Source organism: Herpailurus yagouaroundi, unplaced genomic scaffold (assembly GCF_014898765.1).
Source record: "Herpailurus yagouaroundi ecotype Mexico unplaced genomic scaffold, PumYag 192, whole genome shotgun sequence".
In the NCBI taxonomy this organism is placed as follows: domain Eukaryota; kingdom Metazoa; phylum Chordata; class Mammalia; order Carnivora; family Felidae; genus Herpailurus; species Herpailurus yagouaroundi.
Window position 1 is genome coordinate 4465151 of NW_024412423.1, and position 122260 is coordinate 4587410.

General features: G+C 39.6%; 3 protein-coding genes and 1 long non-coding RNA gene across 8 annotated transcripts in view; 1 reads left to right on the forward strand and 3 right to left on the reverse strand.

Annotated features, from left to right (window-relative positions):
- Positions 1 to 9080, reverse strand: part of CDO1 (cysteine dioxygenase type 1) — a 13728-nt gene extending 4648 nt beyond the window's left edge. Inside the window, exons 1-3 of the mRNA XM_040444265.1 lie at positions 8676 to 9080; positions 5076 to 5153; positions 2983 to 3137 (exon numbers count right to left, since the gene is read on the reverse strand). Of these exons, the coding sequence (XP_040300199.1) occupies positions 2983 to 3137; positions 5076 to 5153; positions 8676 to 8845 (403 nt within the window). The 5' untranslated portion in view covers positions 8846 to 9080. The remainder of the gene's footprint in view (positions 1 to 2982; positions 3138 to 5075; positions 5154 to 8675) is intronic.
- A 5536-nt stretch (positions 9081 to 14616) lies between these two features.
- On the reverse strand, positions 14617 to 28788 carry ATG12 (autophagy related 12). 2 transcript variants are annotated; one of them, XM_040444271.1, is made up of 4 exons: positions 28375 to 28761; positions 24557 to 24693; positions 19027 to 19089; positions 14617 to 17695 (listed from the first exon to the last, which is right to left on the reverse strand). In XM_040444271.1, the coding sequence occupies exons 1-4, from the start codon at positions 28535 to 28537 to the stop codon at positions 17636 to 17638; spliced, it is 423 nt and encodes a 140-aa protein (XP_040300205.1). In that variant the 5' UTR covers positions 28538 to 28761; the 3' UTR covers positions 14617 to 17635. The 2 variants fall into 2 exon arrangements, with proteins under 2 accessions (XP_040300205.1, XP_040300206.1); XM_040444272.1 differs by lacking the exons at positions 14617 to 17695; positions 24557 to 24693 and having other exon boundaries at positions 19028 to 19089; positions 28375 to 28788.
- A 104-nt stretch (positions 28789 to 28892) lies between these two features.
- AP3S1 (adaptor related protein complex 3 subunit sigma 1) lies at positions 28893 to 103276 on the forward strand. Of its 4 annotated transcripts, XM_040444269.1 has the most exons (7): positions 28904 to 29092; positions 54228 to 54319; positions 56196 to 56307; positions 77750 to 77821; positions 93622 to 93729; positions 96804 to 96844; positions 102557 to 102663. In XM_040444269.1, exons 1-6 carry the CDS (start codon positions 29024 to 29026, stop codon positions 96837 to 96839), a joined length of 489 nt encoding a protein of 162 aa, XP_040300203.1. In that variant the 5' UTR covers positions 28904 to 29023; the 3' UTR covers positions 96840 to 96844; positions 102557 to 102663. The 4 variants fall into 4 exon arrangements, with proteins under 4 accessions (XP_040300204.1, XP_040300202.1, XP_040300203.1 ...); XM_040444270.1 differs by lacking the exon at positions 77750 to 77821 and having other exon boundaries at positions 28893 to 29092; XM_040444267.1 differs by lacking the exon at positions 96804 to 96844 and having other exon boundaries at positions 28906 to 29092; positions 102557 to 103276.
- A 766-nt stretch (positions 103277 to 104042) lies between these two features.
- LOC121010557 (uncharacterized) overlaps positions 104043 to 122260 on the reverse strand; it is a 35504-nt gene continuing 17286 nt past the window's right edge. The window contains exon 4 of the long non-coding RNA XR_005781225.1: positions 104043 to 104163. This is a non-coding gene — a long non-coding RNA (uncharacterized LOC121010557). The remainder of the gene's footprint in view (positions 104164 to 122260) is intronic.

Below are 122260 nucleotides of genomic sequence, written 5' to 3' on the forward strand. Positions count from 1 at the left end.
GGAAGGAAGGAAGGAAGGAAGGAAGGAAGGAAGGAAGGAAGGAAGGAAGGAGGGAGAAAAGGAAGGAAGGAGAAAGAGAAGACAAAAACAATTTAAAAATATGTTGAGAAGAAATTTATAGTTAGGATAGAGTTTAAAGAATAATCAAGGAAGGAATTCAGGGTAATTTGTGTCGTTAATGTAGGCACCCAATTTGGTGCCTATTTTATGATTTGTGATTCATGATCTGGCTCCACGAGCTTGCGAGAGAGAACAGAAAAGCCTTTAAGTGGAAGACTGAAGTTCTCCTCCCGGCCAGATAATAGCCAAGACCGCCTTCCCCCAACTCACAACTTCTGGGATCTTCAGCAGTTTTCCTCACTTCCAAAAATGGGACATAATTCTCACAGGTGCAACCTCTTTGGTTCTATAGCTTACTGCTCATAAGACGCTGGCTTAAGAACAATCTTGAACACAAGTTCCACCTTCTTAAGGAATGACTGTCCCTTATGCAAATTATTATTTGTTTCTCCAGGTGCACATGCATATGCTGTACCCAATGCAAGCCGTACAACCTTGCAAGCACAGACCCCACAAATCCTAGCCACCATCCTTTAGAGAAATCCTGGAAACTCCTGTCTAATACCTATTGTTAACAATCCCAGCATCCATCCATCCATCCATCCATCCATCCATCCATCCATCTGCCAGTCCGTCCATCCGCCTCTGCCTCCTTTCCTTTATGCCCATGGGGTACCATCTTTCACAATAACCTTGAATCTTTCTTGGTGGTAGTTATGGACGCCAGACATGTCTACCATGTGCCTTTACGATAAGTAACTTGGTCTCCTTGTCCCAGTTTTCTCTTTCCTCCACCCTGTGTTGCATACTGCTACGGAATCCATGAAGACACTCCTGACAGAATTCTACTGACCAAAGCGGGCTCTTACATCAGCAGGTCGTGGGAGGCCCAGGCCCTGATCTCACTTTACTCTCCTACTACTCCTGTCCAAGCCCACTGTCCCTTCTTCCCTCTGGCAAGACCATTCCTGAACAGTTTTCATTCTTTGCAATCATTGTGCCTCCCCTGCCCTCACACTGTTTCTTTCCTGTGCAGGAAACATCCTTCCCGCTGACCACTGTTCACCTGCACCCCTTCTCCTGCATCTGTAAAAATCAAAGGTTGAATTTTTGAGGCCTTTGCTCTTACGAGAAATTCATCCATAGACCCATTCAGCTTATCCCACCCAATATTTTACCAATTGGCAATATTTCCCATAAAAAGGGGAATTTCCCACTTTGGTGGAAAAAGAAATCAGAACAAAGGGCTGGAAACAGACGGTGGCCACTGCCCCTTGGACAGTGTGGCTTGCACACACCAGTACCCCAGCCTTATTCCTGCCCTGCGTCACTCACTGCTTGGCTCTGGTAGGTTCTGCATCAAAGACCCTTGAAAAAAGCTTGCTTATTCTTTAAGATCTAATCTAGTTTTGTAGACTCTGTGACTCCAGCTGAAAGTATTTATTCTGAAAGGCTCTGGGCTTTATTGTGAGTGATAGAGGCAACAAAATCGCTCTTGGAAATCTGATGTGCCTTATACATACAGTAAGCCTCAAATAAAAGCTTCCTGTCACCTAAGAAACGAACATCTCTGTGTTTTGTGAATGGGAGAGAAAAGTTCCCATACAATCTGATCTTTGTAACTGGCTTGCATTCTTAAACTAATGAACTAATTCAGGCCAAGTATTAAAGCCAAAATGGGACTTTAAGATATAAGAAGAAAGGAGGCGCCTGGGTGGCTCAGTTGGTTAAGCCACAGGCTCTTGGTTTTGGCTCAGGTCACAGTTTCACGGTTCGTGAGTTTGAGCCCCACATCAGGCTCTGCACTGACAGTGCTTGGGATTCTCTCTCTCCTTCTCTCAAAATAAATAAATAAACTTAAAAAAAAAAAAGATACAAGAAGCAGCTACATGACCAGAAAATCTCTGTAATATTTTACATCATTGGGATAGTATCCTAATTAAGAGTATGGTCTTTGGAATCGAATGGCTTGAGTTCAAATCCTGACTTGCACTAAGAGCTGAGGGACCTTGGCTGCATTACTTATTCTTCCTATGTGTTGGCAATCTCATCTATAAATGGGAATTAAAAATGATCTCCTATAATCATTAACAGGCTATTTGGAAAGGTACTATCCTCTTTAGAAATACGATGTTAGGGGCACCTAGGTGGCTCAGTCAGTTAAATGTCCGAACTCGGCTCAGGTCGTGATCTCGCGGTTTGTGAGGTCCACCCCGCGTCAGGCTCTGTGCTGACAGCTCAGCACCTGGAGCCTGCTTCGGATTCTGTGTCTCCTTCTCTCTCTGTCCACACCCCCACCCTCTGCTCGCACTCTGTCTCTCTCTCTCTCTCTCTCTCTCAAAATAAATAAATAAACAACATTAAAAAAAAATACAGATGTTAATCACAGACTGTTCTTGAAAAGCATTTGGCTCTGCCAAATCACCTTTAGGAACAAGAATGAATTCTTGGTTAGAGAGCTAGAAATCACTGCTAAATAACGTGCTTTGTTAAAGCTCCCTTGAGAATACTCTTAAGTATGCTGTATACATTTTATAAACAACAAGGACTATAGCTCACATTTCTAATTGTTTCCAGAACGTTTCTAACACAAAGACTAATATTTTCCACATAGCCTCACTCCCTTATTAAAACAATCTAGTTTTGTAAATTCATATTCGATTCTAACTGTCCTAAGACTTGGCAGGAAATGCCTTTTCAGTGGACGCTAATCTACGTGCATATATTTTGAGTAAGTGATTCCAATTCAGACGCAAAACTTTAAAAACAAAACCAACTGCTTTTTAGGCCATTTTCCAAGTATCTGAAGTCACGACTCCATGATCCAAATTCAGCTGTACATGTGCAAGTAAGCAATATTGCAGATGGGGGTTCAAGGCTTTTCCCGCTCGCCCTTAAAGAAAGAAAGGTGTTGGATGTTACCGTTGATGTAGGCACACTGGTTTTCTCTCAAGATTCTTTCAGACTTCTTGATCATCTCGTTGGATTTTTTGTCAGGCCAGGCAAATAATGTCTCCTTTAGATTTCCCTGCAGCATCTTCAGAAAGCAGTGGGAGTCAGTGTGATCATGGATGCTGCTATATATACACAAAGAGACAACTGAGCTCAGTAAATGGTCCAGGCCCCATGCGTGCAGTAAGTCTGCCCAGAACTTCCCGCCACATCCTATCATGAGGACAGGTCACAAACCACTTTACAAACCTTTGTAAAGGTCATCAATTTATAATTAACATCGTTCAGGGCGACATATAAGATACAGTAAGACCTTGGATTGCGAGGAACTTGTTCTAGGAGTGCTCTGCAAGATGAGCGAATATTTTTCTTTTTTAATGTTTATTTTTGAGAGCCAGAGAGAGACACAGTGTGAGCGGGGAAGGGGCAGAGAGAGAAGGAGACACAGAATCTGAAGCACGCTCCAGGTTCTGGGCTGTCAGCACAGAGCCTGACGCAGGGCTCGACCTCGTGAACCGTGAGATCATGACGTGAGCTGAAGTCGGAAGCTTAACCGACTGAGCCACCCAGGCGACCCAACGAGCGAACATTTCTAATAAACTTTAACTTGATAAACAAGAAATGTCTTGCAATACATATCACATGATCACAAGTGAGCCAATGGTTCTTGAAATTGGCTGTGATATACAAGTGCTTTGGATTATACGCATGTTTCCAAAATGAATTATATTCACAAACCAAGGTTTTACTGTACTATGGCTTTCGTATCAATGTACATATGGCATTTTTATCTTCTTTTATCTTCCCCAAGACATAGCTTTTAATAACTTGGTTAATCTGGGCTACAACTTGATTATACAATTACATTAGGGAAAATCTGGAAAGAATAAAGATAATTATCTACAATAACTGTGTCTCACTTGTAAGATCACGTAGCATATAGTGTTTTTTTCTCACCCCAGGCCTTTTCTCTCTTTTCCTTCGAGGGACAAAAGATATGTATATGGATGTTAACACCCAGAAGTTATACTGTAATAATGTTAACATTTTGTAGGTTTAAAGTATTCCACCTGTGATTAACTCCCAATAACGGAGGGAGAAAGAAAGGACATTGGATTTGCAGGAAATATTTATTCATGTAATCGTAAACGGTATTTCAGTTTAATAAGTAGCATTAGCCGTAGGGTTGATTAAAAGATAGGAAGCCATATATGTCATTAGCATTTAATGCCTATGTTGAATCCATTAAACTGTAAGAATTCATAAAACTGTAAGAACTCATTTCCTAAACCCACAGAGCCTAGTCCCACTTTCGACATATAATCTACTTTCAAAATATATTGAAAGAATGGATGCAACCAACTCCATTCTATAGGAGTAAATAAATGTCCTTGAGATAGACCTGACTCGCCCCCAAATCTCATAAATTCAGGTTTCCTTTCTCCCACCAAAAATGGGTCTGCCATTTTTGTTTGTACCATTCTCAAAAGCCTGAGAAGGATCTGTTTACAGAGATAGCAACTCACAAATGTATCAACTAAAGACAAATGAAGGAACCAAGTTTCAAAGAATTGGAATTAGTTTAAGCTGCCTTACCCTCTACATAAAAAATTAAAAAGAAAACTAAAAAATTAACAGTCAACAATTAACTTGACGCAGAAAGAAATCTTCGGAACTGGTGAACTCCTTTTCTAGGTCCGGATGTGGACACTTTGGTCTTTGGTCCTGCAATTCATTGCATATCTCAAAGCACCAACAAAGGTCAAGTTTTAGCAAAATTCCATATATACTTAACTCCACAGAAGACAGAGATGAAGTTAAACTGGTTACATACATCTTTTGATTTACGACTCATTTTGGGGGGCTGGTTTTGACACTCAGGGTGTATGCCTAACTCCCTGACCCTAATTCCCGTAAGAAATTCTTGTTGGGACGTTGTAAGCAAAATAATTGTAACATGAGATGTGTTAGTGCTCCCAAGACCTGTGACCATTCTGGCACTGGACTTTGCTGACGCCGGAACAGAGAATTAGTAAATATCTGCAAACGAATAATTGTATTACCTGCCATGTCCTTCACCCCAGCAGAGAATCATTAGATTAAATTTTCCATTTCCTTCATCCACAAGATTTCGGGTATACCTAAAAGGAAGGTATTCAGAAGTCTGAATCTGGTTGATGAAATATGCACTGGGAAAAAGAAGTGTGTCACAAAGTATGGCTGGTTGACAAATGCTAACACCTCCTCCTCCAAACAACTTAAAAGGGAAACAAATAATTTTTCACAGTTCAACATCTTGGACATTTTTTGTATTTTGAACCACCATGTTTGTAGATGTTCCGTTTTAATTAATGGCACAAAAAAGATAACGGGGGAAGAAAAGGAAATTCTTTGATTCTCCACATGACAGCCTTGAGCTGATAAAGAGTCAGTTTCTCACAGAGGTATTTGCAGAGTGCATTGCTGCTGTATATGCAAAAAAGTTGCTATTGCTTTATTTTTTCTCTTGTAAGCTAAACCATAAGAAACAAGGTTTCATTACACAGCTGTTTTTAGAATTCTCCATAATTTTTGCTATAGCCCAGACACAAACCACATTCAAAAGCACTCATGATTTAAAGTCCTCCACAAATAGGGTGGGGATTGATTTAAGTATACAACAAAGGAAATTTACATGAGCATAGTAAGTAACACTCTAAAACTTTTCCAGGAGAAACCAGCAACTGGCCCCCTTAAAAAAATCCCAAATCAAAACCACCACAAGCCCATCATCAGGGGAAAAAACAAAAAACAAAAAAACACAACAACCCACTTTCAAGTTCCTATTGATCAAAGGGGTACCATCCAGGGGTGCGTGGGTGGGTCAGTCAGTTAAGCCACAGACTTCCGCTTAGGTCATGATCTTGCCCTCCAGGAGCTCAAGCCCCAGGCGGGACTCTGGGCTGACAGCTCAGAGCCTGGAGCCTGGTTCCGATTCTGTCTCCCTCTCTCTCTCTCTGCCCCTCCCCTGCTCATGCTGTCTCAGTTTCTCAAAAGTAAATAAACATTTAAAAAAAAAGGGGGGGTATCACCCATACCATCTAATTAGTAAAGTTTGATAATTATGACATTCATTTAGATTTATTTTTTTTTTCATTTAGATTTATTTTTTAAGAGAAGGAATCTTTACCCCATATTTGGGGTACTGTTTGATCACAGAGTCATCTGTTCACTTAGGTTCCTAATGCTCCTTCCTCCCCTTTCTTCCCGCAAGGCAGAAAGCCAGGTGCTGGCAGAGGGAGAGAGTGGATTAGTAAGTGCTATTCAGATGTCAGTCATCCTAAATTTGTAGCCCTTGAGGACCTACCAAGAGGCTGTGCACACAGCCTTTAATTCACAATAAACTACATTTTGTTACACACACACACACACACACACACACACACACACACACACACACACAGACTCTTTCTCCCTCTACCAGTCTTAGGGGCCCCCCTCTTGCTTCTCTGGGACTGTTCCCAGAGAAATTACTGTCTGGCTCACACTAGAATATATTCTTAATTTTTTTTTTTTGTAGTGTTTATTTTTGAGAGAGAGAGAGATAGAGAGAGAGAGAGAGACAGACAGAGAGTGCCAGCAGGGGGAGGGGCAGACAGAGAGGGAGACACTGAAACTGAAGCAGGCTCCAGGCTCTGAGCTGTCAGCACAGAGCTTGACGTGAACCTACAAACTGACATGAACCCATGACCCGAGCAGAAGTCCAGTGCTAACCCACTGAGCCACCCAGGCGCCCCACACTGCAACATATTCTGTCCTGGTTCTTCTGTACTGGCCTTCCCAAGGTCAGAGATCAGAATCCTTTGCAGTGCTAGGATACCTATTCCACACACACACAAATACTGCCCAAATGATTTCTGATCTCCCACCTTTCTCCAAGTGCCCACCCATTTATCTTCATTAGTTGCGACCCGCATACCCATGCAATAGATCAATCCAAATGCTTGCATCTCAAGTGATTTAATTAGAGCTTGTCGGTCAAGATGAACTCAAAGCCTGGGGAAATGGCATTGTTCTATACATAAAGAGCCCTCAGCCTACCCAGGTTGATGAATTTCACTTGATCAATCATCTACCCTGAAAGCAAACTATTACCACATCATCTGTCTGCAGTAAGTTTAGTAGTTGTTTGGAGGGAGGGCTGTGGGCTGTGGGCCAACAACGCTAATTTGAATCCTGGAGCTGCTACCTGATAGAAGTATGACCTGACGCAGGTAATCCAACCTTTTTATTAATGCCTACCACTCATCATCTGCAAAAAAAAAAAAAAAAAAAAAAAAGGGTAAGAAATTGTACCTATCTCACAGGGCTGTCATGAGGTACATGAGTTAATACAAAAATAAGGTAGAGAGTATCTGGGCCATAATAAGCCCTTGCTTACTTGGAGCTAATGGCAAAATTAAAAAGTGGCCTCCGGTAGCTTTACTGGCAACCACTTCAGGATAGGAACCGAAGGAATTTCCTGGAGCCACTGCAAACAGCGAATGGGATCTTACAAAGGCTTCACATTTGTATTTCAAGCCCTAAAATGCAGAGGAAACTGCCCTTGCTGACAAACACGCTATGTTTAGGTGAGGGGACTAACAAAAACTGTTCCCAAGGAATACACAATCTCGGTTTATTCTGATCTTTCGGGGATCCTCCTCTCCCTACCCTCAGCCCGACTAACCAGAAAGACTGAATCGCGAGCTGCCCGTCGGCAAAGAAGCCCTCACCCTTCAGGGTGATTCAGGTTTACTTCTGGCCCCGGACGACTGGTAGGGAGATTCATTTGTATTGGTACCACCGAGCGAGGGCTGCCACGGGCCCCCTCGCTCCATCACATGTGGCAAAGGCAGCGGTCTTCAACTGACATTCCGGAGGGCCTCAGAACTGAGGATTCGAGAAAGCGCAACTGCTTGGGGGGGCTCAAAGAGAAGCAGCCCTTCAACGCACACCCCTGAGCGTGGGTTGAAACAAACCCGCAGTCCGGGAAGTTAAATGGGTTTGGGAGGGGCGGCACAAGTTGAAAAACAGCAGCAGCTGGGAACCCCACGACGCTATTTTCTATCGGTAAATAAATAAATAAATAAATAAATAAATAAATAAATAAAATGCGCGTTGGCAGGTGCTTGGCTGCAGGCGATCGAGTGATGGAGAACTGGCGGGAGGGAATCGAGTCCTCCAGCCGCCACCCCTGTCTCCCGGGGGCACGCTCCGACATTCCGGCCAGTCGGTCCCCCCCGGGCGGCGGGCCCGGCGGAGAATGAGTGCTTGGGGCCACCGGGGGTCCCCCCCACCCCGCGCCGCGGCGGCCAGGGCGAGCGACTGCGCCGGAGGGCAGGGCAGTGCTCCCGGGGCCCGGAGAAGGCGGTGCACCGGCACGAAGAGGACAAAACCCTCTGCGGCCGCGCGGTGGCCTCCGCACCCGGAGCCTGCCGCAGTCTCCGGCCAGGCGGGGATGATCCACGTTTGGCCCAAAGCGCTGAGCCGCGGGCGAGCAGGCGTAGCGCGGGGGGTGCGGGAAAGGCTGACGAGCGGCGGGCCCGGAGCGGCCAGACCCCTCCTCCGCCGCGCCCTCGGATCCCTCTTCGGACCCGGATCCCGCGCCGGGGCTCCCGCGGCCAGGGCTAGGGCGCGCTCACCTGTACTGGTCAAACTTGGCGTACACTGCCCACTCGGCGGGGTCGCTCTCGTAGGCTTCCATGACGGCCTGCACCTCCTCCACGTTGACCTCCTCGCCGGCGAAGAGCTGGTGCAAGATGCGGATCAGATCCGCCAGGGTCCGCGGCTTTAGCACCTCGGTCTGCTCCATCCCTCGCCGAGCTGGCGGCGCGCGCGGCTCTCCGGTGCGGGAGCTGAGCGAACCGAGGAGCCGGCGGCGAGGGGCCTTAGCTGCTGGCTGGACGGCTACACACGCTCGAGCGCCGCAGCCGAAGGAACGCCCCCCACCAAGACGGCAAGAGACCCCCCCTCCGACGTCCTCCAGCGGCGTGGCGGATCCGGGCTCGCAAGAGACGGGCCGCGCACACAAATCAGGACCAAATCGGCTGGCTTGGGCGGCCCCGGCCCTTTTTAAGCTCTCGGAGTCAGCGGGACTGTACCAACGGCTCTCGGAGGGTGGGGAGAGGCGCGGAGCAAGCTGGGCAGCCGGGCGGAGGCGGCGAGAGCGTGCGGACAAGGTCCACGCAGGCGGCCCCGCGCCCCCCGACAACGCAGCGCTCTCGGGAGCCCCCGTCTCGGCGTCCGCGCGCTCGCGGTGGGCTTCGCGCGGGGTGTCCGCCACCTCCGCGCGGCGCCTTGTGTCCGCCCATCCCAGCCCCTCTGCCCGCGCCCCCTCCCTCCGCCCCCAGCTACTCTGGGAGGCTCCCCTCCGCCGCTGTGGTTGGCGACACTGGGACGTAGACAGAAGGGATCGGGAGGACGCTGGGGGGACCCGGCGGAGGGCGAAGGAAAGCGATCCTCGCTTCCAAACGGAGCTGAGGTTATGAAGAGCTTGCGAAGGTTGACGATGGAGTGCACTCTCTAGCTGGAGAGCTACTGTTTTGTCGATTGACACTGTCCATAATATGCTCCAGGCTAGGTGGGGGGAAAAATGGAAGTCTTTCTTGAAAAAAAAAAAAAGAAATGTACTATACTGAAAGTACATTTTTCACAAAGGACACTCGGGACTCTAGCAAGACTAGTGAAACGAAGGAAGGCCAGGTAACCCTGTCTGATTTTAAAATCAAACATTTCCTTTCAGATAATATATATTCAGTGCAAAGACCTGATGTGTCAATTAATGGTGAAAAGAAATGCTCTTCCGGGCTCCTAATGCAATAATTTATAGGGTTCTAATTATACTATTAAACTCAAATCTAGGCGTGCGCATGAATGAGCCTACTGGTTAGGGAAACATTTTCTGTGCTGTGCAGGGCACTTGGCATGCTTTGTGAACAACACAAATTGAGTAGGAATGAAAATAAATGTGAGGGACGGGAGAAATGCAAGTCTAGATTCATTCTCATTATAAATGGACCCAGGGAAGAGTTCAAATTCAGTGTTATTAAAGGCGTAAATTTATGAAAGACTGCTCTTTGCATCAATGTATGTGTGTCTATTTTAAATTTACTTGTGCCGCCTAAGGTCTTATTTTGTAAGTTTATTTTTCGAGAAAGAGAGAGACAGCACCAGTTGGGGAGGGGCACAGAGAGAGAGAGAGGGAGAGAGAGAATCCCAAGCAGACTCCATGTCAACAGCTCAGAGATCAGGAGTCTGAAGCTTAACCTTCAGAGCCACTGAGGTGCCCCATAAGGTCTAATTTTGTTTTTTTAAGTTTATTTTTTGAGAGAGAGAGGGAGAGAGAGAGCACCAAATGGTGAGGAGCAGAGAGAGAGAGAGAGAGAGAGAGAGAGAGAGAGAGAATCCCAAGCAGACTCCATGCTATCAGCTCAAAGATCGGAAGTCTGAAGCTTAACCTTCAGAGCCACTGAGGTGCCCCATAAGGTCTTATTTTAAACATCCCTGGTTAAACTGATTATACTGCAAGTATTCTAACAATGTTAGGATAAAAATGACAGATCCATCCCCATTGTTCAAAAAAAGGTAGAAGGCACTCCAGAACCCGTTTGGTGATATATGTTGCTGAGAGGTGGTTAGCTGGGGACAGAGTACATTGTACAGTTTCTATTGTTTACTCAAAATTATTTTTTTTATTCTTGTCAGTGTTTTCTATTGGGTCTCTTAATTGCTTCATTTCAGCTATCCTAATCTACGTTCACTGGCTCTTCTTCTGGACTTTCAAAGACTTCTAGAATCTACCTAATATACCCATATTCACACATTCATATTCATTGCCTCTCTTCTCTAAACCTTCCCGCAAACTCACAATTTCATTGGTCACTTCTGTGCGGATGCCTCCCACATCTCCCTAATTTTACATACTGAGAGCAATCTCTATTTAACATCTTTTGGCCTCTAAAATGCAAGATATTTGGAACTCCTTCCAAGCAAGCTTTTCAACTCCTGGAGTTTCTATTTCTTTTCTTCTTCTTTTTTTTTTTTTTTTAAGTTTTTATTTATTTTGAGATAGTGATGAGGGGCAGAGAGAGAAGGAGAGAGAGAATCCCAAGCAGGCTCAGCACTGCCAGCACAGAGCCCTATGTGGGGCTCGAGCCGTAAGACCTAACCTGAGCCGAAACCAAGAGTCAGATGCTTAACCGACTGAGCCACATAGGTGCCCCTGGAGTTTCTATTTCTGCAGTGAGGCTACCTTGACTCAAAAGCCACATCCACCACTGCCTACCCTTTCTTTGCTTCATTCTGAAATCCTTCAACCCAATGCCAAATTTTGTACCTCCATATCTTTTGTGATTTCCTGCTTTTCTATTCTTAACTGCTACTGCACTTGCTCAAGCTGAATAATTTTGGCTGGATAATTGTACTGACCTCCTAAACTGTATTCCTTAGTTCCAGCTCCGCCCCCACCCCTCATGCCTTGTCAAAGCTTTTCTTCACAGCCACCAGATTCATTATCCTAAGGCAACAACTAAGGGTGTTGTTTCCCAGGTACTTTCAATAACTCTTATTTCCAACACATATGGTTTGTCAGGCTGGCATTCAAAGTTCTACACCTTTGGTTCTAAATAACGTTTTTCATCTTTCACCTTTTGCCATTCTTCGCCCCCCCCCCCCAATATATCTTCCAGTGAAATGGGATTAGTGACTATTTCTGGTGCTTACCCAATCCATTCTTTTGCTTTAGCTTTTCCTTTTGACTAGATTCTAGAAGGCTGTTTCTATGTCCAAATCTTAAGGACTTAGCTCAAATTCCTTCCTTCAAATAAGCTGTAGTATTTCTCCCTGAACTGGTACAATAATCAGTATCTTTTTTAGGGCACTTAACTACGTCAGAGCATGTATCCCAGTTGCTATGTGCATCATCTCAACAGGGAGAACCTTTAGGACAGACTCTGTTTACGTTTTATTTTCATATCCCCCTCACTGCCCAGCACACATTGCATTGTGTATGCAGGAATGGCAAAGTTAGGAAAAGCATAGGTAATTGGCTAGGGCAATTGAATTGCTAGTTTTTCTTTAGGGATCCTGGGGTAGTGAATTCAAATCCAAGAGACTTGTTTCTTTCAAGTATTTTTGGATTCTTTGCAAAGGACACCTGAATTCTTCAAGGGGGCGGAGGAGGAGGAAAGAAGGAGAAGGAAAAAAGAGGAAGAGGGGGAGGAGGAGGAAAGGAGGAGGAGGGGAAGGAGGAGAAAGTGATTGCCATTACAGGCTCTGTTAACAGAAGTAGAATACCCAGGTCCAGGAATGTAGGTTCACTGCACTTTGCATCGCAAAGGGCAAGGATTATCACATTTTCAGACATTGACATAGGGTAGATATCCAGAGAAAGGAATACGAATTACTACAGGTCTGGAAATAATGGTCTATCCATCCATTGAACACATTTTTAAAAGCATGTGCTATATACCAGGCACTCTTCACAAAACTAAGTCTTTGCCCTTTTAGGGCTTATGCTCTAATAAGGTTGGGAGGGGGGTAGGTAGACACTGCCAACAAATATAGTATATAGGGAGAAATGGATAATGTACACAGATATATAATGGAGAAAAATAAGGCAGAAGCGGGGTGGGATGTGCTGAAGAATTGTCATTTTAGGGGAGTTTAGGGGAACACTTCTTGATGAAGTGGTATGTCAGCCGGGACTGAAGGAAGTCAAACTGCAGGTGTCTGGGGGAAGTTTCCAGGTAGAGGAAACAGTTAAGTGCACAAGCCCTGGGAGGAAACACTAAGTGTTTGAAGAACATGGATGTGGGTGGCAGGGTGTGGAAGTAGGGAGAACAATGGAAGCCATTCAGGGATTTTGGCCAGAGAGCAAGCAAATCAAGGGAAGCCAATTAGCTGGCTATTACCAGCAATGGGAGTGAGAGATAACTGTGGGCTGTGGCCAGAGCAGGGGCAGAAGAGGAGAAATGGTTGCACCAATGACACGTTTTGAAGGTAAAGCTGTCAGGATTTGCAGAGATTTGGAAGTGGGTTGTTCAAGAGGGATCGAGAATGAGTCTCACTGGAAGGAATAGATGTGCTATTGACTAAGAGAAGATTTAGGAGGACTGGGGGTGGGGATGTGGAAAAAGATAATCTTCAGAGATCTAGATACTAAAACTGGGAACAAACAGTTGGAGGAGGCAGGGAGGACCACAGAAGACAGGTTTCTAAGGAACTGAGCATTGTCAAAATGAATAGGGCCTTCTTTGTGGCAACCATGACAGGTGATCAACTTAAGCTTCCCGTGTTATCTGCTAGGACACAGAAGGAACTGTGGATTTATAACCTGAGATTTTACCCACTCATAAACATACATGGTTTACTTTTCATTATTATGAAAGAAAACAGAGGTAAATCTAGTATCTGGTATAAATTCTTTTTGCTTTCTATCATTTCTAAAAATTCAGTGTAAAAATTTTCAAGATTTGTTTCCATCTAAAAACCTGCCTAATTAGAACAAAAGTGCTGAGAATATAGATCCTGTCTTACTCTAGAGCTGAGGGCTTAATAGGCACTTGGTATGTGAATGAACCAAGGGAAGGTACAAATAAGAGTTTAGGCTAGGCTTTTGATAGGTTTTGCTTAACTGCCCCTTGAAAATGTAGTGTCCATTCATATTCCGTGCACCAAGAATAGGACAGGATTTATTTCCCCACAACTTTGCCAGTACTGACAACAACAGTGCTTTCTGATGGCCACTATGATAGGTGACAAGTGGCATCTCATAGTTTTTATTTGCAAAATGGAGTTTTGCACTTAAGCATCTATATTTTTAATGTTTGAAAAATTTTAACTCCAGTATAGTTAACATACAGTGCAATATTAGTTTCAGGTGTACAACATAGTGATTCAACTCTTCCATACATCACTGGATGCTTATCACAAGTGTCCTCCTTAATCCCCATCATCTATTTCATCCACTCCTCCACGTTGTATTCTTTCCTTTTAATTGCATTTTAAGGTTTTTTTGCCCATTTTCCAGGTGGTTCTTTTATTCTCATCAATTGAAATCAGTTCTTTATGCATACTGAGTATTAAAACCCTACACGTTGCAAATAATTTCCTTTACCTCCCCCCATACAAAAATGTAAAATATATTTCCTTTAATGTTGTTTTGCTAAATTGAATATTTTAAAGCCACATTTAAAAAGTTCGTTCACTCAGGCCACTTGGGTGGTTCAGTCAGTTAAGTGCCCAATTCTCGATTTTGACTCAGGTCATGATACCAGGTTTTGTGGGATAGAGCCCTGCATCAGGCTCTGCGCTGGGCTGTCCATAGAGCCTGCTTAAGATTCTCTCTCCCCCTGCCACTCCCCCACTTGTGTGCATGCACGGGTTCTCTCTCCCTCTCTCAAAAAAATTCATTCATTCAATATACAGTAAAACCTTGGTTTGCAAGCATAATTTGTTCCAGAAACATGCTTATAATCCTAACCACTTGTCTATCAAAGCGAATTTCAAGAACCATTGGCTCAGTTGTGATCATGTGACATTTGGCGTTGCGTACTACGTATCGCAAGACATCACTCATTTATGAAGTTGAAATTTATTAGAGACGTCTGCCTGTCTTGCGGAACACTCGCAGAACAAGTGACTCGCAATCCAAAGTTGTATTGTATAATCAATTACTGATTATATATGTATAAGGAAACATACTGAATATTATGCATGGAGACCAAATAAAACACCAAAAAGCATCCCTGTTTTCAGAGACATGACAATCATGAAAGGTGTTATAATATAGCTTATAAGTTGAGAGGTGCTTATAATATAGCATACAGTAAGTGCTGAAAGAGTGGGAGTTTGCTGTGAGTGTTCTTATGAGGGAGAGTATCCTGAATGATTTAGACAGGCTTTGAGGAAAAGTTAAAATCTGAATTAGGCAGAGACGTAGGATCTTCAGAGGGGAAGGTGTCAGTATACTTCTAGAAGTGGACTGCATAAGTACATGTAGGAAACAAAGCACAAGGCCTGTTCAGGAAACAGTGAGTAGTCCAGTGTGGGTTGGATAATGTAGGGAAAGAGCAAGACACCTGCTGAACTATTTTGAATCCTTTTCTTCCACCATGAGGTAATTGACTTCCCTACTGCCAGATGCTTACCCATTGTATTATGATCTTTCGAAAATGAAGAAGGTGCAGGAAAGGGGATTTTCATCTCCATAGTCCTTCAACACCGAGACCCCTCGGGCTCTGGGTTGAGCACAAATGAATCCAGCTGACTAGCGCCATACAATCTAAGGAGCAGTTTGCACTTGGTTTTCTAATCTGATTAGAGTAGTAGATGTTTAAGGTCCCTTGAGGGTTAAAACTTCTACAAAATCATTGATTCCACGATGTAGCAAATCTTATTTTGACTACAGATAAAATTCTCAGCATACCTTATACCCTAAATGTGGGGGGGGCTCATTATGAAATCCTTGGCACTGGGACCTCCAAAGACGGAAGCACAATATTCCATTACTATGTATGTTGTGTGTGCTGTGGGTCATCTTCGCACAGCAAGGTAAGGCATGAAGTTACTGACATTGATTTTCTCATAAAGATGCAAAACTTAAAGTACAACTGGAAGGTTTGGTGCTCCCCGCCCCAGACTCAGTTACAATTAAGGCAGTTTAAACCAGATAATTGTAAAAATACTTGTGAAGTGTGTTTTAGTTTCTAGCCACTCAATAACTTATGAGATCCAGGCTTAAAAGGTAACTGTTGCAAAGTTAGCACAGAATGACTAAATCCTTTGGGCAAGGATTTAAGAGATAATAATGTAAATATAGTTTGAAAAATATGTAAAGCCCCATATACTTTCAAGGTTATTAGGGATGAAAACAAATAAGGTATGTATATTTAGCTAACCTTAGATTTAATTGTTATTTAGATCAAAAAAGAATAATTAAGTTGATGTCACAAAGTCAAACTCAAGCAGTTTTCAATGCTGAGGTAGTAAATATTCTATCCGAAACCTCAATGGCAAATTTAATGTAATTTAAACACATTTTTGCTACATACACGCATATAAATAAATATATCCACACCCTTCAGTAACTGTAAGTGGATAAAGCTAGAGAATAGATCTTTTCCATATCCAACTTATTTGACTCAAAAATAATACCCTTCCCAGCTTTCAACATATATATAAATTTCTTCCCCAGTCTTACAAGATAAATTTGCATAATTCACCCTGTATTATTCCAGAGCTAACTCCTAGCTATATTAATTTAGTACACAGGGACATCAGTATACGGAGACTTAAGAATTCATTCTTGGGCAGAAAAATGAGTACCGAAGAGTGATTGCATCACTGTAAACTGAATTGTTCCTTAGCATACCCTGATGCTAACATATGGCAGATCATTAACCATAAAGTACATTGTGGGATTTAAGGGACAGAAGTGTAGTTCAAAGTCTTTTGACAAAATCGTAATTACTTTTGAAAATAAGCACTCAGAATTCTCATCCATGTATTAGCTCCTGTTTGAACATTCCAATCCATTTATTGGAATGCTTTTTTGAAATGCTGCATTACCATTATAGTACAGAATGATAAAATACAGAATCTCACCTGTAAGAATTACCAGTCTTACAGCATCAGGAAAAATGGTACTTTTAGTCATAGAATGAAATACACAAAAAACCTAAGGCTATCCATTATTCTTTGAGCATTTTCAGGGTAGAAAATGGATTATAAAAAACTCAAAGATGTTCCTGGCTTTACTCATTAAATGCTTTTGACATTGCAAAAATAAGACACAAAATGACACCACAGTTACAACCATTAGGACTCACACTCCTTAAATGATAGGACTGAAGTGCTGTATGACTCAGTTGTCCAGAATTTGTAAAATTCCTTCCGTTTCCCACTAAAATAATTGTAAACCACGCACATTCTCTAAAGCAGCCTTCCAGTGTGTCAACATGCCTGCTCTCTTGGCTAGATGTTTGCTCCAAAGTAGCAGGAGACGCTTTTTCCCTCCATTATCATCCGGAAAAAATGTAAAACCAAGCTGCTGAAATCGTTCTGCCAGCTAGGCTGCCACCTACTGGACCATGTGAGATATAAAGCCAGCCAGTCTCTGTTCCTACTTCCTAACACCGTAGGTCTAAATGCACATGACAAAAGGCATAACCCATACCTCAAACTGAACTTCCCTGAATGCACACAAAAAGAATCCCTTAGTAAACTGCCTTTTACAGTGGAAAAAATCAGCAGAGTGTTCATTCGACAAGTAAACCATTTCAGTCACTGAGAACTGGTAACGAAGAAGCTTTCTACAGTCTTAGTCTCCTTTTCAACACACTGGAGGCAGATTTGGAGCAAGAGCTGTAGTAATGGGTATACTCTAAAGTCAATCTTCTATGATGATTTGTGTATTAATACAAATCACATTTTTGTGAGCCCATCTACTCTATGGATTTCCTTAGGCATAAACAGAAGTCATGGTAGATACATGCTAACTAGATCACATACACAAGTCTCTTGTCACAAGTATCAAAACTTTTTCCAAGGCTGTTTCCTTTGTGAAGATTCATTTGGGTAGCAAGATCTTTTTCTCTGTACTTCATCCCCAGGCCTGAGATTTGCAGTAATGTAGGACCAGTTTACCATCACTGCCAAAACACTACAAAAAAAAAAAGAAAAAAAGGCAGTAAATTAAACTCAATTTTTGATATTCCTGGATAAAACTAAGAAAAAAGTTACATGTATTATAAATCTCCTCATACACGTAAGTTATCTATAAGACTATTTCTTTCCACAGGTCCAGGTTACTCTCAGACACATATCAGTAATCATAAATATTTAATAAAACCTAGTATTTTAGGCATGGCTGGGCTTGCATAGTACCTTGTCCCATCTCTGACTATAAGGTATGTACTGTTTTCCAGTAGTGGTGCTAGTATGCACACTTGAGTGATTAGGACCAGTAACCCCCGTAAGAATGCGGGATAAGAAAGTCATTCTTGGGTTGTCTTCCTTTTCAGTGTCTCGGGAGGCAGATCTGGATTTACTGTACTTCACAGTCATCTTCTGTTTGTATTATGCGTTTCCTAATTCCCCCATCACTATAATTTGAGATCCAACTATGTTCAAAGTGTTAGATATGACAAGAAAGTAATCTCTCCTTTCATGCCGACTAAGAATGGCCTATCATCTCTTCAGATGTTGTCAGTTAATGATCACATAATATATACAGATGTGCAGACTCCATCAAGAAAACAAAGCGCTGGGGCGCCTGGTAGGCCCAGTCGATTAGGTATCCACCTTCAGCTCAGGTCATGATCTCCCAGTGCTGAGTTCGCAGGCTCCGTGCTGTCAGTGCAGAGCCTGCTTCAGATCCTCTGTCCCCCTCGCTCTTTGCCCCTGTCCCCGTGCACAAGCGCACAGGCCCATGTATGCTCCCTCTTAAAAATAAACAAACTTAAAAAAAAATTATTAGGGGCGCCTGGGTGGCTCAGTCAGTTAAGCGTCCGACTTCGGCTCAGGTCGTGATCTCGCGGTCCGGGAGTTCGAGCCCCGCGTCGGGCTCTGTGCTGACAGCTCAGAGCCTGGAGCCTGTTTAGGATTCTGTGTCTTCCTCTCTCTGACCCTCCCCCGTTCATGCTCTGTCTCTGTCTCAAAAATAAATAAACATTAAAAAAAAATTAAGGGGTGCCTGGGTGGCTCAGTCGGTTAAACCTCTGACTTCGGCTCAGGTCATGATATTGCAGTTCATGAGTTCAAGCCCCACGTTGGGCTCTGTGCTGACAGCTCAGAGCCTGGAGTCTGCTTCAGAGTCTGTGTCTCCCTCTCTCTCTGCCCCTTCCTTGCTAGTACTCTGTCTCTGTCTCTCTCTTTCTCTCAAAAATAAAGACATGCAAAAAATTAAAAAATATATATGCCATGCTGTAAAAAAAGGATTTAAAAATTATTAAAGAAAAAAGAAAGAAAGAAAACAAAGCACTGATGTTTTACCTCATAGAGGGTTCCAACCTCCTGGTCTGGGGAGGGAGCAAAGGACTGATTCACATAAATAAACTGCAAGAGAGAAGAAAAAAGGTGACTCATGTTCAGTGATATCCTGATTAATCTATACTTTTTTGTGCTCCAATCAATCAGCTATTTCAAGGTGTCTTCACAAGTGAAAAAAGCTTCCCTAAACTCCTTCTAATACTAATAAGTTAGTCAACCCAATGAAAGCTTTATAAAGATCAATCACCTCTTTCCTCTGGGTGAACACACACATAACAAAATTTCTGGTCCTACAACAGTGGCTCCCAACTTTTTATAACTGAGAAACTTTTAAATACTGTCTTTACAAATAGCATTTGAAGGTTTATTCAAGGAATTGCTGGAAATATAAATTTTCCCATTTACTCTAATAATTAAAGACAGGCTTTCTCCTAAGGAAATTCCACACAGATACAGCCCCAAATCAAGAAATCTAGTATTTGAGCTATTTTGTGCATTTTGGGATGGGAGTATAAATGCCACACATGTTTGGACTTAAAAACATTTTTTTTTTTTTTACCTTTATCACCTTTGAAGACTCTCAAAAGTACTGAACATCAGTGGAGTACCACTACTGTTAAGTCACACTTCCAGCCACATGAGATTTAAAAAAAGTAACGTAACTGAAACCTAGTATCCTTACAGCCTGTTCTTTAAAGGATTCACTGTTCAATGCTTCAGTGGTCTGTTCTTACTAAAACATTTCTAGTACTTAAAACATTTCTGAAGATAACTGAAACAAAAGGCCTTGGTGTCAAAGTGGGTTTTGATAATTTTCTTTTTAGAAAACAAACAACATTATTTGCAGGTAACATATTCAATTTTCCTTTGTAATCAAACTTGAAGACTAAAATTTCCTGGGCTTAGCATAGTCTTAACTGGAAAAAAAAAAAAGACAACCAAACCTCAGATCCTACGTGGATCACCAGCTATAGCAAGAATAAACGTTCCTTCCATTTCTCCCTTAGGCAATACAGTGTGGCAACTAAGAACAGAGGCTCTACAGAGATGGATCTAGGTTTGAATCTTGGCTCCAAATACAAATAACCTTTCTCACCCTGTTTATCTGCAAATGTGGAAAATAACAGTACTTGTGCTTCATGGGACTGTTGGAAAAGATAAAATGAGATAAGACACATCACCTATCAGTGCCTAGTACATATACTTATACATACACATACACATATACACATACACATACTGTGCTGACAGCACAGAGCCTGCTTGGGATTCTCTCTCTCTCCTTCTCTCTCTACACCTAACCCTGGCTTGTGTACTCTCTCTCTCCAAATAAATAAACTTAAAAAAAATTCCACAAAAGTAAAATGTGAAAAATGCAATCTTCTGGGAGCACCTGGGTGGCTCAGTTGGTTAAGCATCTGACTTTGGCTCCGGTCATGATCTCGCAGTTCATGAGTTCGAGCTCTGCATCAGGCTCCGTGCTCACAGCTTGGAGCCTGGAGCCTGCTTTGGATTCTGTGTCTCCCTCTCTCTCTGCTCCTCCCCTGCTTGCACTCTGTCTCTGTCTCTCTCTCAAAAATAAACATTAAAAAAAAAAAAACAACTTAAAATGCAATCTTTTGTTAAATGCTACATCTTCAGAAGATAATTTTTTTTTCAAGAAACATTTAAGATTGTATTTATTTTATTTGAGAGAGAGAGAGAGAGAGAGAGAGAGAGAGCAAATGAGCACACAGAGGAGGGGGGCAGAGGGACAGAGACAGAGAATCCCAAGCAGGCTCCATACCCAGCACAGAGTGTGATGCAGGGCCCGGGGTCATGACCTGAGCTGAAATCAAGAATCAGATGCTCAACTGACTAGGCTGGCCAGACGCCCTGGGAAGATTAAAAATTGATTTTGTTTTTAAATCACTAGTCTTTCATTGTTGTGAAGTTTTTTTTTCCTAGTAGCTTCCGCAGGAACGGTTCATGGGGACAATTCCAAATTCTTGCACATTGCTAATAGTTTGTGCCTATTAAAAGTCAGTTTTGTTGCATACAAAATCCTTATCTCACATTTTCTTTCTTTGTAACTTTGCTGTCAAAGCTTGATGATAAACTAATTTTCTTTCAAAGTCATGTCCTCTTTTTCTTCCCTGTATGTGCAAAGGAGTTTTTTCTTTTAGTTTCAAGTGTAGTACAATCTTACCAGAATGTTTCTTGGGTACTTGTTATTCTTTGTTGATATTCTCAGGCACTTTTTCACTATGTAGTTTCAAATCTTTTTAAGACATTTTCCTCAGGGCTCCTGGGTGGCTCACTCAATTAAGTGTCCGACTTCGGCTCAGGTCATGGTCTCATGGCTCATGGGTTCAGGCCCGGTGTCAGGCTCCGTGCCAACAGCTCAAGCCTGAAGGCTACTTTGGATTCTGCTTCTCCCTCTCTCTCTGTCCCTACCCTGCTCATGCTCTCTCTCTCAAAAATAAGTAAAAACATTAATAAAAAAATTTATGGTTTCAAATTATTGTTTTGATTTATAGTTTTAAATTATTTGTTTTGTTCCTTTGCTTTGCTTTCTCAGGGACCCCTGTTAACCGTATGTTCACTCTCCTTTGTTCATACTCACCATTTGCCACCTTTTCTTAATTTTTTTTATGTTTGAGAGAGAGAGAGAGAGAACGCAAGTAGGGGAGGGCGAGAGAGGGAGACACAAAATCTGAAGCAGGCCCCAGGCTCTGAGCTGTCAGCACAGAGCCTGATGCGGGGCTCGAACTAATGAACCACGAGACCCTCAACCAACTGAACCACCTAGGCGCCCTTGCCACCTTTTCTGACACCTTTTCTACCTTCCATTTTTTTCTTTGTTTAAAAAATTGGTTTTTGCCTTCTACTTTTCCTAAAGCATTATCTGTTATTTGCTTTTATGTTTCTTCTACTTAAATCTCCATTTCTGAAATAACTTTTATTTATAAATCTTTTCCTTAGCTCTGTCACTTGAGTTTTACTGATGCTGATTATGGTTTTCTTAATGTCTTTTAGCTCGTTTTGAAATGTTAGTTATTGACTTCTATCACAGGCACATCTTTCTGGCATGCCTTGGTCTTCAGGAATGTCATTATTTTCTTGTGACATTGTATGGGACTTGAGCTTTGTACTTCTCTATTGCTTACTTTTATATATAATTTGTTTTCTTCAACTTTGAGCTTTCCACTGTTCCTTCCACTTTGATCCTTCTACTTCTCTCTTCTCTCAGGTTGTTACCCTGCTCAATTTTGTTTCACTTCTAGAAACTCTTCCTCAGTAGAGGAGCCCCACTGAGTCTGTTTTGACAGCTCTTTGGAGCTAGACTGTTCCAGCCCCTTCAGTCCTCCTTAGCACTGATACATATGTAATCACCTGCTACTGGAGACGACCCTCTCAGGTTCAGCTACCATTCTTAAACTGACCTGCTCCACTTTCCAGGGAATACTTGTTGGCTATTTTCAGGTTCTCCTTTTCCCAGTGCTGTCAGATACCAATCTGTTGCTTCCATGCTTCTCTCGGCATATTTGCTGATACCATGCATTTTAGGGTTCATGAGGATACTCTGTCATCCAGTTTTTTCTTTTAATTTTTAAAAATGTTTTTATTTATTTTTGAGAGAGAGAGCGAGCATGAATGAGGGAAGGGCAGAAAGAGAGGGAGACACAGAATCCAAAGCAGGGTCCAGGCTCTGAGCTGTCAGCACGGAGCCTGACATGGGGTTCGAACTCACGAACCGTGAGATCAAGACCTGAGCCGAAGTCAGACGCTCAACCAACTAAGCCACCTAATTTTTTTTTTTTTTACTGTTTGTTTATTTTTGAGAGAGAGAGGCAGGCAGAGCATGAGTCAGGGAGGGACAGACCTGAGCTGAAGTTGGAAACTTAACCGACTAAGCCACCCAGGTGCCCGTCATCCAATTTTGTTATAAATACTGATCAACGTTTTTTGGTTTTGGTATCTAGTCGACTCTGTTTTTGTGGGAATTTGGAAACTTGATGACACCTCTGACACCACTTTGCTTAAAATAACATCCATTTTACTTAAAATAATGTGGGGTACACCCGGATGAAAGCCAGATGTGAGTTCTACTTTAATTGAGGAAAGTGACAAAATGATTCTACTTTTTTTTTCCTACTGCTGAAATGGGAAGAACTAATCAGATTCACTACAAAGGTTTAAAGTCGAACCATATGAAACTGATATTTTTACATGTTACAGTGGTTGACTGATGAGAATTTTATGTGGTTCAACCTAATACATATTGATATCTATCAGGTCCTTTCAGATTACTGGATATAGGCAATACAAAGAGTCAAGAGTCTAACATTAACATAGAACACAGCATCATTTCATTTTGTATTCATTAATTTCTAATAGTAATGCCTTATTTGGTACTCCTCTGGGTTTCTATTTCACCATCCCTTCAGGCTGCACCCTTCGTAGAGACAGCCTCTGCTCATTTCTTTTAAGTATTAGGTCCTCATTCCCCTAATTTTTCCATTTAGACTTAGAGTCTAGGCAAGATCCTCTGCTACCATATGCATGTGGATGACACTATAATCTTGTGCCCATCTCTGGCATTTATTTAATTAAATTCTATATGGCATTCTTATAAAACAGATGCTTTACGCACTCTCATTGGTCACAAAGGCAACTTCCTCTGGAAGAATCCTTGGTTTTATGCTATTCCTGTCTCAAATAACTTCTAGTGATTGACCTACCTTGCACTTACTTTTGTGCCTATAAACCTTTCATGAGAGCCACTTCTAGCCAAACTTAGTCTGTTTCTTCCTCTTTAATGGCAGAAATATATTCCAACACAATCCACTTTAATAAATTAATTCAATCATCTTATACATTCTCACTCCTAAGTTTACAAGCAACTCTATCCCTCCCCAACACTAATACATACAAACTCTTAATTTGTATTTTAAAAATACTTAGTGATTCTTCAATTACCTATCCACTCATACACTATCTGTATTAATACTAAGATTGTGATATGCAGATAAAGGGATCTTATATACTACTATGTGACAAAAAAATACCAGATGCCTGGAGACATTTAAATTTCTGTAGTCAAATACTAAGTTAAAAACCAGTGGCATTTAAAATATTAATCCTTACAAATGCTACCACAAAGTACTGTATTATGAAATAGGTATCTCTCTTAGTTCTTCGATGATATGTAGCAAAAATATATTGCTTAGCTCAAGAATACTGGGAAGAAAGGAACATTGATAACAAAATAAATTAAAAAAAAACAAACCCAGAATTTTTCTGTACTAATGTTCTATGAGAGATCTTTCTGCATGGGCATTCAGTGACTGAGAAAAATCACCAATATAGTAGGTACAAAAATGGTTCACAATGTAAAAGCAAATCTAAAATTCATTTCATTTTGGGGTTCCCCAGAGAATTTAATAAAGTACAGAAATTCCACCAACATCTCAGTATACAACAATTATTTGTGGTTGCCTAGGAACTAATGTGAATTTATGTAGGCAAATGATCACTGTTGCTTTCATACCAACTGTTCAGAGGCCACAAGCTTAAGGAATTTTTTGATGAAGTCAATGAGTCCTTGAATGGTTCGGGTTCGCTCTACAGCCCACTTCTTTGTTTTCATTATAGGGGTGTCTCCCACAGCCTTCAAGAGGACATCAACTGTCAAAGAAAAAAAAATACTGGCAATTATACTGAGCTTCCAAAGAGAATGTGATATAAAAGATTTCAGAAAACTTAAATCTTTAGTCTACACACGTTTGTGTATTTATGATACTGGAGGGATGTCCAAGACGTAGAAATGTTAGGCGATATTCTTTTTCATCATACTTTTGTGGATTCTTTTCCGTGATTCTACAGTCCCACAAAGGTTTCCCCATGAAACTGACCTTTAAAATGTATTTGGACATAACGGGCAATTCCAAAGAGAATAAATGTAAATATTTGGTTAATAAAGATACGAAAAAATCTTTATGATAAGGTCATGGCCTTTTTCATCGACCAAACTAGTAAAATTACAGTAGCTGTGTAGACATTATTGCGGTTGGGAAAACAAAATGGTACCTATACCTTTTCTGGAAAGTATTATGGTAATACAAATCAAAGTGCTTAAGATATGTTTTGACTCAGCAAAACTTCTAGGAATCTAATCTAAGAAAATATAAGATGTGAAAAGAGTCATTTAGAAGGATTTCACCTTTACTGAAGAATTCATTTTTATAGAAACAAACAAAAAAACCTGGTAAACCTAAATATGTAGCAAGGATATTTAGAAGAGATTGGCTAAATAAAGGATATTACACTCTCTGATAAAATTTAAATAATATAGTAAAGGATACACATTCTCAACTCCTTGGATTCAAAATCCTGGCTCTGCTACTTGCTAGGTATATATATCTGGATAAGCTTTTATTTATTTATTTATTTTGAGAGAGAGAAGGTGAGAGAGAGAGAACACACAGGGAAGGGGCAGAGACTGAGAGGGAGAGAGAGAATCCAAGGCAGGCACCACACTGTCAACACAGAGCCTGACACAGGGCTTGAACCCACAAACTGTGAGATCATTACCTGAGCTGAGATCAAGAGTCAGACGCTCAATCTACTGAGTCACTCAGGCGCCCCATGGATAAGCTTTTTAATCTCTCTGTGCCACAGTTTCTCCATTTGTAAAACGATATCATCATCTACCTCATACGGTTGGCAGGATTAAATGAGTTAATATGTGTAAATTACTCAGAGCAATATCAGCTCATACTTACTGAACCTTAGGATTAAGCAGCCATTAGAGAAACATATTATAAAAGCATATTTAACAGTATGACTTACCAAAATGCACTAAATATAAAACAGCATGTATAATAGGATATTGATTTCATTAAAACCATCACACATATTCGTAAATGTGATGTAAATGTGAAATATGCACCAAAATGCTACTTCTCAGTAGTGACATTATAGACGATCATTTGATTTGATTTGTGCTTTTTGTAACCACCAACTTTTGCACAATAAACTTAATAAAAGAAAGTAATAGTATTAAAATTAAAGTACTAGATAATTTCAGATAGAGAAATAGTTTCAATAATCCAAAATACAACAGTGCTAATAATGCAAAGACTATGAACCTTTTTCCTAAAGTTACTTTGCTTACAACAAAAAAACAAAACACAAACAAAACCCAGACATCTACAATCAAAAGTAGTGTACTGCTGCCCCCTAAAGTTAGCTCTCTTCTATTACATTCTTCTTGTCTCATTCTTTGGTATTAAAAATGGATGGAGATTTCCACCAGGTCACTGAAATCAATTTCTCAAGCTTACCCCTGGAATGAAGGCACCTAGAACACAGAACACATACAACTTATCTTCCTGATAAAGTTTATCTTCCTTTTTCCATATAATAAATTATGGCTTCAGTTACCTAAATAGGGATGAATTGGGAGGTAACAGAAGATTTTGGTGGATTCACCTTCCACACCTCCCCTAATTCCGTGGGGACTATCAATAACTCAGTTGTAATTGGGAATTTCAGTAAAGTGAAGCAGAAAATATTGTGAGTTACATACACTGCTGAAGGAACAAGAGTGGGAGGGCAAGAAGCTAGAGAAGGGAAAGTTACTTATTGTAGTTATACCTTAACTTTTTCTTTTTTAAAATTCTAAATGTGATTTGCCTAGAGTTCTCAACCCTAGCTATATATTAGAATCAACTAGGAGAACATTTACAAAAATACAGGTATCTAATATCAATTAAATGAGAATCTTTTGAAAGCAGGACATTGGTATGTTCAAAAGCTCTCCCAGGACATCCTGATGAGTTCCTAAGGACCAACAACCTTGGTGAGCTTCAAGAATCTTTATTCTTCTGTAGATTAAAACAAAGTGGATCATATGAAATACTGAAGCTTCTTTCACCAGAAGAGATCCTCAAAAAAAGGACAACTTCAGGGTAGAAATTCAACAGCTAGCAGCTAAGTTTTACATCACAGAGGCAAACTCCAATGTTTCCAAGAGCCAGAAAATGAAAATAGGATCTTCCAAAGGTGGTTTAAAGAAAAACAAAACAAAACAAAAACCACCCACCCAACTATGTAGACCAAAGAAAACATGCCATATAACCCCGAGTCCGTATCTGCGTTGTGAGCCATTGTTTTTTTCGCCTGTTTTACTCAGCTATCTTCAGAATCAAGTAGTAAGCTTTTAGCTAAGGTTGTTAAAGCCAAAAAACAAAAGAACCTTTGAAAAGTCTGTTCCTGCTTACAGTAAAAATGAAGGAAAAAAATAGCAAGAATCCATAAAAACCACGCAATTCTTCAGAAATATTCTACCAGTAATCTACACAAACAATCTTAGGTTTCTGTTTCTCTGCTAATGTATCATGCGGAAATAACAGAACAAGTTTTCCACAAATGTAAGGGAGATCTGACTTAAAAGGGAGACAGTGCTGGGAGAGTCAATTCTCCAAAAGCAACAGCAACTGAATGAAGTTCTATTGAGAGGCTGTGAGATCAGGAAGTGGAAAACATACCATACCCATATTTAAAATTCTGGAGTGAGGAAAACGGTCTGAGGCCCAGGGTCAAACGATCCGAATCGTAATTGCTGATTTAAGTCCTTTTTCATCTGCAACTCTACATACAGTGCTCGAGGACAAGTGATTTTGTTAGGATTTTCCGTATTTTACAATGACAAACCAATTCTCAAGCAATGAAGGGTTAAGAGTTCAAGCAATGAAATGACTCGCTTATAAAGGTTCCAAAATGGGCTGGGGGGGGGGGCGGGGGAGGCGATGCTTATGCCTTTGGTTTTCTTTGAACATTCTTTATGCTTGATCAAATTTTAGTTTTTTGGTACAAGGAGTGAATTCGCGCGCCGTTGGTACAAAAAATAGCGAACCGGCCGGAAGGCGTGGATTCGAATCCAGGCTTGCTATCGACCATCCCTATCACCGTCCATCCCTATCACCATAAGTCGTTAATCAAATGATTAGGTCCCATACATACTAAGAGCCTGGAGCCACCGAGATCCCACTCGGCTCCCATCTTCAACGACCTCGCAGTCTGGACAACTGAAAGGAAGAGTCGAAGGCAGTGTAGTAAGTACCGTGGCAGCCAAGAACCGGTACCACACTGCTAAGGTGCGTCCAGAGATGGCTTTCTAGAGAAGGACTCGACTCAAAGGTCTCGAAAGCCGAAAACGACACTTCCTCTCTCCTGACAGGTCAAAAGCCACGCCTGGGACCAGCCCTCCTCTAAATTTTGCTTCTTTATTGGCCGCCAGGGACCTAGTCGGACGCACTCTAAGCCTCCCGCCACTGCCTAGAAAGAAACTGCCCTCAAAATTACTTTTTTTCTTGGTGTCGCCGGCAGGTTCCTCTGTTCCCGGGGAGACTGCAGCGGAAGAAGGAGGCTCCGGAGTGGCTGTTTCTGGGGAGACCTCCGTAGGTCCTTCGCCATCAGTAGTACTTGAAGGAGGGAGCTGCAGCGCAGACTCCGGCTCCTCAGCCATCTTGCTCAGTGGAAGGCGAGGGCGGAAGTGGTGGCTCAGCGCGTGCAGTGGGCGGGCTTTACGCCGAGGGCGTCGCTACGGAGGCGCCAGAGTAGGCGGGGACGACCCAACCCAACGGGGCTAGTTGGAGTTGCCGGTTGGTCCTCTATGTGGAACCTGTCGCAGAGCCCTGACTCTTAATACCGCAACTACGGTTTTCTCACAGCAACAGCCCCCGGAAGGAGTCACTGAACCACCTACCCGCGCCCCGCCAAGCGCGCAAGCGCCTGTCCGACAAGCGGGCTCGGGGCTGGAGATGTTTCCGCTTCCCTTCACGCCGGCCCCGCCCCGGCCCCGCCCAGACCCCGCCCCGCGGCTCTGGAGCGCGCGCGCGCGCGTGCGGGAGGGGGCGGGTGGGGAAGGATCGCCGGCGAGATCCCGAGGCGAGGCTCGCGCGCCCGCCCCCGCCCTGGCCCCCAGCGCCCACCCGGTCGGCCCGGCTCAGCCATGATCAAGGCGATCCTCATCTTCAACAACCACGGGAAGCCGCGGCTCTCCAAGTTCTACCAGCCCTACGTGAGTATCCCGCCGCCGCCGATCCGCGAGAGGGGGAGTCGTTGGCGGCTGGCAGCGCCCTCAGGGCGACCCCCTCAGGCGCGCCTCGGCCCGTCGCGCGCCCCGGCCGCCTCGCGCTTCCCGGGCTGTCAGCTTCCCGCCGGGCGTGAGCTAGGTGCTCACCTCCCTCCGCGCTCCCGTGCTCCGACGGGGCTCTGCCTAGGCGGCTCCTCCGCCCGTCTGTGGGCTGGGTGTCTCCCCGGCGGCGCGGGCGAGGCCCGGGGGACTGCCCGGCGCGGGGCCCTCGGCGGTGGGGCGGCCGCAGCCCACCTGTGCCCTCGAGCCCACCCGGCTGAGCCCCGGCCTTCCTGCCGCCCGCGGCTTCTGTGCGCGCCGAGCCCCACCTCCCCGACTCGCAGCCTTTCCTGGTCGACTTCTTTCTCTCCTCCTGTGCACAGAGAGGCTTCTGTTTTCCCCCCGTAATCCTCTGGTCGCGCAGGAACTTGGGCTTCCTGCGATCAGCCGGGCGCTCGCTCTGTGCGGTCTCTCCCTTGTGTTGCCATACAGCCAACGGCCGCCCGGTGTGACTTTCAGGTGTCTCCTTATTAAAGAAGAGAAGAGAAGTGAGGACCTAACCTTTCGCTCGGGCTTCTCCCCTAGTGGCTGCAAATTAGGTCCTGCAATAACCGGCGACGTTTGGCCGCTGAGAACGGTTGACTCTCTCTACCTGAAAGTTACGATGTCAGCCTGCTTGTCTGGCAGTTCCCGGCCGAAGGGAATTTGCCCTCGTTTGTAGCTTTTCTCCCATTTAGGAGGAATAGTCATATTCCTGAAAACTCTTTGACAAGTGTAAATGTTGTTGAAGAAAACGCAGGAGGTTTTAAGGGAGTAAGGATAAGTAATTTATCAATGATTGAGGAAGGGTTACAGACATATGTGCCCATCTGGGGGCAAAATTCACCCCCAGGTAAAACATAACATTGAGCTGTCAGGGTAAGGATTAATGTAGGGGTACAACTATCGGGGCGCTTTGCTTATAGTCAGAAATGGACTTTCAACTAAAGATTGAACTTGTGCCAAGGCTAACACTTCTCTGCAGATAAAGCCCAGATGGAAAGGATTGCTGCTGTTAAAAATTAAATGTGAAAATGTCACTTTGCTGAAAATGATAATGCAGTCTGTGGAGGTGTTAGTCGAAGTGAGAAATCTTGAGCTTATTCCTCATTTTCTTAAGTGGTTTTGCTTTTGCTAGCGAGAAAGAATATTTTCTCCTTTTCCTGTTTGGTTTTAGTGTAGTATAATTCAAATACTCGTGCTCTAGTCGCGAACTCAACATTGTTTGTTAACCCAGAATAAAATGGTAGTCGATCCTTCTGACTGGGGAAAAAAAATGCCCTTAACTTTACATTGTTACCCATCTTTTTCTTAACCATATTGCGTTGGCTGTCCATTTGCAGCATAGAAAAGCTACGTTGCAATAGAGAAACAGAAATCAAAGATGTGTTTTTTCATACTTACACTTAATAATCATTCAAAACAGTTAGGTTTCTTGCAAATCCGTAATGTCAGTGTAACCACTCATGTGGTGCAGTATTTAAGCATCTGCAGAAAAAGGTTTTTAATTTGGAAATCCAGGAATACAGGTTTCTCTGATCCAAAAATGGATCAGAAATACTTTTTGCTTTTGCTTAGGGGTAACAGTGAAGGTTAATGTGGGAAGAGACACTTCTGGCAGTAGTGGCAACTCTGGTGCCATTTTTGGCCATTGCATTAGTGACAGTGTTCCTGGGGGAAGGGAGCTAAGAGGTGTGCACAGAAGAGCCTAGCGCTCTCTGGACATGTAGAAGTGGGGATGCCAGGAGCTGCTTCTGTGCATCAGTCTTTTAGAAGTTGGGTTCTGCCAACTATGTTTTTGTCTTTCAAGAATAATGTAACATGGGGGCACCTGGGCAGCTCAGTCAGTTAAGCGTGTGGCTTCAGCCCAGGTCATGATCTCGCGGTCAGCAGATTCGAGCCCGTGTCAGGCTCTGTGCTGGCAGCTCAGAGTCTGGATGGAGCCTGCTTTGGATTCTGTGTCTCCGTCTCTATCCCTCCCCCACTTGTGTGCTCTCTCTCTCTCTCTCTCTCTCTCTCTCTCTCTCTCAAAAATAAACATTAAAAAAGAAAAGAATGATGTAACATAATTATTTGCTTCTACTAGATCATAACCTGTTTGAGGGCAGAAATCTTTTTTATGCGTTTATTCCATTAGCCAGTTTGTCAGCATATATTCATTTCATGCCTACCGTGTCCAGGTGGTGTTTTAAAATCTGGAAATGAACAACTTCTCTTTTGGCAGGGGGCGGACAAAGCCAATACATAGAGTACATACTGTGTCAGATGGTAGTAAGTGCTGTGGAAAAAATAAAGCAGGGAAGGGTGATAGGGGTGATAGGGAACACAAGGATGACTCTTTAAAATAGGGTAGTTGTGGAACTTCTCACTGAGAGGGTGATGTTTGAGCAAAGCCTTGAAGGAGTTAAGAAGGCCAGCCTTGTGGGTATCTGAGGGAAGATCATTTCTGGCAGAGGAAGCAGCAGATGCAAAGGCCCTGAGGATGGAATGCCTATTTAAAGATCCAGAACACCAAGAAAACTGGTGTGGCCCAAGCAGACTGTGCAAGGAAAGAGTCCTTGGAAACAAGGTGTATGTTTGTAGGGCTTCCGAGTTTATTCTTTTCTCACTGCCTGGAATGTCCTTCTCTTCTATTGCCAGATGTCCAGACTTGACCTCTTGTTCCCCATTTAACTCAAACATCACTTAAACATTTCCTGAACCTTTTTTATCTTGCTGGATGACTCCGCGTGGTTCTTAGGATTTTATTTTTATCTTAATGGTATAATATTTAGTTTCACAGCCTGTAATTCCTTGGAGGCATCCTATAGGTTCCTTGAGCGAAGGGATCAGGTTTGAGATATATTTGTGTCATCCCCAGCAATCACCATTGAATTTTGAATATAGAAAGTTCTCAAAAATCTTTGTTTAACGGATTCATTAGATTCTCCTAGCTTAATATGGAGTCTGGATTAGAAGTGACTTCCTAGGGCTCCTTCCAACTTTTAACGTTTTGTTCTTCATTAACTAGAGGTTTTAAGAATCCATGCCTTCAGGGCCACCTGGGTGACTCGTTTAAGCTTCTGACTTTGGCTCTGGTCATGATCTCACAGTTCGGGAGTTTGAGCCCTACGTTGGACTCTGTGTTGACAGCTCAGAGTCCGGAGCCTGCTTCGGATTCTGTGTCTCCCTCTCCCTTTCCCTTCCCCACTCGCGCTCTGTATCTGTCTCTCAAAAATAAATAAGCATTAAAAAAAAAAAAAAGAAAAGAATTCATGCCTTCAGGATAAAAGCAATGGTGGAATAGCTGTTACTTAAACTATTTCTGTTTTAAGTTGAAGAAGTTTCTGAGAAGTGTATATTCAGTAAGATTGACAGTTTTGAGTTTAATTTATTAAGCAGTACCTACGAGTGTGGTCCTGATAAGATGCAGAGATTTGAGTCCAACAGTAAAGGGGTTTAGCAGTGAGCAGTTTGAAAACTGTTGAACCATTTGCCAACCAGTTTCCCTTACTGCACTGAATTTCCATTCCCTGTTTATCATTTCTCATGATACAACAATTTATTTGTTCATCTTTACCCTTTAGTAGTGCAGACTTCCGTTTCCTGCTGTAGTAGATTTTTAGATTTGATTGTTCCTTCACAGTGCTGTGAGGTTTGATGTATATGAAGTCACACACCTGTTTTGCTAAACTGAAGTTTTTGATTCATTCTGCTGGAGTCACATATTAAGAATTCAAGGGTGGACTCAGAATATCATCATTTCTTGGTTTTGCCCTCTGTATCCTTGAGCTATGACTGCAGAAGTTCAAACGTTTTCCTTGGTTTAATTGTTTCTTTAATTGATGTTTAGCCCCAGCAACTTGGCAACAATAAACTTTAGTCTTTTAATATTTGCCTGGCGGTATTTGTGTATTACTATAAATGACTAATGGGATGTATAGTTCATAAGCCAGATATATTTTTACATAGCCATGAAACAAATAAAACCCTTGGGTTTTCATTCCTGTGTTATTAATAAACCCTGACATATCGCTTTAAGTAAAGTAAAAGTGGGGTTTTTTTTGTATGAATTATAGTGGTTGTTTCCGCAGATACAAAAGATTGTGCATGTAGAGCATGCACTGTTCATACTGAGTTACAAACTGTTGTGTAGGTGAGTTGCCTTAATTGTCATATGAACTAAATCTGATTATTATTGTTTGTCAACTAAATGCAGGCCCTAGAAGGAACCTAAGATTGTTCTTTCCTTTGTTGAATTGGTTTACATGAAAAGTAAAAATTATAAGTATGTGTAAATTTTTGTTTAAATTTTTTAGAAAATATTTATTTTTGAGAGCACACAAGGGTGTGTGCCAGCACACGTGCACGAGTGCGGTACAGGCAGAGAGAGAGAGAGAGAGAGAGAGAGAGAGAGAGAGAGAGAGAGAGAATCCCAAGCAGGCTCTGCACTGTTGTGCAGATTCCGATGCAGGCCTGCATCTCGCAGTTTGTGAGATCGTGACCTGAGCTGAAATCAAGAGTCAGACGCTTAACCGGACTGAGTTACACAGGCGCTCCCTCCTTTTTAAATTTTTGGAAAGATGCATCAATGTTTACCGATACCTTTTCCTAGTGACTCTTAAGACAGTGTGGCAGATGGGATAGTTAAACTTCTTTTTATGATCAAGATGTAATTTTCAACGGTTGTAAGGATTAAGGTGTTAATACATAATAATGTATACCATTGGAGCTCTTTTTGTTCAGAAAAGAATTCCAAATGACTTGATTTCTTTCCATATTAATTGGGATGCTTTGGCTATATAATTAGGGTTTTATGTAGCCTGACTTAAATTTGCTTGTAAAGAATCACGTTAGGTTACATAATAGGAAGTGCAAAATAGTAGACAGATTCCAAAGTTATTTGTTTTGGCAAATTGATGACTTCATCGTAGATCCAGTTTCTCTTTGTCTGCCTTGCCTCTTCACAAAATTGATACCCAAAGGTTGGTTTCCTCATTGAAATCAGTGGTAATCAGTGTCCACAAGGACAGTGTGATCTATTCCTGCAGTCTTAGAGTATGTCTTCCCCTTCAGTCTGGTTAGTTCCACCCAAGATAAATAACAGCTCATACTATCAAGATCCACCCTTGGAGCTGAGGATAAGGGTAGAAACATGAATGAAATGAGTATTCTGTTGGAAACGTGTAAGAGAAGAGTGGATGTTGGGTAGGCAAACAAGTGTCACTATTCCCACTTGATTAGTGGACGTTATTTCTTTTGAATAAATACTATTATTTCTTTCCCTGTAATTTTACATTGCTTCTGAGGTTGTTAATATCGGGAAACACATATTGATAATATGTGATTCTGAACACTGTACCATAAAAGATCTGAGTTCAAGGTATTCCTTATATCAAAGTATCATTGAAAAACTCAAATTCTAATATCGTTTTTGTAGGTAGTATCCTTGAAATCTTCCTTTAAAAAATTAATATTAAATCTGTTGAAAATTCAGAAGAAGGAAATAAAATGCTCAAAATTACAGTGATTTTTCAGGGGAGCCTGGGTGGCTCAGTCAGTTAAGTGTCTGAATTCAGCTCAGGTCATGATCTCACAGTTCATAGGTTCAAGCCCTATATCGGGCTCTGTGGTGACAGCTCAGAGCCTGGAGCCTGCTTCAAATACTGTGTATCCCTCTCTCTCTGCCCCTCCCCAACTAGCGCTCTGTCTCTGTCTCTCAAAAAATAAAATAAAAACTTTAAAAAAAATTTTTAAAAAATACAGTGGTTTTCAGTTTTCATGAGAAGGTTGTAAACAATATTATAGGGCATTCCTCTGCCTGTCAGAAAAGTGGAACGCTCTGTATAGGGTGGTTGTGTTATGTTTCTTTAGTAAAGTTGTTGATTATTAAATTACTTATTTTGATTTTTAAATACATTTCCTTTTTGTGATTCCATGGAAAATATTTAAGTGTTAAGATCAAGTCATCCTTGATTTCACCATTCATAGTTAACTGTTAACGTTTATTGTATTTCCTCCCATAACGTAATAGCAAAAAATATGTACCTTTTAGACATTAATAACATAAAATGAATGCATTGAAGCTATTGGTGGATTTGTCGAATGTTTGTGGCCTTAAGATAACCAAATATATTAATGTCTGGCTGTCGTTAAAATGTTTAAAAATAACATTAATGTAAATCGCACTTTAATAATTTGCGTGCATTTTTTTCCTCCGTGTATATCTTTTTTCACAAATTGAACTTATCCCTTCCATTTCTTATCCCAAAGGGAAATCTTTGCTAATTTTTTTGGAAAGTCCAAGAATTCTTTTGTGTTGTTAGCACTTGGAATTGTCTTTGTACTTGTGGGTTATGGATTTCTTCACTACTGCTGCTGAGCAAGGTGATTCTGAGTTGTCGTCTACCCAGATGAGCCAGTCTTCTTCCAGCCTCTGGTCACATAAAACTCTTACATTGGGATAAATTATACATGGGCTTTCCTTGCCCATTCTGCCTTATCAGCCTTCCCTTAACCACATCCTTTGAACTGAAGTACAGATATGCATGCACGTTTTTTCACAGAAAGATCAGGCAAGGTAGAAGGATATTGCAGTGTAGGAGGAATAAAGGCCTGCATTCTAGCTAATGGGTGTGAAATTCTTAAGACCCTGAGGGGAGGCACTTCGTGACAGTGCTTTGAGAGGAGGAATGGTCTTTTTGGAGACTACCTGACCTGTCCATTGCACTCTGCTTTCTCTCTTTCCCAGCCCGTGTTCCTTCCACAAATATCTGCTTTTTGTTTGTATAGCCCTGTCCTAAACAGCAGGTAACGTTGTCGTGACTAAGACAGATACCATCCTTGTGCTATGAGTTTTACATTCTAGTGATAGGGAATAGACAATAAACAAATCATGTGGGATTGTGATCAGTCTGTGAAGAAAAATCAAACAATGAAAAGGGAGAAAGAGTGATGGGAGAGATGATTAGATAAGATCATCAAGGAAAGCCTCTTTCAGGACGTGACATTTGAGAAGAGAACCGAATGAGGTAAGGGAGTATATGAGAACAGCTGAGGAAAGACTGTTTCAGGCAGAAAATGGTGCAGGATCTCTCACATGGGACCAAAGTTGGTGCCGAGGAATAAATAGCAAGAAGGAGAGCTGAGTGATCCCAGGGAAGAGTGGCAGGAGATGAGGCTGGAGACAAAGGCAGGGGCAGATCACGCCTGTATACCAAATCCTACAGCCCCTTTCCCCCCAAACTCTTTCAGTCTCATGACGTCACCCCCAACACGCTGTCCACAAGAAGAGATATTTCTCCTTGAATCCTACTTGTAGTTTGCACGATTGAGCAGTGCCTCTGGCCTCTACAGGATAGGCAGTGATGCTTTCTTCTGCTCAATTATTCTTTTCTCTACCCAGTCTACGATAGGCTCCAGAGAGGTGGGAGTGCCAACCCAATGAGTGCCCCAATTCTGTGCAGCCTCTATACTGCTGAGATCTGTGATCAAGCTGGCTCCATTTCCTAAGTCACCTGTGAACTCAAAAAAGCATTTATTTTTCTCAGACATCTCACAACTTTAATTATAGGTGAGCAAAGTTTAGGTGAAGCCCAGTAGACCACCTCTATTATTGTGCTGAGAAGCATTTACATCTTTCCTGCCTTGTTTGAAGCCTGGTGTAATTCAAGAGTCACTAGCTGTCAGTCATTGTTGTCTTTGTTACCCAGGCGAAAAGGGCTCTTTTTCAATGTGCCAGACCCACTGAATTGTTTTGATTTCTGTGTGCTAACTAAACAGGGAAGATTGCCAGTTCGTCCCACCGCAAATATATTCTATTTCCTGTCATTAATATATCTTAGTGTGATGGTTATAAGTTTTTTAAGATGGAAAAATATACGGGGGCGCCTGGATGGCTCAGTTGGTTGAGCACCCGAACTCTTGATTTTGGCTCAGGTCATTATTCCAGGGTCATGGGACTGAGCCCTGTGTTGGGCTCCATACTGAGCACGGAGTCTGCTTAAGATTCTCTCTGTCCCTCTGCCCTGTCCCCTGTGCGCCCCCCCCAATTAAAAAAAAAGATTGAAAACTATACATAAAATTCACCATTTTAAGCATACAGTTTTGTGGCATTATGTCCATTCACATTGTTGTAGAATGGACACCACCATCCATCCCTGGAACTTCTTCATCTTTAGGAATTGAAACTTTGTACACGTTAAACTCTAACTCCTCACTCTCCTCTTTTCCCAGCCACTGACAACCACCATTCTGTTTTTTTGTCTCTGAATTTGACTACTCTAAGAACCTCATGAAAGAGGAATCATGTAATATTTGTCCTTTTGGACTGGCTTATTTCACTAGTATAATGTCTTCAAGGTTCACCTGTGTTGTAGCCTGTGTCAAAATTTCCTCATTTTTTAAAACTAGATAATCCATTATACTTCTTTTACTTCTTTTTCTACCCAGTGGAATCATGTGACTGGATCATGTGACAATTCTGTGTTTCATGTTTTTGAAGATTTGCTGTACCATTTTACATTCCCATCAGCAGTGCACAAGAGTTCTAATTTGTCTACATCCTTGCTGATGCTTGTTATTTTCTGTTTTTTCATTACATTTATCCATACAGCTATGAAGTGGTATCTCCTTGTGGTTTTGTTTTACATTTGTGTAATGACAGCGATGTTAAGCATGTTTATCATGTGCTCACTGACTATTTATATATCTTTGGAGAAATGTATATCAAGTCCTTTTCCCATTTTTTAACCTGGTTGGTTGTTTTCTTGTTGAGTTTGAGGAGTTCTTTACGTATTCCGGATATCAGTCCCTTATCAGATACATAATTTGCACATATTATCTCCCAATCCATGCACAGCCTTTTCACCCAAACTGCAGTATCTTTTTTCAAAGGGATAATGTTCTTTGATGCACAAACGCTATAAATTTGGTAAGGTCCAACTTATCTTTTATTTGGTCTCCTGTGCTTTTAGTGTCATATCCAGAAAATGATTTGTAATGACTTCATAATAGTTCATTGTATAATGTATCATAATTTATTTATTTATTTATTTATTTTTAAATTTTTTTTTTCAATGTTTATTTATTTTTGGGACAGAGAGAGACAGAGCATGAACGGGGGAGGGGCAGAGAGAGAGGGAGACACAGAATCGGAAACAGGCTCTGAGCCATCAGCCCAGAGCCCGACGCGGGGCTCGAACTCACGGACCGCGAGATCGTGACCTGGCTGAAGTCGGACGCTTAACCGACTGCGCCACCCAGGCGCCCCTAATGTATCATAATTTATCTACCACAGCCTACTACTGTGGACTTTTGTTTATTTTATTTTTTTTAAGATTAAATAAGGAAATACTGTATAAAGTCTGACACATAATACAGATAAGTAATAAATAACAACAAAGTTAGTACTAACAATTATTTTTATTATTACTAGTACTTGCTACTTCCTACCATTGGTTGGAAGATTATATAGCTAAAGAACTGTAGAATATTCCAGAGATTGATCTGAGATATTTTTCTGCATTTCCGCAGAATGAATTGTCTTTTTGTGGGCTTTGTTTTAGAATGAACTTCTTTCTTATTACAGAATACAGAGTCCTCCAAAAGTATTCCAGAGAGCAGTTTTGTAAGAAGACTTTTTAGGAGAAAGTTAGTTATAAAACTTACCCCAGCTTTTAATTTTTTTTTTTATTTTTTTAAAGAATGTCCTAATCTTTAAAATATAAAATTCACATGCTATAAAACTCACCCATTGAAAGTGTACAGTTCAACACAATTTATAGTATTCACAGTTGTGTGTATGACTGGCACCATAATCTAAATTTGGAACATTTCCATCAAACCAGATGAAACCTAGTACCCGTTGACAGTTCCTTCCCACTCCCTTCTACCCCCCCAGTCCCTGGCAACCACTAATCCATTTTCTGTGTCTACAAGTTTGTCATTTCTAGATTTCTCATTTAATGAAATCATGAAATATGTAGTCTTTTGTGACTGGCTTTTTTCACTTACCATGATGCTTTAAGATTCACTGTTATACCATGTGTTAGTACTGCATTCCTTTTAATGGCCAAATAATGCCCCATTGTATTGCCATACCACCTTTGTTTGTTTATCTCTTTATCAGGTGATGGGTGTCTGGGTTGTTTCCACTTTGACTACTATGAATAATGCTATGAACATGCATGTACAAATTTTTGCATGGCCATTTGTTTTCATTTCTCTTGGCATATATCTAGATGTGGAATTGCTAGGTCATATGATAACTCTATTTTTAATTGTTTGGAGAACTGCCAGAGTGTTTTCCAAATTTTCTGTTCCATTTTACATTCTCATCAGAAGTGTACGAATGGTTCCAATTTTTCCATATCCTCATTAACTAATTCTTGTTATTGTCCCTTTTTGATTGTGGCCATCTTGGTGGATGTCCAGTGCATCTATTGTGATTTTGATTTGTATTTTCCTAATGACAAATGATGTTGAGCATCTTTTCATGTGATTACTATTTGCATATCTTCTTTGAAAAAAAAGTCTTTTAAAATTGTTTGCCCATTTGTAAGTTGGGTTGTGTTTTTATCACTGAGTTGTAAGAGTCCTTTGTATATTCTGAATGCAAGTGCCATATCAGATATATGATTTGCAGATAATTGCTTCTCTTCTGGTTGTTGTCATTTTCCTGCTGATACCGTTTGTAGCTCAAAGATGTTTAATTTCGATGTCCAGTTTACCTATTTTCTTTGCTTGTGCTTTTGGTGTTACATTTATTTATTTATTTATTTATTTATTTAGTTTATTTATTTGTTTTTTTAAAGTTTTTTTTTTTTCAACGTTTATTTATTTTTGGGACAGAGAGAGACAGAGCATGAATGGGGAAGGGGCAGAGAGAGAGGTAGACACAGAATCAGAAACAGGCTCCAGGCTCTGAGCCATCAGCCCAGAGCCTGATGCGGGGCTCGAACTCACGGACCCCGAGATCGTGACCTGGCTGAAGTCGGACGCTTAACCGACTGCGCCACCCAGGCGCCCCTTGGTGTTACATTTAAGAAAGATTTGTCTAATCCAAGATCATGAAGATTAATACCTGGGTTTTCTTCCAAGAGTTCTGTAGTTTTAGTTTTTACATTTAGGTCTCTGATCCATTTTGAGCTAGTTTTATATATGACATGAGGTAGGGATCTAACTTCATTCTTTTTGCACGTGGCTATCTAGTTTTCTCAGTATCATTTGTTGAAAAGACTGTTCTTTACTCATTGAATTGTCTTGGTCTCTGACTCCAACTCCGCCTGCCCCCCACCCTGGCCAATTTTGCCTTGTTCTTGAGTTCTCAGACCTTTTAGCAGCCACCAAGATTCAGACTCTCTCTTTAAATATTTTAAACTCAGTCTGTCACCTTCTCAGTTATATGTTATTTAAATTAAAAAAACAAAACAAAACAAAGAACTAGGATCTTTGCCACCAAAACTGGGTAATGTCTTACTATAGTGGAAGGGAAGTTTCAGAGTGTCAATTAACAGCTGCCATTTATTGAGCACTTTCCTTGTGCTAAGTGGTTTTCATACATTTTTATACGTTGTGAGGGAAGATGCCAGAGGGTTTTAGGCAAGAACTAATACTCCTCCCTCCTTGTTTGGGATTTAAGTGTTGCACCATCCCAATGGCTCATTCTTTATGCACTCAGGCTAACGTAAGGCCTGCTCACATACACCAAGTCTCCAGCCAGACTTCCTACTTGGGAGAGGCCTGGCAGAAAAACCACACTCCCTGAATTTTCTTTGCTGGGATCTTTTCTTTTTCATGGTTTCTAAATGTTGGGCTGCTCTGAGGCTTAGTCTTCCAACCTCCCTTACTTTTAAAATTATTTCTTTATTATGTTTTTATTTTTGAGAGAGAGACAGAGCGCAAGTTGGGAAGGGGGGGAGAGAGAGAGAGACAGAGACAGACACATAGAATCTGAAGCAGGCTCCAGGCTCTGAGCTGTCAGCACAGAGCCCTATGCGGGGTTCAAACCCACAAACTGTGATGTCATGACCTGAGCCGAAGCTTAACCCACTGAGCCACCCAGGTGCCCCAATACCTCTCTTGCCTTTAATGAACAGTGAACTAATTATGATTCCTTATATATGCTCCTTGTTTTCCTGATCCCCAGTGTTCATTTTTTTTTCTGCTTTAAATGTCTTGCAACTTCACATTCTCTATTCTCTGAATTTCTAAATTTTACTTACTAAGTTTTTTTGTAGATACCTGTCTCTTTTTTTTTTGAAGATGATGATCTTGCTACTGAAAATCATTGTTCCCCTTCACCTCTTGTAGCTTGTTGTGTGTACTGTTCTTATGTCAGGAAATGATCTCTAACTTTTATTATAAAGACGTCTACTTCTTTTGGGGAATGTTAAAAAAAAATAAGATACAGAACACTAAATAAAAATTTTAGATGGTTGTATTCATTTTATTTCTTGTTTTAAGCTCTCTGAGAAAAAGATCTGTTTCTTGGTAATCTTTGATATTCTAGCATCTAGCAGAGTGAGTGAATGCGTTTTAAGAAAAAATTCTCCGAGTGTGTGTAGGAGGGAGGGATGAGGATTATGACATATTTACTGTTTGATTAGAGACATGTTTTGGTTTTAAAATTGCCATTATGACAAAAGCACAGGAACAGGAAAGGAGCGTTGAGAAAGAGAATGTTTTATTAGTAGGTTACTGAATCTTTAAAATTTAGTTTTGATTAATTCATTAAGAAGTATTTAATAAAAGTTGTTGCCTTTATGCAACTCTATCTTTAGACTGATGTAATCTAGGCGTTGTGACCAACTAAAATGTATCTGTTGACTTCTGTGATGGAGCTACAGTGTTAGGAAATCTGATCAGCCTGAAGCAAGCTCCAGGCTTCTTTTTGAAAGCCATTAAATTAAATTGATTATTAAAGAAAGGGAAATTATCTTATGTCAGCAGAGACTTGATTTGTTTAATCTTAGACTTTGGATGTTTGATTAAAATTTTAAGGCATTCTTTCCAGTATTGATTTTCTCAGTTGAGTATTGCTGGCATTTTAAGAAAGGTAATTACGAGTGGCATTCTTAAAGTTTATATGAGGAATTTTTTTCACTGATAAAATAATAAAACATCCTTAAGGTTTAGCTTATGTAATCTGTAATTTGTTTATAAACAAAACATAATGCAAAAAGATAATTTTCCTTTTCTTTTCAAAAAGAAAACTCCTATAAGGTCTTTACACCCATCATTAGAATTCAAGAGCTTATTTCACAGACAATCCCAGACACAGATATTTTAAAATAAGTCATTGTTAATCAATACTTATTATGTGCCAGGCATTGTTTTTAAGAGCTTTATGTGTATTAACTCAATCCTCCCAACAACTCTATGAGGTAGATATTGTTATTCATGCTACAAATGTTGCCTTATTCAGGCTCAGAGAGATTAAGTAACTTGTTCAAAGTCACACAGTTAATAAAGAGCGTGTCCAGGCATAAACCCATGTAGTCTGCCTGCAGACTTTATACTCTCTTTCCTTCCTTCTTTATTTTTACTTTGTTTAACAAAGTTATACATACACATGGGTTAAAGAATCTAATGGTTCTTCTATAAGGTTTATTATAAAAAGTAATATTCTTTGATTTCCCCCTTCCTACAGGTAAGTACTTTGAGCTGCTTACTCAGTATTTATGTGCATGTCTCTAAATAACACGCTTGTTTTCCTGCCTGATTTTTCAGTTGTCGGCATAATCTATTGACTTCTGCTATTGAAAATGCTTATTTAGCTTCCCACCCGTCCTGCCCAGTGTCTGTATCCTTGCCAGTCTTCTCAGTGTTACTTCATAATATTGCTTAGAGCAGTATTCAGTGTTTTCTTTAATTTACTGTGTAAAATGCTTTTCTCACCTGAACCGTGTGGTAAATTGTGCTTGTTTTTTTCTCTCCTGACAGTTCATTTTCCTTGTAAATAAACAAGTGCCTTTTCCTTTGATGGGTTTTTTTTACTTACCACTAATTCACGTCTTTGTCAGTTGTGTCAGTCATATGCTTCTATTGGTTTCACGTTCCTGGAGAAATAGCTTCTGGAGCCTTTTGCAAACTAGACCCAGTTTAGACCTGTTGGATGGCAGATGTGTCTGTTATCTTTTGCCTGTTTTTACATTGGGCCTCCTGTTGCTTGATGGCATTGTTTAGTACCTTACCATGGTGAAACGTCTTCCAGCAGCTTGTTGAGAAAGGCCATACGGAGATTTTTTGAGACCTTGCTTGTCTGCAAAGAGTCTTACTCCTAACTTCACATTGTCTGCCTACAGAATTCTAGGTTGGAAATAACTTTCCCCGGTATTTTGATGGCATCACTCCATTACCTTTTAGTTTCCAGTATTGCTATCAAAAAGCTTAAAGCAATTTTGATTACTTTTTCTTTGTGTATGGTCGATTTTTACTGTCCAGAAAGTATGTACACTCTCGTTTTTCTGCATTTTCTAAAGTGTCACAGACCCTTTGTCTGAGGCTGTTTTTACCAGCTGTGCTGAGTACTTGATGAGCCTTTTATTTTGGAAATTCTTTTTCTCTCTGCTTGAAAAATTTCTCTGTTTTCTCTGTTCTCTTTTTGAATCTGCTTTTATTCAGCATCCCTCTGGACTATTCTGTTTTTCTTATTCTTTCTCTTCTGTTTTCTATCATTTTGTCCTTTGGCTCTATTTTCTGGTTGATTCTTTTTTTTCCTCTGCTTTATTTTCCAGTCTTTCTCCTGAATTAAAAGATTTATCCTTATATTTTTAATTTCCATGAGCTTCTTCTAAAATTTCTGAATGTTGGCATCTTATAGTATGCTGTTCTTGTTTCACAGGTGCATTTTCTTTATTACTTCTCTGATGTTTATTATAAGTATTTTACAATTTTCTTTGCCCTATGTGGTGTGTTTTCTATGAGTTGCTTTCACTCACTATTTTGTCCTTAGTTTTTATGTTAGAACTGTCTTCCGATGTCCAGTAATGCTTGGTAGACTGATCCTGTCTAAGGGTGGCATACTGAAAGCTATAATTTAGAAGCTCTGAATTCATGATCAGAGGTTGCCCATGTGAGCTGTTCTTGAGTTGATCTGAGTTGGCAGTTTAGTTGGTTTAAAAATGACAGTTGCTATAACAATTCCCCAAATCTTAGTGGCTTTAACACAATAAAAGTGCATTTTTCACATAAAGTCCAGTATTGGTGAACCTGATCAGCTAGAAACTTCTGTGTTCTTTGTTTTTGAGGAAGGGCTTATCAAAGGAAACCGCTTCTAGTTAACATGGGAGATTGTGCAGGAATTTTATGGGTGAAGCTTGGACGGCATATTTTTAACAACCAGCTCACCTGGGAGGAAAAAGTGGTAGCATTTGCTGCGTGGGGTCAGTACTCCCATAAGGGCCAGGTTTCAGGCTGTCAACATGGTGTCACATAATGCAGAGTTGGGAAGAGATGTGACAGTTGTATTTCACTTGTGGCAGCTCTGGCAAACCACTGGCAGCCACATTTCACTGGCCAGAACCAGTTTGTGTGGGTCAACCTTAATTCAAGAGAGTATGAAAATCATTGTTGACTTGTGTGTCTGGGAAGTAAAGGAGCTATATTTTGGTGAACAGGTAACTGTTTCCGCCATTGTTAGAGCTTCCAGTGTCATTCTCTTTAGATTTAGGTAGAGTTTCTGGAGAAGTTTGGGCCAGGCTCCTGCCTGCAGGGTGAAGAAGGCCTGGCCCAGGTATTCTGGGACCTGATTGAAAAAAGGGCTAGCGTCAGGTATGTGTACATTTTCCTCAACTCCCTGTTTTCAGTATGATGCCTGTATTTGCTTTTTACTGCTGCTCTAACAAATGACCGCAAACTTAGTGGCTTAAAACAATACAAACTTCTTACCACACAGTTCGGTGAGCTATAAGTCTGACGTGGGATTTACTGGGCTAAAATCAGGGTATCGTCAGAACTGCATCCCCTTCTGAAGACTAGAGGAGAATCCATTTCTTTGCCTTTCCCAGCCCCCACAGGCTGCCTCTATTCCTCAGCTCATGACCCTCTTCCTCCATCATCATAGCCAACTGAATAGCATCTGTTTGACCACTCTCTAGTCACATCTCCCTCTGACCACAGCCCAGGAAAACGATTCTCTGATTTTAAGGAGCCATGTGATTAGATTAGGTAATGAGATAATCTGGATATTCTCCCCAACTCAAGGTCTGTACTTTAATCAAACCTGTAAAGTCCTCTTTGTCATGTAAGGGGATAATTCATAGTTTCCAGGGATTAGGAAGTTGTCATCTTTGGTGAGCAATGCATTATTCTGCCTACCATAGTACCACTTGTTCTCCAAAGACCCTTTGCTTTATCTGCTCCTTGAAATAAGTTTACAGACTTTTCTTCAGGATGAAAAAGGGAATTTAGGGTCCTTCTACTTCTTAAGCTCATTATTTTACACTCCTCTTTTCATCTTCCCTTTCAGAAGTACCCAAAAGCACCAATTCTTGAGGCTTTGGCTAATTTTGTGATACATATTGGGTTAGCTCTTGGGTTTCTCTGTAACCAATTTGGGATTAAATTTTCTGAGGTTTACTTAATGCTTGACCACTCATTTAGCCCTTTGCTAAATTTTGTTGCCCTTGCCTTCCTTTCCTATTTTCCTCATCCTTGTGATTTATGCCTTTAAAAAAAGGGTGTCAGGGGGGCGGGGGGAAGATTTTGATATTGTTTGAGCTGAGATTTGGCAAGGCAACAAAATAGATGTTTTTGTGCATTTAGTCTCTTAATTAGAACAGAGCTCGTACCTTTAACTACTATACCATCCTGCATTTACTTTATTCCCCCTACCTTTTTTTGAGTATGTAACGTAACCCATGTATCTGACAATATAAATGGATGTGGATCCCATCTTCTACATTAGATATTCATTTATTCAGTGTACTCTTACTGGTGACTCTGTGCCAGCCACTCTTAAGCATTTCAGATTTAAAGAGATTTGTAGGGGTCAGAGTCTAATAGAACTCAGCTGCAAAGGAAATTTGAGCACACCATTAAAAGTATGCTGTAGGGGTCATCTGGGTGGCTCAGTTAAGTGTCGGACTCCGATTTTGGCTCAGGTCATTTTGGCTCAGGTCATGTTCTCATGGTTTGAGAGATCAAGCTCAGGGTTGGTTGGGCTCTGCACTGACAGAGTGGAACCTGCTTGGGATTCTCATTCTCATTCTCTCTCTCTCTCAAAATAAATAGGTAAACTTATTAAAAAGTATATCATAGGAATAGAAACAGTACAAAGGAAGCACTGGGGAATAAGGAACTAATTTTTCTTGGGAAAGTAAGAAAAGACTTCACAGAAGTTATCACATTTGATCTGAGTCTTCAAACGGTGTTGTTAGAGAATGGGAGAGAGTAGGAAAATGGAAGGGAGTGAATGGTGAGAAGTTCAGTGTGGTTGAAGGTGGGTTGTGTAGGGAGGAGAAATAGATGATGAAAGCTCAGAGTAGATCTGGATTCGATTTTGGAAGGCTTTGTGTATGGCGTGGTAGGGAGTTTGGATGTTAGGTCAGATGGAAACTGGGCAACTTTAAGAAAAGGATGGAACAAATACTGTTTATTAGGAAGCAATTCTAGTGGCACATGTGGGGTGGTTTGGAGTGGAGAGACAGGTGGCAGAGCGAATGTTTAAGGTTTTTTTTTTGTTTTTGTTTTTTAATTTTATTTTGAGAGAGAGGGAGAGAGAGAATCCCAAACAGGCTCCACATCATCAGCGCAGAGCCCGACATGGGGCTGGATCTCAGGAAGTGTAAAATCATGATGTGAGCCAAAACCAAGAGTAGGACACTTGACCAATTGAGCCACCCAGGTGCCCCTAGGTGGTTCTTAGAGTATTCTGGGTAAGAAGAATGTGAGTTGAGACAGTATCTTCGAATCCAGGTTTACTGTTGTTTCTGTGGTTGAATTAACAGGATTTGGTGACTGAAAGACTTGGGAGGTGAAAGAAAAGGAATCATCAAGATTTTTGACTTAAGAGACTAAATGAATGGTAATGCTATTAACTGAAATTAGAAATATAGGAGGGGCGCCTGGGTGGCTCAGTTGGTTAAGCCTGCGACTTCGGCTCAGGTCATGATCTTGTGGTTCATGAGTTCGAGCCCCGTGTCGGGCTCTGTGCTGATAGCTCAGAGCCTGGAGCCTGCTTCGGATTTTGTGTCTCCCTCTGTCTCTGCCTCACACTCTGTCTGTCTCTCTCTCTCTCCAAAATAAATAAACATTAAAAAAATTTTAAATAAGTTAATTAAAAAAAGAAATATAGGAATAAAAATGGGTTTTGTTAAAAGGTACAGACTTCTAGGTAAAATAAATGCATTGTGAAAAATGATGAGAAAAATGAGATGAAAAATACAGCTGAGGGAATATAGGCAATAACATCGTAAGGATGTTGAATGGTGACAGATGGCGATTGCACTTAAGTGTGCTGAACATTAAGCAGTGCATAGACCTGTCGAATCGCTATGTCCTCCGTCTGAAACTAATATAACAATGTATGTTAGTTATGAAAGTCTTTCACAAGTTTTAATATCACTTTATGGAATATAAATGGAGATGTCTGTTTGCAAGATGGAAACATCTGTCTGTCACCAACTCAGAAAAGAAGATAGGCTTCTTTTAAGCACTGGGGATGTAGGAGAATTAAAGATTAGGGAGATCTCTAAAAAAAAAAAAAAAAATTAAAAAAAGACGTTTGTCAAGCAAAAAAAGAGAGGGGAGATTAACAAGGTTGAAGCTGCATGAATAAGTCAGGTCATTCAAGGGACACCGTTTAGCTCTAGATGAAGAGTAGGAGGAGGTGATGGAGATGATAAAGGAAGAGGGTAGTGGTCTTCTACAGTGGTTTTTCTTCCTCCCTCACTCTTTTCGATATTTTTCTGAAATATTGAATAGATGAAACATAAATGTGCCTATTAAATATCCACAGGGTACAAGAAATGCTACTCTAATTGCTGTGCGTTCACTATCCTCTTTCAAGAAAAATTACCAGTATCTTTGAAGTCTTTCTGCACCTCTCCCATTCTATCCTGTTACCCCTGTACTTAGATAACCACCACCTTGAATTTTTAAAATCATTCTCCTATTTTTGTTTTACCACGTTTTTGCCCTCAAATAGTTCACTGGTTAGTTTTACATGTTTTTGAGCTTTTAAAAAACAGAATCATAGTATTCGTATTCTTCTGTGACTTGAATTTTTTTTTTAATTCAACATTTCTTTTTTTAAAAAAAAATTTTTTTTTTCAACGTTTATTTATTTTTGGGACAGAGAGAGACAGAGCATGAACGGGGGAGGGGCAGAGAGAGAGGGAGACACAGAATCGGAAACAGGCTCCAGGCTCTGAGCCATCAGCCCAGAGCCTGACGCGGGGCTCGAACTCACAGACCGCCAGATCGTGACCTGGCTGAAGTCGGACGCTTAACCGACTGCGCCACCCAGGCGCCCCTAATTCAACATTTCTAACATCATTACAGGTGTTTGGTCATTCATTTTCATTGCTGTGTAGTATTCCGTGCAAGACTAAAACACAGTTTATTTCTACATTTTGCACTGATGGACATTTTACTTTGTAATTGTTTTTGCTATTACAAACAGTGCTGCTGCTCTAAGCATTCTTACAGATGTCTTTTTGAAACTCCTTAGGGTATAAGTAGGAGTTGGGTCTGTTCATGTTCAACTTTACGAGGTAGTGCTGGTCTGTTGCCAGAAGTGGTTGTATCAGCTTACAGTTCTTTTAGCAGTATTAGTGCTTTGTTGCTCCGTATTCTTGCCCACACTTCATATTGTTAGACATATTTATATACCTTCCCTGATAGCATGAGTACTTAATGTTGTCATTATAGGTTTAACTAGAAGTTTTTTTTTCCTTTTTCCCCTGTATGAAGTTGAATATCTTTCATAGTTTGTTTACCATTTTAGTTTCCTTTTTTTTGATGGTTTCCTAAGTCTTCTGTTTTGCTAAGTCATTTTTATGTTGAGATGTTTTTCTTATTGACATCTAAGTGTTTTTTTTATATATACTGGGTATTATTCCTTTGCCGTTTTTATGTATTGTGGCTATGTTCTTTGTGTTTGTAGCTCTCCTTTCTTTTTCTGGTGTCTTCTGAACATTAGGCATGCTTGCTTTTGATATCAAATATCAAATTTGTCAGTCTTTTTTTTTTTTTTTCTTTCTTGTTACCCCCCCTCTTCCCTTCCCCGACCAGTCTTTTTCTTATGGTTAGCCTTAATTTGTGTCTTACTTAAAAGTTAGGCACTATTACAAAGTCATATAGGTATTTTCTGATTACGTCTTCAAAGCTTTTGTAGCTTGAGCATTGCCATTCATTTTTAACCAACCTGGGAGTGATTTTTCTTAGCATAATGTAAGAGGTCAAAGTTTATTATAATAAAACAATGAAAACAACAACTGACTCTGGCACAATTCATGGAAATGTCTTTCTCTGTTGATCTACAGTGCCTACTTCGTTTTAAATTAAATTACCTTATATTTGCGTGGGTGTGTTTAAGGTTCAGTTCCATTAGTCACTTTCCCTATTTCTGTACCAATATCATGTTATCTTAATTACTGTGGCTTTATAATAATTCTTACCTGCTCAGCAGGTCCTCTTAACAAATTATTGTGGTTTTATAATAATTCTTACCTGCTCAGCACATCCTCTTAACATTCTACTTGAGGGTGTCTTGTCATTCTTGTCTTCTGATCTAATATATATGTTTTGGAATCAGATTCAGGTTTTCAAGTTTCCTTCAGTCTCTCTCTCTCTCTCTCTCTCTCTCTCTGTCTCTCTCTCTCTCTCTGTCTCTCTCGGGATTTTCATTAGAATTACCTTGACCCTTTGGAGCATTTTGGAGATATAGAACATCTTCTTAATGTTGAATCATTCATTCTGTAATCACTGTACATTTCTCCATTTATTTGGCTCCTTTTTAATTTTTTTCAGTAAAGTTTTATATTTTCTCCAAGGTAGTCTTGCATGTTTTGTTTCATTTATTCCTACACACTGCATCTTTTTTTGATGGTATTGTATGTGGTATCTTTTTTAATTATACTTTCCAACTGATAGTTGGAGAAATTTAGAATTGCAATAGAATTTTATGTGCTGGCTATGTCTTGTTATATCTATTAGTTTCAACACTTTTGTGTAAGCTGTGTTAGATTTTCTACATGGAAAATCTTGTGGTCTTTGAATGACAGTTTTCTTTCTTTCTTTCAAATTCTTTTATCTTTTATTTTTCTTGTTTTTCTGATACTGATGACAGCTGGTATGGTGCTGAATAGGAAAACCATTGTTAGTTATCTTGCTTCTGATCTTAAAAGAGAGACTCTGTAAACATTTTCTTCGTGACTATGTTTGCAAAAGGTGTTTGATAGGATAGTCTTAATTAGAGGAAGTTCTCTTTTTAATTTACTGAGAGTTTTCTTTTTAATTCAAGAGTTGATGTTATTTTATCAGATGCTTTTTCTTCACCCATTGAAATGACCTATTTTTTCTCCCTAAATCTGTTAATATAGAAAATTACATCAATATGTTTTCTAATATTAAATCAACCTTGCATCACCAGGATAAACACGTTTATTTGGGTCATGTTATGTTAGTTTTTTTAAATATTAATTTTTGTATCTCTGGTCTTCAGTGAGATTGGCCTGCAGTGTTCATTTCTCATACATTCCTTGTCTCATTTTGTGTCATGTTAACCTCATAAAAATGAATTGAGGATGTTAATTCTTTGTGCTCTGGAGAGTTGTGTTAAATTGGGATGATCTGTCTCTTGAATCATTGGTCAAACTTGGTGTTAAAGTCATCAGGGCTTGATTTATTTTTGGTAGAGATCTTTTAAATTACTGTTTATTCTCTTTATGATAATAGGATTAATAAAGTTTTTCTATTTCTCCTTTGGAGTGTTTTACTAATTTTTTGAAGGCATTTTTTGCCACTTCATCTTAGATTTTTAAATTTATTGCCTTAAGATCTTCATCATACTAATTTATTATCTATTAAATTTCTGCAGCATCTGTAACTAGGTCTCCCTTTTGGATTATATATTGCTAGTGTATAGAAATACAGCTGATTTTTGAGTGTTAATTTTGTATCTTGAACTTTGGTAGATTTGTTTATGAACTTTAATAGTTTTTTATGGATTCTTTTGAGTTTTGTAGACATATGATAAGTCTATCACAGATGTCATCTGTGAATAGAAATTCTACTTCTTTCCAATTTGAACACCTGTTTGTGATTTTTAAAAAACATTCTTCTGGGGCGCCTGGGTGGCTCGGTCAGTTGAGCGTCCAACCTCGGCTCAGGTCACAATCTCGCGGTCCGTGAGTTCGAGCCCCGCGTCGGGCTCCGTGCTGACAGCTCGGAGCCTGGAGCCTGTTTCGGATTCTGTGTCTCCCTCTCTCTCTGCCCCTCCCCTGTTCATGCTCTGTCTCTCTCTGTCCCAAAAATAAATAAACGTTAAAAAAAAAAAACAAAAAAAACCACATTCTTTTAATATTTTTTAAAAAAATGATTTAAGTAATCTCTACACCCAACGTGGGGCTCAAACTCACGACCCCAAGATCAATAGTCACATGGTCTTCTGCCCCCCGTCGGGCTCTGTGCTGACAGCTCAGAGCCTGGAACCTGCTTCGGATTCTGTGTCTCCCTCACTCTGCCCCTCCCCTGCTCATGCTCTGTCTCTCAGAAATGAATAAATGTTAAAAAAGAATTGTAAAAAGTCATATGCTCTTCTTACTGAGCCAGCCAGGCGCCCTAAAACATCCTTTTAGTTATTGATTATATTATCCAATTGCAATGTGGTTAAAGAATACAGTCTTTATAAAACCAATCCTTTGAAACATGATAATCATTCACTTGATTTTCTTTATAGTTTTGTTTTTATTACTTATATGCGTGTCACTAAATAAGATATTATTATTTAGTTTTGCATTTTTTTGGAATTTATATTAGTGGAATGATTACATGTCATTCTGGTATTTGCTTTCTTCCCCCTGCTATAGACTGAATTCTGTCCCCCCACCTCCCAAATTCATATATTGAAGCCCTAACCCCCAATTTGATGGTGTTTGGTATTGGGGCTTTGGGAGATACTTAGGTCTAGATTAAGTCATGAGGTGGGGCCCTCGTGATACTAGTGCGCTTATAAGAAGAGACCCCAGAGAGCTCGTTCCTGTTCTCTTTCCCTATCATGTGAGGCCCCGATGAAAAGGAACTGTCTTCAAGCCAGGAAGAGAGCACTCACCAGAAATCAACTATGCCAGCATTTTTTGTTTGTTTGTTTTAATGCTGGCACTTTGATCTTGAATCACTAGTTTCCACAATAATGAAAAAATAAATTTCTGTTAAAGCCACTGAGTCTGTGGTATTTTGTTATGGTAACCCGAGCTCAGATAAAGGGAAGGCCCTTTTCCACATTAAGTTTTTGACAATCCTTCATATGATGGGTATAATTTATTTCTTTACATTTTGCTTCTTGGGGCGCCTGGGGGTCTTTGTTGGTTAAGTGCCGGCTTTGGCTCAGGTCATGATCTCATGGTTCTTGGGTCTGAGCCCCACGTCAGGCTCTGTGCTGACAGCTCGGAGCCTGGAGCCTGCTTCGGATTCTGTGTCTCCCTCTCTCTCTGCTCCTTGCCTGCTCGCACTCTGCCTTTCTGTCTCTCAAAAATAAATAAACATTGGGGCGTCTGGGTGGCGCAGTCGGTTAAGCGTCCGACTTCAGCCAGGTCACGATCTCGCGGTCCGTGAGTTTGAGCCCCGCGTCGGGCTCTGGGCTGATGGCTCAGAGCCTGGAGCCTGTTTCCGATTCTGTGTCTCCCTCTCTCTCTGCCCCTCCCCCATTCATGCTCTGTCTCTCTCTGTCCCCAAAATAAATTAAAAAAACGTTGAAAGAAAAAAATAAATAAATAAATAAATAAACATTAAAAAAATTTTTTTTTTAAATAAAAAAAGAAGTGTTCTTGTTACAGGATTCCATTGTGTGGACGTACCATAATTTATCCATTCTGGAATTGGTGGACATTTGGGTAATTTCAGGGTTTTTTTTGGTCATTACAGTGCTTTGATGAACATCTACATGTCTTTTGCTACACAGGTTAAGAGTTTATTGTGTATATGTAATTGCCAACACTGCTTTGTTTTTGATCTTCAAAAACAATGATTTCATATGGTTTAGTATAGTATCTAGGAGTGGAAATGCTGGACTATAAAACTGTTTTCTCAAGTGATTATGCCATTTACCCTCCCACTTGGTGTGATGAGTTTCTTTGGTCCCACATTTGGTACTGACAGACTTTTATGCTTGGCTACTGTGGTGCATGTGGGGTTATTTCCTTGTACTTTAATTTGTATTTCACTTTGTTACATTTTAACTTCTTTTCATTTATTTATGGACCATCATATTTCCTTTCCTGTGAAGTTCCTATTTGTGATTTTCCCCCGTTTTCTATTGCAAGTGTTTGAGAGCTGGCTCTTTTTTACTGGGATGTGAATTGCTTGGTGAATTTAAAATCTTTTGAGCCAAATCTTGGTTTTAGGCTGTGCTTACATGACTAATATGGATGAATTCATCTCAGTTTGCATTTAAACAATTGGAAGCTCTAAACTACTGTGTTTTTCTTCCAATAAAATATAGATCAGGTACATGAATTATTTATAATTTTCCCTCTCTGTTTCAGTTTACTCATTTGTAAAACAATGGGCTTTGACTGGTTAATACCTAGTATCCCTTTTACTAGTGTCTTTAATTCATCTAGTATTTTTCTTCTTGGTTTTTGAAACTTAGAAATGTTAGTTTTATTATAGTACCAAACTGTAAAATGTTGGTTTTGTTTTGTTTTTTCCTTTTTGTTTTTCATCAGAAAATGGTGGATTTTGTTTCTGTGAGATGTGATGTTAGCTCTCCAAGGACCGCTCCTTAAGTTAATGTCCCTGAGAGATACTACTGCCTTTTACTTTTTTTTTTTTAATTCTTAAAATGCTGTTAAACCTAGAAATTTAATCCTAACATGTATGAATTATTCTTTCTCAGAGTGAAGATACACAACAGCAAATCATCAGGGAGACATTCCATTTGGTATCTAAGAGAGATGAAAATGTTTGTAATTTCCTAGAAGGAGGATTGTAAGTAAAGCATTTCATGAACATTTCTAATCTTTGGCTATATGATTAAAATATATGCTGTTTAATTGGTTAATGGTAAAAATTTCCTACTTTTTATGAATTGGATTAGGAGATTACCACCTATTGTTAGCTGTAAATCTAACTTGGAATTTTTTGAAGATATGCAGTCTTTGTTGTTTTTTTAAAAATTTTTGTGGAGTCATTTTATATAAAGGTCATGGCAACAATTCACATGTTGCAGGGACATGTAAAATTATAAACTAAGTTTCCCTTTCCTGACTTTAGTCTTTCCCGATTTCTTGTGTATCCTTCTAGAAAATTAAGTTTTTTATGACTAACATATAAAAGTAAAATCTTATGGGATGCGTGGGTGGCTCAGTTGGTTAAGCATCCAGCTTCTGCTCAGGTCATGATCTTGTGGTCCGTGAATTCGAGCCCACTTTGGGCTCTGTGCTGACAGCTCAGAGCCTGGAGCCTGCTTTAGATTCTGTGTCTCCCTCTCTCTCTGCCCCTCCCCTGCTCGCACTCTGTCTCTCTCTCTCAAAAATAAAGAAACATTAAAAAACAAACAAACAAAAAAACCCCAAAACTTTTACTTATGGGATCACACTAGGTATGCTTGTTTGCATGTTACTTGTTTTCACTTAATATTTTGAAAAGCATATAAGCACATTTAGAACAGCCTAGGTAAATGGACCTGTTCATAGAAATTTAGATTACATTCTTTATCTTATTATTGTAAACAAGCCTGAAGTCTGCTTTTCGCATACATATCAGTGTGAATGTATATGTATCTATATATAGGCATATGTATATAGATAGAATTCAGCTAATACAGTTTTGTTTTTTAAAATGAATAAATAAAAATCAGTTATAATTATCTTGCCAACTATTATAAATACTTTTAAATTAATAGATTCCATGAAAGCAGTGTGTTCTCAAAATAGCTTTATAAATGTTCCCTCTACTGTTTATATAATCAATTTCTTAATATTTCCTCATTGACAATTCAAACACTAAACTAGCTCAGCCCCATTATGAATAATCAGAGATTAGTCAGAGAAACCCACACTTTTCTGTATTTTAATGTGTATGATTTATATTATGAAAAAGAGTTTGGGTAATAAAAAATTCATTCTTTGTTGATCATAAATTATTTTTTAATCATGTAGAAAGTTTACTTGAATTTCTTAAAAGGGTATTTCATGCTCCAGTTAAATTTTTCAAATACACATTTACAATTTATAAACTTACTTTTTTTTTTTTTTTTTTTTTGCGAGAGAGTGAGGGAGCTTGAGCAGGGGAGGGGCAGAGAGAGAGGGAGAGGGAGCATCCCAAGCAGCCTCCGTCTGTCAACGTAGAGCCCAGCATGGGGCTGGATCCCAGGAGGCGTGAGACCATGACCCGAGCCAAAATCAAGAGTCAGACGCTCAACGTATCACTCAGCTTAACCAGCTGAGCTACCCAGCAGCCCCTCTCAGCCTCTTAATGTCACTCTTAAGAATCCGTCTTAAGTAGCAAATCCATCAATATGGTATCCCCCTATTTTGAATCTCTTTGTAGTGTTTTCTACTCTGATAATTTTTTCTTATTTGTTTATTGTTTCTTACCCACTCTCAGTACCTGGCAAATGGTAGGTACTCAGTAGATAGCTTAATGAATTAATGAACTAAAATTAAGCACCAGCTTCTTTTACTTATTATCTCTGAAGAAAACAGCCACGATAATTTACTTAGTCTCCCAAGTTCACTTGAATGCTATGCCCAGACATTTTATAAAGGGTTTTAAACACATTGTCAGTTTGCTTGAGCTAATGAAAATGTGTTTCATTTTATCCCTATACCATTCCATTTTTTGGTTTTGTTTTGTCATTTAGGTTAATTGGAGGATCTGACAACAAACTGATTTATAGACATTATGCAACATTATACTTTGTCTTCTGTGTGGATTCTTCAGAAAGTGAACTTGGCATTTTAGATCTAATTCAAGTAAGTTAACACTTATTGTCTTAATACCATTTTTGGCATTTATATATTTTAAAACTTGTATGCTCTAAATTTTCTAAAATGATGTTCTGTTTGGTAAGAAATAAATTGTTGCATAGTAGATATGAGATGAGTGAAATGGGGACTAAGGTGCTAAAACACATGGGTAAATTTAATCAGATTAAGACTAATCACAATTAATTTAATCATGCCCTTTTTTCTTGTTAACGTAAGTCATGCAAGAAGCCCACGATTCCGGATCTCTTACCATGTGTATCCAGATCTGATCCCCAAACCCACCCCTCCCTGCCTCCTGAAAATCTTTCTTAATGTCCCTGGAACTCAAGGTCGGTCATAAGCACATTCCCCTGTATCTTCAACCTCTTTGTTAATGTTGCCTTCACTTTTTTCCTGTAATAAATTACATCTGGCTTCCCTGCTGACACTACCTGTAACCCTCTCAAGTAATAACAGTCCTGCTCTCTTCTCTTCATACTGCTGAGCCTGCTAGTGTTTTCTTTGCTTCTTGTTGCTTTTTCCAGACCATTCTCTTGTTTAAAATGCCTCCAAACTTTATTTCTTGTTTGTAAACTATACCACCTTCTCTGCCCATCCTGTTTGAGTAACCTCTCATCCCCACCTCCTATTTGTTGGGGATTTTATCAAAAACTTTCAAAGGTCTGAGATTCTACCCTACTTGCAAGCTAACAAGTTCACTACCACAGTGTCGTGGATGCCAGCAGAGGACAGGAGACTTCTGGATTAGAAACAAAGGACTTATTCCGAACAGCACAAACAGTAGACATAGTAACAGCATTTGCTTACACTGGATCCCCACGCCAATCTCCAAAGTTGCCAAAGGGTGACATTAAGAGGGCCAGATGATACCTGTACAAACAGTGGATTGAGTTATAGAAGAGGAACTGGAATCTTTTATACTGGATACTAATCATGTCGGCCCATGTCCTGGAGGAAAAGAATATCTTCCATGGGTATAGATAAACCTACCTGTTGCTTTGGAGAGAAAGACTCTCTATTTTCTGGGGCTGTTTTCTTATACAGGCTTGCTTAAAAAGATAGTCCGCAAAAATAGCAGTCTGTACCTCTGCTTATATTATATGCAGAAATGGCAGACCCATGGGGTCTCCTAAAAATTTTACTCTTAGCTCACTGGCAGTCACTGGTACTACTTGTGTTCTAATTCTTGGTGATTTCAGTATTCAGTATTCATGTGGATAATTCTCCCAGTACCCTGGTGTCTTCAGACTAGTATTCCCTTTCATTGAACTTTTGCCCTCTGCTGCACCTGGTGTTCATTTCTAGACCTTGTTTTTGTCCAAACTGCCATTCTCCATAATCTCCATTTCAGTTTCCCCTCTGTCTACCACCTTTCTCCATATCGCAGTTTCTATTAATGCAATAATTCCTTGAGCCTGTTGGGACCTTCAGTCTTTTGAATCTTAGCTTTTTTTTTTTTTTTTTTTTTTTTTTTTTTTACTGTCCATCTTCCTGATGTCTTATATTCCTTACCCTGCTTCAATTCCATGGTCAGTCGTGATAAATCATAGTCTGGTATACACCTAGCTCCTTCTTTGTATCCAAATGTCTGAATGTACTTGTAGAAAAAAAAACAAACATAGCCATTCCACAGGTCTCACTTTTTTTTTTTTTCGAGAAAGAACAGAATATGGGTATAGTTTTTAGAAATACAGAGGTATATATATGAGAAGAAAGATCTAAAAGAGTAAAAAGTGGTTTATTCCCCACTGAAAGTACCCATCAGGTGCCTGGTACAATAAAGTTCAGAATGGTGGATCCCTGGGGCACCTGGGTGTCTCCGTCAGTTAAGTGTCTGTCTCCGGCTAGGGCATGATCTCATGGTTCATGAATTCCAGCCCTGCTTTGGGCTCTGTGCTGACAGCTTGGAGCCTGGAGCCTGCTTCAGATTCTGTCTCTCCCTCTCTCTTCTCCCTCCCTCTTTCTGTCTCTCTCTCTCTCTCTGTCTCCCCTTCCCCTGCTTGCACTCTGTGTCTCTCTCCCTCTCAAAAATAAATAAATATTAAAAAAAAATTTTTTTTAAAAAGAATGGTGGCTCCTCACCTGTATCCCCACTGAAAGCAGAAGTCAGTGCTGGAGTGGGGGCTAGACCCCACAGCTGCTCTTATTTTCATTTCATTTCATTTCATTTTTTTAATTTACATCCAAGTTAGTTAGCATATAGTGTGACAATGATTTCAGGAGTAGATTCCTTAGTGCCCCTTACCCATTTAGCCCACCCTCCCTCTCCCACATCCCCTCCAGCAACACTCAGTTTGTTCTCGATATTTATGAGTCTCTTATGTGTTGTACCCCCTCCCTGTTTTTATATTATTTTTGTTTCCCTTCCCTTACGTTCATCTGTTCTGTGTCTTAAAGTCCTCATGAGCAAAGTCATATGATAATTGTCTTTCTCAGACTGACTAATTTCACTTAGCCTAATACCCTCCAGTTCCATCCACGTAGTTGCAAGTGGAAAGATTTCATTCTTTTTGATCACCGAGTAATACTCCATTGTATCTATGTACCACATCTTCTTTATCCATTCATCCATCGATGGACATTTGGGCTCTTTCCATACTTTGGCTATTGTTGATAGTGCTGCTATAAACATTGGGGTGCATGTGCCCCTTTGAAACAGCATAACTGTATCCCTTGGATAATTACCTAGTAGTGCAATTGCTGGATTGTAGGGTAGTTCTAATTTTAATTTTTTGAGGAACCTCCATACTGTTTTCCAGAGTGACTTGCACCAGTTTGCATTCCCACCAGTAGTGCAAAAGGGTTCCTCTTTGTCCACATCCTCATCAACATCTGTTGTTGCCTGAGTTGTTAATGGTAGCCATTCTGACAGATGTGAGGTGGTATCTCATTGTGGTTTTGATTTCTGTTTCCCTGATGATGAGTGATATTGAGCATTTTTTATGTGTCAGTTGGCCATCTGGATGTTGTCTTCTTTGGAGAAGTGTCTATTCATGTCTTTTGCCCATTTCTTCACTGGATTATTTGTTTTTTGGGTGTTGAGTTTGATGGGTTCTTTATAGATTTTGGATACTACTCCTTTGATACGTCGTTTGCAAATATCTGTTCCCATTCCGTCAGTTGCCTTTTAGTTTTGCTGATTGTTTCCTTCGTTGTGCAGAAGCTTTTTATTTTGGTGAGGTCCCAATAGTTCATGTTTGCTTTGGTTTCCCTTGCCTCTGGAGACATGTTGAGTAAGAAGTTGCTGCAGCCAAGATCAAAGAGGTTTTTGCCTGCTTTCTCCTTGAGGATTTTGATGGCTTCCTGTCTTATATTTAGGTCTTTCATCCATTTTGAGTTTATTTTTGTGCATGGTGTAAGAAAGTGGTCCAGGTTCATTTTTCTGCATGTTGCTGTCCAGTTTTCCCAGCATCACTTGCTGAAGTGACTGTCTTGATTCCATTGGATATTCTTTCCTGCTTTGTCAAAGATTAGTTGGCCATACGTTTGTGGGTCCATTTCTGGGTTCTCTATTCTGTTCCATTGATCTGAGTGTCTGTTGTTGTGCCAGTACCATACTGTCTTGATGATTACAGTTTTGTAAGAGAACTTGAAGTCTGGGATTGTGATGCCTCCAGCTTTGTTTTTCTTTTTCAAGATTGCTTTGGCTATTTGGGGTCTTTGCTGGTTCCATACAAATTTTAGGATTGTTTGTTCTAGCTCTGTGAAGCTACAGATCTCACTTTAAATTTATGATCTCCAGCCTCGGTGAGTCCTTAATGCTACCCAGTAATCATATTTCCCTGATCCCTCCATCTCCCAGACTCCTGGGCAACTGGTAGGTTCTCCTTTGTCAAAGCTCTGGCACTTCTGGCGTCTTGCTTCCTCCTTCACTGAGAGAACTGAAGCCATCAGAAGAGAACTTCCATAGACTCCACATCTGGGTCCATGCACTCTGCTTTCTCTCCTGTGAGGGAGGAACTCCCCATGCTCCTGCCTAAGACCAGCTCACCCACTTACGAAGCAGTCTCCTCCCCATGGCTCTAGCACTTCTCCCTCTCTCTACTGAATCCTTTTCCCTCTCTCTCCCCAGTCATTCCCACCAGCTCTAGTACGTTCTCCCATCTTGAAAGAAGTCCTACCCCTACTTCCCCCTTCAGCCACTGCCCCCTGTCTTTCCCTCCCTTTCTGTCAGAATGCCTTAAACAAGGTGTCAGCACACACGGTTTCAGATTTTTCTTCTCTTCTTCACTCTTTTTAAACATACTCCATTCAGGTTTTCAGCTCTGTTGTTGCTAAATCCAGAGGTTCTCATCAGTCCTCCTTTATTTGATTAAGATTCTTTACTTCCTAACCTGGCTTCTGGGACACTGCACTTGCCTGCTTTTCACCTGCCCCTAGAGGTGCTTCATTTCAGTCGCCTGGTCTCTCTGACCTCTTCTTCGGCAAGTCCCGTAGGAGACACAGAATGTGACCACACACTATCTGCACGGCCACCACGCCGGTCCAGGCCTCCATTGGCTCTTGCCTAGACTGTTAACATAGGTTCCTGATGTTCTTCCTGCTTCCACTGTCTTTTCTGTCTCATTTTTTCTTAGCAAAACAGCTGGCGATACTGTTGAAATAGGTCACCTCTTACATTCTGAATTCTCCGGTGTCTTTCCTTCTAGCTCCGAGTAAAATCCAGATTCCTTACGATTGACCCATGAGGCCCCACAGGCTCTGACTCCTCTCCCCGTACCCTTCTGCTTCTCTTACTTCATCTTCTCTCTTTCTCCCTTTTGCTCCAGCCCCTGTGGCCAGCTTGCTGTTTCTCAAATAACACCAGCCGTGCCTCCACCTCAGAGCCTTTGTGTTTGTTCTTTTTTTTTTTTTTAATTTTTAAAAAATGTTTGCTTACTTATTTTGGGACAGAGCATGAGCAGGGGAGGGGCACAAGGAGTTTGCTAGAAAAATAAAATTTAGTTGCTACGTGCTAGTGATATTTTATTTTGTTTATTTATTTTTTTTATCTGAGCACTGATTCCATTGGCGAAAGTCATGAAGCTGTGTATACACTTGAGATTTTTGTACCTTTTGTTTGTGATAGTTAAAACTAATTCTGGCACAATAAACAAATGTAACTGCTACAAATAATTGTGCTAGAGTAAGATTATCATGAAGGAATGCTCTGAACATACATTTTCTTTCTCTTTCTTGGCCCCAGACAGGGCAAAAACATAGGGGCATGGTATAGGCACATGGTAGTCAATTGGAGAAAGCTGCATGTAAAAAAGAAGTTTTTTTGTGCCAAATAAGTTTCATGGTTTTGCAGTCAGCACAAAGGGGGCATGCTTAGAGATCTAGTTAGTATGATAGGGTAATGAGAAATTAACCAAAGCAGAAAACTTTGGCAGTAATTCTGAGTTCCAAAGTTTAAGAACAGTAAAAGTGGCCAGATTAAGGCTTTTGGTATCAAATATTGTTAATAATGGAAGGAAAAAAAGGACAAGTGATAAATGGAGCATTTCATATGCCAAATTACTCTTGATCCATAATTTTCAACTAGGTTTTGAGAAAGAGGTGGGTGTCTGAATTCCATGAAGCCACAAAGTGATCATAGCAGACATTCTTGCTCTTTTTTTTTTTTTTCCATTTTTTTAAAATTTGTTTTTGAGAGAGAGAGAGCACAAGCAGGGGTGGGACAGAAAGAGGGGGAGACACAGAATCCAAAGCAGACTCGGCTGTCAGCACAGAGCCCTATGTGGGGCTCGAACCCACGAACTGTGAGATCATGACCTGAGCTGAAGTCCAACGGTCAACTGACTGAGCCACCCAGTAGCCCCTGCTCTTTCGTTTTTTAATTGGTGGTGAGGAAATGATGCCTTTAAGATATATATGTTTGTAATATGAGGTAGAATAGAAATTTTTATAATATTTAAAGCTGTAAGAGGAAACTTCAAAGAAATTTTGAGTTTGAGGTGAATATGCCTCACGAGCCCTTAGATAGATACTTAATTTCCTCCTGGGGCCTCCGTGAGAAACACTGCTAAGTTTTATTGTGTTTTGTTTTCCCAAAGGCTTTTCTAGTAAAGAAAGAAGCAAACTTACTTATGTATAAATTAGGTAACAGTTAAGGGTTAATCAGAACCCAGTATTGCATTGCCTTTTAACTTTGTTCATTAACACATTTCTTGGTTTATCCCATATAGGTAGTAGTTAATTCATTGCACTATTATTTCATAGAAACTTTGTGTTTTTTTAGAAAATGATTTGTTAACATGAAACTGTGGTTTCTATTTCTCTCTCACTTGTCCACAACTGAAGGGATTGGTAGACATACACACTACATTCCAAAACACTTTTTTATTTCCTTGAGCTAGCTAATGTTACAAGAGGAAAAAAAGGAGAAAAGCAATCTGTTTCAAATTTACTCTGTAAGAGAAAGATTGCAGTTGAGAAAGACTAAAACAAATATGAATTTTCCTAGAGACCAATCAGAAGTATTTTATATTTGTGTCCTGGGATTTAAGCCATCATCATTATTTCTTTGTTTCTGTGACGGATCTTAATGGTTATGATAGTTTAGTGGTTATATCTCAGAAGAGAATTATACGGGGAGTTGTCAAAGAACAAATATCCTGCATCAAATCTGAAATAAATTCTATCACACCTTTCTAGAAAGTGGAAACTGGATCTGTGTTTTGTAAGATATTTTAGCCATTACTGTTCAAATGTTGATAATTTGTCTTGATACTAGGTAAGACACAGAAGATTTCAGGAGTATTGTGTCACTTTCCTATTACTAATGTGGGTTAGAGCTGTTATTCTAAGAGAGTCCAATTGAGTTATCAAATGTGGATCTGTCATGTCATAAAAAAAGTTCTGTAACTTCCCTTAAGGGACAATTAAATTTACTGCTTACCACCAACATGTTGGAGGTTCTGTGGTTGCTGTCTTTCCCCTGCGATTACCAGGGGTTGTTAAATACTTCAGAGGGAGTGCTGAGCATGCACGAGGCAGTCACTTTAAAAATGGTTGAATGAACAAAGGTGGAAGGGAATAGCTTATAGCTTCTTCTGTTTCATGAAACAGCTAATCAGAAGCTTAGTTAGAGCTGATTTTCTTGCTTCGTCCATCCTCTCTCTAGCTTCAAGAAAGTCAAGTGTAATGTCAAAAGTAGAAATGGAAAATTATAAATCAAGAGAGTTTAGATCAAAACTTCTTGGTCTTGTATATTCTTTAAAGAATTGATCAGGAAAACAAAACATCTATCTATCTATCTATCTATCTATCTATTTTAAATAAGTTTATTGATTTATTTTGAGAGAGAGAGCCCAAGCAGGGGAGGGGCAGAGAGGGATGGGGGACAGAGGATCCCAAGCAGGCTCTGTGCTGATAGCAGATAGCCCAATGTGGGGCTCGAACTCATGAACCGTGAGACCATGACCTGAGCCGAAATCGGAAGCTTAACTGACTGAGCCCCCCAGATGTCCCAAACGTCATCATATAATTCAGGAACATGCTAAATTTTGCTTTTTTTTCAATGTTGAAAATGATACCATTCAAATGATCATTGGGAGCATGTATTTTTATGCAGAGGTTTTGTGTTTCTGAGGTATGCATATGTTGTTCCAGATTTGACTTTTTATCTTTTGTGAAATCTGAGAGAAGGCATCATCACTAAATTCCCTGTGGAATTTAGGCCACTGTATCACCAAATTGAGTACCATCAGCCTCTGTTTTCTTTTGTTTCTTTTTTTAATTCTTTGTAAGTAAGTTGGGGAAATGGTGATCCTTTTTTGTTTCTGATATGTACTATTTGAGTGTGATATTGACTGCCATATAAGCAAATTTCAGACTTGATACCTGGCTTTTTTTAGTCTTTCTGTTGTAGCATGTCTTCATTGGCAGTGTTAAAATATTTACAGAGTGAGAATGAGAGGTTCATTAAATATTGACAGTGGTTGGTTGAGTTATTTATAAGCAGCCATATTGTCCTCAATTAATTTATTATGCCAAGCTGATAATAAATGGAGGCATAAAAGTTCACTAGATAATTCCAAATTCTGTTACAGTTTTCTGTACCGCATGTAGCAATTACATCAGCATCAGGTCTTGTTTGGTTGTAGTCAGGACAAAATTGAGTACTAATGTTGCAGGATTTTCTACCTCAATACTCGGGATTCGTTGTCTTGCCACTTTGCAGGATGAAAGAGGTGGACAAAAATTGAGGAGCAGGCAAAAGTTATTAGAGTGCAAGAAAAGACGAGTATTAGGAGAGCTCTCTTTACAGAGAGGGGGGCATTAGAAAATGAATACCTGGAACATAAGGCCAGGGTCCTCGTTTTATAAGGTTCTGATCAGCCCCCGCTTCGTGCCTTCCCCCTAGTTCCTTCTCAGGTTCTACCCTTATTGGCTTGATAGCTCTAGGTGCTGGGTTGTCCATTCCTGATTGGCTCAACTCCATTGTGTGAGGGGTCAGACTGGTCGTACTGTCCCTCGTATAACATAAGTTTCATGGTTTACTTTTTTTAGTTAGGTACCTTGATTGTCAAATTCCTGAGGGGAGCCTGAGGCAGGGAGTAGGTGGGCTCTGTTACATTCTTAAGAGGAACCTTACACCCAAGGGGGTTTGCTGTGGTTAGACACTCCTAGTACTGTTACAAAATACGTGTTTTTCCCCACCCAGGGACCTCAGGTCCTAACCTTTCCCTCTCTGCCTATTTTATCCTGTCCTTCCCTATTACACTAACAGCTGAACTTTTCTTTAGGTTAAAAAAGATGTTTGATCATACATGGTGTTATAATATGTATATAAACCAGAGCTCCATGTGTAGCATTTGTTGTTGCTGTGGTACTAAACGTTAGACCGATGTTTGTGAAATTATTTTACTTATGGCTGCTGATGCTGATTGAACCAAATATTGAGCTTGTCATTTGATTTTAATAGACCTTGAATTTTTTCACCTGTATAAAGCATGCCTATTTAATTTACTTATTTATTCCTTCCTTCCTTCCTTCCTTCATCCATTTATATTTTAGAGAGGGAGAAAGTGTGTGTGCACACGAGTTGGAGGAGGGGCAGAGAGACAGAGAGAGAGAGAGAGAGAGAGAGAGAGAGAGAGAGTCTTAAGCAGGCTCCACACTCAGCATGGAGCCAGATGTAGGGCTTGATCCCACAATGCTGGGATCATGACCTGAGCTGAAATCGAGTCAGATGCTCAACCAACTGAGCCACCCAGGTGCCCCAAGGGTGCCTATTTTAATTTGCTGCCTATAAATTTCATGAGGTTGTTAGAAAGATCAGTGAATTAAAGCAAGCTAGTTATGGTTAACATCATTCAGCCTCTGCCCCTGTACTGGCTGTATAACTTTGTTCAAGTTACTTAACCTCTTTGACCTTCATTGACCTCATCTACAAAATGGAGTGATAATAATAATGCCAACCTATAGAGTAGGTATAAGCATCAAAAAAGATACATGAAGTTTATGGCTAAATGACTGACGTGTAGTAGACAGTGGTTTTTAGCTAACTTTACCATTAAAGCGTATATTTATAAGGAAGGCATACAAAGTATTATTCCATTAGTATGCAAATTGAATTGGATAAGGAAGTTCTATTTTATCTTATTTTTATGAGAATTTGTTAATCTTTTTATCCTCTATGTTGTGTGCTTAGAATGAATTTTATATGGTGATAGAGTTAGCCACTAAGAAATTGACCTAATTGGAGGAACTTGTAAGTCAAGAATACTTAAGTGAAGAAAGATCCTGTGATCTTCCCTTTATCACATAGGAAATTGTGCTAGGTGGGTGCTGCTGGACATAGAATGGTGCCAGTGGAAGCCTCACTGCCTACCACCCCATGTCATTGTTCTCTTTTATTATAAGGCTGTGCTTGAAAGCACCTTGTTAAGTAGCATACTGCATCAACTTTGGGCTCTCTAGGTTATTATTTTTTTTTTTTAATTTTTTTTTTCAACGTTTATTTATTTTTGGGACAGAGAGAGACAGAGCATGAACGGGGGAGGGGCAGAGAGAGAGGGAGACACAGAATCGGAAACAGGCTCCAGGCTCTGAGCCATCAGCCCAGAGCCCGACGCGGGGCTCGAACTCACGGACAGCGAGATCGTGACCCGGCTGAAGTCGGACGCTTAACCGACTGCGCCACCCAGGCGCCCCTCTCTAGGTTATTTTTAAGAATTATCTAGGAAGATCAGCTGACCAGCACTTAGGGACTATGGGAAGTTGCAGCTCCCCTGGGCGGCGGGTGCCGGGAGATAAACCGCTGGTCCATGGGAGGATGAGTTCTGGTGCAGTTCCTCTTCTGACGAAAGAGGGAGCCCTGGCCCAGTTGGCTTATTTTGCCAGCAATCCAGAGTGATTACTTGGGATCATTTCAGGAAAATTTACACTTGCTACACCATACTTTAACCTGAGTATTAAAAGTTTCTGTTTTCAGTAAGATTCATTTCTCATATACATGTAAGAAACCAAAAAATGTTTCTATAAACAATTCGTTTTCTATCTTATTTTTACTGAGAAGTCTATTTTCCAATAATTGGAAATATATTCACTTTTCACTTATTTACACTGCTGCTTCGTGATAAATCTTGGTATTGAATTTGAAGATTCTTTTCTAATTTACCTGTTAACTTTTCAGCCACCCTCTAGGGAGGCATCATAGAGTCAGGTTGGTGTTTGGAGTCAAATGGCATGGATTTGAATACTGCCTCTTGCTATCTAACAGTTATATAACTTTGAGCAAATTACTTAACCGTATCCACTTATCCATTCCCAATTCTCTCGTCTGTAGGTGCTGATAGGCATACCTACCTTATCAACATTGTTGTAAGAATGAGAGCTAATGTTTATAGTTGGCATAGGGCCTAGAACATGGTAGATATGTTATTATGTAGTTTCTAGTGGTGAAGAAAGTATTTAAAAATTTTTTTTAATGTTTGTTTATTTTTGAGAGAGAAAGTGTGAGTGGGGGAGGGGCAGAGAGAGAGGGCGACAGAAGATCTGATGTGGGCTCCCTGCTGACAGCCGCGAGCCCGAAGTGGGGCTCAAACTCACCGTGAGATCATGACCTGAGCTGACGTCGGACGCTCAGCCAACTGAGCCACTCAGGCACACCTGTAAAGAAAGTATTTTGGAACTCAGGTACTTAAAGTCAGAATTTTGGAACTAGAAAAAAATAAAATTTATTTTTTTCTCCTTTTAAAGTAGGTTTGAGAGAGAGAAAAAAACTCAACTTATCTTGGTGTTTTTCTTTGATTTAAGGTGAATTCCTAATTTGCCAGGGTAGGATGGTTGGTTTTCAGGGAGGGATTGGTAATACAGGAGGAGACTCATTAAGCTTGGGTTTTCAAATTTTCTTCTTTAAAGTTTTCAAAAACATATGTTGAAATTATTTCATACTTACAAAAGAGTGACAAATACAAAGAATTCTTGCATATCATACCTTCACCCAGATTCCCTAAATTTAACATCTTCTATAACCACAGTATAATGACTAAAATCGGGAAATCAACATCAATATAATACTATTATTTAATCTGCAGACCTCATTCAAAACTTGCCAGTTGTCCCGTGTATTGTCATTTTTCTCATTCAGAGTTTAATTCAAGTCACGTACTGCATTTAGTTTTCACGTCTTCTGAGTCTCCCTGACTCTGTAATAGTTCATCTTTGTCTTTCATGCATTCCATGTCTTTCATATCTGGAGCCTTTGAAGAGTACAAGCCCATTATTTTATAGAATATTCCTCAGTTTGATTATACCACAGAAGCGCTGTTAACATCCTTTGCAGTGCATCGTGTCAAGAGGGACACGATCTCATTTTCTCACTATAATATTTATTCCAACCCCTTGGTTAAGACCGTGCCTGCCAGGTTCGTCTACTGTAAACTTCTGTTATCTCTTTGTGCTTGAAAGTATCTTACGGGGAATAATTTTGAGATGATGTAAATATCCTTTATCTAATCATCTTTTTGGTCATTAATTTCAGTTTGTTTCAGTGATTCTTGCCTGAAGAATTAGTGTTGTGGCGTTTGCCAAATGGTGATTTTCCAGTATGCCCTCTGTATTGACTAGTTAAAATTATATGAGGAAAATCTTTCTAGGTTTTGCATTTATTTTATTTTGTTCTAAGTCGTATCAATTGTACCATATACATGGAAGAACATTTTTTAATTATATGTGGGAGAATATTTTTCAAGATCAGATATGATTTTTAGATCAGCTTTTGCTTGTAAGTTTAAATACAATTTTAATAATCTCTCACGAGTCGCTTTTATGCACAGAAGGAAATGATTCAGAGGCTATTTTCATTTTCAAAATTAGTATTTTGGGCACCTGGGTGACTCAGTTGGTTGATTGTCCAACTTTGGCTCAGGTCTATGAGTTTGTGAGGTTGGCTCACAGTTTGTGAATTTGAGCCCTGCATCAGGCTTTCTGCTGTCAGCACGGAGCCTGCTTAGAATCCTCTGTCCCTCTGTCTCTGCCCCTCCCCTGCTGGTGTGCGTATACGCTCTCTCTCTCTCTCTCTTAAAAATAAACATTAAAAAAAACAAAATTAATATTTGGTTGAAAACCCTGATTCTTCCTTAGACTTCTAAATCCAACATACAAATCATATTAAGTCATTTTAATGGAGGGGCTCCAATATAATTAAGTTTCCTATGGTACAAGAAGTCCGCTTTGCACAATTCTGTGTTCACGTGGGTGGTAGAAGTATTGAAAGTTAGTTTTTGCTTTATACTATTCTGTATTTTCCAAATTTTCTAAGTAACTACTTACTACATTAAAATCAAGTACTATTGGGCGCCTGGGTGGCGCAGTCGGTTAAGCGTCCGACTTCAGCCAGGTCACGATCTCGCGGTCTGTGAGTTCGAGCCCCGCGTCGGGCTCTGGGCTGATGGCTCAGAGCCTGGAGCCTATTTCTGATTCTGTGTCTCCCTCTCTCTCTCTCTGCCCCTCCCCTGTTCATGCTCTGTCTCTCTCTGTCCCAAAAATAAATAAACGTTGAAAAAAAAATTTTAATAAAAATAAAATCAAGTACTATTTCCTATTGTTGGAGGCAGTATGCCTAGTGAATAAGAATTTGGGTTCTGCAGTGAGACTTTCTTCTACTTACCCGTGTTAGTAGTTAGTTGACTTCTTGCTAATTTAGAACCTTTCTTGCTGTAAGTGGCCGATAATAAAAGTATCTGCCTTATGACTTACCATGAAGGAGTAAATAAAATAATATATTTAAAGCGCCTGTAACCATAGCAATGACATAATAACATGTACTCAATAGATTTTGGCTATTATCATTAACCTTTTTTTTTTTTTTTTTAAGAAAAACAGAAATAAGTCACATAGAAAGAATCCTTGATGTGAACTCTTTTTAGAATCATTTTGATGTGAGAGTAGAAGACAGCTTGCCCTCTCATCAACTTTTAATTTTTACATGCTGAGGTTGAGAGTTTAATCTGTGTAAAGTACTGGTATGAGGTAAATGCACAATAAATGGCTCTGTTTTTACTAAGACTGTCCTCATCGGCATGTTAGCGTCCGGGTCAGGTTTGGTGGAAATTCGGTCCAGAACCCAGTCATATTCCAAGTCGAGTGCCATTTACACACCTTAAGCACCGTATTTTGAAGATCCTGAATCTCCATGCAGTAGTACGTACTGGAGAGTGTCCCTAGGCTGTATTCATCGTGTTCTTCAAAGGCCGTTGATCTGGTTTTAAGTTCAGTTTGCCTTCCCCAGCTCTTCTGGTACATTTTTTTTTAATGTTTTTATTTATTTATTATTGAGACAGAGAAAGAGCATGAGCAGGGGAGGGGCAGAGAGAGGGGGAGACACAGAATCCAAAGCAGGCTCCAGGCTCTAAGCTGTCAGCACAGAGCCCAACGCGGGGCTCAAACTCATGGAGTGTGAGATCATGACCTGAGCTGAAGTTGGATGCTCAGCCAACTGAGCCACCCAGGCGCCCCTCTTCTGGTACATTTTTAGTGGCGTTTTTTGGATTCTTGGCTTGAGCTAAACCAGTATCTCTCTAGAACATCTTGCTGCTGACTAAAAACAATTTTTTTTTTAGATCTCTTGCCATATTATTAGTATTCTTAAATTTGTGCCTCCTAGTTTGGGATTTAAGACTTTTTCTATCTTATGATATGTCAATTTAACATTTACATATTTCATTTAATGTTATAGATTTCCTGCTGAAATCTGATAGAAGTCCTCAAACTCAGAAAAAAATAATTATATTTTACCTAACTCTAAAGGGAGGGTGGGGGGTTCCTGGGTGACTTGATTAGTTAAGTGTCTGACTTCAGCTCAGGTCATGATCTTATGGTCTATGAGTTTGAGCCCCTCGTCAGGCTCTGTGCTGACAGCTCAGAGCTGGAGCCTGCTTTGGATTCTGTGACTCCTTCTCTCTCTGCCTCTCCCCCACACATGCTCTGTCTCTTAAAAAATATATATTTTTTTAAATAAAGTGGGGGGTGGGTCTGCCATGTAAGTGATACTGCTTAAGGATATTTTGGGGCGCCTGGGTGGCGCAGTTGGTTAAGCGTCCGACTTCAGCCAGGTCACGATCTCGCGGTCCGTGAGTTCGAGCCCCGCATCAGGCTCTGGGCTGATGGCTCAGAGCCTGGAGCCTGTTTCCAATTCTGTGTCTCCCTCTCTCTCTGCCCCTCCCCCGTTCATGCTCTGTCTCTCTCTGTCCCAAAAATAAACGTTGAAAAAAAAAAAAAAGGATATTTTTGTGGCTTCTGTTTTACCTAAGGCATATTTTTATTTCTCCATATGTGTATATTATAATACTAGCCAACATACATATTCTTGAAGGGAGACATTGTTCTAAACCCTTTATGTGTATTCATTTTTTTTGATGTTTTATTTTATTTTTGAGAGAGAGACAACACAAGTGGGGTAGCGGCAGAGAAAGAGGGAGACACAGAATTTGAAGCAGGCTCCAGGCTCTGAGCTGTCAGCACAGAGCCTGATGCGGGGCTCGAACTCATGAGCTGTGAGATCATGACCTGAGCCGAAGTTGGACGCTCAACTGACTGAGCCACCCAGGTGCCCCGATTTTTTATTGTTTTATGTGCTTGAACTCTCTCATGAGAGTCTCAACTTAATACCCTGCTTATGTATTCCCAAGATAGCTTCAACTTGATTTCTTTGGCCTTTGTCCTCTAAGAGTTCATTTTCTTGTCATTGAGTGTGGCTTTATTTTCATCAATATATGTTTAATTTTTTTTTTAATGTTTATTTTTGAGATAGGGAGAGACAGAGACAGCATGAGTGGGGGAGGGGCAGAGAGAGAGAGGGAGACAGAATCTGAAGCAGGTTCCAGGCTCTGAGCTGTCAGCACTGAGCCGATAGGGGGCTCACATTCACAGACTGTGATATCATGACCTGAGCCAAAGTTGGATGCTTAACCTCCTGAGCCCCCCAGGCACCCCTATATATATTCATCACTAACACGACTGTATGGCATAGGTACCATTATTATGTCCAGATGAAGAAACTAAGATTTAGAGCTAAATAACTTGCCCTAGATTTCATAGAGGCTAAGCTGGAATTTTAATAGAGACATGCTTGCCAAAGCTTATGCTCTTACGTTCTAAGCACTGTTAAATACTTAGCTGCCTCTTAACAGATTCCAGTTACCTTTGTGGCCCAGACCCAGGTTTGTAATTAAAGATAAAGGAAACACAAGAAAATTTTGTTACAAGGGCGCTGGGAAGGGAGAGTATTTCTGTGTGGATGTGAATCTGTTTCTTTTTTTGTTTCTTTTTGGAAAATTAGATAATTATTAAAATGAAGGAAAACTTAAAATATGATTCTCTTAGTAAATTAATATTTTCCCCATTAACCTTTGAATTTTTGGAGGGCAGAGATTATTGAGTTGCTGCTTAGTAGATAACCGTTCTATTTAAATTGACCTTAAAACTTGTATCATTTTTATTTTTTTATTTGTATTATTTTTGTTAAGCTTATTTATTTTGAGAGAGAAAGAGAGAGAGAGAGAGAGAGAGAGACAAGGAAGTGGGAGAGGGACAGAGAGAGAGGGAGAAAGAATCCCAAGCAGATTTCACCATGGCAGCATGGAGCCTGATGTGGGGCTCGATCTCTTGAACCGTGAGATCATTACCTGAGCCAAAATCGAGAGTCAGACACAAATGACTGAGCCACCTAGGCACCCCAGAATTTTTATCATTTTGAAAATGAAACATAAAAGTGGTGCCTGGGGTCAGTTGGTTAAGTGTGTGGCTTGATTTCAGCTCAGATCATGATCTCACGGTTTGAGAGGTCCAGCCCTGCATTGGGCTCTGCGCTGACAGTGCAGAACCTGCTTGGGCTCCTCTCTCTGCCCTTTCCCCACTTGTGCTCACTTTCTCCCTCTTCCTCTATCTCAAATAAACTTAAAAAAAAAAAAAGAAACGTAAGAGAGTGGTATTTACCATGTCACTTTTAGTACTTGGTTCTTTTTATCTATCTCCTTGTGAAATATAATGCAATCGCAACTTTGTTACTATTTTTTATTCTGGCTAGAACCCCAAAGGCCCATTAATTTGTTGTTCTTAATTTCTTTACTTCAGTTTGTAGATTATTAGTTTTGTCTTGGCCTTGTCCATATGACACATCAGTGTGTGTATCTACATACAAAGCTCCAGATTTCTAACTATATTAAGAATTTTTGCTAAATCAAAATAAGATTAATGGAAACTTTTTTTTAAGATTTATTTTTTAAGTAATCTCTACACACAACATGGTGCTCAGACTCACAACCCCGAAGAGTTGCGTGCTCTATGACTGAACCAGCCAGGCACCCAGTGGAAGAGGGGTTTTTTGAAGAGGGTTTTTGATTTGTTTAGACCAGACTTAGCATTTAAATGTCTTAAATCTTAAGAATTCTTTTCCTAAATTAAGAACCTGTAGTTATAATGACATTTTACTGCAGGACACTTTTTTTTTTGTATTTATATTTTTCAAAGGTGGTATTGTTCTGGTTTAAATATAGGCAACATTTTTCTTTCTATATTAATAAGCATATCACAAAGGCCTGCCAGCCTCAGCAGGTAGTCACCTTGCTTTTATATCAGTGTTTACCTGCAGAATTAGACTTTTCTATTTCTATTTCAATTTTATAATCCTTGCATGTTTTGAACAGCCAGATGAACAGTACTGGTTTCCTTTTATTAGATGTGTTACGCACTTCATCAAAATTATCGAACTAGATCTGTGAGGTAATCCAAAAAGGTAGGTAGTTTTATCACTGTTTTCTAGTTCTGAGGTTTGGGGGAGTAAGTGGTGCTGAAGCTCACATAGCAAGGTAGCAACAGAGGTGGTTTCCTCACCACTAGACCCTACTGTCTCTTTGACAGCCCATAGTTTTTTGCTACTCCATGGTTTGCCAGTGGCTCACTTAAAGCTACCAGGAAAATTGTTTTTCACTTTGCCCAACATAGTCTGCACATTGATTCAGTGGGTTACACTGATCTTTTATAAGTGTACATAAATGGAGGGGAAGTATTTAGACAGCATTTTCACCAGGATAGTCATCTTCTGATGGCTAAAAACCAATGGCTTATAGTATATGGGTAATGAAACCAGGTGATTTGGAAAAAGTAAGCATGGAAAAATAAAGACATATTAGAAACTTTTGACTCTGATGGGTAGGTCTAATAATGATTTTATTTATTATTTTTTAAATTTTTAGTAGGCTCCACACCCACTTGGGGCTTGAACTCATGACCCTGAGATGAAGAGTCGCATGCTTTACCAACTGAGCCAGGCATCCCTAATAATGATTTTAAATAAAGAAGATTAAATTAAACCACACCATACACAAAAATCTGCTCCACTAGATTTAGTCGAAACATGAAAGATAAAACAGTAAAGCTTTTGTTTTCTTCTGGGAGAATATCTTCTTGATGTTACTATAGGCTAAGATTTCTTAAATTGGACATAAAAAAAAGATTAACCTTAGAGACGATGATAAATTGGAAAATATTGAAAGTGAAAACTTCCAAGAACGTTGGTAGAATAAAAAGGCAAGCCACAGAGTAGGAGAAGATATCTGTAATATGTATAGATGACAAGAGTGTATCTAGGATAATTTAAGAATTTTTAGACACTAGCAAGAAAGACCAATACAAAAATGAGCAGAAATCTTGAACAGACATCACAAGGAAAGATATCTAAATGGCTGATAAATATGAAACAGCGCTCAGTGTCATTACAGCTATCAGGGAAATACAAATTGATGTTACAATGACTTACTGCCACATACCCATGAGATTGGTTAAAATTAAGAGATGGACAACATAACGCTCTGACAAGGGTGTGTGATTGTGGGAACTCTCATATACTGCTCTTTGGGGTATCCATCTTTAGAATTGCTTTGGAAGTCTGTTTGAAGCCGTCTGCTACCCTGTGACCCCACAGTTCTCCTCTGTGTGTGCACTCAGTGGGTATGTGTGCATCCATTCAGTAATAGACACGAGTAAGAATATTCCTAGCAGTGCTAACTGTAATGGCTCCATACTGGAAACAACCCAAACTGTCAACAGCGAAATGGATAAATATGTTGTGGTATATTCATGCAATGGCATACAGTAGATGAGAATGAATGAGCTATTAGGTAATAGTTGAATCTCACAAAAATATTGATGAATAAAAGGCACCACTCACAAAAGATTGCATACTGTATGATCTCATATAGTTCAGAAATAGGCAAAACGGATCTGTCGTATTAGAAAGAAAGTGGTTACCTTTGATGGTGATGGTGACTTACTGAAGTACGAGAGGCTTCTACAGTGCAGGTAATATTTCAACACCTGATTTGGGTGTTGGTTACACAGGTATGTTTACTTTGTGAAAATTCATCAGGTTATATACATTGTTGTGATTTGTATACTCCTGTGTATGTATGTTATGCTTCAGGAAAAATTTCCTGGAGCCGGGGAGCAGAAGTGAAATGGCTTTACTTACTATAACTTACTTAAATATGATGTTATAAATTGGAATTCAGACCATTTCCAACTTAAAGGTACGGTTTCAGAAGTAATATTTTCTACTTTATCAATGGGAAAAGTTTTTTTCTTCTCACATTCTTCTAAGAAGTTCAAGTTTGTTAAGCTTGTTCAACTCTTTGTTCAAGCAGCATTATCCCATTCAGTGCTTATAAGCGAGAATCTGCTATAAAAAGAAGGAAAATGAATCTGAATTAGTTTCAAGTAGAGTGAATAAAGTCATTCCAGGTACCATGTCACTAAGACCTTGAGGAGAAATTAAGATAAAGTTGGGAGTTTGAGTGGATATTCTTTGTTTCCTACCTACCTCAAAAAAATTGGAATTAACTGGAAACTTTGAGGCTGACCCCTGTATGCCCCCACACTTGGTCATGTGAATAATTTGCCTTCTCACAAATGAAATTGTCGAGTAAAACTGCATATTCTTTGTTACTTATAGACCTCTTACTTCTAGTGACTTTGGTCTAAGCCAGGGGCCAATAAACTACAGCAGGTCAAGTGCAGCTTGCTGCACCTTTTTGTAAAGTTTTGTTGGAGCAGAGCCATGCTCATTAAAACAGTTTTTTTTTTTAAATGTTTATTTATTTTGAGAGACAAGAGTATGAGCGGGGGGGGGGGGGGCAGAGAGAGAGGGAGACACAGAATCTGACGCAGACTTTTGTTAGCACAGAGCCCTACAGGGGGCTCGAACTCATGAGCCATGAGATCATGACCTGAGCCGAAGTCTGACGCTTAACCAACTGAGCCAGCCAGGCACCCCCATGCTCATTGTTTATATATCTATATAGTTGCTTTTTGTTGCACCATATGGCCCACAAAGCTAAAATATTCACTCTGTGGTCCTTTGTGGAGAAAGTTTGCCAACTCTTGGTCTGAGAGATATTGATTATAGTCCTACAGTTCCTTGTTTGTAATGTTTCACCTATCTTACCATCTGCATGGATGGAAGGAACCTTGGGTTAGAGATCTGTATAAATTGGCCTGAGATATGAGTAGTTTAGCAAGACGCCTGCTGTTTGCATTTTACTCCTTGTCCTATAGGATCACCTGTGAATAAAGTAACCATATGTTTCCGTTTGTGAGTAAGTCCTTCTTTATGTCTTTTGTTCCAGGCTGTTAAGAAATTATGATAACATTGCATATTATGATAGCTTAATAATCATAAAATTTTAGCTGCTCCTTTTTACTCCTCATGCCCCCAGTTTGCATGATAAATTTTGTGGTCATTCTGTCTGTGACAGTAACCTTTGAGAAGGGTGGTGAGAATAGAGATAGAAACAGAGTGACAACCTATCCAAGGGAATTTAAGAAATTAATTTTTGAAAGTTTGTGTCAAAGGTCTTCAAGACCATCTCATTGATTTGCTAGGATTCACAGGACTCCACAGTTGCTGTGCTCATGGTTAGGGTTTAGTACAGTGGTAAGAAACAGGAAAAGCACATGAGGGGATGTCTGGAGAAAACCAGGCGCAAGCTTCGATGTGTCCCTTCCCACTGGAGTCACGCAGGATATGTTTTAATTCCCCCAGAAATGGTATGTGTAATGTGTTCGCAATCAGGGACAGTCACTCCTAGCCTGTGTGTCAGGATTTTTGTTGGGGGTCAGTCACATAGGCATGTGGCACCATCGTGACTTGACCTTGCTTACTTAAGCTCTAGAACCTCAGAGGTAAGGAGTTGTTCATCATAAATCACATTGTTAGCATAAACTGTTTGTTCAGACTGGTATACAGTGCAGCCCAAGGACTCAGGCATGCCAGAACATACTTATCAGAACTGTACAGGGGCTCAGAGCTCAGTTCCCAGGAGCTAGTCAAGGGCTAGTCTGGTAAACAGGCCATTTTGGGGGATGTGTAGGTTTTGAGCCTCACAGGCCTGCTGCGTTAACCCTTTCCCCCGCAAGGCCCTACAAGGTATTCAAACCAGAGCTTGAACTGAGGTGAGTTTGATTCCAAAGTCTTTTTTGCTTTTTCCATAGATAATTTTGAGTGATCTTTTATCCTGAATTAATTGCTTATTACAAACTGGATGCATTAGATGTGGTAGATACTTGGACTATGTCCATCTATTGTGATAAATCTTTCCAGTAAGCTTTCTTTTTTCCTCACATGAAGATAGGGAGCCTGATTTGATTATTTTTTTTTTCAGCACTTTTTAAAGTAATGGTGCTAAGAATTTCTAGTTTTAGTTATTTTCAGCAAAGTTTATTTTGTTTTGTATGTTAATGTACTGAAACATAGTTATGAGCAATAGTGTATAATTATTCCTGTTGCACTTAATGCAGTATTTAATTTAAAACAAATGTGATAGTGGAGTTTAGAAAAGTGTTCACAGTTAAGAATTGTCTCCTTTGTAGATGATAGGTTTGAATGAATTTATACAGTTCTCAAGAGCTCTTAACCTTTTTTTCTTTTCTTTTTCTTCAGGTGTTTGTGGAAACGTTAGACAAGTGTTTTGAAAATGTCTGTGAACTGGATTTAATTTTCCATGTAGACAAGGTACTCTTTCTGTATTGTTAAATCTTCTGAGCTCTGTATCTAAGAAAAATGTTATTTTGTATTTGTCAAAGTAAAAATGGATTTAGTGAATAATACTATTTTTATTCCTTATTTGTTTAGTATAACTAATAAATTATGTTTACTATGAACCAGGCACTGCGCTTGGTGCCGAAGATTCAGACCCTGGCCAGAGGAATCCACATCTAGAGGAGGAGACCGTGGCATTCATTAAGTAGCAGTGTGTTGAGTGTTAATGGGAACACAGCTGTCCCACCTGCCCCTGCCCAGGGGGATGTGAGTGGAGGAGATTACATTAAAGTTGGATTTTTAAGGATTAGTAGATATTTCACTGACCGAAGTGGAGAGGATGGCTCTAGAGGCAGAGATATAAAATACAGGCCTTTGGTGTGTGTGTTTTGGGGGTGGGGGTGGGGTGGTATTGATTGAGAGGCCTAATTTAAGTGTCTTCAGTGCACGGATTTTGGACTTTGTTCTGGCGCACTTTAATTTTTTTAATAAAAATATGTATTGGCATTTATTGTTGCCTTGTTTGTACATTGGTTTTTGTTTTGTTTTGTTTTGGCAAGATCAGTTTTTTCTACATTACGAAGATTGGATTGGATCGGATTGGTGGTAGGTGGGAGATTAAAGGCAGGGAAATCCGCTAGAAATCTTTTTGAGGAGTTCCAGAAAGAAGAGAAGTAAGACAGTACAGTAGGGATGCAGGAGGGTGAATTGATAAGACATGATGGTCTGCTAAAAAGCTCCACTTACCTACAGATTCCATACATGAGAGGAGGGAAGGATTGCTGAACTTTGTAGCCTGTATTTATTACCTGGTGCTGGTGATAGGGAATTTGGGAGGAAGAGAGTACACTTTTACCACACACAGGTTTTTTTCTTTATTAAGCTTATATAATGTAGCAAGGTTTTTTGTTTTGGTTTGGTTTTAGTGTTTGTTTCTTTTTGAAAGAGACAGAGTGCAAGTGGGGGAGGGATAGAGAGAGAGGGGAAACAGAATCCAAAGCTCACCAACTGAGCCACACAGGCGTCAGTAACAAGTTGTTTTGAATAATTAATCCATTGAATAAAATAGCCTGAAACAATGTGCTGAAAATTTTAGCAGAAAAGGTGATTTTTAAAAATCAGCTTTATCGAGGTATAATTTACACACCCCAAAATTCAGTTTTTTTAATTTTTTTTTTATTTATTCTTTTTAACATTTATTTATTTTTGAGAGAGAGAGACAGAGCACGAGCTGGGGAGGGGCAGAGAGAGAGGGAGACACCGAATCTGAAACAGGCTCCAGGTTCCATGCTGACAGCACAGAGCCAGAAGTGGGGCTCAAACCGACAAACTGCAAGATTGTGACCTGAGCCAAAGTCGAACACTCAACCAACTGAGCCATCCAGGCGCCCCCAAAATTCGGCAGTTTTAAGCACACATTTAGTTAGTCCCAGAAGACATATATAGTTATGTGACTGCTACCACATTCACGATATAGCACAACGAAGGAATGCATTTTATTATTTCTGAATAATCAAAGAATACTTTTATTATTAGCCAGTTTTCTAGGTCATATTTCTTATTTATTAAATGACTTGATTTTGGGCAGAAGACTTAAACTTGATATTTTTAAGAGTCAGTTTTTAGTTTTTCTCTAATTACGGTACCTTGCACTTTTTCACAATTACAAAGGCTTCTGTTATTTTTAGGCATTAGGGTTTGCAATATTCAAAATTATGTTTTGGTACATGATTAAAATGCTTAAATATGATTAAAATGCTTAAAAAAGACTGTTCAAAATCATTAGTTTGTGTAATACATCTAGCAGTTTAAGAAAATTGAGGAATCTCTTAGAAACATTGTAGTAAGAGTAAAGTTCTCACGTTTGTACTAGAGAATAAAAGAGATCTGTAAGAGGGAAATTAAGCTCCACTTATCTACAGATTCCGTACATGGTACACAATGTTTTTAAAATTTCCTCTTTTTTTTAATGTTTATTTTTGAGAGAGAGAAACAGAGCGCAAGGGGGGGAGGGGCAGAGAGAGAGGGAGACACAGAATCCGAAGCAGGCTCCAGGCTCCGAGCTGTCAGCCCAGAGCCCATCTTGGGGCTTGAACTCACGAATCGTGAGATCATGACCTGAGCCGAAGTCGATGATCAACCAACTGAGCCACCCAGGCGCCCCTTAAAACTTCTAATTTACATTGATTGATATACATTCACTTAAGAAAAATCAGAAAATACAGATTAGTGGAAAATAAGTAGAAGCCATTCAACTTCAGAGGTTGCCTTATGTTCAAAGAAAAGCTGAGGCATATTAAGAGTTTTATCAGGGGCGCCTGGGTGGCTCAGTCGGTTGGGCGTCCGACTCCAGCTCAGGTCATGATCTCGCGGTCCGTGAGTTCGAGCCCCGCGTCGGGCTCTGTGTTGACAGCTCAGAGCCTGGAGCCTGTTTCAGATTCTGTGTCTCCCTCTCTCTCTGACCTTCCCCCATTCATGCTCTGTCTCTCTCTGTCTCAAAAATGAATAAACGTTAAAAATTAAAAAAAAAAAAAAGAGTTTTATCAGTTTATTTGAACAATACGGATTCAAATTGGGCGGTGCCAAACCAGGAATGTTTAGGAGTATTCCAACAGGAGCGAGGGGAGAGGCTTCTATAGAGAAAAGGCGGAAGCAAAGCAAGGGAATTAACTGATTATAACTCAAGCAGTTGTATTATTTGAGAAAGTCGAGTTTGCTGTGATGGGTTGTCTTTAGGCTTTGATTTCTTAACCTTGAGACATTTACAGGCTTAGGTTTTAGTTTGCTTACTTAGGCTGTTAGATATTAGAACCACCTCACTCTACTTGTTTAATGAACATTAGTGTTAACATTTTAGAGTGTTAGAGTTCTAGATTGTTTTGTACAAGCAAGTACAGAAACAAATACGTCTTTTTTTTTTTAAATTTCTTTTTTAACATTTATTTATTTTTGAGACAGAGAGAGACAGAGCATGAACGGGGAGGGTCAGAGAGAGGGAGACACAGAATCTGAAACGGGCTCCAGGCTCTGAGCCGTCAGCACAGAGCCCGACGCGGGGCTCGAACTCACGGACCGCGAGATCATGTCCTGAGCCGAAGTCGGCCGCTTAACCGACTAAGCCACCCAGGCGCCCCAACAAATACATCTTTAAGACCAACAAAAATGGAATCCTGCGGTATATAGTATGTGTAGCCTATACCTTCGTACAACAGTGTATCACTATTTTATTTTATTTTATTTTTTTTCAACGTTTATTTATTTTTGGGACAGAGAGAGACAGAGCATGAACGGGGGAGGGGCAGAGAGAGAGGGAGACACAGAATCGGAAACAGGCTCCAGGCTCTGAGCCATCAGCCCAGAGCCTGACGCGGGGCTGGAACTCACGGACCGCGAGATCGTGACCTGGCTGAAGTCGGACGCTTAACCAACTGCGCCACCCAGGCGCCCCGTATCACTATTTTAGAACCTGCCAAAATTAACTAGGTCTGTTCTTTCTGGGCTAAGCTCTTGTTTTAATTTTTTTCAGTGCAGTGAGATAAAAGCTTCAGGATAGCAGGACCTTTCCTATCCCTCCCTTCTCTGTCTAAAACAATGCTAGTCTTGTTTTGAGCCCTTCTATGAAAGTAGGATTGTTTTCAACTCTTAGGCAGCCCTGGACCTTCCCCAGCCAGGGATCTCCTAACCAGCTTAGCTCATTTTTTCTTAGGGGCAGTTACAAAATTTTGCACGCAGCCCTCAGCCTCCTTTTGGACCACAGCTGGTTCAGTGAAAGGGGGAAGTTGTAAAGATTACCCCTTCTGTTTTCAATCGGGATGGGCTAGTTTATGCTACAGTTTAAGAAATAGCAGAATACCTCTCATTCATGCAGTATGTTTATCTTGTTCCATATACCTTAATTCTGGGATCCACGGTAACAAAGCTGTCACTGTCCGGAGCATCGTCAGTGTCTATGTCAGAGAGAAGAGCTTTCGTAGGCAAATTTATCTGCTTTTCAAAGTGTCACAGGTGATAGCTTTACCAAATGTTTTGCTACTGCATACATCGATCACTCATTTTCTAGCCTCAGTATACCACTTTCCATGTGGCCCAATGCCCAGCCCTTAAGCTTGTGTCTTTTCCTTTACTGTCTTTATTGTATCTTATTATGAATCTTTAAGTACTTATTTCTGTATCAGCCACATAAACTAACATTGTAGACACCCTGAGGTAGAGATAGCCCCCCGCTACCCAGAATTGGTCTGGATGTGAAGACTAAAGATGGCACACACACACACACCAAGACGTTCTGATCTGAAACAGTTTCTCGCTCACATAGGAAGGTTTTACAAGTAATAGTAAAGTCATTTATTTGATTAAGAGAAAATAGAAAGAAATCATAATCATTATTATAAACAGTAGAATCTTTGGTTTAAAAGAGGAGGGGGAGAATATAAGTAAAATTTGATCAAACCAACCAACTTTGTGATGAAAAATGAAAGTAACTTAAATGAAATTTTAAAGTAGGTATTTAGTACACTAAGTGTGAACTAAATGAATTAAAAGACAGAGATGATGGGTTTAAAAGGTACAGTTTGTATAGGAAAGGCAGGTAAATTCTTGACCAGTTTTCATAACCATTTGGTTCCCTAATACCCACCAAAAATGATTGTCTTTCTTTCTTTCTTTTTCTTTCTTTCTTTCTTTCTTTCTTTCTTTCTTTCTTTCTTTCTTTCAAGTACCCTGTAACGTAGGACTTTGAACAGAATTTGTTTTATTTTTTTATTTATTTTTTTCTAACGTTTATTTATTTTTGAGGAGGGGCAGAGAGAGGGAGACACAGAATCTGAAACAGGCTCCAGGCTCTGAGCTGTCCACACAGAGCCCGACGCAGGGCTCGAACTCACAGCCTGCGAGATCACGACCTGAGCCAAAGTTGGACGCTTAACCGACTGAGCCACCCAGGCGCCCCAGAATTCATTTGTTTTAATCCACTGGAGATATTACTTTTTTGGATGCTCAGATTGACCTTTCTTGACCCATGGGAGCCTCTTCAGGTCATCTTCTGGGTCCTTTTGCCGTTCCCTCCTCTCCATGGACTCTGATAGCTGTTTTGTGTTCTGGCACAACTAGATGTTAGACTCGCTTTCTTCATTTCTTCCTCTATAGACATATTGTCAGCCATTGCATGTAGGAGCCCTGATTCCTTTTAGTGGGAAATGGTGTATGGAAACCACAGTCTGGAGGTGCTCATAACTATGAGGCTGGTCATTGTTTCTAGGCCTTTTCTATGGAGAGAGCATATTTTCTGTCCAGCCCTTGAGTCACCTATTTCTTCAAGGAATGCTGGTTCCTTTTAGGGGACAGTGATATTTAGAAATGACAGTCTTGGCATCATGTAACTCCTGGTTCTCTGAACCAAGCAGGGAAATAGATGTAGGTATGTGTGCACGCATACATGCACCCTAACCTATTTCTAAATATTTATGTATATCAAAAATCACTGAGTTCTTCTTAATGCCTCAGAGTCTAGTGCAACGCTACAGAATTTATTCCAGCCTTCTCCTTTTCTGTATTTGCAACTTGCTACTCTGACAGTGAAAGATTATGCCGATTATTCTCATACTTAGTATCCCCATTATTTATTATGCATTTACTTACTTGCTCAATTCTTCCTTTCTGTAACCAAATTCCTGGCCGGGCTGTTGGAAAGCTAAACTCCAGACATGCCAGTCTCCACTCTTCCCTGCCAGCACCAGCCAAAAGGTTGGCCCCAGACCCACCAGCCCCTATCCCATCAACTGAGCGAGTTGTTAGAAAGTCAATTCTGATAAAATTTGTAATGAATAAAGTATTACAAAAAAGAGTCTAGATGATTGAAAAACAACTCCATAGAATTTCTAGAAGAGGCAGAACTGTCAAAATTAAAAATTTCAGTGGATGGGTATATAAAGGTAGATTACACATATCTGAGTAAATGGAAAAATAGAACACGTTGTCCAAAATGCAGCATAAAAAACTTCTTAAGAAAGAGTGAAAATATGGAAGACAGTTTATAGGTCAGGGAAGATAGAGCAAGAAAGGTCTAATGGACATTTATTCTCAGTTTCAGAAGAATAAGTTCTTATTTATTTCATAACATCTGAAATTATGGGAATTTGCCAGAATTGAGGAAAGATACCAATCCACACATTAAAGAATCACAAGTAGAATAAATAAAAATAAATCTACATTTAGACTAATTATAGTACAGTTGAAGAACAGAGAAAGAGCTCTTAAAATCATCCAGAAATAAACATTACCTTCACAAGAGCAGCGGTTAAATTGGGAAATGACTTCTCAACGGCAGTCACAGAAGTTAGAAGGCGATGTATTGAGAAAATAGCTGTCCAACTGTAATTCTAAAGCTGGCAAAAATATCTTACAAGAAAATAAAATAAAGACTTTGTCAAAGAAAACTAATGAGGGAGTTTGCTTCAAGCCTTTCTCAAAAGAAATTCTAAAAGAAGGTACTTGACACAGAAGGAAGTGTCAGATATCAGGAGTGAGTTATAGAAGGAAGAAGAACAAAGAAAGTTGCAAATGTGTGGGTGAGGGTAAAAGAACATTGACTGTTAAAGTACTTGTGGAATTAATATGAAAAGAGTTTGTAGCATTAAAATACAAGTCGCCAAGAAAACATAAGCCAGGAAGGGGGGAAAAGGCAGTTGGAATAGTTTAAGATCTTTTAATGAGCAGCTCTGACTTTTATAATAAGCAGTTTTTAAAAAGGATATCTTGATATTCAGCCCAGAATATAGAACAGAAAGTAGAACAGCTTTCCAGTTTTTCAGACTTGAATATTTTGAATTTTCAGATTTTGAAATATTCAGTGTTAGTATAACATGCATCATGTACCAAAATAGGTTTACTCTTATCCGTTACTTTGAATTACTATATCCCTGTTGCTTTCCATTTGTTAATTGGTCAGCAGTTAACAAATGTCTTCATTATTATTAATAAGTTACATGCTTTTCATTTCTACTTTTGTCTTGAAAATTGTACCAAAATTTTGATAGGCTAACAAAATATACTCCTAATTCCTTTCAGAATTATTTCCCAAATTGTCATACTTTAGAATGTTGTTTTATAACATGATATATGTTAGATTGATACATTATAATGATAAGTCATTATGATAACATAGTATGAAAGACATCAGTAGTTTGGGGGAGGATATATTATTTAGCAACAGCATCTGCTTAACTGACTCAATCTCAAGATAATATTAACCAGATGACTATAAAACTGATTATTTTCTTAGCAAATACTTTATTTTTTTTTAAATGTTTATTTTGTGTGTGTGTGTGTGTGAGAGAGAGAGAGAGAGAGAGAGAGAACATGCATGTGAGCAGGGGAGGCGTAGAACATGAGGGAAAGAGACAATACCAAGCAGGCTCCACGCTCAGCACAGAGCCCAGTGTGGCACTCAATCTCACTACCTGAGCTGAAATCAAGAGTCGGACACTCAACCTACTGAACCCCCCGGGTGCCCCAGCAAATACTTTCGTAAGGTTAATAACATCAGCTGTAAGTTTTGATTTGTATAACACTTTGGTATGTCAGCCTGTTGGAGAATAATTATAGCAAAATTTAAAAATACTTTTATTTTTATTTATTTATTTTCTTAATGTTTATTTTTGAGAGAAACAGAGACAGAACGGGGGAGGGGTAGAGAGGCTGAAGCAGGCTCCAGGCTCTGAGCTGTCAGCGCAGACCCTGACTCGGAACTCAAACTCGGGAACAGTCAGATCATGACCTGAGCCAAAGTCAGACACTTAGCCAACTGAGCTACCCAGGCGCCCCTAGTCACTTCTTTCATTTTTTTTTTTTTTTAATGTTTATTTATGTTTTGAAGGAGAGAGGGAGAGACAGAGCATGAGCGGGGGAGGGGCAGAGAGAGGGGGAGACACAGAATCCGAAGCAGGCTCCTGGCTCTGAGCTGTCAGCACAGAGCCCAATGCAGGCCTCAAACTCATGGACCACAAGGTCATGACCTGAGCTGAAGTCAGACGCTTAACCGACTGAGCCATCCAGGAACCCCTTAAAATAACTTTTAAATTTTTTTTTTTTTTCAACGTTTTTATTTATTTTGGGGACAGAGAGAGACAGAGCATGAACGGGGGAGGGGCAGAGAAAGAGGGAGACACAGAATCGGAAACAGGCTCCAGGCTCCGAGCCACCAGCCCAGAGCCCGACGCGGGGCTCGAACTCATGGAGCGCGAGATCGTGACCTGGCTGAAGTCGGACGCTTAACCGACTGCGCCACCCAGGCGCCCCTTAAAATAAATTTTAAATTGGGGTGCCTGAGAGACGCAGTTGGTTGAGCGTCCGATTCTTGACTTGGGCTGAGGTCATGATCTCACGGTCGTGGGATCGAACCCCCACATTGGGCTTTGCGCTAACAGCATGGAGCCTGCTTGGGATTCTCTCTCTCTTTCTTTCTCTGCCCCTCCCCCACTTGCTCTCTCTCTCCCTCCCTCTTTCTCAAAATAAATAAAAACTTAAAAAAATATTTTTAGATTTAATTAAATTGTGATAAATCCATTTTGAGAGGGTATATCTCTGAAGCTAAGCTTTTTTTTTTCTCTTTAACTTAGAATCATTTCTAATGAATCTTTCTCTATCATAGATCCAGTTAATCAGGAAACCCTAATGCATTTACTTTCAAAATACATCCAGAATTAAACGTTTTTCTAATGTTGACAGTACACCAGTAAGCCCCCAAAACACTCATTTTTTTACTTAAATTTTTTCGTTGTAGCTTTTATTTTATTTAGCAACCCTCATGGGGCTAAAATTGAGGAGAAAATACCATATTTCGTTGCCTCTAAAATTGCAGATTTCTCTCACATTTTAACACTTTTGAGATTGGGATGCATGTTATATTCTACAGCTTGTCATAATTTAATTGGCAGTGTTTTTCCTTTTCAGTAGTATGTAACATAATGGTTTTTTAAATAATCAGTTGTAGCTTAGATTTGAAGAAATACCAAAACATGAAGAGTGATCTATTTACAACAGTTAGAATTACAAATACAGGTGTTAATAGATTACTTTAGTGTTTAAAATTTTTATTAGCAAATGTATGTATTTAAGTTTTATTATCAAATCAGTAACAACAGTATGACCCACAGAAGTACATAAATTGAAATTTTCTAACAATTTAAAATCGGTCATTTCATCATAGTTGGCTATTCTGTCATAATAGTTAAAAAGTCATGACTTACAGCATTACAGTTTTTAAAAAAATTTTTTTTTTTCAATGTTTATTTATTTTTGGGACAGAGAGAGACAGAGCATGAACGGGGGAGGGGCAGTGAGAGAGGGAGACACAGAATCGGAAACAAGCTCCAGGCCCCGAGCCATCAGCCCAGAGCCCGACGCGGGGCTCGAACTCCCGGACCGCGAGATCATGACCTGGCTGAAGTCGGACGCCCAACCGACTGCGCCACCCAGGCGCCCCTACAGCATTACAGTTTTTAGAGTAGACCAGTAACTCTGCTTTACTCCCCCTCCATCCATACTTTTAAAACTCCTGTTCAGTTTCCTTTTGCCTCAAGCGAGAGAAGGAGGAGGTGTTCCTTGCAAAACACATTAAAAATATATATATTTATTGAGCCCTTAACCCTCTGCAGGGTGATGAGAAGACGGTGCTCTTATCCTTGTCTTCCTGTAGCTTGTCGTTTTCGAGCAGACACCTGTCTGTGTCTCTGTTTCTCTGACAGACATAAAACCATTAAAGAACATGGCAGTGTTATGTATAGCAAACGATTTTATTATTTTAAAATTACATGAATAATACTTCCCTTTCTTTAGAAACAAGCCCAACAATACTAAAGACTATATGCTTAAACATTAAAGTTCTTCTTTTCTTGTCCCCTTCCTCATATCCACTCAACCTCATCCCACGCTGTTTCCCTACAGTCATTTCTCTTCCTAGTTTGGCTAGGTAGGCTTCCAGACTTTTTTCCTATCTATTTTCAAAGATAGGCATAGTTCTCTTGGTCTAGTGAGTGATCAGGTTGGTTTTTATTTTACACAGTGTTTCTGTGCCTTGCTTTATTAACTTCATGTGTCTTTAGAGTCTCCCGTCAATACGTACATATCCTCTTTATTCTTAGGTGAAGAATTAAACAGAATGATCTGCCGTATTTTACTTGACCACCCCTATCATCAAATGTTAATGCAAAGTGAAAAATACTTGGTGCAGAGGACTTCATTTCTAACAGAAGTTAGAGCAAGTAACTTTGATACTCTACAAACAAGTGACAGTCTGTAGAAAGGAATCTGTATAACTGGACCTCCTTTCCTTTTGTCATCTTTTGTTATATGCTTCATTCCATCCGGTGGAGGGCTGGGAACTGTTACAAGTGAAATGTGTTTGATTTAATCTTCATTTTAGTCTCCAGTGATTACGTGCACTTTCCTCAAACCAGGATGCTGCTGTCAGTGAACTCTTTACATAAATATTTAATAAATGTGTGAGAAGCACCGGGTAATGTGTGGAAGTGCTGAATCACTAACTTGTACACCTGAAATTAATATTACACTGTATATTAACTGGGATTTAAATCAACACTTAAGAAAATATTTAATAAACATGGTTTACTGATGGAGTGGTAAAAATTGCTAAAGAAAAACACATGGCTTGTTCTTCAACTTTTGAGTTTTAAGATAATTGAGATAAATAATTTTGAAGAAAATTTGTGTGTAACATTCATTAGATACCCACAATGTACATTATATTTTATAAATAATAATAATATAGAGACTATTTATGTATTTTTTAGTGTTTGTTTATTTTTGAGAGAGTATGATTGGGGGAGGGATAGAAGAAGAGGGAGGGGACAGAGGATCTGAAGCGGCCTCTGCACTGACAGCAGAGAGCCCGATAGGGGCTCGAACGCATGAACCGTGAGATCATGACCTGAGCCAACTTCGGACACTTAACCCACTGAGCCACCCAGGCGCCCCTAGAGAACATTTAATCTTAAATAAGTTAAAGTAGTTTTAAGCAAAAGTCTCCAAGTTCTGCACTGACACTTACAATGAGATAGAATTTTTACTATTTAAATGCATGGAAAAAGTGACACGCTTCTCTTATCACTTACAAATATCCAACACCTTTGGGCTGCCTCTTAAATTGACCTAAATATGTGCATGGCTATAACCTTTAATATTATTTCTCTGAATTACTATGTGACACTCTTTTATTTTTAGCAAGCTTTTGTTTGTTCGTTTTTGTTTTAGTATATGCACATGCTAAAAGTTTTCAGAACAAATAAACAAAAATTATAAAGCGAAAGACAAGTCTCTATTCTTCCTCAGTCCTCCATTTCCATTCTGTAGGTAACTACTATCCTTTCAAAATATTTGCAGAAAATTAAAACCACAGTGAAATACCACTATACACCTGCTATTAGAATGGCCCAAATCCTGAACACTGACAGCACCTAGTGGTGATAAAGAACTCTCTCATTTATTGCTGGTGGGAATGCAAAATGGGAAAGCCACTTTGGAAGACAGCATGGTGGTTTCTGAGAAAACTAAACATGTTCATACCATACAGTCCAGCAATCATGCCCCTTGGTGTTTACCCAAAGGGGTTGCAAACTTAAGTCCACAAAAAAACCCGAACACATATGCGTATAGCAGCTTATTTCATAATTGCCAAAACTTGGAAGCAACCAAGATGTCCTTCAGTAGGTAGATGGATAAAAAGTATTTGCATGTCTTTCAGGCATTTTCTGGGTATATCCAAGTAGGTGTGTACATGTAATTTTCTTGTATACCTCAGTGGGATCATATTATAGGTATTATTCTATCCCATCCATCTTTTCATTTAATAATCTGTATTACTAAGGAATCTGTAGATGTCTCTCATTAACAGGGTAGATTTCCAAGAAACAGACTCTTGGGGCGCCTGGGTGGCGCAGTCGGTTAAGCGTCTGACTTCAGCCAGGTCACGATCTCGCGGTCCGTGAGTTCGAGCCCCGCGTCGGGCTCTGGGCTGATGGCTCAGAGCCTGGAGCCTGTTTCCGATTCTGTGTCTCCCTCTCTCTCTGCCCCTCCCCCGTTCATGCTCTGTCTCTCTCTGTCCCAAAAATAAATAAATGTTGAAAAAAAATTAAAAAAAAAAAAAAAAAGAAACAGACTCTTAACTCTAGAGAACAAACTGATGGTTACCAGAAGGGCGGGGGTGGGGGGATGGGTTAAATAGGGGACCGGGATTAAGGAGTGTATGTGTTGTGATGAGCACCTGGTGACGTCTGAAGTGTTGAATCACTGTATTATACACCTGGAATTAATATTACACTAACTGGAATTTGAATACAATTTTTAAAAAAATGGTATAGATTTACCATTTTACAGTTTTGGTTTTTTGTCTTTTTACTGTTACCAACAAAGTTGCTTGATCATTCTTGCACATATATCTGTATCTTTTATTATTATCTTTTATTATTTTATTACTATCTTTTATTATTTTCTTAACTCACATCCTTAATTCCCTAGTGCCTCTTTAAGTCCATTCCTTATTCTCTTGCAGAACTGTGATTATAATGTATATTATATGATTGTATAAATTAGACTTAGATTTACACACACATAACAAGTATATGCATAAAAAGTTTTCAAGAAGGGTGTACAGGTTTTCCCTTGCTATCCAAAAAGTAGAGTGTTCCTATAAACCACTTCATAAGCCGAAGTGGCTTAAAGCACTGAAGCAGTACCATTTCATAGAAGTTGAAAATTCTCTTTGGATTTCTTGCAGTTAACAAAAACAGATATGAGCATAGGTCTTTTGTAAAAGTAAAAGGACTCAAAGGAAACTTTGCGGGAAGTGGGAGAAACCTGTATAAGATGCAATTAACTGTGACTATCTTTGGATAGAGGGACCTACAGAGGTTGAGGGTGGTGGAGACTGTTACTGTTCATACTTAAGTTTTGGTATAGCTTGAACTTTTAACAATTTCCTTATATTGTGATTTAAAAAAATTAAAATGAAATTAGAAATTCTGGTTTATGTCCATAAGAAGCTATGCAGTTGGATAGATAGGGTATATATAGTTAAATCCAAACAAAAAAGCAAAAATACATCATTAATGTGGTATTTGCTACTTTTAAAAACACTTAAATACCTATAAATATTCAGGAAAAGGGGATAAAAACCTATCGAACTCTTATTATAGGTGAACATCAAAGGATTTCAGTAGATGAGCTATGTTTCAAGCATATTGTCACCCTTTTATTTCCATTAAGTCTGTTTCAAGTAAAATTTAAAGACAGAATACTGGAATCTGTCATCCGTATGTGTTAAAGCTAAGCTAAAGCTTTTATCATCTTCTTTCTCTTACTAAGTCTGCCAGAAATTCCTCCCAATCAATTCTTGAAACGTGGAAGTTTTCGGTCACTGGACAGTTTCTAAGTGATCCCTCCATACCTTACTTGAAAACCATAACCTTGAAAATACTGAACTGGCCTCCCAATTAATACTTCTCATTCCCATATGGTTAATCTCCTGGGACTTATACACATAGTACCTCCTTACCTAGAATACATTCTTTAGGCACTTACTATATTTCTAATAAGTGACATTGTGTTTAAGGATTTAGCTCACAGGCTCTTGTTTATTTATTTTCTCTGGATTTCTGAATTTGCTTTCATAGGAGTTATTTTTACTTTGAGGACAGATTTACATCCTAGACCTTATTAAATTATCATGCATTCTTAGAATTTCTTGGGTATGACCCACATTTGCGGGCTTCTCATATTTTGATACCTTTAAACTTGGTAGACATTTCTATAATACCGAAATCGACAATTTCTACTAATCTGCTTGTGCTTCTGAGAGTTTCTGGAAAGGCAGGACTAAGTGTATGTAGGGGTGAGCCCCCCCAGAAAGCCTGAGCAAAGTCAGGTTGGTGGAGTTGCTACACTTTTATCAGCACTACAGTTTGTGCTTTCTCATGAGAATTTGTTTTAAAAAGAAGAGGGAGGGGCACCCGGGTGGCTCACTTGGTTAAACGTATGACTCTTGATTTTGGCTCAGGTCACAATCTTACGGTTGGTGAGTTCGAGCCCCATGTCGGGCTCTGCACTGACAGCATGGAGCCACTTGGGATTCTCTCTCTGCCCTCTCTCTCCCTGCCCTTCCCCTGCTTGTGTTCTGTCTCTCAAAATAAATAAACTTAAAAAAATAATAATAAAAAGAAGAGGGGAAATTCTACTGTTAAAACAGAAGTTTTAATGAATCTTTTGCTGGCCATGGCCTTTCTTTCTGAATACTTTTCTTCTGGATAGTACCTGTTAGCTATTGTGAGAACATTATATTTCATCACCTAATCACCTTCTTGGCCTTAATTGAATCTTCATAGAATATGGCTAAAAATTAATTTGGTGTATCAGTTTCATGTATTCTTGTTAACAGAAGAAAGCAAGGATTGGGACTTAGGTTTGAATTGTTTGTTTGCTACGTATTAGTTTACGTGTCTTGAGGAAGCTGGTTTATTCTTTCAACTGTAACAAAGGTTAATATGAGAATTAAATTAGATACTGTTAAATGCAACACCAAAACATAGTTTTAATAAATGGTATCTAGTTGCAGAAGAGGTAGCAGTCAGAAGTAATGATAGTTAGCCCTAGTAGTTAAAACAGTTGTGACTTCTGGTTTTGTTTTGTTTGTAGGAAAAGTGATTTCTCTAATTCTTTCTTCAAGAATTGTACATGAGGTATCCATCTTTCCAAAATGGAAAATTAGTAAATAATGATAGGATTTAAAAATCATGAATACATTTGTATACAGTCTTATAAAAGAATGAGAAATAATATAGGGGCGTCTGGGTGACTGAGTTGGTTAAGCATCCGACTTCAGCTCAGGTCATGATCTCATGGTCTGTGGGTTCAAGCCCCGTGTTGAACTGCGTGCTGACAGCTCGGAGGCTGGACCCTGCTCCAGATTCTGTATCTCCCGCTCTCTCTGCCCCTCCCCTGCTCGCTCTCTCTCTCTCTCTCTCTCAAAAATAAACTTAAAAAAAAAAAAGAATGGACACTCTGAAATTAGACTGGTATAAATACTGACTCTACCACTTATTACTTGTATGCCCTTTCATACATGTGTAACTACTACCTTATCTGTAAAATAGAGATAAAAACAGTATAGACACCTCATAGGGTTATCGTAAGAATAATTCAGGCAGAGTATGTAGCATAGGACCTAAAAGGTATTATAAAGTAATTTTATTTAAAAAAAAAAAAAACTTCTTTTGGTTAAATATATATTATTCAATTTTATTTATTTCTTTTTTTAATTTTTTAATTTTTTATTAAAAAAAAATTTTTTTTTAATGTTTATTTATTTTTGAGACAGAGAGACACAGAGCATGAACAGGGGAGGGGCAGAGAGAGAGGGAGACACAGAATCTGAAACGGGCTCCAGGCTCTGAGCTGTCAGCACAGAGCCCAACGCGGGGCTCGAACTCGTGGACCATGAGATCATGACCTGAGCCGAAGTCGGCCGCTTAACCGACTGAGCCACCCAGGCGCCCCTTCTTTCTTTTTTTTTAAATCAAATCAAGAGTTGGATGCTTAACCGACTGAGCCACCCAGGCACCCCCCAAGTTATTATTTGTTGTTGTTGTTTTTTACATTTCATACTTATAAAATAGCCACAGCAGTTTTGAAACAAAAAGTACTGGAATCATGAAACATTTTTGTAGTGAGTTTTCCTTACGGCCATGTATTATTTTTTCCTTTAGGTTCACAATATTCTTGCAGAAATGGTGATGGGGGGGATGGTGTTGGAGACCAACATGAATGAGATTGTTACACAAATTGACGCCCAGAATAAACTGGAGAAGTCTGAGGTAAGAATGGAAAGTGCTCTAGGTAATGAAGGTAGAAAGCATGATCACGAATTATGCATGATGTGTAGCTTTCACCGTTTGTCCTTCAGTATCACCCTTTAAGGACAGCTGAGAGGCTTCTTCAGGTTATAAAAAATGGAATATGCATATCTTAGTATGTTCAATGTTCTGTGACTATTATCCACCTGATAGTGTTGTCTATTCTCTTTTAGTCACAGTTGTAACTGCCTTGGGTAATAAATAGTTCAGATTCTTGTTGCTTGAAAATTAAAGAGATTAGATATTCAAATAATGAAATCAGAATTTGCCCTACAAAACCTAATTCAGTAATTATCAGGGAAATCCAAGAACTGGTATTTTTAAAGACTTATAAATTTAGTGTCACAGAACTATTTCTGGGACAGGAGAGGAGAGGAAATGGGATTCTCATGAGGAATAGAGCATTTCATTTGTTATGGTTTCAGTTGCGGCTTAGCAAGCCTGAGTGAACACTGAAAAAAATTCATTGCCTTAATTGCTTAATTCTGGATCCTTCTCAGAGGTCACAAGTTGGCTAAGGCACATATTTTGTACACTGATACATGCATTCATGGCTTTTACTGCATTCTAGATGAGAAAGATTTGGTTAGTCGTACGTGCCTAACTTTGTTCTGTTAGATTAGGTGCATGAGAATCAACCAGCACTTTAGCATTGTATACAGTCCTGCTTGAGAATTTTAGTGATTCTTTCCTCAAGTACTGATTATCAATAACAGGTACTGTAGCTGAGCCACTCAAGTTCACACGATTTTGGTTGTTTCTTGTTATAATAGTGGAAGTTTAGAAAGATGAATAGTCTTGATATCTCATTCAACACTGTATTTGCTACCTTTGATATTTATAGTCATAACTCAGATTAGAAAAACAAATTGTATATTTATAATTATTAGTTCAAGTTCAGGTGTTTGGTTGATTTAAAGTAAATATTACTATAAAAGCAGCAAGGTATTAAAAATATGCTAGCATTAATTTATAACAGGTGAGTTCTAAAGAGTTTTTATCTTGTTGGTACTTTAAAGGATCAGTTTAACATAATAATGCTATGCTCATTGGAATAGAATGAAACATAGGATGATGGATAAATCCAGCATCTGAGAATTAGAAATAGTTGAAGCTTTGTTGAACATTTTCCAGTGTTTTCCAATAGCTCTGGATTTCTCTTTATCTCAATTTACCATCCCTATGATTGCCCAAAAGAGATACTTGTAATGGTGAAGAGCTTGAAATTATGATTCTTTTCAATGACTATGTATAGGCTGTGTGTTCTACGGCCATTTTTAAAATACTGGTTTTTGAAAAGGGAAAACAAACTAGATTAATACAGAAAGCTTTGTTTTAGGACAAGGTAAAGAGCCAGAATATTATTGACTATAGTTGGTTTGTCTTATTGTTTAGTATAGTAAGAGATTTACTATAACCTCTGAGCTGTAAAGTCTTAAGTGATAACTTGAAATTTATGTAATCTGTTAAAACTTGCTTTACAAAAATGTGTGGATATAGATTTTAAATGCCAAGAGACAGTGACGCAATCCATTAATAATCTGTCAGAAATGAATGGAAATGTGGTAATTGATGATTTCTGTGTGATTATCTGTAAAAATATATTGACCTTTTGTCTGGAATATTCACATTCCAGGTATTTCTTTAACTTCTTTTCATGGATGGTGTCCTCCTTTTTTTTTTTGGCCTTGGTTTGCTGTTTATAATACTGACAGAAGTCATGAAGGACCTATTATAATTGCATAATGGATATTTGTTTTCTGATTGTCCAGTACAACTTTGTTAATGAGGCAGTTTTTCTTATCTGTGAAAAGCAGTAAAATACAAAATTTACATTTTCAATGGAAATCATTATAAGAATACTGTAACTTACAAAAAAGTCTTTTCACAGAACCATTTCTATTTAAAATGGTTTTAAGTACTGGTGAAAAAAGTACTGATATTTTTCATCCACTGATCATCTTTTAACCCGCACAATCTGCTGTTTTCTGGTACAAATTAGGAGAAAAAGAAAATCTGGGAATAAACCACAACATTGTTTTTTATCAAGTATATCTCTAGATGTGATGTCTGCTAATGTTTTAAAGTAGGATTTTGAATTCAAGTGAGGCCATTTAGTCCTGATCATATTTTCAGAAAAATAATGTTGACTTGGTGTAATTTTTCTGTAGTTTTCATACGTATGTTTTGAAGACTACCACCTTTATTCCAGACACATTGAAATGTCGGAAGTTTTCATATGGGTCCCATTTCCCTGTTTCTCTTAACTGGGCATTTATACCAAATATATGAATGATTATAGAATCATCCAGAATTATTTGAGGACACACTATAAGCTTTTTTTTATCTGATTCTTACTAACTTTTAGTTAAAATGCAAGCAAACACTTGCCAAGAAAGAATCAAATTCCAGAATATCATGGTTGATGAAAAGACCTGAGGGGTATCATTTTTAAGATTAATTTAAGTGATATTTAGAATATCATTTATCTTTTAGAAATCAGCCTAGGTATATTTAAGGTTAAACCTCTTGAGATGCAACATGGGTATATCTAGGTGCCTTTACCATGTCAGAAATTGAAGAGTTTATTATTTTGGCTTAAAAGTAGTATATTTCCAGTGACAGTTGGAAGTGAACCACCTCAGTTCCCAGTGTAAGCGAAGATCAGCCAGATCTTTAAGGACAGTAGAAACAACCATATGCTCTGAATGTATTTTCATCTATCCTGACTTGACAGAAAAATGGTTTACTAACAATGTGGTCTGGGAAAAGGTTTAAGCTGGGAGGTTGATGGGTTTGGGAGAAGTTGTCAGAGGCACTCAGGAATCTGCCTGAGGAATACAGGACTCCCTGGGGGTGGGGGTAGAGGGGTGGAGTCGGGGAGACTTGTTAGCTTTTACGTATTTCATGTTATTTTTAAGATGAATAAATGGGGTAAATGGGTCTGAATATAGTCACTACTTTTTTAAAGTCAGTCTTCTTTTTTTTCCGAACATCCTGATCTTTCTAGCTCTTTCCATTCTTCTCTCTTACAGACCTTTATCTTTCAATCTCCCAGACAGGACAGGTAGACAAGGTATTGCTGACTTTGAGAAAAATGTACTTTAACAAAGGGAAAGCAAAATGATGTCAAAGGCAATTAATTATTTAGGCCAGACTCAAAAATTCTTTGTGTTAATGAACCCATGTAGTCCCTGTAGCCAATTTTCCATTCTAGTTTCTCCTTGTAGTTTCTTCATCTTTTATTGGACTTACTGTATTTTACTAGTATCTCATCGATGTCATGTTTGTTGTGTTTTGTCTGCCTGCATTGTGAAAGGAAAGTAAATTTTTTGTTCTTTTTTTTTAACATTGTCATTTAACTGACAAATTACATTTGTAGAAATGACAGTTTACTTTTATATAAAAATTTAGAGTTTATTTCGAGAATCATATGGTAGAATCAATCTTAATTTAACTCTCACAGCTAGTTTTTTCTCCATCTTTCAAATTAGAATTCTAACATAAAATTGCCTGCTGAAATTTGGAAGCTGTGCTTTGAAAACTAAAGGCTTCATGAACCTTTAAAGTTTTGCATACAAAGTGAGAAGCAGTGAAGGCTTAGAATAGTGACTTAAATAGTACTTTCTCTCTCCCCATAATGGTTTTCAGTTCCAAAGTCTTAACAATTGCTTTTATGTTTTTGACTAACAAGTACATATTAAAAGTGGCCAACAAAAAGTATCAGGTAACAAGTCTCCTAAAACTGCACTAAATGTTCTAAAAATTGGAATTAAATATTTTGACCAAAATAAAATGGCTTTCCAGCATAGCAACCTTCTGACATCCCAAACATATTAGAATAAGACTCAGTAGACTCCTAGCTTCATAAAACTCTATATTCTCTGACATTTTGTGTGCATTTTTTCACACCCTAAATTAACTGTGTAAAGAATTTTTTAGAAATTTCAATCTAAATGATGATGAACAGCCTTTTCTGTACAAAAATCAAAGTGCTTATAGTCCTCCATTAAAAAATTTCAAAGTGAAAATACTATATTGAGTCCCATAGAGGGAAAAAAAATTTGAATTCACAAAATGCTACTGAGAATTTGGCATTGTTTTTCAGCCGTGAATTTATTACTTTCTGGATGGGTTTGAGAAGCTGCAGCATACAGGTGGCTTATCTTATCCCAAGATTGCGGGTTGTGTCATGAAGCTAGGAGTACGACGTTTGGTCCTTAGATCTGTATTACTTTATCCCTGGAATAGAAAATCCATAATGGTCTCATTTACTCCACTGATCCACGTCACTGCCAATTTCTACGTTCTAGTCTTTAATGTATGTCAGATTGTTATTTTCTAGCCAAGAACTGCTTGGGTCTGTTAACTTCCATCACGAGAACTAGTAATTAGATTTCTTCTCTTTTGAAATCAAGTTTCTATTTTCAAAGAGCAGAGAGTAAGAAAAGTGGCCCTGAGACACAGTGATGTTGGAAGGTCAGGTTGTGAGTTGGTCCCTGCTTCTTACCTTGACATGCAGTTATTCTATTCTTCTACAAAATTACAGTGAGGACCCCCTGAGGTCATTGGCACAGTCAGAACTAGTTCTGTTAAATCTGCGAATTGGGCACGAATCTGCTATATTTATCTCACACAGGCAAATCCTGTGCTTGAAATGAAAATATACCTGAAGATTATATAAAACGGATTATATGATTGGGACGGTTTATAAATTTTTAAATATTCTAATTATGATAAAACTTTTTGATAAAATGTTCCAGTTCTTGCTCCCTAAAGGACTGTCATTAGCAGCATTTCTAACCTGTTTGTTTCTAATTGTAATATTAAAGCACTGCCTTTAAAGCAAAGAACAAGCCTGTTACAAGATCCCAGATTAAGTTATTCTACCTTACGTTCAGAAAGTAAAATACTGACATTTCCTATTTTGCTCAAAACGTGCATTCAAGAACTGCCATTATTTTGTTAATGATTTTGAGTCTGAAACCATTTAATACTGTGTTTATTAATGTTGATGTTCTTTCACTTTGCTGTTAGGTCAAAATTATGAATGTGCATATAGCAGCTGCCAGCAGGAAGGGTGGGTAAAGGTTTCAGTAGGTACAAATTAATCCCCCTACCATCTTACTTGGCATTTCAAGCTGGGAAAAATATTTCAAGATGGTAGGATAGTATTTTATGTCTTAGATGAAATAAATATCTAGATTCTTTCCTTTTCCCTTCGAGAAAGTCAATTGCTTTATTGCATGAGGAGAAGGGAGCCTTTGAAATGTATTTTAGCAATGCTGCTTTTTCACTTTTGCTTGCACATATTTTGTTTATTTTTGGGTCTGGCAATTTAAAAACAAAATCAAAAACAAATCATATCCATCCATTACTATCTTTGTGATTCAAGTGCTTGAAATTTTCGAGAGTATGTCTGTATAAGTCTTCTATCTGTTTGGCCTCATTTTGGTATACTTGCAGACTTCATTTTGTTTTCTTTCTCTTAATTCTGTTAATTTATTTAATCCCATGGGAGAGAAAACATGACCATCCTTTTATATACTGTACTTCATTCTCTCATCCAATTCATACTCTTAACTGCTTTGGAGTCACATATTTATTTTTGTTAGTGGAGTCGCTGCAGTCGGCCTGCCATGGTGGTGCTCGAGTACAATAACATAGACAGAAACAAGTTATTTCTCCAGTAGGGTTTCATTCTTTTTATTTCTGCTTTGTGTCAGCTGCGTAATCTCAGATCTTTAAGAGAGCTATGTTGTGCTGTCAGAGTATCTTAATTTTACATTTTACATTGTACACACTACTAACAAGTCAGGTAAGCCTAATTTCTGTAAATTTTAGTGTCCAAAAAAAACCAAACAAACTAGTACACATTATCTTGTTGCTTTGAATGTATGTTACTGAAGGAAAAATAAGCTTAACTAAGATAAAATTTACTTTATACCTCTCTGTTGGCAAACTTACCTCCTGATGGCAAATTACCTCATTTATATTTTTTTCTTTAATAAAAATGTTTCAGACTTCACTGTCATGGAAGTCTGAAAAAGAAGTTTGTTTTACAGCACTTCTGGTATTGACCACCTGAATAGTCTTTTTTTTTTTTAAAGCCCTTCATTTTTATATAGAGATATTGAAAGCTCATTTAAGCATCTGTTTACTGATCAGCAGTCCTACTTACATTTTTCTTATATTTCATATTCTGCAGAATCTGATTTCTTAAAATGTTAGTTTAATTAAAACTTAATTGAAGTACACATTACAGATTTTTTAAATTATTTCCTACCATTTAAATTCATGACATACTACACAAAAGTGTTGAACATGCTTGAGAAATAATTTGATTCTCTTAATTCATTTGCGTGTTCCGAATAGTTACCATCCTTTGCATGTCTACGGCTTGCTGCTTATGTTTAGAGGAATTGTAGTTTGTTGTACTTAGAAACTTCTTTTGGTTTTACATAATAAGAACTTGGCACATATATGCTATTTAAATCAATTGCTATATTGACTTTATGTATTCTCATTAGCAGCTAACAGTCGACACCATCTTTGGTCACAAAGAAACGACTTAATCTAAAGAAATTTAACAGGACGCATTTTTATTCTCATTTTCTTTGCTCAGGTTCAGTCTAGAGCTGTTCATGGTACAGGGTGGTATGGAAAAGAAGGCTTTCTGACAATGACATTTAATACTGACAAAAATTATTTTCACTCTTTATAAAAGTTAAAACCATAGCATCCAGTAAAACACACACACATATCTACTCTCTCTCTGTCTCAGTAATAAAGTCCTCTAATAATTCCTGCCTTTTAAAATATTTGTATTCAAATATCTTATCAATACTTTTTCATAATCTACTCATCATTTGTACCCTGTATAGACACATCCAAGTAAAAATGGTGGCAAGTGGTTTTTAATTAGAAAGATACGAGCTCCAGGATGGCTGTAATTCTGTAAAATAATTTTTGTTCCTTGGCAGACAACAGATTTTGGGCGAAAGGAAGAGAGCCTATAAGATGGATCCTTCTTTGGTCCTAAACCATTCTAAATTTTGGTAGCTAGACGTTGAACTTGAGATAATCAGGTTAAAGACCCTTTTGGATAAATATGCAATATTTATTCATATCTCCAACATCTTTTGGGGGTACACAAATTAACTGCATTGCTTCAGGTAGGTATAAATGTAGAGGTCAATGAAAAACAACTAACCTCTATTCACTTAACAAAAATTGAATACTCCAGCCCTATTTATTTTCAATTGGATATGGAGTGTTTCATTTATATCACCCTATCACCCTTATCATTGCCTGTGTGGACCATAGCTATTATTAATATTATTTTACTGATTTTTCTATTATTTCCAATTCTGACTTGATAATCCATGGCTTTTATTTCATTGCTTAACAATGTTTGTATCCTTTATTCAGCAAATAGTTTACACTGGCCTATTTTGTATCAGTCAAGATTTTTCTCAGGTAACAGCTTTATTATTACTCTTATTTTAATTAACAAAAGAGGTAGGATTACATATGAGAAAAAGACCTAAAAGTTCAAAAAGGGACTTAAAACTAGTGTTTCTAATTACACAGACATTGTCTCATATGTGTAATTGAAGCAAAGTGGAAGATTTGTTTCTGTTACCTAATTGTCTGCTTTTGTGCAAGATGATGTGTGCCACTGAATTCAGACGTGTTTGTTGGCTTTCTTATATCACCTGAATAAAAATGGATGAAATCTAAATATAAATTAAATCCCAAAAGTATGAAGACTCTTGTAGCTATTTGAGAAAGATGATACATTTGCATTTTTCTTTTAAATTTTAAGCATATTTTCTTTGAAAATTATTTCACAGATTATAAATTTCCCTATTAAGAATAAAGCCAAATATCGTACACTAATGTTACTAGAAGCTTTAAAATTCAGTTATTTATAGAAATACTGCCTTTTGTATTCATGCTATTCTATCTCTAAATTTGTATATTGTAAACTGAACATATGTCATTGAATCTACTTTATATGACAAAGTATTTTTAATCATTATATTGTCTCTAATGCATCGAAGGGTTGGAAAGATCCTCTTTGTTGCAGTCTCATTTTCAGGCAGAACTGTTCTCTTTGGACTGAGGCTTTACTTGAAAAGCCTGATTTTTTTTTTTCAATGTTTTAGAACTTTCCTAGAAAAGTTTAGAAGAGCCTCCACAATTACAAGAATTTTTTTTAAAAAAATTTGTCGTTTTGAAATGTTTTAAGGAGTTGGCTCTAAGTAAAGAAACTAAGCAAGCATGATCTATTACTTTCAGTTTTTATTTCATAGCACAGTTTGATAATAAATGCTATTTCAAAAGCAAAAAGAAAACAAAAAACAATAACAACAAAAAACAAACCCAAATCCATCATGTTGTTGCAAGAGATGTTTAAAAAGGAACTAATGTAAAATATGCCTCATGCTTCTATTATAAGTCAGTAAGTCAGGATATAGGTGAAGATGTAGTTTTTGTCATCTGCATATTGTATGTGGTATCTAAGCACAGGTTAATTTATTTGTATGTAAATCTTTCCGTTGTTATCATTGCATGTATTCGCTGTACTTTTTAATGTGTCAACTGTTTTCTCTTTATAGATTAGAATTTCAAAGTAACCATCCCATACCAATTCCAACTACCATCTGGTCTCTAAGCTTGTTATATGAAAATCTTTTATCATTGTCCTCCATTTTTAGTGTTTTTTGATGAGCTACACCTGAGTTGTACATTTTCTTTTTCTTTTATTTGCTTCTGTATACAGGCTGGCTTAGCGGGAGCTCCAGCCCGTGCTGTATCAGCTGTAAAGAATATGAATCTTCCTGAGATCCCAAGAAATATTAACATTGGTGACATCAGTATAAAAGTGCCAAACCTGCCCTCTTTTAAATAAAAAAAAATTAAAAAGGCCACTCCCAGGTAAAATCCAGGGGGAAAAGTCATCTAAGTTTACCATGCAGTTGTTTACCAAAAATAGAGGAGGAGAGTCTTAACTTTTGCTCTTGGATTGAAGTCAAGGTACTGTAGAGAAGTTGTGTAAAACCCGTACGGAAGTTCAATGTTGCTTTTCCTGCTCAGTGATTTTGAAGAAATGGGGTAGTTCCAGTGTGATACTTCACTTTCTTTTCTAAACTGCATTCCCGTGCCCACCTAAGGCATGCCTCTATGTATTGGCTACTACAGTATTTCAAAAGGTGTGTGAGACATTTCTTTCAACTATGTACAATCCAACTGTTGGTGTTTTGTATGGATCACAAGTGCAGCATTCCATAGTTCTTTCTGTTATTTGTCACACTTGTTATTTAAAGAACCAAGTATGTATTGCATGAAAACATTATGATCTTTTTCTCTTAGTTTAAATAAACTCCAAGGTAACTGGACTTCTAAAGCACCTTTCTGTTTGCCTGATATCTACTTTAGCAATAATTTTTTTACGACCCTCTGACTCAACAAAGTAAATAAAAGTATATTTTATCACTGTTAAGCAGCTGTTGATGTTGATTTATTTAATTGAATAAATATTCAAAAACTGGTGAAATCATTCTAAAACTCCGTTATTTCAGAAGCCAAGTGTGTGAGGTCACACACTGTGTAGAGAACTGGGGTGGGAGATGACAGATTTTTTTCTAAAATCCGTAGTGAGAAATTGCAACATCTTGTTTTATACAGATAGCTTTAAGTCTTTCATCCGGTCCCTTCTCCCTTCTTGCTCAGATGACAAAAAACAGTTGTGGCAAATACCTCGTTGCTTTTGAACACAAACCCCTGCGGGGCTCCACTTGACTGTTGCACCGCAAAGTCAAGCTGTTTTCTTTTCTTTTTTTTTTTTTTTTTAATGTTTATTCATTTTTGAGAGCGAGAGAGACAGAGCACGAGCCGGGGAGGGGCAGAGAGAGAGGGAGACGCAAAATCCAAAGTAGCCTCCAGGCTCCCAGCTGTCAGCACAGAGCCCAGAGCCCGAGGCGGGGCTCGAACTCACAGACCGTGAGATCTTGACCTGAGCCGAAGTCGGACGCTCAACCGACTGAGCCACCCAGGTGCCCTAACCTCATTGTTTTCTTAAGTTTCATCACTCATGTTCTGATTTGTCACTATTGGTCCACACTTTCTTATTTGCTCTTCTCTTCTGGACAGTGAATTGGGTTCCTCTTCCAGTTAGGCCGAAGTTTGTTTTTCTTGTTTTTTGTTTTCGTGATTTTTCAATTCTAGTCCTTCTCAGATGTTCTCTTCGACACATTTCCTTAGATTTGTGGCACGTGTGAATTTTACCCCATGAGCTCTGGGATGTAAGAAAAGTCATTTTTTTTTTTGACGGAACTGTCAAAATGAGAACCATCTGTAATGTTGCTGCAAATTGATCCCTAGAATATACTGTTAAGTGAGAAAAGCAAGATGGAAAAACATTAGTCAACAGTTGGGCAAAACCAGCTGACACAAGGCTAATTTTATAATAAACGGTTGGATGTCTTGTGTAGCTTATTGATACTGTATTGAGTGTGAAAAACAACCGTCATATGGGTGTTTTTTTGCTTGTTTACCTTTGTGATTTCGTGGCTGACTGGAGCCGCCCAGCATCAGGAGAGAGTTTTGTGCCGCATATCCCTAGCCTGGGGAAAGGTAAATATTCAAAATGTGAAGTACAGTTTCTACTGCATGCATATTGCTTTTGCACCATCATGAAGTCAAACAGTTGTTAAGTTTGCACAATTGTAAGTTGGAGACTCCCTGTATAATGAGTTTAACATTTGAATCAGTAGGCTGAGTAAAGCAGATTTGGCCTTCCAAATGTGGGTGGGCCTTACCCAATCAGTTGAAGGTCTGAGTAGAATAAAAGGGCTCATTCTCATCCAAATAAGAGAGATTTCCTTCTACCTGACTGCTTTCAAATTGGAATCTCAGGGGCACCTGGGTGGCGCAGTCGGTTAAGCGTCCGACTTCAGCCAGGTCACGATCTCGCGGTCCGTGGGTTCGAGCCCCGCAGTCAGGCTCTGGGCTGATGGCTCGGAGCCTGGAGCCTGTTTCCGATTCTGTGTCTCCCTCTCTCTCTCTGCCCCTCCCCTGTTCATGCTCTGTCTCTCTCTGTCCCCCAAAAAATAAATAAAAAACATTGAAAAAAAATTGGAATCTCAGCTTTCTCCTGCCTTCAGACAAACTGAAACATCAGCTTATCCTGGGTCTCAAGTCTGCAAGCCTTCAGACCAGAATTACAGCATTGGCCCTCCTGGTTCTCGGGCATTCAGATTCGGACTGGAACTTCACCTTCGGCTCTCTTAGGTCTCCAGATTGCTGACTCACTCTGTAGATCTTGGGACTTGCCAGCCTTCATAATCACGTGGGCTAATCCTTTGTACTAAATCTCTTTACTTAAATAAAGTCATGGTGTTGGTGATATTTTTTAAATAAAGTAAGGGATTTATTATAAAACTCAGTTCAATTCTGAAAGCAGGAAAAAGCCAATGTCCCAGTTTGAAGACAGGAAGGAGGAATTTTCTCATACTTGGATGAGGGTCAGCCTTTTTATTTGATTCATGTCTTTGACTGATTGGGTGAGGCCCACCCTCATTAGGGAGAGCTGTCTGCTTCACTCAGTATAGTGATTTTAATGTTAATTTCATGCAAAAACCCTCAGAAACATCCTCAATGTTTAAGCAAATGTCTGGGTACCCCTGTGGCCCAGCCAACCATCACAGTAGGCTACCAATTATCTAAGAAAAAGAGAATGAGTGTGTTTGTGTGTGTGTGTGCATGTGTTTATGTATTTTTTATTTCTTTTTTTTTGAGAGAGAGAGAGAGAGGCAGAGTGTGAGTCCGGGAGTGGCAGAGACAAAGGGAGACACAGTTGAAGCGGGCTCCAGGTTCTGAGGTGTCAGCACGGAGCTCAACGCGCTGGAACCCACAAGCTGTGAGATGGTGACCGGAGCCGAAATTGGACACTCAACCAAATGAGCCACCCACGCGCTCCTGTATTTATAGTTTAAAAAAAATTTTTTTTAACGTTTGTTTATTATTGAGAGACAGAGAGAGACAGAGCATGAGCATGGGAGAGGCAGAGAGAGGGAGACACAGAATCTGAAGCAACCTCCAGGCTCTGAGCTGTCAGCACAGAGCCCAACACAGGGCTCGAACTCACAAACCGCGAGATCATGACCTGGGCCGAAGTCGGACGTTTAACCAACTGAACTACCCAGGTGCCCTGCTCCTGTATTTACATTTTTAAATGGAAGGATACACTCTATAGTTTTTTAAATCTGTCTGTAGTGAGAGGGAGGACACAGAGCAGAAGTTGGGGGCTAGAAGCTGGACTTCTCATGATGTTCTAGGGTACATTTTTGAGGGCGAAATACTCATTCCCTCCACTGCTGGCAGTGTTGGTGGCTGAGCACATTGAGCAGAGTTGCTGTTTGAGAACTGCCACCAGCTGAAGAGAGTTAACTCAACTTAAGTAATGACTTCTCTCCAAAGACCTACATCAAGGTTATCAAAGTCCAGCCCCCTTGGCTAAGGCAGGACAACTTTGGAAGGCCATCCCAGCCCCAGGGCTACCCATGACATCAGTTGAGGCCTTTGTTGTGAGTGCCTTGCTTATTTAACTACGTTTCTCTGCCTCATCCTCCTTCCTACAGACGCTTACAGGCTTTGATCCCAGTGGCGTACCACAGTGAACGTCTTGGATGCAGATCTCCATCTGAGACTTATTCAGGGCAGCCCATCTAAGGCAGCTGTATAGGCCAAGAATGGTCTCAGGAGGCAGATCCTAAAATAACGCTTTGGAGCTGGATCACCCACTGACAGGCTGGCAACGGAGGACCCTATTATTGGGGGCACATGGAACGTGGATCACCACCAGCATGCCGTAGCAAGGTAATCGTTGAAACTTCCACTGGAATGAGTGGATACTAGAAATGCTCTGGTAGGGACAATGTCTTAGGCATTTGAGAAGTTCAAGAGAAATAGTAATTACAAAGAGTACGGAATTGGAGGGTGGCTGCTGGGGGCAGTCCGTGTGTTAGAGAAACCGGAGGGTGATTAATCACCAATTAGAGGCTGTGTATGAAAGCCACAGGGCCTTCTTGATAGCATTTATATAAAAAGAGTGGGAGGGTGGAAGATGCCAAGGATCAGGGCCAGGACGTGACCCTAGGGTTGGCAGAACTCAAGAGAAGATTGGATTCAAGCAGCATCATGTCTGCTAAGCCAAGGTCAGGGAGATGATCGGAAAGAAGGAGGACCTGAAACCTGGGATGAGGACATCTGGGCTTACCTGTGGAAGCAGCCCGCTTCTTCCGTTACGCTACCATTCACTGCCTTCCTGTTCCGTGCTGAAAGAGGATGTGTTAACTCCTACCTCGCAGGATAACATGTACCCTCCTCGGGATTGCCTCCCCTGCTCTGACGCTAAGCCAGGAGGTAAGGAGAAGACACAACACAGGATCAAGTGCCGGCCTGCCAAAGTTGCTGCAGAACCTTGCCCAAATAAACTCGGAGGAGCCAGGAAGAGTATATACGAGCCAGGATCCTGAGGATTCTGGGTCAAGGGAGGAAGGAACATAAAGTTGGGTGAGAGAGTTTATTTATATGTAGGCACTTGCCAATGATAAAAGATTTAGCTCTGGCAGAGACCTGAGGAGACCATGCCAGTACATGGCTAGGGTAGTTCTTGGAAGCTTGGAGAAAGCCTTAGTCACCTAGCTGGGCCCAGCTAAGTATCACAGAACTTCCAAGGCGAACAAGGAGAAGAAGGGATCAGAAAGCTCAGAGAAGGGGCGCCTGGGTGGCTTGGTCACTTAAGCATCTGACTTGGGCTCAGGTCATGATCCCATGGTTCATGAGTTCGAGTGCCGTTTTGGATTCTGTGTTTCCCTCTCTCTCTGCCCCTCCCCTTCCTTGTGGTCTCTCTCTGTCTCAAATAAACATTAAAAAAAAAAAAAAAAAAAAGCTCAGAGCAGTGTGTGTGTGTTAGACTGAAAATACTGTGTAATGTGAGACAGCACAGAGGTTCCTCCATTTACCAAAGCAGTAAGGAGTGTGCTGTGTAAAGGGACACCATCCTCAGTCCATAGAGTAAGAGCTGCGGTAGAAAGGAAGACTTAAGTGGGCACTTTGCAATTGCCCCCATACTCTCAGCCAAGATAGTCAGTAAATAGTGATATCGCATCTTGGGTAGAAGCAAGGGATTAAGTGCCACACTCGAAGACCTAAATGATGCAAGAACGGTGGCCTCTGCATACCCACTTAATTGTCTAGTGTGTTCCCTGCAGGTGGGTCTTGGAGGATGACAGAGAGCCCCTGCAAACTTGACCGAGTTGTAGGTCCAGCTGTAGCTGCTGCACCAGACACGGCATCTTTGTTAAGGGAGGTGAGCAAGGGCTCACGTGGATGGAGTGCGGCCACTGATCTGGTAAACGCCTACTTTTTTGGCCCTGTTCAGAGGGACAGAAAGTTGATGTTATGGCTACACAACACAGTGTGCTCTAAATATTTAACTCGCCTGCCCTCAATAATAATACAGTCCCGAGGCCCCTGGGTGGCTCAGTCAGCTGGGCATCCAAGTTTGGCTCAGGTCATGATCTCATGGTCCATGAGTTCGAGCCCCGCGTCGGGCTCTGTGCTGACAGCTCAGAGCCTGGAGCCTGCTTCGGCTTCTGTGTCTCCCTCTCTCTGCCCCTGCCGCCTCTCAAAAGTAAATAAACATTAAAAATTTTAATAATAATAATAATACAGTCCCAAGGGGTCTGGACCATGTGACATAGGATCACATTGGTTCATGGATAACACTCGGTTACGTGAGTTGGATGAATGAGGAGTTGCAAGCATGGTGAAGGCCTTGTTAAGACACATGCCCTCCGGGGCGCCTGGGTGGCGTAGTCGGTTAAGCGTCCGACTTCAGCCAGGTCACAATCTCGCGGTCCGTGAGTTCAAGCCCCGCGTCGGGCTCTGGGCTGATGGCTCAGAGCCTGGAGCCTGTTTCCGATTCTGTGTCTCCCTCTCTCTCTGCCCCTCGCCCGTTCATGCTCTGTCTCTCTCTGTCCCAAAAATAAATAAACGTTGAAAAAAAAATTAAAAAAAAAAAAAAGACACATGCCCTCCAAGGTAGGAGATAAGCCTACCGTAACATATTTAGGGAGCCAGTGATCTAGGGTATTCCAGGGTGTCCCTTTCAAAGTAAAAAACAGTATTTCACAACTCCTACTCCGTGGCAAGCACAGTGGTTGGTAGGCGTCTTCAGACTCTGGAGGTGGCATATTCCAGACTGGGAACACTGTTCCGGTTCATTTACACAAATAGCATCTCATCTAGTTTTGAGAGCGGCCCAGAACACAAGAGGGATCTGGGTCCAGGTTGCAACGCAAGTGATCTTGCCTCTTGGACCATGCTGCCTGACATACCCAGTGATATTTGAGCTGTCAGCAATGGAAAAAGATGCCATGCAGTGTCTATGGCACGGCCCAGTTGGAGAGTTGACAACATAAACTTCCTATGAGTCTGCAACCATCCCTTGCCACCTGCAGTGTGAAATTATACATCATTGAAACCCAATTCCTTGGATGCCCCTGGGCTCTGGTTGAGACAAGCACGTGATCTTGGAAATGATCACGCATCCCTAACGGAGCTGGGATCTGCCAGGCGCAGAACCATAAGGTTCGGTGGACCCAGCAACAGTGTGTAGGAAGGTGCAAGTGATACATGGGAAAGAATGGGATCAGAGGGCACAGATCAGCTGCACAAGTCCTGACACCCGTTTCCCTTTCTGCTGTTGACCAGTGCCTCTCCTTTGGCTCCGGGGAAGGATCATGGTGAGGAGAAATCCTTCCCTGGTGCAGAGCTTTGGGTGGTATACCCGGACATGTACTGTGTGCAAAGTGGCCCAAGACTCAAAGGTAATAGCTGATGGTATGGCTGGCTAGGCAAAGGCCTGGAAAGAGAGAGATTGGAAGATCAGGGGTGAGGAGATGTGGGGAGAGGCATGTGAATAGACCCATAGGAATGAGCATGAAAATACGAAGATTGTTGAATCACGTGTTCTATGTATCGCAGAAGAGACACTATACTACCAAACAGAATGACTCAGGAAAGTGTCCGTGTGCTTCTGTAATAGGCCACTGCAGTGTGGGTACAGTGGGAGCTTGAACAGAGTAGCGAAAGGTGGTGGTTACACATGGGTCCAACAGTGTGAGCTCCTTCTCACCAAGGCTGATTTAGCTCCAGCTTGTGTCGAATGTTCTGTCTGCCAGTAACAGACCAACACTTAGCCCCTGATAACAGCACCTTCCTTTGTGGAAACCAAGAAGCCACTCGGTGACAAGTAACTTTGGACCCCTTCCATCTTAGAAAAGGGTGTGAGTTATCCTGACTAGAACTGACACATATTCTGGTTGTGAGTTTACCTTTTCTGGCTGCATCGTCTCTACCAACATCACAATGCAAGGATTTGCAGAGCATTTGACGGACCTACATAGGATCCTACATACCATCATAAAGAACCAAAGAATCCCCTTTACAACAAAGGAAACACAGCAATAAACACAGAACAATGAGATTGACTGATCCTGTCATTGGCTGCCAAACTCAGAAGCTGCTGGGCTCATAGAGTGATGGAATATCCTTTTTATTTTTATTTTTTAGTTTTGGAATATCCTCTTTAAAAGGCACACCTGAAGCAACAGGCAGGAGAGCCCACCCTGAAAAGATGGCACCGCATTCTCCAGGGTGTGACATATACTCTGAACCAACAATCATTATGTGGTGTTGTGTTGTCAGTAGATATACTACATGGGTCCAGGTACCAAAGGATAGAAGTAAGCATAGCACTCCCAGTGACCCACCAGGGGAATCTGTTTCCTGTTCTCGCGACTCTAGGATCTGTGAATACAGAGGCCTTGGTTCCCGCCAGCGGCACAACAAGAGTTTTAAACGTTATAGCTGCCTTCCATTCATTTCAGGCTCCTCCTATCAAAAGACCAGTTGGCAAAGAAAAGAGCCTCTGTCCACCACTCCTCCATGGCTCCTTGACATCTGACCAAAAAAAGTCCTTCACAGCACCAAAAGGAACTTCATCCAGTGAAAATCACAGCTATCTTGTGGAGATAGATTTCATTAGGACCCTGCTGCTGGGTTCCCAGCGGCTGACAACACAGCTTACTTGATGCAACTCTGAAATCAGATATTAAAATATGTTGGGGGAGGAGTGTGGAGAGAGAGAGAGAGAGAGAGAGGGAGATCTCAAATTGAAGAGAGGGAAACTGGTTATTGCAGGTGAAGCAGAGGTGAGGGTACCTAGTAGGCTCCCACCCATGCAGTATCACAGAATTAGGATATTATTTCTGTGTCTGAATTCCCTTCTTTAGTGGATTGGTCCCTAAGAATTGATAAGGAGTGATGTCATCATCATGGAGGTGTAGGATTCTCCTCCTTCCCCCCCCCCCCCGTTTTAAAACTACTAATTGGAAATTTATGCATGAACAAGAGGGCCTCCCTGGGAGCTATTGGACCCAGCACCCTACACCAAGGAACCTGAGAGGATTCTTACCTACCTGTGCTTTCAAAAGTAAACACCGGGTAAAGTCTGTGGACCCAAGGTAGTCCTGCGGACCTCTGCTTGCCCCAGTAAGGGAAAAAAAAAAAACCTGAAGAGCACTGGCCTATTCAGATACACATGGGCAAGAAAGAATTTGTAGAAATCCAGCCTGCTTGTGGGGAGATGCCAACACACCTTTGGAACGAGAAGGATGAGTTTGTACTCAGTGGAAAGAGAGAAGCTCTTGCTAGAGCCCTCCCACCCAGGGCAACACTCCATGGGGCTAAACTGTCAGGTGTGGGCAACCACTCCTGTGGAGGAGGCAGAGAGCTGTGAGTGAATGCCTGACTACCCCAATTAATCCAGTTCTGTGGGTCATGGCTCAAGAAACCCATTTCCCTCCAGCAGCACCCAGGGTAGGACATCCATGACTGGGGGAGGGAGGGGAAAGGGTAGGAAACAGACAAGAATATCAAAGGGCATTAAAGGAACGTGGTTCCTTCTGACTGCTTCAGAACTTCACCAGGAAGTCGGCCCCCAAGCCTTCGGGAACATCCCACTTGAGAACCCCCCCCCCCCACCTTGAGTGCTAGGCCCGCACCTCCCCCACCCTGTGGCCCCCCACTTTGTGAGTGGTCCCAAGTGCACGGGTGAGAGCAGATCCGGTTATTGGAGAGCTCTCAGAAAAACGGGTCTGTGGGCAAAGGAGAAACCACAAACTGCAACTGTAAGAGTCACTTTATGGAAAACGAGAGAGGGTTTGAGCAGCAGCCTCGTGAGTTACAAGCCTAGGAAAAGATGGAAAAGCTTAAGAACTCTGCCACAAGAAGGAGTGAGGATAGTGGAGCCAGGTCTACCCACTCAAAGGCTGAGGAAACCTCAGATTTAGTAACTCCAGTGATCACTACCCCCATCTGAAGCAATCAATAAAGATTTAAGAAGATGAATGGGAAGACAGCAATGCAAAAATATAAGGAATGTGAAAAATAAAGAAAATATGTCACCCCCCAAAAGATATAATTTCCCAATAACCCAGTTGTTATAATTTCCCAACAACTCAACAGAATACTGTGATCTGACTGGTAAAGAAACAATTCAGGATAGCTGTTTTGAAGATATTCAGTGATATTAGGGGAAAACCATACATGAACAACAAAAATGAATTCTTTACCAAAGATATGGAAATTCTAGAAGAGAACCAAACAAATTCTGAGGCTAGATTAATTCAGTGAATGAGATGAAGAATATAGTAGAGAGCATTTGTAGCAGAATCACACAAATGGAAGATAGAATTAGTGACTTAGAGGACAGAAATTTAGAAATAATTCAGAAGTGAACAAAGAAAAAGGAATAAAAAAGAGCAAAGCCTGAGTGACCTATGGGACTCAGTCACAAGGGCAATCATTAGAATAATTGGGATTCCAGAAGGCGAAGAGAGGGAGAAGGAGACAAAGAGTTTATTTAAAGAAATAATAGCTGAAAACTTCCTAAACCTGAGGAAACACTTGGCATCCAAGTTCATGAGAAAATAGATCACCAATTTACATAACAATCAACAACTAATTAGACATCCGTGAACAAAAGGTAGACATAAACAGAAGGAAAAATAAACAATGGGATGTACAAAACAACCAGAAAGCAATAGATAAGATGACCATAGTAAGTCCTTACAAATCAATAATTACTCTAAATTTAAATGGATTGAATTCACACAATCACATCCAGGCACAGAATGAATGGATGGATTAAAAAAACAGGACCCAACAATGTGATGCCTATAAGAGATTCACTTCAGCTCTAAGGACACAGGCTCAAAGTGAAGGGATGGAAAAAGATATCCCATGCATGTAGAAACCAAAAGAAAGCAGGATAGCTATACTACTGTCAGAAAAAATAGACTTTAAACCAAACATGGAAACAGGAAACAGAGGTCATTCATTATATAATGATAAAGGTGTCAACACACCAAGAAGATAGAGCAGTCGTAAATATGTACTCATCCAACATTGGTGCACCTAACTACTTTAAGCAATTACTAATAGATCTGAAGGGAGAAAGAGACAACAATATAATAATAGTAGGGGACTTCATGGGGCTCCTGGGTGGCTCAGTCGCTTGAGCATCCAACTTTGACTCAGATCATGATCTCATGTGTCAGGCTTGTGCTGACAGCTCAGAGCCTGGAGCCTGCTTCAGATTCTGTGACTCCCACTCTCTCTGCCCCTCCCCTGCTCGTGCTCTATCTCTCTCTCTCTCAAAACTAAATAAACATTAAAAAAAAATAATAGTAGGGGACTTCAATACCCCACTTTCAGCAAAGGATAGATCATTCAGATAGAAAATCAACAAGGAAACATTGGAATTGGATCATACTTTAGACCAAATGGACTTAACAGACCTATGTAGAACATGCTATCCAATAACAGCAGAATACACATTCTTCTCAGGTGAACGTGGAACATTCTTCAGGATAGATCATATAAGATAAAAGACAAATCTTAGCAAATTTAAGGAGATTGAAATAATACTAGCTATCTCTTCCAACCACAATGGTGTGAAACTAGATACCAGTAAATAACAAGAAGAAAGCTGGAAAATCTACAAATATGTGTAAGTAACACACTTCTGAACAACCAGTGGGTCAAAGGAGAAATCAAAAAGGAAATAAATAAATATCTTGAAATAAATGAAAATGGAGGGGCGCCTGGGTGGCTCAGTTGGTTAAGCGACCGACTTTGGCTTGGGTCATGATCTTGCAATCTATCCCCGCGCCGGGCTCTGTGCTGACAGCTCAGAGCCTGGAGCTTACTTCGGATTCTGTGTTTCCCCCTCTCTCTACCCCTCCCCTGCTCATGTTCTGTGTCTCTCTGTCTCTCAATAATAAATAAACGTTAAAAAAAAAATTAAAGAAAAAGAAATAAATGAAAATGGAAACACAACAGACTAAAATTTATGGGATGCTGCGAAAGTTCTGAGAGGGAAGTTCACAGCAATAAATGCATCCATTAAAAATGTTAGAAAGAGTTTTGGGGCATCTAGGTGGTTCGGTCAGTTAAGCATCCAACTCTTGGTTTCAGCTCGGTCACGATCTCAGGATTTGTGAGTTTGAGCCCTGCATCAGGTTCCATGCTGTCTCAGACCCTGCTTGGGATTCTCTCTTTCTCCCTCTCTCTACCCCTCCCCCCCCAAAATAAACAAATAAACTTAAAAAAAATTAGAAAGATATCAAACAACCTAATTTACATCTGAAGGAATTAGAAAAAGAGAAGCCCAAAATTAGTAGAAAGAAGGAAATAATAAAGACTGGTGAATAAGTGAAAAATAAGAAAAACAATTAAAAAACCCAACAAAACTGGGTTGGCTTTTCAAAAAGACAAAACAGACAAACCTTTAGTTAGACTAACCAAGGAAAAATAGAACATTCAAATCAGAAACAAAAGAGGAGACATTATAACTGCAGAAATACATAGGATCATGAGACTACTATGAACAATTATATGCCAACAAATTAGACAACCTAGATAAATTCCTAGAAACATGGAACACTGAATTGGGACAAAATAGAAAATATGAATAGACCAATAGTAAGTAAAGAGATTGAATCAATAATCAAAAACTTTCCAACACAGAGGGCTGGACGGCTTTACTGGTGAATAACACCAAACATTTAAAGAATTAATGGCAATCTTTTGCAAAATCTTCCAAAAAACTGAAGAGGAGGGAACTAAACCTGTTAGGCAAGCCCAATATTACCCTGATACCAAAGTCAGATAAGGACACTACAAAGGAAAGAGAACTGTAGATCAGTATCCCTGATAAATATAGACGCAAAAATTCTCAGAAAATATTAGCAAACTGAATGCAAGAACATTATGCATCATGATCAAGTGATATGTGTCCCTAGGATGTGAGGAGGGTTCAACATATGCAAATCAATAAATGTTTTACACCACATTAATAGAATGAAAGATAAAAATCATGTCATCTCACAATAGACACAGAAGAAACATTTGACAAAATACAATATTCTTTCATGATAAATATCCTCAATAGATGGGGTATAGAAGTAACATACATAAAGGCCATGCATGACAGACTCACAGCTAACATTATACTCAATGGAGGAAAATTGAAAGCTGTTTCCTCTAAGATCAAAAACTAGACAAGTATGCCCATTGTCATCATTCTTACTCAACATAGTACCGCAAGTCCTTGCCAGAGTAATTAGACAAGACAAAAATTTAAATAAAAGGCATCCAATTGGGAAAGGAAGAAGTAAAATTCATATTATTTGCAGATGATATGATTTTACATAGGGAAATCCCAAAGACTCAACCAAAAACTACTGGCATTAATCAGCAAATTTAGTAAGATTGAAGGATATAAAATCAACATACAGAAATCAGTTGCATCTCTACACACTAACAGTTGAAATGCTTAAAAAAGCAACAAATGGGGCGCCTGGGTGGCGCAGTCGGTTAAGCGTCCGACTTCAGCCAGGTCACGATCTCGCGGTCCGTGAGTTCGAGCCCTGCGTCAGGCTCTGGGCTGATGGCTCGGAGCCTGGAGCCTGTTTCCGATTCTGTGTGTCCCTCTCTCTCTGCCCCTCCCCCGTTCATGCTCTGTCTCTCTGTCCCCCAAAAAATAAATAAACGTTGAAAAAAAAAATTAAAAAAAAAAAAGCAACAAAGAAAAATATCCTAGTCACAGTAACCTCAAAACTAACAAAATAAGAATAAATTTAACTAGGGAAGTGAAAGATCTATACAATGAAAACTGTAGGACTTCGCTGAAAGAAATCAAAGAAGGCACAAACAAATGGAAAGTCATTGCGTGTTCATCGATGGGAAGAATTAATATAGTTACAATGTCCAAACTACCCAAAGCCCCATTACCCATACTACCTTATTGTTTATTTTTACCTTTGCTAGAGTATTGTGCACTTTCATTTACTTCTATGTAAGTAATTAGCATCTTTTCATTTCAGCTTGAGGAACTTCTTTGAGCATTTCTTGCAAGGCAGGTCTCGTGGTGGTGAACTCCCTAAGTTTTGTCTGAGAAACCCTTTGTTTCTCCTTCATATTTGAAGGATAACGTGACCATAAAAGTATTGTGGGCTGGCAGTTTTTATTTTTTAGCACGTAAAAATGTCATTCTATTCTCTCCCGGCTTGTAGCATTTCTGCTGAGAAATCTGATACTCTAATGGGGGTTTCTTTGTCAGTTGTGTTCTTTTTTCCCCTGGCTGCCTTTATGGTTCTTTATCATTGATTTTTGACAGTTTCATTGTAACGTGTCTTGGAGAAGATTTTTTGCACTGAGATAAGTTTGTTCTATAGGTTTCTTGGACTTGTATTTCCAGTTCCTTCCCCAGGGTTGGGAAATTCTCAGCTAGTATTCCTCTAAATATACTCTCTGCTCCCTTTACCCTCTCTTCTCTTTCAGGTAGACCAGTTATTGTTATATATGTACTTCTTATCTTATCCATTAGCTCTCATAGGATGCCTTCACTTTTTTAAAATCTTAGTTCTCTCTCTTCTTCTAACTGGATTATTTCTAAATATTTATCCTCCAGATCATTAATTCTTTCTTCAGTCTAATCTGTACTATTTCCTAGGCTCTAATGAATTCTTCATTGGATTCACTGAATTCTTTAGCTCCAGAATGTCTGTCTGGTTCTTTTTAAAATTTTCCATTTCTTTGGTGCAGAACTCCTCTGAAGAACTCCTTAATTTTATTCCTGAGTTTCTTGAACTGCCTTTCTGACTTTTCTTGTAATCTGTTGAATCTCTTCATAACAGCTATTTTGAATTCTTTATCACTTAGATCACTGTTCTATGTCTTTGGGTTTGATTGCCGGAGAATTATCACTTTCTTTTTGTGATACCATATTACCATGATGTTTCATAGTGTTTGATGAAACGTGCCTCTGTTGTTGCATCTGAAGTAGCACACACTTGTCTTATTCTTTCTGACAATTCTACAGACTAGCAGTTAGAAACTTGGTTTTCCACAAGGTGGCAGTATATCTCAAATTTTTGGTTTCTCTTCCCCGGAACTGGCTCTGGGGCAGCACTGGGGAGGGCACACTTTAAAAAGCTGGTATAAAGAAAGGTGGTTGGGTGGGGGGGAAAGGGTGTGAACTTAGCACCTGGGGATTTGTGGGTGCCCACTGCCTGAAAGAGGGATCCTTGAGTGGGGGTACTCCCAGAGTTTTATGGGCAGACCTTCCACTGAGATCTTAAAGCAGACAGCATGAAACTCCTACCTTCAAAGCCTTGGTTATTCTAGTCTGCCTCTTTCCTTTTCTCTCCTTCTCTCCATCCCCCACTCGCCACCCCCTAGTAATGGAGGTCCCTCCTCAGAAACCATACTCCTGGAAGAAAACAGGTCCCTCTGTCTGAGACCTGCTCAGCCGGGTGGTCAGTTAGTCACACATCTTTTGCTTTCTACTTCTTCTGTGTGGGAGGTCACTGTCGTTGCTGCTGGCAAAACCCCAGGGTACTGCAGCGCCACCCTGGGGAATGGGACTGACTCCTTAATATCCTCCTTCCCCTCTGTCTCCATACTCATCTCTGTCCTGCTCCGATGGCGTGCCTGCTTCTCCATCAGGCTGCTAAAACTCCACGAATTTTCTACATCCCTTGCATGTCTGCTCTGTTTTGTGTTCTCCACTTTTGCTTCCGCCACTCGCCCTTATTGTGTCAACTGAGGGTGCGGAGACTCAGTGACTCCCTTGAATCCACAGCCCCCTTCAGAGTTCAGGCCTACTACTTTCTGAATCACAGTTGGTAGAAATCTCCTGTGTACTCTGGTGTAATGTCCAGAGGTACTTCTGTTTCATCATGAATGACAAATTAGTTGCAAATAAAAGGAAAAAGGAAAAAGGTATAACTTATGCTGCCATGATGCTGACATCATCCTACCCAAAGCCATCTATAGGGTCAACGCAATCCCTACCAAAATTCCAATGGCATTTTTCACAGAAATAGATTAAAAACTTAAAATTTGTACAGAACCACAAAAGACCCCAGCTGTCCAAAGCAATCATGAAAAAGAAAACAAAGCCAGAGGCACCGCACTTTTAGGTTTCAAACTATACTACAAAGCTATAGTCATTAAAACAGTATGGTTCTTGCATAAAAATAGACACATAGACCAATGGAACAGAATAGAAAGCTCAGAATTAACCCCCTGCATATATCCTCAACTAATAATTGACTAGGAACCAAGAATGCCTAATGGGGAAAGAATTGTCTTTTCAACAAATGGTGCTGGGAAAACTGGATAGACACATGCAGAAAAATGAAATTGAACCCCTATCTTCAACCACTCACAAAAATCAACTTGAAGTGACTCTGGAAAACAATAAGGAATTTCCCCAAAAAGTTAAAACTAGAACTACCTATGATCCAGCAACTGCACTACTAGGTATTTACCCAAAGAATACAAAAATACTATTTCAAAGAGATACATGCACCATGATGTTTACAGCAGCATTATTTACAATAGCCAATTATATGGAGACAGCCCAAGTGTCCATCAACTGATGAATGGATAAAGCAGATGTGGTATACATGTATACAATGGGATACTACTCAGCCATAAGAAACGAATGAAATCTTGTCATTTTCAAAAAATGGATGGAGCTAGGGAATGATATGCTAAGCTAAATAAGTCAGTCAGAGTAAGACTAATACCATATGATTTCATTCATATGAGGAATTTAAGAAATAAAACAAATGAGAAAAGGGGAAGAGGAAGCAGAGGCAGACCAAGAAAAAGACTCTTAACTATAGAGAACAAATTGATGGTTACCCATGGAGAGGTGGATAGGGAGATAGGTTAAATAGGTGATAGGGATTAAGGAGGGCACTGGTGATGAGCACAGGGTGATGTATGGAAGTGTTGAATCATTATTTTGTACACCTGAAACTATGCTGTATGTTAACTAACTGGAATTTAAATAAAAACTTAAAAAAAAATTAACCTGAAGTAGATCAAAGACTTAAAGATATGACCTGATACCATAAAACTCCTAGAAAAAAACACAGGAACAAAGCTCCTTGACATTGCTCTTGGCAATTATTTTTTGGATTGATACCAAGAGCGCAAACAACCAAAAGTAAAAATCAACAAGTAGGACTAATGCTTCTCCACAGCAAAAGAAACAATCAACAAAATGAAAAAGGCAACCTACAGAGTGAGAGAAAATATTTGCAAACCATACATGAGACAAGGGGTTAATATCCAATATATATAAAGAATTCACAACTCAATAACAAAAAAAAAGGATTTAAAAATGGACATTGGAACTAAATAGATTTTTTCCTAAAGAAGACATCCAGATGGCCAACAGGTACATGAAAAGAGGCTCAACATTACTAATCATCAAATGCAAATCAAATGCAAATCAAAGCCGCAATAAGATATCACATTACACCTGTTAAAATGGCTGTCATCAAGAAGACAGAAGATAACAAGAACTGCCGAGGATGTAGAGAAAAGGGAACTCTGTGCACTGTTGGTAGGAACACACATTTTTTCACACCACCACAGAAAACAATAGGGTGGTTCCTCAAAAAAATAAGAACAAACCTATCATATGATCCAATAATTCCACATCTGGATATATACCTTAATAAAATAAAAACACAATATTTAAGAAACATAAGCAGTATTATGTTTATTGCAGTCTTCTGCACAACAGTCAACAGTCAAGATATAGAAACAATTTAAATGCCCATAAAGGAAGAATGGATAAGAAGATATATATAGATATATGTCATGAAATATTTGTGGCAACATGAATGGACCTTGAGAGCATCATGCTAAGTGTGATAAGTCAGACAGGGAAAGAATTCTGTATGATATCACTTATATATGGAATCTAAAAAAAGCTGAACTCATGAAAACAGAGTAGAATGGTGGTTACAAGGGGCTGGTGGATAAGGGAATGGGAGAGATGTTTAATGGTACAAACTTGAAACTAGTATAAAATAAGTTCTGTACAAAATTAATACCCAGATATAAGTGGTGGTTTTTTTTTTTTAATTTTTTAACATTTATTTATTTCTGAGAGCCAGAGAGAGACTGAGTAAAAGCCGGGCAGGGGCAGAGAGAGAGGGAGACACAGAATCCGAAGCAGGCTCCAGGCTCTGATCTGTCAGCACAGAGCCCGACACAGGACTCAAACCCACAAACCGTGAAATCATAAACTGAGCTGAAGTCAGATGCTTAACTGACTGAGCCACCCAGGTGCCCCTAAATCAGTAGTGTTTCTATACACTAATAATGAAGTCGCAGAAAGAGAAATTAAGAAAACAATTCCATTTACAATTGCACCAAAAATAACAAAATACCTAAGAATATACTTAACCAAAGAAGTGAAAGACTTGTACTCTGAAAACTATAAAACACCGATGAAAGAAATTGAAGACAACACAAACAAATGGAAAGATAGTCCATGATCATGGATTGGAGGAATTCATATCGTTAAAATATCCACGGTACCTAAAGCAACCTACAAATTCAACAATATCCCTATGAAAATGCCAATAGCATTCTTAACAGAATTAGAGCAAACAATACTAAAATTTGTACAAACTACAAAGACCCAAAATAGCCAAAGCAATCCTGAGAAAGAAGAACAATGCTGTGTATCACAATTCCAGACTTCAAGCTGTATTACAAAGCTGTAATCATGAAGACAGTACGGTACTGGCACAAAAATAGACACATAAATCAATGGAACAGAATACAGCCCAGAAATAAACGCATGCTTATATGGTCAATTAATCTATGGCAAAGGAGCCAAGAATATAAAATGGGGAAAATACAGTATTTTCAAAAAATGGTGCTGGAAAAAACTGGACAGCTACCTGCAAAAGAATAAAACTGGACCACTTTCTAACACCATACACAAAAATAAACTCAAAATAGATTGAAGATTTAAATGTGAGATCTGAAACCAAAAAAATTGTAGAGGAGAACACAGGCAGTAATTTCTTTGGCATTGGCAACATTTGTCCAGAAATGTCTCCTCAGGCAAGGAAGCAAAAACAAAAATAAACCATTAGGACTACATCAAAATTAAAAGTTTTGCACAGTGAAGGAAACCATCAACAAAACTAAAAAGCAACCTACTGAATGAGAGAAGATATTTGCTAATAATCTGTCCAATAAGGGATTGATACCCAGAATATATAAAGAACTTCTACAACTCAACACAAAGAAAAACAAATAGTCCACTTAAAAAATGGGCAGAGGACCTGAATAGACATTTTTCCAAAGAAGACATACAGATGGCCAATATACACATGAAAAGATGCTCAACATTACTCATCATCAGGGGTAGATGCAAAGTAAAACTGCAATGAAGTATTACCTCACACTTGTCAGAATGGCTAAAATAAAATAATCATAAGTGTTGCAAAGATATGGAGAAAAAGGAATCTGTTGGTGGGAATGTAAACTGGCACAGCCACTGTGGAAAGCAATATAAAGTTCCTCAAAAAATTAAAAATAGTAATACCATAAGATCCAACAATTCTACTAATGGATATTTACCCAAAGAAATGAAACACTAATTTGTAAAGATATACGCACCCCTGTTTATTATAGCATTATTTACAGTAGCTAAGATATGGAACCAACCCAAGTGTCCATCAATAGATAAGTAAATGGAGAAGTTGTAGTTTAAATATACAATGGAATACTACACAGCCATAAAAAGAATGATATTTTTGCCACTTGGGACAAGACGGATGGACTTAGAGTGTGTTATGCTGAGTAAATAAGTCAGAGTAGGAAAGACAAATACCATATGATTCCACCCATATGTGAACTCTAGAAAGCAAAACAAATGAATAAACAAAAAGCAGAATGAAGTCTATAAATACAGAGATCAAGCTGATGGTTGCCAGAGGGGAGGTCGTTGGTGGGGGGGGGGGGG

What these genes read in the sequence shown, in the direction of transcription:
- ATG12 (XM_040444271.1), bottom strand. Translation starts at nt 28,537, where the DNA reads ATGGCTGAGGAGCCGGAGTCTGCGCTGCAGCTCCCTCCTTCAAGTACT. An exon ending in CGGCGACACCAAGAAAAAAA is followed by an intron (nt 24,694 to 28,374) that starts GTAATTTTGAGG and finishes TTTCTTTGACAG; the next exon opens with TTGATGTCCTCTTGAAGGCT. An exon ending in AGGTTGGAACCCTCTATGAG is followed by an intron (nt 17,696 to 19,026) that starts GTAAAACATCAG and finishes TTTTTTTTGTAG; the next exon opens with TGTTTTGGCAGTGATGGTAA.
- AP3S1 (XM_040444267.1), top strand. Translation starts at nt 29,024, where the DNA reads ATGATCAAGGCGATCCTCATCTTCAACAACCACGGGAAGCCGCGGCTC. An exon ending in GCATTTTAGATCTAATTCAA is followed by an intron (nt 56,308 to 77,749) that starts GTAAGTTAACAC and finishes CTTTTTCTTCAG; the next exon opens with GTGTTTGTGGAAACGTTAGA. An exon ending in ATAAACTGGAGAAGTCTGAG is followed by an intron (nt 93,730 to 102,556) that starts GTAAGAATGGAA and finishes TTCTGTATACAG; the next exon opens with GCTGGCTTAGCGGGAGCTCC.